This window comes from Staurois parvus, unplaced genomic scaffold (assembly GCF_062004578.1).
Source record: "Staurois parvus isolate SC_StPar_1 unplaced genomic scaffold, SC_StPar_1.0 ptg000114l, whole genome shotgun sequence".
In the NCBI taxonomy this organism is placed as follows: Eukaryota; Metazoa; Chordata; class Amphibia; order Anura; family Ranidae; genus Staurois; species Staurois parvus.
The window spans coordinates 1,120,898-1,242,793 of record NW_028317910.1 but is presented as its reverse complement, the minus strand read 5'-3'; the positions used below and the strand labels follow the sequence as shown (position 1 = coordinate 1,242,793).

At 42.9% G+C, this 121,896-nt stretch overlaps 1 protein-coding gene and 2 pseudogenes across 1 annotated transcript; 1 reads left to right on the top strand and 2 right to left on the bottom strand.

Moving 5' to 3' along the window:
* Positions 1 to 204: 204 nt before the first annotated feature.
* BMAL2 (basic helix-loop-helix ARNT like 2) lies at positions 205 to 85,526 on the bottom strand. Its single transcript, XM_089671698.1, has 16 exons — positions 85,440 to 85,526; positions 43,198 to 43,339; positions 42,017 to 42,055; positions 39,019 to 39,176; positions 33,213 to 33,292; positions 32,193 to 32,285; positions 26,233 to 26,350; positions 24,529 to 24,672; positions 23,100 to 23,340; positions 21,320 to 21,426; positions 17,567 to 17,717; positions 15,597 to 15,655; positions 14,189 to 14,297; positions 12,772 to 12,859; positions 10,462 to 10,564; positions 205 to 552 (listed from the first exon to the last, which is right to left on the bottom strand). The coding sequence occupies exons 1-16, from the start codon at positions 85,474 to 85,476 to the stop codon at positions 425 to 427; spliced, it is 1,797 nt and encodes a 598-aa protein (XP_089527824.1). The 5' UTR covers positions 85,477 to 85,526; the 3' UTR covers positions 205 to 424.
* Positions 85,527 to 89,595: 4,069 nt separating this feature from the next.
* On the top strand, positions 89,596 to 89,711 carry LOC149467353 (U2 spliceosomal RNA; annotated as a pseudogene).
* A 5,734-nt stretch (positions 89,712 to 95,445) lies between these two features.
* LOC149467352 (U2 spliceosomal RNA) lies at positions 95,446 to 95,561 on the bottom strand (annotated as a pseudogene).
* Between the last annotated feature and the right edge of the window lie 26,335 nt (positions 95,562 to 121,896).

Genomic DNA, 121,896 nt, shown 5'->3' with positions numbered 1-121,896 from the left:
TAGGACTGGTAAGCTGCAATACATTACATTTTTGTGTTTAGATACACATATATAAATGACATATAAATTCTGTTTACTGCTTTATGCTGCCTAGAACCTCTCACCTCAAAATGTCTCAGAAAACGGTTGCATTGCTCCACAAACAACAATCCTTTGATTGTCCCCTAACGCAAAATAAAAAGTACATACTGCTGGGCAGTGCAATTTTATAAGGAAAGAATAGTTTAATAACAAGTATGAAAATATTTCAGTATCATATAGCGCAATCTATCCCCCAAAATGTCTTCCTGCGTGTTTGCTTCCTGTGGTTAGAGGAATCCCTTAGAAATTGCTCTGTGGGGTTTTTTCTGTAACATATAAAATACAAAAATAATGACAACTGTGTCAAAACCCCAGTAGATTACAGTACGTTTTAGTTGTGCGTTTAAAAGGCGGTCCAGTGTGTATTGTTCAGGTCTCCGTTGTCGCCAAGGCCGCCATCTGCCTCGAAAAAGTTCATGAGGGCGGCCATGGCGGTTTCGTCGTTCTCGAAGTCAAAAGTGGAACCGTCACCTGAGAAGCCAGAGAGTTAAACAAAGTGAATGACAAGAAGAAAGAATGAATATACACTTTATCTCTTTAATATACAGTAGTTAGGTAAATCAATCAAATATTACCTTTTACTTTTTTTTCCTGCACCAACTGTCCCCAGAAATCTGTAAAATTCAACTGGCATTATCCTATTCACTGTCAGTGACTTCAAAACTTTTGACAATTCAGGACTCACTGCTCCATTATGACTTCCATTAGTAATAGTGGAAGTTAAAATTTCAAGAATGCTGTTGCTGGTGAAGTGGCGATGGTAACAGAATTGCCCTAAGGCTGGCTGTAGATGGATCATTTTTCACTAGCTAAACAAAAAAATATACTTACCTGCTCTGTACAATGTTTTTCCATGAAGCAGACCCGATCCTACTCTTCTGCGGTCCCCTACTGGCACTACTGACTCCTCCCCCTCTGCTGAGTTCGTGGTGGACACGTGAAGGAGAGACCCGCCAACGGTGCACATCCCTACACCCGCCAGCTTAAGGTAAATTACATTTTTTGTGCTGCACTATGGGGGCAAAATGATTTCAAAAAGAGTAAAAAAATAAAAAAAAAAAACACCAACAACGTTAAAAAAAAAAAAAAAACAACGCCATTTTAGTGCTGCTCTCTGGGGTCTAAATATTTCAAAAAGCAAAAAAGAAAAAAAACCATAAAAGCAAAGCACAGCACACCTATACACAATCCGCTACAAATTTATTTAAAATAAAAAAATATATTTTCAATAAAATTGGTAGCGGACTATGCATAGGAACCCATGTGCTGAAGAAGTACTAACTACTTATTGCCAAAAAAAGTAAAAAAGAACACTTCCTCATATGGTAGTGGTGAAAATTATCAGTGCCCTCCCTCCAATCGCCATTGGTCCCTCACGATTGTAATGCGTGGACAGACCCACCAAGCAAGCATCCATGCTCTGCCCTGCAGAGACAACCTCCTTAAAGGCAGCCCAGCCAGCAGACACACTGAGCCACCAGAGGAGCCTTCAAGCAAACCAGCCTTCAATCAGGCTAGGCTTTAATCTGAACTAACTTTAATCTGAACTGCCGTTGAGCTGAACTGCCATTGAGCTGCCGTTAAACTGAACTGTGTTTAATCTGAATTGCCTTTCATCTCAACTGTCGTTAATGTGAACTGCCTTTAATCTGAACTGCCGTTAATCTGAACTGCCACTCAGATGACCTGCTGTTAATCTGCCTTCAAGAAGACCAGCCTTTTAAGCAGGCCATCAATCAGACCAGCCAGCAGACCAGCCTTTAATCAGGCCATCAATCAGACAGCCATCAATCAGGCCAGCCACCAATCAGGCCAGCCACCAATCAGGCCAGCCACCAATCAGGCCAGCCACCAATCAGGCCAGCCGCAGACCAGCGTTTAATAGGCTCAGCCAGCAGAAAGACCAATAGGCAGCCAAGACCAGCCTTGACAGTGCAACTAGCATGATCACATGTCATGGAGGATCATCCTCAGCCTGGGTCATCTGTGGCAGACCAGGCGTAATACAAAAAAGTGGTCCAAATTTCCAGTATTTAACCCATATCTCATGCCTGTGAGCTTTTCCTTTTTTTTTTTTTGTCTCCTTGTTTACACTGCAACATGAAACAGAGTAAATTAAGATTTTTTTTTTTTAAGAAAAAGATCATCCTACTATTGTGGAGTCCCAGTCAACCCTATAGAAAAAGAAAATGAATCAATAGCTAATTCAGTTGTTAGTTGTGGTTTACCACAAACTTCCACTGCCGTAATAACTAAAAAGACAAATGATGGTGATGCTGGAAAGGCCGTGAAAAAACGCTGTTTTAGTGCACATTGGCTGGATCAGTTTTCATAGCTTGCTTACTCCAAGGAAAATGATAGTTATATGTAAAGTTTTCAGTCAGTTCCCCCAAATTTCAGATGAAACATGGGCAAATGGCGTAAAAGCTCCATTTAAAAAGGGAAACTTTTGTATGGCATGACAAATGTAATAAACACAGAGAGAATATTGATAGGGCAAAGGCAAGAGACAACCCTGAAGAAAGACCTTTAGCTATGTGTATCAGAAAAATGGACGCAGCAATGTTTCAGCACATGACACACACGTTTAACATTGCTTATTACGTAGCTAAATGTGAAAAGCCATTTCAAGATTTCCCTGATTTTAGTAATGTGATGGATTTGGTAAAATGCCTATTCGGTTTCCTCCTGAATATATATTTTATACATATTTACTTTTATACTTTTTTATATTTGTAAATATTACATGAAGCAATAACCCCAGGTGCAATACCACAGGGAGTACTTGATAGAATCCCTACATGCTAATGGTCTACAGGACCCGAAGACATTAGTCACTTGAAAGTGCCACCAGTTTCAGTCAAGCTCAAAGAGGGCGCATCATTGCCCCGAAAGCCTCAATACCCACTTAAACTGGCGCAGTCAGCAGCTATATCAAAACATGTAGTTGCTCTAGTCCAGAACGGAGCCTTGGTCCCCTGCACCCCACCGTGTAACACACCCTTATTTCCTGTTAAGAAGAAAACACCGAAGGGGGAACCAGACAGGTACAGAATGGTGCAGGATCTGCGAGCAGTTAACAAAGTCACGGTGTTGGATACTCCAGTTGTGCCAAATCCACATACCTTATTATCAGGTGTACCTCCAGAGGCTGAGTATTTCATAGTGGTGGACCTGGCCAATGCCTTCTTCAGTGTGCCCCTTGCTCAAGATAGCCAGTATTTTTTCGCCTTCACCCATGAGGACCGGTAGTACATCTGGACAATTGTGCCACAAGGAGCCCAAAATTCACCCAGTCAATTTGCTCAGGCAACAGCAGGGATCTTAAGCACGTGGCAGGCAGAGAATCCTACTGTGACCCTGCTCTAATACGTCGATGACCTTTAGCTGTGTGCCGACACCCTGCCCTTAGCAGCAGAAGCATCTAAAAAGCTGCTCTGGTACTTGGCCAAACAAGGCTGTAAGGCTTCTACAGACAAACTACAATGGTGTTGCAAGAAAGACACCTTTTTGGGCCACTGTATTTCCAAGGGCACAAGACATATTACACCGGACCGTGTAGCTGCAATCCAGGACATTCCCCAACCAAAAGCAGCTAAACAACTGCATGCCTTTCTTGGCCTCATATCCTACTGCAGGGCATGGATCCCTGATGCAGCGGTCCTCATGCAACCACTCTATAATGCTCTCAAGTCTGTGGCATTTACCTTGTCAAGTGAGGCCCTGGACAACTTTATTCTGCTGAAGCAAGCAATATCCATCGCTCCTGCCTTGGACCTTCCAGATTATGAGAAACCCTTCAAACTGTTTGTGTCAGAAAAGCAAGGCCACGCCACGAGAATCCCGACTCAAGTACATGGAGGACAGACCAGACCCATTGGGTACTATTCTTGCCACTTGGACCCTGTAGCTAGGGCTGGTCCTTTATGTCTAAGAGCTGTCTTTGCTGCTCAAGCACTGTTGGACAAAACTTTAGACCTCGTTTTAGCACACCCCCTGCTTCTTCTGGCACCGCATGACATTGCTGCCATCCTGAATCAGGTACAACCCCGACACCTGTCTATGGCCAGACATCTACGGTTGCAAATTTCCCTTCTCATTCCTGACAATGTGACCCCCCAAAGGTGTCTCACCCTCAACCCGGCCACCCTTCTGCCATTTTTCAAGGGGGGAGAAAAAGGAGAAGGTGAAGAAGGAGACCCCTGCACTACTCCACATGACTGTCTTGAAATGATGCGCATGGAAACCACACATCTCCCTACAGTGAGTGAAATTCCTCTGGAAAACCCTGATTACACACTTTTTGTGGATGGCTCCAGATTTGCAGATGAAGGAGGAAAGTACCACGCAGGTTATTCTGTGACCTCTGAATTTGAAATTCTACAAGCAGGAGCATTACCACCAACTGTATCTGCCCAGGAAGCAGAGCTTCAAGCCCTCACTACAGCGTGTAAGATGGCAAAAGGTAAAAGAGCCAACATTTACACAGACTCAAGGTACGCCTTTGGAGTAGCTCATGACTTCGGTATCATCTGGAAAGCCAGAGGGTTTCTGACAGCGGCTGGAACACCGGAGAAACACGGCCCAGCCATCAAGGACTTAATGGATGCACTGCTCCTGCCTGACCAAGTGGCTGTTTTGAAGGTTAAAGCATATGGCAAACTAAATTCTCAAAAGGCCAGAGGGAACCATTTGGCAGATATAGCTGCCAAAGAATCAGCAAAAAACCAACAAAAAGTGGCTGAGGTGGCTGAAGGGGGTAGTGAGACCTCAGCACAGATGCCTTTGGCGGTGGATGTGCCATCCGACAAGCAATATCTAGTCTCTATGTAAATGGCTGCTTACACAGAAGAAAGGTTGGAATGGATCGATAAAGGAGCAGACTACGATGGAGAGTTGTATTCGATGAAAGGAGCGCATGGACATGCACATCTCTTAACTTAATGAACTCACTGATCAGCAAGTATTACTGGGCTCCAGGGATAACCACCTTAACCAGAAATGACTGCGCCTCGTGTGTAGTATGTGCAAAATGCAACCCGGGGAGGACAGAAAAGACACCGCAGAAATATCTGGCAAAACCCCTCTATCCATTCCAGAGGGTACAGATTAATCATATACAGATGCCAAAAAGTGGCCGATACGAATATGCCCTAGTGGTGGTAGACATGTTCTCTGGTTGGCCAGAAGCCTATGCTGTTACAAACATGACAGCCAAGACCACGGCTAAGAAACTACTGAGTGAGGTAGTCTGTAGATTTGGGGTCCCAGATATGACAGAGAGTGATCAGGGTCCAGCCTTTACAGCAACCCTTACAAAAGAGATTTGGACAGCATTGGGGGTTCAGTTGGCCCTACACACCCCATACCACCCTCAAAGCAGTGGGAAAGTAGAAAGGATGAATGGGACTTTAAAAAACAGGATGCTAAAGATGGCCCAAGAGACTAACATGAGTTGGCCAGACAGTTTGCCCATTGCCCTGTTCAGTGTCAGACACCCCCCCCCGGGGAAAACATGACCTGTCCCCTTATGAAATTTTGTTTGGTTCAGCCCCCAGACTTGGCTGTTACTTCCCACAACAGTTGCAGTTACAATCTGATGTATTAACTAGCTATGGCACACATCTGTCTAGAGAATTAACCAATATCCATTCTCGAGTGTTTTCCTCCATTCCAGATCCAGAGACAGACTCGGGAACTCACAGCCTATTACCCGGAGATTGGGTATTAGTAAAGAAATTTGTGAGGAAATATTTTTTGAGCCAAGATATGATGGTTCATTCCAAGTTCTGCTGACCACAGCCACTTCTGTCAAGGTGGCCGGGAAGAACACTTGGATACACGCCTTCCACTGCAAGAAAGTCCCAACCCCTGAGGAAAAGGAGTCATCTACACAATGACAACTATGTTGTATATCCTTTTTCTAATGAGTCTGACAGAGGCTCAACAAGTGGCTATCACCGAAATAGGTGACACCACTATATTTTGGTACAATTCATCCAACACACATGTGGCTACCTTCTTATTTGATTACTGTGATGTAAGCCGTGCCCAGGCCCGAGATGGCAGTGCATGTGGTCTAAGATATTTCTGACACACACACACTGGCTCAGCATCAAGTCGCAAGAGGAAGTGGACAGCTCCCTCCGGAAGTTTTGACCCTCATGTGTACATAGATGCCATAGGGGTCCCAAGGGGGGTTCCTGATGAATTCAAAGCCAGGGACCAGGTAAAAGCTGGTTTTGAGTCTTTAATCCCCATAATAACTGTTAACAAGAATGTGAATTGGATTAACTACATATACTATAACCAACAGAGGTTTGTGAATTACACCAGGGATGCCCTCCAGGGAATTGCTGACCAATTAGCCCCCACCTCCTATATGGCATTCCAGAACCGGGTGGCCTTAGACATGGTGTTAGCTGAGAAAGGAGGTGTCTGTAAAATGATAACAAGAACAGGAACCTGTTGCACCTACATTCCTGACAATACCGGCCCAAATGGTAAGGTTACTCTGGCCATAAAGAAATTAGAAGATCTGTCAGTGGAGCTGAAGAAGAACTCAGGTATCACAGATCCGCGGGATCAATAATTTAGCTGGATGAGTGGGTGACAAAAAGTGCTCGCCCAAATAGGTGTAACAGTATTAATAATTCTAGTTCTTTTAGCCCTGATTGTATGCTGTATTCTACCATTTGTAAAAAAGTTAATAAGCAAGGCTGTAGACAACAGCACACCTACATTTCTCCATCAAGAAGAGGAGGACCCCCTTACGATGGAAGAGCATAAACCCTTCACCCCTCTACAGTCCCTCCCCGTCAACAGCAATTTCACTATTTTGTAGGGATAGCATCTGACTTCCTGTACAAAGTCTGTGGCAAGGGAGGTGATGAAATAGTCACCACCTGTATAACGTACAGCATAAAAGAGTTCCAAGGTACATAAGGACAGATGAGCTAGGCTTTATAGGGACAGAGTAAAATAGTCATTTTAAGGGGGGACTGTGATGGATTTGGTAAAATTCCTATTCGGTTTCCTCCTAAATATATATATATATATATATTTTATACATATTTACTTTACTTTTTTATATTTCTAAATATATGTGTTGTGCATATATATTTTGTCTGCTGGGCTTTGCAGTCCTCCTTAACTTGTTTGTTCAGCGATGTTCTCAACCCCTCCCATTGCGCTGTGAGGATTTTGCAGTTACGGCCTTGAATATGTGAGGGAGTGAAGAGATAACGGCGACAAGTTTCAAGTTTTTTCCTTCTTTCTAAATTTCAGCCAACCAAAATGTGCTTTTTAGACTATGATCATATTTACATAATAATGACGTATACTCTATTGTTTTCTATGTATAAAAGGTTAAGCACCGCCCTGCAATAAACAGAGATGAGGTTGTGGTTATACTGCACAGTTGTCAGTGTGATCATTTTCCGGCCTGCACGTGCAATTCATTTCTCAAAAAATTAGGAACAGCAGCAGAAATCCTACCCTGAACCCGATTGTGGTTCTCACAACCATTTTAGTAACACTGAGTGCCAAACTAGATGTGCCAATTCTGCAGAAATATGGAAGTAATGTTCAATGCAAACAATTAATTCACTTCATTGCAAGAATAATCAGAGAAAGTCTTGTGGCAAACATTAAAAAGTCACCTTTTGTTGGCATCATGATTGACGGATCAACAGATCGAACCTACACTGAACATGCAAACATTTATGTCCGTTATGTTTTAGAAGGAGACGTCAAAGAAGATTTTTTTGGGTACATTTGCACTAGAAAATGCTACAGCCGAAGGTTATTTCAAAGGATTGACTACCTTTTTGGATAAATTTGCATCTTAATGAGTTGCAGGCTTTGGAACGGATGGAGCTACAAGCATGCTTGGCCACAAGTCAGGTTTAGCAGTCCAGATGAAAGAAGTCTGCCCACAGATGATCAGCATACATTGTGTGGCTCATCGCTTGCAATCTTGAATGTTTGCAAGGAAATGCCATACCTACAAACATTCGATGAGGTGGTGCGGCGTGTTTTCAAATATCATTGCTCAGCAAAATGCCTTATGCAGATCTTGCAAACACTTTAAGTGATGAAATCTTGAAAATTAAAGATGTACACACAGTGGTTATGCTGGTTATGCAGCAAAGTTGAGGTCTTGCATGCTTTTCATCAAAATTGGAAGACAGTAGTGAGCCACTTTGAGCAGATATCAACTGAGGGATCATCTGAATCTGCTAAAGTTAAAGGCATCCTGAAAGACCTGAAACAGCTGAAGTTTGTGAAACGTTTGCATTTCCTATTCGATTTTTATAGCAAGCTGAAACCTTTGTCAGAGGGTCTTCAGAACAAGGAACTTCTGATCTGTCAGGTAAAAAACAAACTAGAACATGCAGTTAAAACTCTTCAGGATCTTTCTGATGGGAAAGGAAAAAACGAACTTGAATTTCTTAGTAAGTTTACAGAAGGTGGAAAACTGCATGGGCTGCAGCTGACCAACCTTCAAGCTGGTGACAGAGAATTTCAGTCTGTACGCCAATCTGTATTGGCCAAAGCAGAAAGATATTTAATTTTGAGGCTTTCCTCAGTCTCCTCAGATATTGTACAATATAGCCAGGCAAAGCACACATCCTCAACTTTGGATTGACCGAGTAGCACATAATTGCAAAACATGTTTTTGATAATCAGTTTGAAGACAAAATTGACCTGTTAGAAGCAGCGTGGGCTGACCTAAAACTCTTCATTCAAAATGGACTCTCTTTTAATGAAACTCTGAAAAGATTGAATCAGCAGAAAGAAAGATTCAGCACCATACTCCCTCTGGTCAATTTCTGTGCTGTACTTCCCCCAACAATCGCCTCATGTGAACGTGGCTTTAGCTACCAAAACAGAATAAAGACAGTCTATCGTTCATCACTGACACTGGAGACTTTGGACGATCTTTTGATGATTGCCGTTAATGGACCACCACTAAAAGATTACAATCCAAACACTGCCACTTATAAGTGGTATTTTTCATCAGTAAGGTGACGTTACACAAGGCTTGGTCCTGCTGTACAACAAAAACCATAGCAAATCTTGATGTGAAACTGGCTTCCTACTGCTTTTTGGCATCCAAAAAATAATTTTTTGATGTTTTTTTTCTTCATGGAATAGACTGCAATCCACACACAGCCATTGAACTGGTATTTTGCATTAGAAAAAGGGTATTACACAAGTCTTGGTCCTGCTGTACAACACAAACTATGGCTGCTATAATAGCACATCTTTGGTAAAATGTTTACTATTGTTACGCCATGTTTTTTGGCATCTAAATAAGCACTTTTTTTTCTTAATGCACTACTTCTCTAAGCTCTCTTTTAATAAGATGCTGGAGATAAAAAATACAAAATGTTTACTATTGTTATTTATTTTATGCAATGTTTTTGGCCATCAAAAGAGGCACTTTTTTGTTTTTTCTTAATGCAACACTTCTCTAAGGTTTCTGCTGGATAAAAAATACAACATGTTTACAGTAACTATTATTCCATGTTTTTTGGCATCAAAATAAGCACTTTTTCTTAAGCTATACTTCTGTAAACTAAAGTCTCTTTTAATAGATGCAGGAGATAAAAAATAAACTACAAAATGTTTACTACAGGTTTAAAGCTGTAAAACTTGATGTTTTGATTGCACCCTATTGCTATTAAGCTATTGCTGTTATGTTTAAATTGACATAATAAAGCTATGTTATAATTGCAGTTTTTTATATTTTGGACTCCTTATTCTAAAGAAAAATGTAATTTCATAAGCTTTAAGGGGGCGTGGTTTGAGGCAGGGCTGGGGGCGGGTTGGGGGACGGGCCTGGGGTGGGGTTGGAGGAAGACCTGGGCAAGGTTTGGTGGGGAAACTGGTGGAGAGTAAGGTTTTTGCCTGGCTAGTAGGTCTAGACTTGAAATTTTAAGCCCTGAAGTAAAAGACCTTCAGGCTTGAGAACCACTTTAACCCTTGGAGTTCAGCTTTAAACATTTTTATTGATGGATGAAATGGTGTTTTTATCAGTCTTTCTTGCAGTCTTTCTAGGCTAAATATTCAAACTGAATAGGAATTAGCCTCTTGTGATCCTTTCTACAGCAGAGCTCACAGGGAAGGGAGCAATAGTGCTACAAGCCAACCAGACTCTTCTACAAACACATGTTGACAAGGAATAAGATGACAGGAGGAGAGAGCAGTGTAAAAAATGTAGTGAACTGCTTCTTCACTGCCCAATCACAGGCTGGGGGCGGGGAGGTGACCTAGCTTTTTTCCCCTTCACTGCAGCAGGAAAAAATCAGGTACAGGAAAACAAAATATCACATGTTTAAACTTCAGCTTTATAATGCACCAAAAGAATCTTACTCATGAGGTGGTCTGGAATAGGGAACGAAGGCAAGGTGTCATTTTGAGAAGACGCGTCTAGTTTCTCAATTTCTGAAGGGGACAGTCGTACCAAATCGTCTTTCTGAACAAAAAACATGAAGCAAACACTTCTTACTAAAAACGATCACAAACGATTACATTTATAACACTCACATTTAAAACAGACAAGCATTAATCCTTTTGTTTCTACGGCTGTAGAGTGTAAATGTATGTGACCTCAGCTGCAGTGTAACCGAGACAGAAAGTGACAGCAAATCCAAAATTTCACAGTTGTCGCCCCAACAAGAATCAAGAGGAAATCTTACAATGAGAACACTTGTTACTAGAACAACTGTCTTATTCCCTATCCAGGCAGGTGCTGTTACCCATATTTCAGGCATGAGGTGTTTGTTTGGCATCCACCCCCTACTGTGTGCAAATAGCCTATGGAAGTGGATGCAGGTGCAGTGTATTAGGCAGCTTTTAAGCTGAATGTCATTCCTAATCACAAGGATGTCTTCTGGATTTTAATCTTTGCTTAATAAAACCCTTTATTTATCACCTAATTACTACACTATGGGCACCATCCTTTTTTGCTCTGCACCGAGCAGTTAACCCCTCGGGAACCCACATTAGATCCACATCAGGCCATATTGCAGCTTACCATAAAGGGGAACTCTGGCTAGCTATAGAGGAGGGTTTTCCATCCCAGGCTGTTATTCCATCCTACCGTAGAGGGGACCTCTGGCTGTTTACTACATAATTACATACTGCGCACTTAAAATGCGTATCTGGTGAGTGTGCATTTTTACTGTACCCCGCACGTCACCGGAATATCTGTTTACTACTGGGATAACAAGATTCACTTATCTGGATTACTGATATTTATTGGAACTGTCATTTATCCTTACTACTTTTGTTTGGACGCTCATGATTATTTATTTATCATCCATTAGAACATCATATGTTTTAGGTTGAATAGCACTTTATTTGGGCATCTTTTAGCACTTCAATATATTTATTCTATATCACCAGCACTGTTATTCAGATATTTAGCACTTTATACATCCTTGGTATTTTAATTCATTTTATGCATATCCATTTTAGCGCTGCACATATTTATATCTATTTGTCATTTAGAAGGTTCATGGTTTCCTTTTTAGTGTACTAGCTGCTTTTATTATTAAGCGCTCGCTGAGTCCCATTTTTATTGTAAATGACTAGTGTTCATGCTTGAATCCATCATGGTCACTTTTGTTTTTTTATTTCACATTGGGGGAGATTTAGTAAAACTGGTGCACTCAGAATTTGGTGCAGCTGTGCATGGTAGCCAATCAGCTTCTAACTTCAGCTTGTGCAATTAACCTTTGACAATAAAACCTGGAAGCGGATTGGTTTCTATGCAGAGCTGCACCAGATTTTACATGTTCCAGTTTTAGTAAATTTGGTGCATGTGAACTCTGCATGTATAAGGGTAGATTAAGGCATGTGTTTAAATCTCTCTTTCTTCTGAAGCCCAATCCACATTCGGATCGTGCTTCAGGGGCTACTGACAGGCAGTGAGGAAGTGATGTGACACCTACTCACTGCCTGTTTTAACCCCATTTTGCCGCCAATCGCAATCCCAACCTCAAGTCTGAGCAAAGCCTTATATTGGTGGTAAACATAAAACTGAATTAATTAAAGAAGGAATGAATGAAAAAAAAAAACTGACAGGGATTCCAACCCCTAACCAGCCACTGCTTTATCCAAAAAAAAAAAAAGAGCTATAAACTTAAAAGCTGAAATCCAGGATAAGCACATATTGTCGAATACAAGAGACATGTATTCTTACTTGAATCTTGGTGTGCTTTGTGTATTTCTTCCAGAGCTGCGCACTAATCTTGTGTGAAACGTTTCCTCTGTGTAGGAACTTCCTGTAATAAAGACCTGTCACTGCTGCTCTCTCTACTTGTGCAGGGTGGCTGTTCTTGTCTCCTCCTATAGTTTTCTGAAGGCAACCTGTAGTGGGTGGGGCCTGCTGAGTCCCTCCCACAGCTCTGCTCTCTACATAGGCTATGTACAGCACACTGATGATGTCACTGCTACTTTACAAGGCAATATCTGGTTTTGGAGCGGTGTTTGTATACAAAGTGGTGTATAATTTGTGGCTACTGAGGAATACAAAGAGTGTGAAGCTTTTGAGCTGTGAAGTCAGCTTTAAGCAAACAGTCTTTGCTTCTTCAGTAAAACTAAAACTATTGTCAAGGCAAAGGACAACGCATGATGATTTCACCAAGACATTGCTGAGCCACAGCATGCTGAACTTACCTCCCCGGATGGGGTGCCAAGGCCAAGGGGGGATTTCTTTAAAAGGATGCTAGGACTTATATCTCCATTAAACGGTGGAGAGTGCAACCTGTAAATCAGAAAGGATTTATACTTTGGTTATTGTGGTTATCACTGTATTTTTCATTTGTTCAACATAATCAAGCCTTCCCCCCCCCCCCCTTCTCAAGCCTGACTGCCCCTGACCCGCTCCTTTCATTCATTGCATTTAAGTTCTTTCAGTCATAGAAGCTCAGCATCACATGTGGGCAATACCTAGGGTAGTCTACATGAAAATACAGCCTACCTAGGAAAGCCCATTCCTCCAGATTGACATTCACCCATCAAGGCACTTATTTGCATAACTCCTCCCAAGAGACAACCCACCACTTCCATCAGGGCTTAACCCGTTCATGACACGGTAACCCATATATGCCGAATCCAGGAGGTGGGCTTTAAACCTGGGTGCCACATATATGTGTTCTTGTCGAGAGCACGCGGTACAGAGACCAGGTTTCACCGACAGCCCTGGGTCTGGTAAGGGCCAAAAGGTCAAGGTCAGGTTCAGTATATTTTAGGTAGGATTAAAAAAATATATTTTTTAGTATGAGTGTCAGTAGGCTTTAGGTGGGATAAAAAAAGCAAAATGTGCACTACTGTTTCCGGGATCCTACTACGGGTACAACAACAAACAAATATACATGTATGTGGATCAGTGCAAGCAGGAGAATTCATTTTTGAGTTGTTCTTTCGTGATAAGTTATAGGGCAGTTGCCCCTTGATAAAAAATAAAATCAAGAGATATTACCACCAAATGAAAGTTGCGATCATATGTATAGTTTTATTAACATGTGTCAAAGTTGCTAAATTGGGTCTGGGCGTTAATGTTAGTTTTACCTTCAGTCATGAAGGAGTTAAGAGGAGTACTGAGGCAGTGTGCTAGAGTGTTTTCATAAATTCGTATACAGTTCCCTTCTGGCCACGCCCACCAAGATCTGCAGGCATTGCATAGAGAAGCACAGAGACCCAGTGATGACATCACTAAAATAAGGCATGTAATGAAAACAGAAAGGTTTTATTTAAAAATGTCATTAGTATATTGATGAGGTGGTAAAGGAGGAACCACAGAAGGCAAATATAAGCAGATTAAACTTTGGCTTTAAAGTGGAGCTACAGCCAATTTTTTATTTTTTTTGTTTTGAATACAATCGGAAAGGGTTAAGCCAGGGTTTTAGTTGTTGTGACAATGCAGTAAGGCACTTGTGCACATTATGACTATAAATAAATCACTAAAAAGGTTGAATAAATGACTAAAATAATAAAACACAGGACAAAACCCCCACACTGTTTAGAGTAAACATACACAAAGTGTTAGCAAAGTAGATCCAAGAATGTAACAGGAATCAAATGGAAGTTTTACCTCTGCAGTTCTAATATCTGTTTTGCAATCTCTTTTCCAATGTTTGCAGCACCAAGCACTGTCCCGCTGGACATCCCAGGTAAGTTGCGGTAAGGACGCTTGGAAGTATCTATCACAAAACATATCAATTACAAATGTAACTTCAAAGTGCACCTGTGCCCAGATTATGGACATTAAGGAGTTTAGTGCTTAATAAGCTGTAAGGCCGTGTTCACTCGGACAAACGTAAGCGTATACCAGTATGAGGGCTTTACATCTGCACGCAAGCAGTCCCATGCATGTTGATTGGGAGAAAGCCACTGCTCCCCATTTGACATCCATGTGGGTGCAACTGCATGCCCCTGATCTTGCACTGTCTGCATTTGGGGATCCAAACAAATTGGGAGCAGGGGCTGTGTCCCAGTTGACATGAATGGGACTTCCTGAATGCGGGTGCACAGAACACCTGTGCATCCCATGCAGGAAAAATTCAGCCCTCACACGGAGTATGCTTAAGTATGGCCATGTGAATGAGGTCTAAGAGAGCTAAACTTTAAAACAAGGCCTCACTGACCTCTGTAGCTGCAGGTGCTGTGGAGTTAATTCATTCTCAAAGATCACAACATACACACTAAAGTCGGTTACAATTGGTTTAAAAAAAATGTAGATGCACTAGGAAATTTAACTTACACCTGCAAAAGTTGCTCCCAGAAATTTTAGTGTGGGTGGCCTAATGACCCTTCCCCTACACTGCCTGCCTTAGTTATGAACAGATTCTTTGAAGATTAAGGGGTCCAGGGCAGGTAGATAACTGACACCCCCTAACATCACCCTGTTCTTAATCTCTGCTAACCACTATTGGTTAAATTAAAAAAAAGATGAATCTCGGTTAGTCAATATTTACAAATACAATCTTTTAATGTATGTATTCACAACGGTATTGCCTCATATCATAGCTCTGCCCTCTGCAAAGCAGTTCATTGCTGTTATGTCACATGTCTTCAAGCAACATCTTTAACTGTACATCATAGGCCTCTTATTAACTCTTTCATGTACTTACTGAAGCCACTATGATTTGACCTAAGTTTTGTTTCACTTTGAATTTGTTGTTCTCTCATTACTCATCAAAAAAAGAAGTATGGAAAACTTGAATACATTTCTTGTTTACAAAAAAAAAAAATGGGTTTACATTAAAGGTCTGGCAGGCTACTGCCACAGAGAATAAGGGGAGAGAATTTGTGATTTCATTGCCTTTGTTGTGAAAATTGGGGATACATTTCACCACAATGACTATACATATTGGGGATTGGGAGTGTTGTTAATGCTTATTTAGAATACGTACATAATCCAGGCAAAGATTCACATGAAAAAAAAAAAAAAAAATACAGCAAAAAAAAAAATAAAACAAATGATAGATATATTGTCTCACCTTCTGAAGAGTGCGAGCTCCCGGGGAGAGAGACAGACTCTAGAGATGACCCTTGGCCTCTGCAGAAGGGTAACAAATGAGCTCATAAACATGTCAGTAGTTCAAATAAGAAAAACCAATATGTATTAATATCTCAAATGCATTTATGTTTCATGAATACATATATGGCATAAAAAATTAATTTTGACTTGCCTGCAAATTCTGTATCTTGAAGAACAGTACACAGACCGCATATTCATAGACCCTGGGTTATAGGCTGCCACCAGGGTCTATGAATATCCTTGTGTCTGTACTGTATAATTAAAGTGGTTCTAAAGGAAGAAGGTTTTTTTTTACCCTAATACTTTACATGTGTTAAGGCAAAAAGACATTCTACTGCAGCAGGAGTTATTGGCTCCTGCTGCTGTCAATCACAGCCAGTGTGGAGAGAACGGGTTGAGGGGCCAAGCTGCACTCTGCATGTTAATGGAGTTTCTACCGCTCCTCTAGCTAAAGCTACCTAAAAGTTGATACATCAGGGGTGGGCAATTCATATTCCCACGGGGCCACATGAGAAACTGGGACTGTTGTGGAGGAGTTAGCTAAAGCCTAGAAGAAAGTAAAAAATATATTGATTAAACCAGCAGGCTTAGGCTGATTTCACATTGATGAGTTTTGCTGCATTTTTACTGAGCTAAAACAGCAGCAAAAGCACAATCCTGCTGCATTTTTAGTGCCACACCAAAAATGCAAGGTCCCCAATGGAATGAACAGAGAATGCGTCTAAAATGCATCAAAAATGTACCTGTGTTGCTTTTTGGTGCGTTTTTTGAGTCATGTGTTCAAGGTTCACAGGTGAATGCTGGGTAATAGGAACCCTGACAATGCACCGGAAACATGGCAAAAATGCATATGTGTGAAAGCAGACTTTGGAGAACAACACTGGACTGAGAAGGTCCATAAGTATGTAATCATATAGAAAACAAAGCCCTGGTGCAAGGAATAATAGGTACTAGTGCTCATGAAATAGTGTGCACACTCACGAAGCACTAGTGAAGAAATCTGCTGGCCACAATGTTGGTGAAGGGCAGGCTGGTAAAAGCAGTGCCGGAGCTGGCAAGAAGGGTGGTTAATGAATTAATCTGTAATTCTGAGTGCTGATGTGGGACTGACAGGCTCAGAGAGATAACTGGCACAGCTGCAAGAACAGGAAGGAGAGAGCCTGAGATTGGTACTTCAGAGGGATTTCTGAAGATCCTGACCTGGAGTGAAGGAAAGGTGCACTGCTCCTGGGATTTGCAACATGCAGGTGCTAACGGGAAGAACTTGGCCGGGTAGCAGTGGCAGGAGAGCATCAGGCTGTTTCCTAGGCAGCGCTCTCCCACCAAAACCAAGCCACCCCACTGTACCAATCAGCACCTCAGGCTCTCTTCTTCCAGTTCTTGCAACTCTCCACACGGACATCGGTCAGCATGCCTCTCTGAGCCGGTCAGTGAGGGAGCTGACAGGCTCAGAGAGGCATGCTGACAGTGGAGGTATTGTGGGTCCAACTGGACCCACAAAGAGCTAGATATGGCATAGGGGGCCACTATTTGCCCAAATCTGCGTTAGATTGATCAAATTCCTATTAACATGAGTGGTAATACATTTCCTGTTCATCCCCTTGTTACCAGGCACACACTGAGTGAAGGCTCTGCCTTTCGCTCTTAGTCAGATCTGGGCCAGTTCCTTGCCATGCTAGAATCCAATGAGAATCCTGCAAAAGCTAAGGACCCCTAAAGGATTGTCAGTTGGCGTGGAGGAAACTTGGGAAAGCTCTGAGCTAGAACAAAAGACCAATGAACAAAATCAACCCAGGGAGTACAAAACAGACATACGGAATATTAAAAAGTACCTGTGGGAACATCAAGTGCCACGTTTCTAGGCTCTAATATACATGAGCAGTCCCCTTTAAAACTGACACAATTTATCTGAAATTCCTCATGACTTACAAGACCACGGTGTTAACCGATACAATATATTCAAACTCTTTGGTCCACGGATTAATGAAACTGAACCACTGGCTCCTCAGGATAATGAAGGACCCGTCTTTCACCCTGAACTTGTACGGATTTGTCACAATTTTCTCTTTACTCTGAAGAACTGTATGAAGGAGATATAGACATTAGCTGTAGAAAATGTTTAATTGTTGCATGCAATAATCTTACTCATAGGGTGATTTTACTTTTGCAGGTAGCCAAGGGGCCCAAAAAATTAAAGAACTATGGGCAAAATAACAAACATGACATTTATGATGCAGTCCGTCAGTGGCATTAACACAGCAGGTTCTGTTTTTCTGCATCCCCCCTTTATCATAGCTTTTCTACCAGTGGATCCTGCTAGGAGATCTATTATTTTTCGACTTCCTGTAACAGGGTGACAATACATATTGTTCTGAAATGAATCACGCAGCAGCGTTGTCAGCCTTTGGACAGCCTTACATGAACATGTCATTTTAAATGGACTTTAAATAAGACACAAACAAAGCAAACCCTAGCTTCAGCGACACTTTAAGGCAGCCTATACATTATGTATTTCTTTCATTCAACCAGCGGGTTAAACAAAAGAAAATGCCTCAATTCTCATCCACATATTCGGCAAGATGAATGTTGTGGTGAGCCTGGGGCTCCGGGACTTTTTAGGAAATTAAGTTTTCTGGTTCGCCACTTTATTCTGAAAAGAACAAAAGGAACTTTTCTTGGTTCCAGACGAGGGTGGCTTCTGCTCCACAGGCTTCTTCAGCTTTGTTAGAGGTAAGAGAGTGTTTTCTCCCATTTTTGGATAAATGTATTTGGAGCAGTGCCAAAGAAGCACTCACCATTGAAGGGCATGCATTCCAATGCTCCTTGCAGGATAGCTCAGTTAACAACATTTAAGTCACAGCACTTGCCTCATGTGTTCCAGGTTCTTTTATCATACACTTGGTCAATCACTGTCATTTTAAATACATGCACCAGCTTGTACACTGTGATGTGTATCACAAAATATATTGTGATTTACCTCATATCCCAAACACACAAACTGAAAATATACACAAAACATAAATAACCTTCTAAACACCATTAAGTATAAAATTAACCTGCGTGCTGGAAACTCTTTACATAACATACAATTTGCATATCCACTACCATCACATGTATATTGTGATATGATGTGATAACACAGATAAAGTACATTAAAAACCAAAGTCCTCAAGTATTTGTGCTTTGTGCTCCTGAAATCGCTTCAAATTTTCATATCTTTGACTCCCCTTGTGATCCTCCACTCTATGCTCTCACCTCCACTTCCTCTTAGTTTCCCATAATTTTTTAATCCTGTCTCCAATTAAAACAATCAATGTTTTCCTGTTAAACATACCCATTTTATTTTCATATTGGAAAATACACTCACAAATGTTTGTGTATAACACTGGTGCACCACAGATACAAAGCACATATGCATGTCCTGATGTCCTTCCTTTGAGGAAGTGACATGACTGACGCAACATGTAAGAGGGGAACCGGTCACATTAGCATATGCTAACAAGGAAGAGTTTTTTTGTCAAGAGCAAAGTAAAGAATCTCCAGTTCTTTTATACTTGGTGTTTGTAAGGTTTTTTTTTTTACCTTTGTTTATTTTGTTTGTGCTCTTGGGATATAACATACATCACACATTTTTATGATACACATCACAAAGTGATGTACTTTAGGATTATATATACAGTGGGGATCGAAAGTTTGGGCACCCCAGCTAAAAATTTGTATTAATGTGCATAAAGAAGCCAAGGAAAGATGGAAAAATCTCCAAAAGGCATCAAATTACAGATTAGACATTCTTATAATATGTCAACAAAAGTTAGATTTTATTTCCATTATTTACACTTTCAAAATAACAGAAAACAAAAAAATGGCGTCTTCAAAAGTTTGGGCACCCTGCAGAATTTATAGCATGCACTGCCCCCTTTGCCAAGCTGAGACCTGCCAGTGCCATGGATTTTTCTCAATCATTGTCTGGGAAGACCAGGTGATGTCAATCTCAAAGGTTTTAAATGCCCAGACTCATCTGACCTTGCCCCAACAATCAGCACCATGGCTTCTTCTAAGCAGTTGTCTAGAAAACTGAAACTGAAAATAGCTGACGCTCACAAAGCTGGAGAAGGTTATAAGAAGATAGCAAAGCGTTTTCAGATGTCAATATCCTCTGTTCGGAATGTAATTAAGAAATGGCAGTCATCAGGAACAGTGGAAGTTAAAGCAAGATCTGGAAGACCAAGAAAAATATCAGACAGAACAGCTCGCAGGATTGTGAGAAAAACAATTCAAAACCCACTTTTGACTGCACGATCCCTCCAGAAAGATCTGGCAGACACTGGAGTTGTGGTACACTATTCCACTATAAAGAGATACTTGCACAAATATGGTCTTCATGGAAGAGTCATCAGAAGAAAACCTCTTCTACGTCCTCACCACAAAAATCATCGTTTGAACTTTGCAAATGAACATATAGACAAGCCTGATGCATTTTGGAAACAAGTTCTGTGGACCAATGAGGTTAAAATTGAACTTTTTGGCCGGAATGAGCAAAGGTGTGTTTGGAGAAGAAGGGGAACAGAATTTAATGAAAAGAACCTCTGTCCAACTGTTAAGGATGGGGTTGGATCAATCATGCTTTGGGGTTGTGTTGCAGCCAGTGGCACAGGGAACATCTCACGAGTAGAAGGAAAAATGGATTCAATAAAATTTCAGCAAATTTTGGATGGTAACTTGATGCCATCTGTGAAAAAGCTGAAGTTAAAGAGAGGATGGCTTCTACAAATGGATAATGATCCTAAACACACCTCGAAATCCACGGGGGATTACATCAAGAGGCGTAAACTGAAGGTTTTGCCATGGCCTTTACAATCTCCTGACCTCAACATAATTGAAAATCTATGGATAGACCTTAAAAGAGCAGTGCGTGACAGACAGCCCAGAAATCTCAAAGAACTGGAAGACTTTTGTAAGGAAGAATGGGCAAAGATACCTCAAACAAGAATTGAAAGACTCTTGGCTGGCTACAAAAAGCGTTTACAAGCTGTGATACTTGCCAAAGGGCAGTACAAGATATTAACTCTGCAGGGTGCCCAAACTTTTGCAGACGCCATTTTTTTGTTTTCTGTTATTTTGAAAGTGTAAATGATGGAAATAAAATCTAACTTTTGTTGACATATTATAAGAATGTCTAATCTGTAATTTGATGCCTTTTGGAGATTTTTCCATCTTTCCTTGGCTTCTTTATGCACATTAATACAAATGTTTAGCTGGGGTGCCCAAACTTTCGATCCCCACTGTATGTTATAGATGGCGTATGAGAAGACATAACAGTGCAAGAAGCATAAGTATACGTATAGGGATTTTTTTAACATATATTTTTTATTTATGTTATATCAGTGATCGCACAAAGGGTTTTTTGTTAAATATTACTTATGCGCAAGAAAGGTTCATCTTTCAGTGAATGATTGGGGAAAGTCAGAACATACCCCTAAGTGTTGGCACCTAAACATTTTGAGCCATTTCTTTTGTTCTGACAAAAACTGAAATTAGAGTATTTTCAGCTAGGGCTTCTCTTGACTTATACTTGCAATCCAAATACACAGAAAGCGAAACACAGATGTTTGGGGCAATCAAATGCGTTAATTGGCTATTAAATACCAAGCAGGGGCAGTGCTGGGAAACAGGTGGCATTACCACTTTTGTGCTGCTCCGTTAGGTGGCTGTGGTCATCTGGATGGAAGTACTCATAGCAGGAAGTGCCCAACAGCTCCTGAGGAAGATACCCTAAAATAGCCGTGGCTCTGAAAGAGACACAACAAGGTGGATGAGTAAAGTGACTACAAACCATGCAAACAACATCCCTTGTAAAGGATAGCTAGGCATTAAGGGAGTTAGTAAATCCCTAACACATGTTTGCCTTTTGCAGCAGCAGAATCTCAATAAAAGAAAAAATGGACTGAGAGCCAAACAAGTTTCAGAAATCTGACTCAATAGAGGTAGTAAAATATCTACAACTTCCTTAGAAGGGAAGGATGGAACACAACAAACTCCAACCATTTTTTTTTAAATTTTTTAGATTTGGCAAAAATTTTCTGTCTATTTGATCGGGTGGCAGACATAAGAGAAGGGGAGATGTTCTCTTTTTTTGTTGAATGGTCATCAGGTCAGGAAGTGAGGGGATCAAAAACATAGGAGCACTAAATGTAAATGATCTCCAGCAAGGCAGCACAGTGGCTAAGTGGTTAGCACTTCCGCCTGGCAGTACTAGGGTCATTGGTTCAAATCCCAACCACAGCATCACCTGCCTGGAGTTTGCATGTTCTCCCTGTGCCTGCATGGGTTTCCTCTGGGTACTCCGGTTTCCTCCCACACTCCAAAGACTTGCTGGTAGGTTAATTGGCTCCTGTCTATATTGGCCCTAGTATGTGTATGTATGAATGTGAGTTAGGGACCTTATATTGTACGCCCCTTGAGGATTAGGGACTGATGTGAATGTACAATATACATGTAAAGCTCTGCGTAAATTGACAGCACTATATAAGTATCTGAAATAATAATCATCATGAATTTCAACCTGATCCATCACCGCTGCAACCACAAGACATACTGACATATCATAGTGGAGTTCCAGCCAGACGAGAGTCTCTGTCAAATTTTTGCTGCCATCTGTGTTCAAACTAAGAGTATTTCCTTACTTCCGGATGTGTTTCCAGACAGGAGGTGAGGGGAAATCACCTCAATGTGGACTCAGACAGCTTCAAAAATCCGAGGTTCTAAGCCTTTCCCACTTCATCCAAAATGAAGTCGTTTTCGGATAGAGTTCTACTCTAAAATAAAATACATCTTCATTCAAATGTCATTAAAGGCTTAGTTCACCTTTACAAAAAAATATGTTGGCAGATAAAGGGTGTCTGTAGTTAAAGACAAACTGTGCAGCTCTGACTATAATTATATAATGCCTTTGCTATAGGTGTAGGCCATTTACCTACCTTCTGAAGCCTGCCTGGAATACTCCCAGGACGTTGCTAAGTGAGGCCTAATGCTTACCTCCACCAGCACAGAAGTGAGCTCCTTCTCCGATTCAAACCCCCTCACATGCACTTTTTCTCCCCTGATGCATTAGCTCTGAGCTCAGTGTTTGAGAGCTTGCTCCTGTGATGGTGGAGGTGAACAGTAATGACTGGGCTTCACTTAGCAACCTTCTGGAAGTATTCCACACAGGCATCAGGAGGTAAGTAAATTGCCTACACCTATAGCAATGGCATTTTTCAATTCAGTCAAAGCTGCAAAGTTTGTTTTTATCTACACACACCCCTTATCTGCATAAGCAGTTTTTTGGTAAAGGTGAACTTATCCTTTAACAACAAATAACACCCAGTAAAAAAAATAACAGTTGGACACTATTATAATCATAAAACAAAAACCCAATGCATGGAAGAAAAGAAATTGAGACTGATTGATTGACAGTCCTTACCGTTGATCCACATAAACAAATTTACCATCCATGGTGTAACGTGTGACAAACTCGGGGGGCTTGACTTTAATATCAGCAGTGCTCTGTGGTATGATGTACGGGTGAAGCCTTCCAATGGCCACGAGGCAGCTGAAATTGTAGGACTCTTTCTCGGAGTCACTGTCTTCTTTCATGCCTACCTCGCTGGACAGGCAGTTGCGGAGGTAGCCCGTGCAGTGGATGGTACAGTACCGCCGGTGTTCTGCAAAGTAAACAATAAGATCAGAAGAAGGGTACATGATTTAGTTTTAGTGGCAATAATTTAATAAAGCAGCCCCTTTCAACCAGGAATCCACCAGAAATTTCTAGGATTCCCTGATCAAAAGGTGGAATGACCTCCTGACAGAGCTTGCATAGTTTCCTTGCCAGGCACTATGTCCAATTAAAGAGAAGTAAAAAAGGATACCAATGACCTTTCTAATGGTCCATATGTGTGGCGTTCTTCTCTCTTTCCATCAATGTAAGGGACTGGCTTTCCTCTGACTCCATATTGCAATGGGGTACTCTTATCACTGACCATCAATGTAAGTGAGACCTACCAATGTAATGGGGCACTCCTCGCAATTAGCACCAAAGTAGGGAGAACCTTCTCCCAACAAGCACTCTTTAGGTTCATTCACATGTGAGGTTTAGCAGTTGTAAAATCCCACAGTTGAGCTGCACTTTTACCATTTCCCAATTGCTACCCCCTTTAGCTGCAGAGGCACCAGATAGGGGTGTACACATGCCCCCAATAAGCACCAATGTAAGGGGGTCCTTCTCCGAAGGAAGACCAATTTAAAGGGGTCCTTTTCTCAAAAAACACAAATGTGAGGGAAGAACTTCTTAGCTGTATGCATCTCTTTGGGGCAATTTTCCTTCACCTCTTGTACCAGAGACACAACAGGTAATCTTTCCAAAGAGAGGGCATATTCCTCCTAGACAAATATAACAGGTGTCCCATTTGGAAAACGTCTATCACCTCCTGTTACCTCAGCTTCTCCCAAGTGCAAGAGTTTGAATTCCCAGCAATGATGATGGTCACCTGGACAAATTGAGAGGTGAATCTCCCAAGCAAGGACACAGACAACAAAAACCTAATAAAAGTTAGAATCCTTCCCCACTCCATCCAAGACACAAAAACAGCTATATATGTTGCAGCGACGCGGTGACATCCTAACGCACAATGCCAACGGAAGTACACTGAGGTATAATGCTAGAAAATGAGCAGTCACCATTTTTGCTGTTTTGTGACGCATTGGCAGCTCAGATATTTTGAATGCGTTGTCCTAACATAACGAACATTGATTGAAATAGAATTGTGCACGTTAACACACCAGAATGGGCGCTTAGATTCATTTTAAACCTGACAGCGGGAAGTGGCTGTTGCCTATAGTAACACAAGCACTACCTTTTTTCTTGACTCCGGGAAGGAATTCCTCCTTCTCTTTGTTGGACACGCGGCTGGTCCTCATGCGACAGAAAAACGACCGTCGGGAGCCCCAATGGAGACGGGACGAGCCAGCCTGAAAGTGTGTGTGCACTTGCAAACCAGCTTTCAAAATAGTTTAATAAGACTGTGTCAGTTCAAAAGATGACATCTGGATTAATGAGGAAAGACATTTAGTTTTATTATAGCAGGGAGCGACAGATGATGAGTCCACAGGCAGACAGCATCAAACTTGAAAGCGAGTGAAAATTTTACAACAAAAGTTTTTTTTTTCTTTTAAAGATTAATGCTGAACTCCAGGAAAAGCAAATCTTGTCTAAATACAAGAGTCATGTGTATTCTTACTTGAATCTTAGTGTGCTTTGTATATTTCTTCCAGATCTGTGCAGTAATCCAGTGTAAATCTGTGCAGGAGCTTCCTGTAATAAAGACCGGTCACTGCTGCTCTCTCCTTGTGCAGGTTGACTGGTCTTGTCTCCACCCCCTCCTTTAGTTTATGCAGGCAGCCTCTTGTGGGTGGGGCCAGATGGTTCCTTCCCACAGTTCTGCTCTCTGCACAGGCTATGTACAGCACAGTGATGATGTCAATGCTACTATTACAAGGAATTATCTGGACTTGAAAAGGCATTTGGTGCACACAAAATGGATTTAGATCCATGCTGGCTATTGAGGAACCCTTTTAAATAAAAAAAGTTTTTGTGCCCAGAGTTCAGCTTTAACTTTGACAGCAAAAAAAACCTCCACAAAGTGCCAAATACATCTAAAATGGCCATATGTCTCAACTGCAAGGTCATTTCAGGAAAGTCACAATTCTTTCTTGGCAGAAAAAAAAAAAATTACGGGCAAGATTTATGTAGATCCTATGCCTCTAATGGTGGCCATACAATACATGCTTTGATTTCATTAGCAAACCGATGGGCGATTCGATCAATACAATCAAATCTGCAAACAGCCATAACCAATTGACCTGGACTCAATTTAGAATGTATCCAATAATTTAAGTCAATTGGCCAGGGCAGAATATTATTGATCACTTTGTATGAATCGGCATCACTGAAATACTCTTTTCATCAATACAATCATATTTCAATAGATCAGACTATGAGATTGCATAGTGGCAACAGAGGTCTGATTGATGATTTAGGATTGGAACTTACGAATGTATCTTAGCTATCAATCAAAATCCACTTCTTCTTGTGTAGCATATCGAATGAATGGGTTGGTGACTCTATATCAATGATTCCCATCGGAAGAGATAGATCATGAAAGAAATTGATAATTTATTGAAGCGTATTTGGCTATTTCAAGAGTCAGCCACACTAAGAAGAAATAATTATTTATTAATCCCTTTGGAATAAATAAAGTATTCTGAATCTGAATATACTGTAGATATATTGAGCCGAGAAAGAAAATCTGCGGCAGAATGCTGCCGATGAAAGTTAAACTGTCCATAAATTGTGTCTGATTTTATAGGATGAGTTGAAAGTTCTCTGCACGTGGCTATGCTGTTACATTAGACCATTTTACATATAGATAGCAGTTAGTGGGTTTTGCTTTAAAGCGCTTTGTGTCCTTTGTCACGTGAGTCACATGACTCTCCTAGACTAATCACAGCTGTGGGAAATTGAAGAAAAAGCGCGTAAGCTACAGGCACAGTTCACTTACTTTTGGCATCAATTAATTTTTCCCGTGGGGTGATGTCCGAGGAGGACAGCTGTTCCTTTACTTTGGCAACATCCTTGGGATGTAGATAATCGAACAGACTTTGTCCTATCAGGTCAGCCTAAAAAGGAAGAATGAAAAAGAATAATGTATGGTGTTTCGACAGTGATTATAGAGAATAATGAGATATTTACATTAAACAATCTTTCAGGAAATGTGAATGGCCTCTTATTACACTATGTGATGATGGGGGATTTATTTCTTCTATCATCATCTCCTATAATACTCAGTATTGCTGGAGGATATTGCTCTGCCCACCAGGGGCGGACTGACAACTCATGGGGCCCTATGGCAATAGGGGATCATGGGGCCCCTGTGTCCTTGCCCAAACTCAAAAAAGCCTATGAAAAAGGTACCAGGGTCATCTCATGGGGCCCCTTACTGACCGCAGGCCCTTGGGCAGTGCCCGAGTTTCCAAATGGTCAGTCCGCCCCTGCTGCCCACTATTTCTCAGCATTTTTGCCTACCTCCATTCTTTTGCTCACATTGTAGTCCTGTTATGTGCATTCCTTTCATTAAAGCCCAACTACAGGGAACTAAAAATGATTCCTTGCAGTGGGGCTCAGCCCGTATTGCAAGGGTTAATAGCTTGTTTTGTCTAGGGGAGGAAAAACTGTTACCCAAGTCTCCACTCTCCCAGCAGGTGGCACCCCCTTTCCCAATCCAGAATTGGACTGTCCCTTGGCATCCTCATGTCCAGTGCAAGGCTATGGGCCCTGCTCTGGTTTTGATTATGTCACAATTCTAAACTGGTTCAGAGTGAGTGTGCAGATGCTGTGAGGACTGGTTTAGCTGTGGGTAGGAGCAGAAAAAACTCTCCTTTAATTGTTTGCCTAGATGTAAACAAGCAAGTAACCCTTGCAATGTGGGCACAGAACCACTGCAATGGATAATTTCTTTAAAGTTGCTTTACATTAGACCCTATTCACATATGAGGGTTTTGTAGCTCAAAGCTCCAAAATGTTTAGCATCCAAAACCCCAAAAGATGATTGAAGTCTTTAGTTTGAGAAAGTACATGAGCTTCTTTTGAGCTATAAGTTTCAAGTATTTTTGGCCCCAATAGACTTTATTATGAGCACCTGAAAAATGAGTAAACACGCATGAAAATACACATCGCACAAGTTTTTTCCCCTAGTAACCAGCTTTGCATTGGCTAAAAGTAGCTCAAGTCCGAGACACCTGCCTGTACAAATGCTCAAAAAAAAAAATCTAAGAAAAAATGTAAAGCTCATATCCAGAAACACTCTCCCCCATTACTTTTTAGCCCCCACCTCCCTCTAACTAATCCCTGGATTAAACAAGAAGTTGTGAACAAGCTAAAATTATAAACCATTTCAAATACAGTTATAACTACGCATACGCCATAACTGTTTTTGCTTAGTTTCAGAAATGATCTTCCTTACATTTTTTTACACGGTTAAAAAGTTCTGCCATGCGACCATAAATTACTTCTTCCTGACAGTAGGATGTGGGGTTACAAGACACTGTGCAGACACATTGTCTGCCTGCATCCCATAGTCTGTTCAGCCTGAAAGAAGAGGCAGGCTGTGCCTGAGGGGGGGGGGGGGGTCATGTTCAAGAGGTGAGAGAAAAATCCAGTATTGGCATTAAAAACTGATATTTTTACTTAATCCATCAAACCATAAAAAGGAATCGATTCCTACAAATTGATGCGTTTCAGTCTCATAAATAGGTCTTAGTTTAGGAGGTGGGCTGTGATTGGGAGGGGATGTGTACCAGAGGCAGGCTGTGATTGGGAGGGGGCATGGCTGCTGAACAAACTTCCCAATACAGGCATGATGTGTGTCTGCACAGTGTCTTGGACCTCTAAAAAGTTAAACTGACTATGCTAACTCAGGTCAACTTCTGTGCTTTGCGTACTTCAGATGGAAGACGTACAAGAAAATGATAGAGGCTTTGATTTATAAAATACACATATGTGAGCACACACATAGCAAAAATATTCAGGGTAACATACACTTTTATTAAAAAAAAAATACTCAAAATCTGAATCCCTGGTTACATAAAGAGCCAGGTATTGTGCCTGGAGTGTGAGAGAGTCTTTCTTTGGTTGTCACTGCCTCTGCGACATGGAAACTTCCAATTCACTGGCCGGTTCTCTCAGGTTCCAGAAGACTGAAGCAGTGTAATAAGGTGAGGACAAGGAGCAGCAACAAGACCCTTTGGCCGAAGGGGTGAATTTCAGCACTGGATTGCCGGGGACCCCACACGTAGAAGAGGCAACGTGACAGTGGACTCACGTGAGTAAAAGAAAGAGCGTCAGAGGGGATTTTTTTTTTTTTTAATATGAAAATGGGTAGAAGTGGGATGTGTCAACATTTTTTCAACATTCCCTATACACATTATAATTTCCCTTTTATTATTATTATTATATTATACATTATTTATATAGCGTCAAAAGGTTTGCTCAGAGCTGTACATTATAGTGGGGGACAGTACATGAGACAATACAGTAACAAGACAAAACACAAGGGGTTCGAGGGCACTACTCTTTCGAGCTTACAATCTAGGAGGGAGGGGATAGTGGTACAGGAGGAAGTAGCTGTGGGGGATGGAGTAGTAGGAGGAGTGTAGAGTGTAGATCAGCAATTAGGTGATTGTGGGGTAGGCTTCCCTGAAGAGATGGGTTTTCAGGGTGCGCCTGAAGGTGAGGAGGGAAGGTGACAGTCTGATGGATTGGGGTAGAGAGTTCCAGAGGATGGGGGAAGTCATGGAGAAGTCCTGCAGTCGGGCGTGGGAAGTGGAGACCAGGGAGCTAGAAAGTAGGAGGTTTGTGAGGAGCGAAGATTACGGGTAAGGTGGTATTTGGGTATCAGGTCGGTGAGGTAGTTTGGGGCAACGTTATGAATGGCTTTGTATGTCAGTGTTAGTAGTTTGAATTTAATGCGTTGGGCAATCGGAAGCCAGTGGAGGGATTGGCAGAGGGGGGTGGCAGATACGGAGCAGTTAGTAAGGTGGATGAGTCTGGCCGCTGAGTTCCGGATAGACTGAAGCGGGGATGGTCTGTGATGAGGTAGGCCAGTGAGGAGGGGGTTGCAGTAGTCGAGTCGTGAGATAATAGGGGAGTGAATGAGTTGTTTAGTAGTGTCTGGGGTTAGGAACGTACAGAGTTTGGAGATGTTGCGGAGGTGGAGCCTGCATGAGTTTGCCAACGATTGGACATAGGGTTGGAAGGACAGGTTTGAGTCAAGAGTGACACCTAGGACTTTGGCTTGTGGGGTGGGACTGATGGTGGCGTTGTTGGTCATGATGGAGAGGGTGGGGGGGCACGGGCTGGGGGGAAAATTAGGAGCTTGGTTTTGGAAAGGTTCAATTTCAGGAAATGGAGCGACATCCAGTCTGATATGTCGTTCAGTAGGTGGGCGATACGGGCGGAGACTGAGGGGGTGAGGTGAGGGGTGGAGAGGTAAATTTAAGTGTCATCGGCGTAGAGGTGATAGTTGAAGCCGTGGGAATGTATCAGTTTGCCGAGGGAGGAGGTGTAGATGTAGAAGAGCAGGGGCCCAAGGACAGAGCCTTGGGGGACCCCAACAGAGAGGGGGAGAGAGGGGGAGGTAGTGGCGTTATAGGTAACGCTGAAGGAGCGTTGGAATAGATAGGAGGAGAGCCAGGAGAGAGCGGAGTCTCTGATGCCAAGGGAGTGTAGTTTATTAAGGAGGAGGGGGGTGGTCAACTGTGTCAAAGGCCGCGGAAAGGTCGAGGACTAAGAGGACTGAGTAGTGGCCATTAGCTTTGGCGGTTAGCAGGTGATCAGTGATTTTGAGTAGGGCGGTTTCGGTGGAGTGTAGGGGACGGAAGCCAGACTGTAGTGGATCGAGGAGGTTGTTGTCAGTGAGGTGGGCGCTTAGGCGATTGTAGACCAAGCGCTCAAGGAGCTTGGAAGTAAATGGCAGCAGGGAGATGGGTCTAAGGTTGTTCAGGTCGGTGGGGTCCAGGGAGGGTTTTTTTGAGTATGGGAGTGATGTGCGCGTGCTTTAGGGGGGAGGGGAATGCGCCAGTGGAGAGGGAGAGATTGAAGATGTGGGTGAGGGAGCGTAGGATGGAGGAGGAGGAGGGTGACCGGAGGAGTTCTGTGGGGACAGGGTCAAGGGGGCAAGTGGTGAGGCGGGCTTCTGAGAAGACCTTAGTGACCTCCTCAGTGGTAGCAGTGCTGAAGGAGCGGAGTGTTGGGGAGGATAAGGTGTGCGGGATGTTAGGTGTGGTGGGGGGCAGGGCGGTTGCGAGGTCAGAGGAGGGAAGAGTTGATGGGGTTATAGTGGGAGGGAGGCTAGGTGGGGAGGTAGGTTGAGCATTGGCAATGTCCTTACGGATTGCATCAATCTTGTTTTGGATGTGATTGGCAATCTCGTGGGCGGTGAGTGAGGTACTGGGTGGGGGTGGGGGGGAGAGAGTAGGGAGTTAAAGGTGGAGAAGAGTCGGCGATGACTGGAGGAGAGGGTATTGATGAGGGTAACGAAGTAGGCTTGTTTGGCGGCATGGAGGGAGGAGGTGTAGGTGAGGAAGGCGGATTTGTAGAGGGAGAAAACTCGAGGGGATCTGGTTTTACGCCATAATCGCTCCAGCGCACGACTGCATCGTTTAAGATATTTAGTGTGGTCGTTCTGCCAGGGTTGAAGCGGTCGGGGTCTAATGCTACGTGTGGTCAGGTGTGCTAAGGAGTCTAGGGCAGCTGATAGCGAGTTGTTATACGCAGTAGTGGCCAGGTCAGGGCATGACAGTGGGAGGATACTGTCGTACAGACGGTCAGCTGCAGAGTGGAGAGGGGCTGGGTTCAGGTTACGGCTGGTGATGGTTTGAGGTTCGGGGGGGGGGGGTGTTAGAGGACGGGGAGATGGAGGTTGTGGTCAGAGAGAGGGAAAGGGGTGTATGTGAGGTCGTGGAGGGTGCAGAGATGGGAGAAAACGAGGTCCAGGGTGTTCCCGTCAGTGTGGGTGGAGGACTGTGTGCACTGTGTGAGTGAAAAAGAAGAGGTTAGGTGGAGTAGTTGGGATGTAGCTGGGTTGTTGACATTGATAGGGATATTGAAGTCTCCAAGGATGATGGTGGGTAGCTCAGAGGAGAGGAAGATGGGTAGCCAGGTGGAAAAGTCGTCAAGGAAGCGGGATACGAGTCCAGGATATTTGAACATTCTTGTGGTTAGAGTGTTAATGTTGTAATATTCTTGTTTCCTTGTACAGTAAAGTTTATCACACAGGGTCTATCAGATTGGAAACAACAGACACCCTGCAGTCTCTAACAACAAGAACACTAACACTGCTCATGGTAGTCATCGAATATGTGATCTCTGTCCAGGCTGTATGTCACAGAAGGAGTTTAGAAGTAGTATTTTTTTTTCTATTTACAGTCAGAAAGAGGTACTTTTTTTTAAACTCCAGACAATAATGTGAATTGCCGATGCTGACGTGTGTTCTATTAAACTATGTGACGTGTGCACTTTAATGACAGGTCCACTTAAACAATGCTTCTCTCACAAATGGGTTTTTTTTCTCAAGGTAGAATTATAACTGCTAATGTTACCAGCAACCGGTTCATATAAGATCAGCGTTTGTTTCATGTTTAGTGACCTATTAATGGCGCAATGTGTCACAGCCCCATCTTTGTTTCATGTTTAGTGACCTATTAATGGCGCAATGTGTCACAGCCCCATCTGACTTTAATTCTTCGATAATTACTCCCATCTTGCTATTGATTTGGTGGATGAAGAGCTCCCTGCAGAGAACAATGTCCCCACAAACATCCGCGCCTCTCGTTAAACTAGGCCAGGCATTCACAAATTCACTTGTATTTCTGGGTTACGGTAACGCTGGATTTGCACTGGGATTCACGGCAGAGAAAACGAGGTCAGGAGACATGGTGGCTCTGGGCAGACGGGATCACGTACCTGGCTGTACTTCAGCGTCTTTGAGACGGATTCAGACACAAACAGGATTTTTCCTCTGTCGCATCCGACCACAAACAGGAAGCCGTCGGCTGCCTGGAAAACAAAGAGAGCTTATTGGACTGGGGAAGAAAACTCAAATTAGGAAATTAAATTGGACTGTGTTCAGCTTGTATCAACAAAGAGAAATATCTCCTTTCCATTACATAGAGCGGATGGGTCGTGAAGTTCACAGAAGTTAGCTCAGAAAGCCAAAAACACAAACACAAGGACGCTGAATTTCTGGCAGGACCAAAACTTATTTTCTGCAGTTGCAGAAAATTTACCTTGGAAACAATTATGAAAACTAATGTAGCCACCACAACTAAGGATTCATAAGATATATAGGATTCAGTAGGTATACTTCATAGTGAACTTGATCTGTGATATTAAAGCAAATTTTGTTTTATCCATGCAGAACAAAGCAACAGGTTTTCCTGTAATGGACCCTTCCACCCATCAGTAAATACTTATCCTTCCTTCATCCCCCACCCCTACTGCTTAATTTAGGTAGCACAGAGAGCAAAGAAATCACCCGGTACTCCCAGGTATGGAAGAGCATGTGCTTTGTGATTGGGCACAGCACTATCACATGAAGGTGGGGACACAGTCCTAACCCTGGGTAAGCTCTGAGAAGAACTGACACGGGGTTTCCTTGCCTTGCTCCAGGTAGCTAAACAAAGCAGAGTGGGAGTAAAGGCAAGTTCAGTATGTGCACTGGATGAATACAAGATTTTCCAAAGCTACAGGAGATCCAAAATTCAGCCTCATTTATTAGCGTATATTCATCTAGAAAGCTCCTTGATGCACTTCAGGCAATCTGTGCTAGCTTACAGAGCCAGAATCACTACACTTGCTTGATGTGAAATTAAATAGGGAAAATCCACCACTCTACTGTGGCATAGGCATTAAAATGCACCTGGGATTTGCCCTGCAGTAAATGTTCTTGCTTTCACCAAAAGAAAAAAAAAACTGGTTACCGACCTTTAGGATTAAGTGTCTGAGCTCGTCCTGGTGCAAGAATGATGGCTTGTAACTCTCCTCTGTGAACGAGCTGCTGGAACCTGAAATGAAAATGTGATATGTATATAACATGAGAATGGTAAGCCTTCAGCTACTGGGCATTTAACCTGGCTACAGATTGCCTGGGGCAGCACAAAACCTAAATACACCACTGATCACAATGTGTCACAACCATGAAAAAGCCTATTGCAACTCCACAGCATACATCATAGATAATCTTGCACATGCTATCCAACATGCTTCATGGTGCAATGTCCACTTTGTCCAGGCTGCACATGAAGTTCAAATAATAATCACCTGTAAATAATGTTTGCAAAATTACTTTAAAAATGTGTGTTTTTTTAAGCTATTCATGTGCAATGTCCAGCTTACACGAAGGTGACACACTTACAGAGGCACCTGGAATGACAGATTTGTTTGGGAGATCCAAGGGGCTTCTCAGGCTGAGATGTCCTTCAAGGGGACCATACCTCCTGACACCACTCTTGCATGCAATGGAAAAGAGTAACATACTTTACTCACAGTGGGTCAATGTGAGGGTCTAACTGACAGGATATGATTTGAATGGGTTTATGTTTAAGATCCCACCAGCCCTCTCACATGTTCAAAGGTGGTAACAGATCATCAAACCACCCTCCACTTTCTATAGATCACCTAAACAATGAACATGCTACAGGAAGCAAAAGCTCAGGGATGACTTTGTCACCGATCTACTACTCTTTCATTGTCCATTCACCAGGCTGGGGGTAGGTCAATGACCAAGCTGTGTTGCTTAACTGCAGTACTGAAATGAAAGGTTTCCCAGGGTTGGTGTCACCCGGTGCGTTAACACTTGGTGACACCCCCTCCGACGATCCCCGCAGAATGGATCGGATCTGCAGATTGAGCATAATGGATTAGACTCCGATCCATTATGCTCCCCAATCCACAAATCCGATCCACCCTGCGCGTATAGTTGGCTTGCATTCCAACTTCCCTTTGTGTGGAGCGGGTCCGGTGTCACCCTGTATAGGTTGCACGACGACGATCCCCGCAGGATGGTTCGGATCTGCGGATTGATCATAATGGATCGGAGTCCGATCCGTTATGCTCCCCAATCCGTAGATCCGATCCATCCTGCGGGGATCATCAGCCTACAACCTATACGATCGGATCCATCCTGTGGGGATCATCAGCTTGCTTTACAACTTACCTTTTCGTGGAGCGGGTCTGGTGTCACCCCGTGCGGTAGGTGTCACCTGGTGCGGCCCGCACCACCCGCACCTGCCTGGGGACGCCACTGCATATACATATTTTAGCTGAAGGGAAAGACAGTCAAAGCTAGTAAAGTTAAAGGGAATCTCCACCTTTGCATCCAAAAATGAAAATGTTACCTCTCTCCCCACTCTAAATTTAGCAACTCCACCCACATCTGCTGAGTTATCGATCCAAACACTTCTTACCAAATATAGAGCACCGCAGGCTATGTATCAGAATAACACCAGCAATGGCGACCCATAATTGAGGTGACCAATGAGGTGAACTCTTAATAGAGGTACCACTTAAAGCGCAGCTCCACCCAAAAAGGGGAAGTTCCGCTTTAGGTTCTCCTCCCCTCTTCCCCTTCCACATTTGGCATGCATTTTTGTTTTTTTTTGGGGGGGGGGGGGTATCCTGGGACAAGTGAGTGTGTGTTTATTAAAAGTTTTTACTTTCAATAAAACACAAAAACGACTGGAGCTCTTCGTTAAGTACTATTCTGTAATATCCCTTCATTACCAAGTCATTTTTATGAAAACACCTGCATGCTGCATCTTTGGTGCAGTTTTTCCAAAAGCCCTTTCTATTGTAAGTCAATGGAAAGGCATCAAAAGCACATTAGTGTGAAAGGGCCCTTAAACTGAACAAAAACGCATCAAAAACTGAGCAGTATGAAAGGGCCCATAAAGGGAGTTTATACACAGAAGTGCAGAATAAGGTAGGGCTGATAAGGTAGGGCTTAGTTGCTGCTTCCTTCACTGTAAAAGGAAGAGGCAGGCTCAGCAATGCACTCTTTACATTTATGAGAGCTATGACTGGTCATCACAGGCATTACATGGTAGAGAGCCAGTGATGTTCTCAGGAAGTTATGCTACAGCACCCTGCTGACCCCTCCCAGAAGCCATGATCTGCCTGCAATGCATACAGAAGCAGAGAGACCCAGGGAGAACGTTCTAGGTGTATCATAAAAATGATATTCATTGAAAGCAGACAGGTATTATTCAAAAGTTTCATTAATATGTTGCTGCAGGGGGAGGGAACAGCCACAGAATGCAAAATATAAGCATATTAAGCTTTAACTTTAAACCACTTTGCAGCAAATGGTTTCTGTTTTACCATGAAAGAGGCTGAGATTCAATTTTCTATGATAATAAAACGTTTAAAAATACGAGGGGGGGTTAATACTTTTTGTAAGAACTGTATACTATGCTAAATTACACAGTAAAGGTACATTCACACCAGCCAGTCGCTGTAAAATGCATGTGTTACCACAACACACCTGCGCTATGGTTGTGAGCAGGCCATGTTGTCTCAATAAAATATATATATGTAACTTTACAAATATTGTGCGACTTAAACCATTCCTATGTATGTCATTCTGCTGCCCTTTTAGCAGTTTAGCAGGAGACATCCAATAATGACATCATATTGTTTCAGATAATGATACTCCTGCACAGCTGGTCTCAAGCCATAGCAATCAATTCTACAAATTCCTTATAGTTCCTCACGAGCTGGCGGTGATCAAGTTGGGTTTGGCATTCTCACAGTACTCGCCTAAGAATTGGTCGCTAAGTTAAATTGGAAGAAGATGAAGAGGGTTTTTGTTTCGATGAATCAGCATCATTGAAAACAATACTGCTCTTTTCTAGTGAGATTACAACCACGTAGGATTAACACTGCTCAAGATTGTTCTTGAGTTTACAGTACCTGCGCCAAGAAGTATAAAAACATAATTATTCCTGGAAAACCCATTCCCCCCACAGCAGGAATGTATCCAAAAGTGGATGCAGTGAAACACAGAGGTCAAATTATAGTTCAGCAATTATAGAGGCACCCCAAACATAACAATCTAACATTTATAGTTGACCTTTTAGTAAATGTAAAAGTCTGAAGACTTGGCAGACTCTGGCAGCATCACCAGGTAAAAATAAAGGATAAAAAGCTTGAAAAAAGAAGACTAATGCAGGCAACAAATTTAAGAAATGGCAAACTGAATACAGGTTTTTGTATGCACCATAAAATCTTTCTTAGAGTCCATCGAGGGATACAGGAAGTCATTCAAGTTCAAGTTTAACTGTTGCCTACAGAGTGATTAGACAACGGCAAACAAAAAAACTTTAGGCCAGTCAAGCATAACCTCTCCCACTACCAGCATGCCTCAGTTTTGTAGCAATCCATATTTATGTTATAAAACAGGTAAGGGTGAGTCCTATGTCCCCCAATGGACTCCTAGAAAAGTCCTATTTTCTTTCTTGTTCACTGAAGGTCACAGGGAGTCATTCATTTTCAGGATGTGAAAAACCAGTTCAACTCTGGGGTAGGCCACACAGCAACAAATGTTAACAGATCCAAGAACAAAAAAAAAAAGAACCAGGAAATGCTTACAGAGCAAACAGCCACTTGAAGGACCTTAAGCCCAAAGCTGGTATAAGACAAGGCCTGAACATCTACCTGGTAGAACTTAAGAGTACGTGTAAACAGAGGGCAGCCTTGCAAATCTCAGAAACAGTAGCCTGATCTTTAAAGGCCAAGAAACACTCACAGATCAGTAGAATGTGCTTTGACAGGATAGGATGGAACCCAATCATTATGACCACAAGCTTGAATGATAGTCTGGTAGATGGTGCAATGAAAAGCTAAAACACCCTTACGGGGAACATTCAGGATGATAATAAAAAAGAAGTAATTCTGAAGAAGGTATTACAGACTCAGAGATGACTCTTTCTTTCAAAAATTGGGCTTCAGCAGTCTTGCCTTTTAAGCCAGCCTCTAAGAAGCAGGATGGTAAATCCATCTTTCAGACAAAATATCTGGACCAACTTCCACCCACAGCCCAAAGGGTTTTCGCCAGAATCCTTAACAGATCACAGTACCACATCCACCTGGGAAAAAATTTAGCAACATGGATCCTGCGAAGCAAAAACAAAAAAGTTTAGAGCAGAAAAGGCATAGCTTGGGGTGTACAGATCCCACAGAGCCACCAGAGCATCAACTCCTTCTGCTAGAGAATCCCTGTACCTGGAGACAAACTTCTTTGGTTTGCTGTTGAACCTGAAGGCCAGGAGGTTTACATCCAGGAACTCCCACCTGTGACACTGGTTCTGGAACACCTCTGGGTGTAGAGACTACTTCCTCTATGTCCAGATAATGCCAGCTGAGGAATTTTAATGGCCAATTGTTCATTCCTGGGATGTACACAGCAGACAAGACTGCAATGTCAAGTTCTGCCCAGGTCAGGATCTGCTGTACCTACCTTGCCACGGTGAGACGTCTGGTTCATCCATGAAAGATGATGTATGCCACTGAATCTGGATGTTAGCAGTAAGGCACAATGCTTCAGGGGCAGCCAACTATCCCAAAGCAGCACAATGCTGATCAGGAGACAAGTTTTATCTTACAACCAAGTCTCCTTGCACTAACAGGGTGCTCAGGATTCCTCCACAGCCCAACAGACAGACATCTATCCTGAGAGTCTTCCTAAAAACAGGAAGGAAGGAAGAAATTCCCCCAGTTCCACAGCTTTCTTGAGCCACCAAACCAGGGACAACCTAGTCCTCTGTGCCAAGCAAACTGGTCTGTCCAGAGACTGGACTGACATATCCCATGACAACAGTATATTGTATTATAGAGGTCTGGAGTGAAACTGGGCAAATGGAACTGCCTCGAAGAAGGTTACCACCAGACCCAGGGCTCTCAAGTGGTGAGTCGGTCAACTCCAGGACTGAAGAACATGATTTTGGGATCAGAGAGTTTTAAGTTCCTCCAGGATGAGAAATACTTTGGTCTGAGCTATGTCTATAACTAGAACCAGATACTCCAAACAATAAGCTGGTTCCAATTTTAATTTCAGAAGGCTCAAGATCCATCCAAAACATTGTTATGCCTGAACAGTCAAGGCGACACTGGCCAACAGAGCCTGTGCCGACTGTTCCTTTAAGAACAGGTTGTCTAAGTATCCCACAAAGAGGATACTAAGAGAATGCAGCAGAGCTAGTACTGGACGGCAGCACTTTGGTGAACACTCGATGTGCAGAGGCTGAATGGCAGGGCCGAAAACTGAAAGTGCAGCAAAATCAAGTTAGTCTTTAACAGAACAGTGCTGAATAAAATACATCCATCCTCCCAGAACACTACAAGAAAAACTGAAGTCTGCTGGTAATGGGTTGGGTTATCCTAGGCTGCCCACAGTTTCTTGTTTGCCCGTGTCTGATCCTCCCGTAGGCAGCAGTATAGCCTAAAAGTGAATAACTTCCTGTATCCTTCAATGAATGAGAAAGAAATTACATTGTTTTTTGGGATTTAGACTTACTTTACTGGACAGTTTTAGCCCTTTATGAGCAGCCTGGAGAAAGTGTCAAACTATCAGCCCTGAGCTCAGGCAGGAAACAGATACTATAGCCTTACAGCCTGCCAGTAAGCTAACACTTCTGTCTGACAAAGAGTGAATACAAGTGAGTACCAGCACATACATTAATCCCTCAGAGGCAAGGCCTTACTTTTACAATAACCTAAGGAAACCAATATTTACCCTTCAGTGATTTCAAATGCTGAACAGCCATCCGCAGGACAGTTAGCTTGTCAAGCTTACGGGGTAAGGGGTCACACTGCGGGATCATGGCGGACAATTCCTCAATCAATGTGTTCATTTTATCCCGCCGCCGCTTCTCAGTCTGGCTGTGAGCCTCTCTGCAAGGAAGCCAAATTATGATAAATATTAACTTTTATTTTGTGCATTATCTAAAAAAATAACACTGTAGACTGTTGCTATGGGAGCATTTAATTGCCTTAGAAAATCAAGAGAGAAATTTTGCCCAGTTGGAGCAAATTGGACCATACTTAACCAAACTAGGGTTTATTTTCCTTGTTTTGAATCAACTGCTTGCGTACTGCTTTGAAGATGTAGGAATATTTATTTGTGTCTAATAGTTTCGTCTGGCTAACTATTTAACTATGGTAACCCACCTAATCTTGAAACAGCTGTCCTGGTGGCCAAAACATAAAAAAAAAAAAAAAAAAAAAAAAGAAGAAGGAGGAGGACACTCCAATAATTGAAATATAATATAAAGGTGCTTTAACTGCAGACTGTCCGCTTTAATTTGAGGGTATTTACATCCAAATCAGGTGAACGGTCTAGGAATTACAACAGTTTGCATATGTGCCTCCCACTTGTTAAGGGACCAAAAGTAATGGGACAGAATAATAATCATAAATCAAACTTTCACTTTTTAATACTTGGTTGCAAATCCTTTGCAGTCAATTATAGCCTGAAGTCTGGAACGCATAGACATCACCAGACGCTGGGTTTCATCCCTGGTGATGCTACCACCACCATGCTTCACTGATGAGGTGGTATGCTTAGGATCATGAGCAGTTCCTTTCCTTCTCCATACTCTTCTCTTCCCATCACTCTGGTACAAGTTGATCTTGGTCTCATCTGTCCATAGGAGGTTGTTCCAGAACTGTGAAGGCTTTTTTAGATGTCGTTTGGCAAACTCTTATCTGGCCTTCCTGTTTTTGAGGCTCACCAATGGTTTACAGCTTGTGGTGAACCCTCTGTATTCACTCTGGTGAAGTTTTCTCTTGATTGTTGACTTTGACACACATACACCTACCTCCTGGAGAGTGTTTTTGATCTGGCCAACTGTTGTGAAGGGTGTTTTCTTCACAAGGGAAAGAATTCTTCGGTCATCCACCACAGTTGTTTTCCGTGGTCTTCCGGGTCTTTTGGTGTTGCTGAACTCACCGGTGCGTTCCTTCTTTTTAAGAATGTTCCAAACAGTTGTTTTGGCCACGCCTAATCTTTTTGCTATCTCTCTGATGGGTTTGTTTTGTTTTTTCAGCCTAATAATGGCTTGCTTCACTGATAGGGACAGCTCTTTGGATCTCATCTTGAGAGCTGACAGCAACAGATTCCAAATGCAAATAGCACACTTGAAATGAACTCTGGACCTTTTATCTGCTCATTGTAATTGGGATAATTAGGGAATAACACACACTTGGCCATGGAACAGCTGAAAAGCCAATTGACCCATTACTTTTGGTCCCTTAGCAAGTGGGAGGCACATATGCAAACTGTTGTAATTCCTACACCGTTCACCTGATTTGGATGTAAATACCCTCAAATTAAAGCTGGCAATCTGCAGTTAAAGCAAATCTTGTTCATTTCATTTCAAATCCATTGTGGTGGTGTATAGAGCCAAAAATGTTAGAATTGTGTCGATGTCCCAATATTTATGGACCTGACTGCATATTAGTAAATGCGAAGTCTAATAGTGAGATATCTGATTAGGAGTGATCCCCAAAGGGCCTCGGCGGCGTGACGTCACAGCGTTGTAGCTCCTCCCTAAGAGGAAGAGCTACAAAGCTGTGACGTCACGCCGCCAAGGCCCTTTGTTGGTCCAGCGGCCATCTTATCAACACACATGGTCAATTGGTCTTGTTTTGTTTGCTTTCTATTGTACCTGTGACTGGATTATTAAAAACCTTTGAACCAGTATCACGCTATGTGGCATCCTTTTCTTGGGCTCTTGATGAGTCTAACCACCCACAGAGTCTCTTGAGAAGGAGAGGGAAGTTACTGTCATCTACGGTCTATCCAGTGAGGAATTCATACCAGGTTCTAGAGGCCCCATAAGATGCTCCAGCTGACCTTCTGGATATTGTGTTCTCAAATGCGCAATGAAAGTGCACATCTGGCGAGTGCACAATTTTATTACTTGATTTTCACCTGAAGATTAAGGAAGGGATCACTCCTAATCAGATATCTCACTATTAGACTTCACATTTGCTAATATATGTGGACTTTTGGCACTTTATGCACGAATCTTCACTTTGCTGAGTGATTGGTTGTTATAATTTTTATTCAGCCTTTTATCTTATTTCATATTATTGCTGAATTGATGTATACAAGGTATTTATTACGTGATTCATATTGCTGGATAATTTCTCATTTTAAATGTTATTTATATAAGCGCTGCACCTTTATTTTATATTTTGGTTCTGGGAGGTTGTTGTGGTACCTTTTTGGTGTCCCAGCTGCTCTGGAATATAGCGCTCACTTTTCACCTTTTATACATACTCCAATAATTGAGTTAGTGTTTCCTAAAGGTGGCCAAACAGGTAGTGATTTGCGACCGATTTAGATACGAGCGATCACAAACCAGTGATCTATCACTCATACATTGTCCCTTACTTTGAAAAGTAGGATATTTCCGTTATAAATGTATACAAACAGAAATCATCACTTAATGGATCTAAATTATGAACAGTTCTCCCAATACATGCAGATATTTGTTTAGGTGATTAACAAATAACGACAGCTGATTGTGTTGGCAGAGTCGGAATTAATACCCAGCATAATAAAATCAATCAAATGGAGAATCTTTGGTTTGAAATTTTTGAGTGCGATCATTTTAGTTGCATTGAATGATCGTTCATATGATCATACATATGATCTACATATTTGGAGCCACCTTAAGTTGGGTGAAGGGATATAAAACCACTTAGAATAAATTGAAGATTTTTACCTGCTCTGCAGATCATTCGTTTCAGCTCCGTCTGTGGTTCTGCAGAGGGCAAATAACACAATCTTTAAACACAGAATAAGCTGACCGGTTATGAAATTATTATGCAAAACCAAAGGGTACCTACCATGACAAAAACAGCGTATGCTAATAAAACTTATAATTAGATTGAAGTCCTTATGGCCAGACCATGAAAATGAGATTTAGGTTTCTACACAACACACACACTGCAATGCAGAAGCCTCAACAGTCTACAGAGAGGTCCCCAAACTGAAAGGGGGAAAGAGGGAGGGCTGTGATGTCTGATCTTTCACTTGGAAGACTTTTTACTGTTTGAACATCATTAGCTAACGGGAGAAAGTGGGTCAGCTTCATGGCTAGATAACACGAACATTGTCATCTATCTGGCACCCTATACAGGAGTCTTTTTTTTTTTTGACATTCAAGCAGAGTCATTTCTCCATCCACACATTTGAGGTGGCTGGGGGAATCCTCTCTGTTGAGCTCGTGTGTTCTGACAGCAGGGAGACTTCCCTTTCATCAGAATATAGTGATCTTCCCTGCCGGATATAGACGGTGGCACTGATTGAGTGGGGAAAATCTGACAGGGAGGTTGTACTGAAGTCGATCGGTCTGTACAATCTCCCTTTCCATACATGGATCAAAATGCAGCTGGTTCAGCAGGGACCATCCACATATGGCTGGCTTAACGATTTGTTTTTTTCCATTTTGATTTGTTTTTTCCCCATTTTTTTTATACCATTCCTACCTCCGCTTTTCATACTTTGTATTGTTAGCTAGCTTTTGTTGCATTCCAATTAATATAACAAAATACACTAAATGTTTTTTAAAAAATGCAATGTTTCTATTAGAAATGTGAAAAAAAATGTGCACTTTATTATCTTCAATAGTATTACTTTATATTTATTGCCCCCCACACCCACACCCACCCCCACCCTACAGGTTTTGCACTTTTAAGCAGCATTTAAGTAGGGAAGAGAGGGGCATCATTACATATTTGGACCTTGCCTGAAGGCCAAGGTCCACATTAAGAAGTAAAATGCAATCATGAAAATATGGAACAGTATTGAAAAGTGATAAAGTTACATTAGAACTACAAAAATACTTCCCAATCTGGACAATACAGACTCTAATTCAATGTGTTTTATCTCAGGAGGACTTACAGACTATCGGTCTCGCTGATCTTCCTCTTGCGGGAATACTCCAACTGTTGTGGGCTAAAGGATCTGGAGGAGACAGAGCTCGGCATAGGACCCAGAATACTGGACACTGCCAGACACTGGCTCGCTTCCATAATAAGGGTATCTGTCATGAGAAAAAAAGATTTATCAGCAACATGTAAGGTGCTGGAGGCACTACAGAAAATATCCCTTAACTCTAGACAAATACTGAACACAGTTGAAATACATACATGGGAGCATTTTATATAACTCTTTAAGGATTTTTGATTTGTTCAACCAGTCCGAAGATTTACCCTGCCTGCTACACAGCGAGCTACTGACTTTTCTCTGCTACAGTTAGAGCTCAATAGCTAGTCTGAATTTTACAGTACAGAGGATAATAGAAAATTGATTACAGAAACCTCTAAATAGTTATACTAACTACATTTTAAACTCTTTAAATTTTTTTAATAAATACATAATTGCATTAAAGTGGAACTAAACCCATCAATTTATTAGTTTAAAAAAAACTGCTACATTCCCGGCATGCCAGGAGTGCCAACTGTCAGAGTTGCTTGTTCTCTCAATCAAACTGTCACACCATCAAATGGCTGGAGTTATAACTGATTTCATGTGCAGAACCATGGCTGTTGCATATAAACAAATGCTAAGGTGGCAAAGTCCTTGGCTGTGTAACACTGGCCACTGTTACTGAAGACGCAGAACTCTGTATGAACACAAGATGGCAGTGACCACTACTTTGCCTGGCTATAGCCCTAATACCAGTGCCCAGAGCAATCTGGGAGATGTAGTCTCAAAGGAGGATCTTGCACACAGTAGAGCTGAAGTCAAAACTACAAGGCCTACAAGCACCAGCCAGGGGAGGAACAATATAAAATAAAAAGCCTGGGAAGGAGTCAGGGAGTTGGGGTAGGTTCGGCAACAGGGAAGGTGTGTGTGGAACTGTGCTGAGCAGAGCTGCTTAGACCAGACTAAACCCGACTGCATTCCATAGAGCCTCGAAGCAGCTTGCTGTGTTGAACGCTGAGCCGTGAAACCCAAGGGAGATTCTTTATCATATAGATGCATTGCTGAGTTACATCCACCCTGATCGCTGCAACTGTATCGTCACTTAAAGAAGAAGTCTGCCCCCCCCAAAAAAAATTAAAAGTCAGCAGCTACAAATAGGGGCACTTACCTGTCCAGGCATGCAGAGCTGTCCTCACCGAGCCGATTCTTCAATCGGCTATCAGGTGCTGGCGCCGCCATCCTGACTAAGGGAAACTGGCAGCCAGGTTCCTACTGTACATACACGATGCACTTTGTGAATGGGCCACAGTCTTCTGGGACCTGTGTCCCAGAAGGCTGCGAGGGGACAGAGGGGGGCCAAACTTCTGGCTCAGTTCGCTGCAGCGAACTGAGCCGGAAGTGGGTACCTCCCCCCAAAAGGTGCCAAATGTGGCAGCAGAAGGGGGGGGGGAGGCAGACAAGTGGGTCTTCCCCTTTAAGCGGGCCCCCACCGCATGGACAGCTCATAGTCTTTTAAGGACTGCTGCATAAGGACTGACCCACACAGTTGCTTTAATCAACCGCTAATTTTTGCTCACTCTGCAGATCTGGCTGTACACGGACATTGTTTCCCAATAGGAGCCAAACACATTTGCGGTTATTCACTACTGAAAGCTGCAGCTATCAATGTCACAGATTGCTCCTAAAGCTGTCACAAATCCAGACTGCTAATGTTGATTGCCCATGTGCATCCCAAGTTCTTGCCTGACATCCCAATCTTAAACTCCCACCAGTTCTCTTTAGCATTGTACTCCCCTTCCTTTAAAAGGTGTTTGCCTTTGCTTAGTTGATTTTTAGGGGTACACCAACTTTACATCTAATCTTTTTCTGAACTCTACATCCTAGAAGAATCTCATTGTTTTGCACGCCAACGTTAAAGGGCCCCAACTGAGCTGGCAGAAGTTAACATTAAAGAACTGTTTAGATCTTGTAGCCAGCCTGGTGATAGCGTTGGTTTGCTGGTAGTATAACAAACTTTCCGGTATACACCTAGCCCCTCCAGACTGAGAGCCCTCAAATGAATTAGCCTGCCATTCTTATTGTTAGGTATCCACAGTCACTTGAGGCGTACTCTCCCAGTCAGACAGCTACTGTTTATAATCTTGGTGCTTCTTAAAAGGTACCCAGGTTAACTGCATTGTATTTGTATTGCATCATTTTTCATGTACGGACACTGAAATACTGATTCACTGTGTTATCTTTTCATTTTGGTCTGTCAATGTAATCTTATTTTCCAAAGGTTAGTGTGTATGCCATTCTTGTGTAACCGCTGGGGGCTCCCAGCCAAGGTATTTTGGTGGTGTCAGTAAGAGGGAGGTTGCAGCTAAGGCCAGAAAAGAAGCAAAGGGCCCGATATTACCAGCAGCTCCTGCGGGGGTAGTGTTACAGCTGAAAAGGATAGGAGGGTTTAGTTCCGCTTTAACTGGTGTTATTTTATACATGTTTGGGGCCAATCTGAGGTTCGGAGAAAGAGGGGATCTCCCCTGGAAACGCGTCAACCATTCTTCGAATGTTTTCCTGGTGTTTGGACTCATTCAGCACTCTAGGTACCCTGGACCAGTTTCGGTCATGGTATGCTTGTGAATCTTGATGTTTATGAATATATATCTGTTTGATTTTAATAATAAAAGACTATCACTGAGTTAATGTTCAAGGCTTGTGCGTCCATTTCTATTTCCTGTTTTACAGAAAGTGGGGGAACATCTCCACAATGGAACACGGATGGCAAAAAAACTGACGTGGGTTATAACCCTCCCTTACTCTATCCAAAAATGGAAAAAAAAGTTTTACCTTTAGTGACACTTTAAAGAAAAAAAGTATTTTATGAAAAATAAAACCATGGTAATTATTCATGATACTCTGTAAATCAAATGTCATCTGTGTACGGTTTAGATTTGCTTTACAACAGTACTCCAAGCGCAATCATTTTCATTTATATATACTTCATTAGCTGCAAAGGATATAAATCCAAGTTGTATGCACCAAATGCATTTGCAATCCCAGATAATACCTTGTAAAAGTATCACTGACACTCTGCTGTACATAGCCTGTGCATAGAGCAGAGCTGTGGGAGGGATCCAGCAGGCTCCACCCACTACAGACTGCCTGTAGAAAACTACGGGAGGGGGCAGAGACCAGACCAGTCACTTTACACAAGGAGAGAGCAGCAGTGACTGGTCTTTATTACAGGAAGCTCCTGCACAGAGGGAAGCCTTCAAACTGGATTACTATACAAATCTGGAGGAAATACACAAAGTACACCCAGATTCAGGTAAGAATACACAGGACTCTTGTATTTAGATGACATTTGCTTATTTTGAAGTTCGGCTTTAATCTGCAGTGACTTGAAAACACTCCCTGTGTTTACTATCCATGCTGTGCTTATGGTGTGTCATTTTGTTTGGCACACGGACAGGACATACATATTATTGTAGGGAGGTTAATAATTCCAGGAATAAGATTCCAGATCGTACAGAACATCCTAATGGGTTTCGGGAGGGAGGCACTTCCTTGTTGTCACATATCAGTTCACGGCTCTGTACCGCAAAACGCTTTATGAGAAATCCTCTTGTGAGTTTAGTCTATTTACATACCTCAAAGATCTCACCGCTGCCTGTATTATAGATCTTTTAGGAATTAAAACAAGAGATCTGAGCATTTAAAGCAAACCTTTCAGCAAAGTTACAAGTCTTGTGTCTCAATATACAGCAAGTATCATATTATCAGAAAAAACTCCACCTCTATCAATACAAAAATCATCCTTGAGGTCCAATCAGTGACTTTACCTATGCTGAAATGATGTCATTAGTCTGCTGCAGGTAGGAGGGAGCATTTCCTCAGTCTCAACTCCATCAGTGATCAGACTGCAACATTGGAACTTTGAAGCAAGTCACAAGGTGAGAGGCTTTAGCAGGGGCTGATACTGTCAGAAATTTGTGGGAGAGCTGTGGGAGGGACCCAGCAGACCCCACCCACTACAGGCTGCCCTGCAGAAAACTACGGGAGGGGTGGAGACAAGACCAGTCACCCTGCACAAGGAGAGAGAGCAGCAGGAACAGGTCTTTATTACAGGAAGTTCCTGCACAGAGGTAAACTTTCACACTGGATTACTGCACAAATCTGGAAGAAATACCATGCCACTTGTAAATACACAATATTTTCTCAGCTTTAACAAGAGCCAATAAGAGAAAGGCATGTTGTTTTCCTTAATAGGAGCTGCTTTTACTGACTTGCTTTCCAAGATGCATGTTCCAGGGCTGTCCTCATCATATAGTCTTCACTACCAAGTGAGTTGCTGACCTGAAACTAGTATGTAGAACTGGGGTTTATATTTTTCAGACCACATGCTGTTCTCACATCAGTGACTTACTAGGTAATCAGGATAAAAATGACAGCCCTGGAACTGGCCCCTTTTAAAATAAGCAGGAACCCTCATAACCCGCACTGCAAGTGTACAGACCCAGGGACTCAGTGCAGGGATGGTGGGAACCCTTCAAAATGGACACAACAGGTGTACAGACCCAGAAACTAAGCTCAGGGATGGCAAGAACCCCTCATAATGGGTACAGCAGGTGTACAGACCTGAGAAACCCTCACAATGGACACAATAGGTGCGCAGACCCAGGAACCTAGCTCAAGGATGGCAGGAACCCCTCAAAATGGGTACAGTAGGTATCAAGTCCTGGGAACCCCTCATAATGGACACAACAGGTGTGCCAACCTGGTGGGAGCCCCTCATATTGGGCAAAGCAGGTGCATAGACCCAGGAACTCAGCTGAAGGATGGCGGAAGGCCCTACTAATAGACACAGTAGGTGTGCAGGCCCAGGAATTTAGCTTGGGGATGGCGGGAACCCCTTATAATGGGTACAGCAGGTGTTCAGAACTGGAAATATTCACCAATTGAATCCTTGAGAGATAGAATGAAATTTCCACCACCCAGCAAACACAGAAACCTCGATTTTGGATGGACTAGACCTTTAAGGCGGTAAAGACAGGAGCTCTCTCCCTGCGGATAACATGACCCGGCAGCCAGACAGTTATTACCGAACTCAGTGCAGCTTTGCCAGGAGATTAAGTCTTTTTCACAAATCTCGTCTGACCTGGAGGCTGTCGGCTGCTGTGAAGCATAATACACTGAAGATCACAGATCAGCGAGCTGTAAATAGCCTTTTCCTCCCTTGTACTGCTAGAAAAAATTTAAAATCTATTTATGGGGCAGCGACAACTGCTGTAACCCATAGCAACCAAATAAGATTTACTGTGTAGCGTAATTAGATTGCAAGAATCTGCTCTGCGAGTGGTCATTATTGGACATTACCTTTACATGTTTTTAAGTGAAACCCTAGCCAGAGTATTAAATCCACAAAATACCAAATTATCGGTCATTCTGCTCAGCCAGTCCCATGATTCACACAACTGCACCACGCTGTACAGCCACCAATGTTCAAAGGCTGCTCCAACTTGGGACTATGAAGGACAACACCGTATGGCAAATGTTCTTTCAGCCATTCAGCCCCAGTGCCTGAATCATGATAAAGCCCAACTCACACCCACATTACTCCCCTCTCAGTTTTTCCCATTGTGCATAGAGTAGGAGATGGTTTCACTGCCTGTCTTTTTTTTTTTCTGTCTTTCCCAGTAGAGAGATTTCCCTTCACTTCCTGTTCTTGATACAACATAATTCGAGGGGAAATTCCTGTTCTTCTTGATACAACATAATTCGAGGGGAAATTCCTGTTCTTGATACAACATAATTAGAGGGGAAATTCCTGTTCTTCTTGATACAACATAATTCGAGGGGAAATTCCTGTTCTTCTTGATACAACATATTTCGGAGGGGAAATTTCTAAAGTGTGGGACATCCTTGGAGACAATTGTCACTTGAGCAGGTGTCCCCAATGGAAGAATTCCCCTCCATTCCTGTTTTGCTGACAACTCAAAACTTTTAATCCCAGTGTCACTGGTGTCTGGCGCATGCGGCTGTCAGGGAACCCAAACAGTGCCTGCATCTGATTGGACAATTTTTCGACATATTCTTTTTTTCACCAAAAGTCAATTGATCAACCTTTGTCAAACAGACTGGTGCCAGCAGAGCCATATATTACTCGAGCCACCAGGAATCAGACAAAAATTTGAGCCGTGTATTGACAGCTTTATACACCAGCAGTAAAGCTGAAGCAGAAACCCCACAGACAACGCTCCTAGCCTCTCCTGACCAACCTGAACATTTGAATTTTACCGACTTGATTCCCCGTCCAGGCTAATAATAGCCTTATCATTTCACAATCCCCTAATCCGCGGCTAATAATACAGCAGGACAATCTGGAAAATCCACATGCGGTGAAGTGACATTGATGGCGGTGACGCAGATAAAGGCAGCCCGGGGGGACAGAGCATGCAGCAATAAAATTACTCAATTATAGGCCAGGAAGAGAAAAGAAATATTCTGTTACATAAAAAAAAACAAAAGTCGAAATACAAAATCCTCTTCTGCAGATTACTGAGCTCTCCCTCCCCATAAGACCCACTAACCTAAATACTGATAAAAATGCTTACAAATACACTGACAGACAGCCGGCTTTCCAACCCACGTCCTTTTAAAGAAACTGGAGCAGGGATTAAGAGATGGATCCGTGGATCCGATGAAATTTATAGCCACGGCCGGGCTGAGCAAGGTAGAATCTTGCGATTAGGGTCAGGGTCTACACAACGGGTGCCACAACAAATGCAAGAAGATCAGACGCACCATAAACAAAAAGAGCGGATTTGAAAGGGAACCAGGGGTTGCAAAAATACCGCAGCTGCCATAAACAACTTGTTTTTAGAGGTTCAGGTTCCAGGGCAGCGATCTTAATCCTGGTTCCACCACAGGGGGTTCACTAAGTGACAGCAGTAGGGTAAGGATATCGGCCCTGAAACCTGCACCTTTAAAAATCAAGTCAGCTCTGGAAGCTCAAAACATTACCTGAGAGCTAGCACTTAAAGTGGTTGTAAATCTCAGACATGAAATATGAACAAAACATATCTCTCTACATGCACTGTGTATTTGTCTCAATTTAAAGCTCTAAGTGTTATTTCGGTCTGCTGCCTCGTTGCTCTGCTATCAGCATGATTCACTTCTGACAAATTTTCCTGACACCAAGAGACAAATGGTGACAGGGGAGGTACTCCAGCAGATTGACAGCCTCAGCTCTGTTCCTGTGAGCTGAGTGGAGAGGGGTGTGTCTCTTTCCTCCAATCAGCACTCAGAGCTCTCCTCACTGCAGTGTGTCAGCTCTCCACCCCCTTTTTTTCTGAACTCTCAGAAAAGCTTTAAAAATGCATCACTTTTAATCGATGTATAGAGAATACTGCAGATAAACAGGTACAACTTATGTAGGAGGATTTGTTTAATCTCTGTGTATCACCTGAGGCAGTCACTTCACTGGTTAAATGTAAGGTTTTACAACTACTTTAACCCATCCCTTAAAGGGGAACTAAACCCTCCTATCCTTTAGGGCTAGTTCACACTAGATGCAGTCCAGTGCGCTTTTTTTCTACATCAAAAATGCATGCACAGTGTTTTCCATGTATTCCAATGGCCCTAGTTCATTCACACCAGTGCAGTCAGTTCCAGTCAGTTTTTGATGCAGAAAAAAAAAGTAGAACATGATTAATTTTTTCTGCACAGAACCATACTGGAACATAGCAAACTGCATCAAAACTGCACCAGAACTGCGTATCCGGAGCGCATGTTTGTAGTGTGAACTGGCCCTTAACCACCATGGCGGTATTCCCGAGTGTAGCTCGGGGTTAACTTTCAGTACCAAAAGCGGTAACCCCCGAGCTACACTCGGGAATACACTGCAGTGTTGCTCAGGGATTCCCTTGATCACTTACCTTGTCCTTCGCTCCCGCGATGTCCCCCCTGCATCCATCTTCCGGGATCCGTTCCCTGCAAGCGTGGGGACGTACAGGGGCTGGAACGGCGGGAAATTCAAAACTTTAAAAAGTGACATTCACTCAATACACTAAAATCACATAGTATAACATTACTGTATCAAGCCATTTCACATACATTTTCTCCCTAGTGCTTTGTCCTGTGCCCTGCCTGCATTTTTACCGTTCTTTCTGCCTGGAAACTGAGAAACATCCATGGCCTCCAAAAAAAGCGTCCCTTTAGGTCAAAAGCGGTTTTAGACCAGCTAGAGAACAGCGATAGTAAATTAGAACCACTTGCAGAATTCAGTGATAATGATTTGTGGGGAAATTTGTCATCAGACACTGAAAACAATTTTGCAACTTTGCTCAGTGATGTGCCAACTTAGCGCTCGATTTCAAATTTCAGTGTTTTTGGTTTGATTATATTATTGAATTAAATTTATTATTATATTATTATTTTTTATGATTATTTATTAAAATATAATTTATGATTTTGTGTTTCAAATTTTATCATACCTGGGATGTTAACTAGACTCTTGTTCGGACAGATTTCAGTGAGTTATTCCTAAGAATTACAGGCCTACAGTAAAAAAACCAACATATTTCCATGCAAAAAAATTGTACCGCTTTGAGCGGAAATACTGACGTAATCAGACCACTAGGGAAGTTAAAGACAAGGAAGCTGCCATCCTTTAGCAGTCCCTTACCTCCTCTTCTGGAGTCCCCCTGCCGACGCTCTCCACTTCTTTTGCAGCGCTGGATCGGTACAGGTGGGGATGGTACAGAGTAAATGTTTAGGAACCGGTGACAGGGTGGGGATAGGTAATAGGTTTTTCACCTTAATGCAGCAAATGCATTAGGGCCCTTTCACACTGATCCATTTTCTATGTGTTTTTGGAGTAAAAAAAAAATATAACCATAATACATGAAAAATGGACCCCCTGAAATCCTATGGAACTCTTCACACCAGTGCGTTGCGGGTGCACGGTGTTATTAAAAGTCCTGCATGTTTAAAAACGGCACCTTCCCATTCAAATCAATGGAAAGCGCATCTGCGTTATGTTTTCGGTGTGGTTTTTTGAGTCACAGGTGCATGATTGGAGTCAAAAGTCCAGAAAATGCAGGAAAAAAGCATAAAAATGCAGCAAAAAGGCATATACATTTTATACTTGTATATATATGTACTTTATACATGTTTTTTCAAAGGAGCAGTGTGAAAGGACCCTAAAAAGGTAAAAACATTTTGCGTTTAGAACCACTTAAGGCTGCTTTCACCCTGCCCTGCAGTTTTCTGGGTGCCTATTAAACAGCATGCACCTGTGAAACTTGGACATGTGACTCAAAAAACGCACCAAAAAACGCAACCGCAGGTGTGATAGGTTTTCCATTCATTTCAATGGAGAGGTGTGTTGGTGCATTTTTTTTAACATAGCACACACCAAAAATACAGTAAACAGGACTTTTCAAAACACAACTGACAAGCATGAAGAATTCCATAGGATTTAAAGGAATACCTTTTTTAATACATTTTTCTTCCACTTTTAAATGAAAAACTGATCAGCCGACTGGTTGCATGCACTGGTCGAACACACATTTTACAACATTCCCTTTTGAGAGAAGCGGATCATTATAATCGACTTCTCTCAAGTGGAAGTGGCCACAGATAAATCAAAATTTGGCCTGTTCCTGCTGAACTGGCCCGAATTTCGATCCATCCATGGCCAGCTTTAGCTTCTGTTTGATCTGCACATGTCATTACGCAGCACAGTGATCATATTGACACCAGCCATTTAATGGCTTAACAGTTTGGTTGAGAGCATAAGCCACTGTGGCAGTTACAATTCACGGCATGCTCTGAAGGTAGCTGTTTTGGGAAACACCTAAAATATTGATGTGTTTATTTCTGATTTAAGCTCTGCTCCAACCAGGGATCCCTTTCCCCATCTAATTGATGAAGCAATTAAATTTAAAAAAAAAAAGCCCCAAATACTTACCTAAGCATTCCTAGACACACTGCCTTTGCATGTAGACTGCCCTAAGTAACATCCACATGTGATGCTGAGCCTCCAGGATCGAAAGAATTGAAATTCATTGAATAAAAGGGATGGGCCAGGGACAGTCTGGCTGAGAAGGAAAGTGCTAGATGATGCTGGACGACCTCCAGCCAAAAAATTAGGCAAAGTCTACCTGACTGCAGCTTCTGATGCACACTGTAAGACGTTCGCAGTGTGCAGTGATATTAGAATAAGTAATTTCAGTACAGGAGAGAGCCTGTACAACTTTGCAAGACTAAAGGAAATACTGGAATTAAGCTTTAAATACAAAACATAGAGCAAGAGACCCACCCACCTGGAACTGAAACCTGGAGATCTGCCCACTGAAGTCTGAGAGAGATATAGGAAACTGATAGGTGGAATAACTGCCTGGCATCTACCAATCATGGATATGACTTTAGGTGCATTGGAATCTCAATTTCGATATACAATCTCTAACATATTAATGTTTCAAAAGTTTGCTTCTATTTTTTATTTTTTTTTTTAATGCAGTTTTCATTAAAAGAATCCCAAGTACCTTGTTAAAGCACTTCCTGTTATATGGTGACAACTCTATGGTTCTGTATCCTAATTGTGTTCCTGCGTTGTCACCCTGTCTCATGCTCCTCTGATGGAGACTACAGGCAGCCAAGCCGATACACAATGCTCGGTCATAGTCCACTGTTATCAGGAAAACGACTCCAGAGCAATGATGTGCAGCCGGTGATGGAGTGGATGAGTGTAGATAGAAAGAGGCTGGAGGAGATTAGCAGGACTGAGATGGGGAGAAAGAAGATAAAAAAAAAAAGTATAAAAAAGGTATAAAAAAGGTGTTTTTGGCAAACAAAGAATACAAAATGCACATCTACATTAAGCAGGACTGCTGACTGTACTGCTTGATGCACAGGCTTCCACAAGATGGAGAAACCAGAATTCCGTATTTTGAAAAATAACTTTAAAGTGGAGGTTTTGTCATAGGCGACTTCCAGCCAGTGTGCCATCAGTAAGCACTTGTGTACATCACCTGTACAGCGTACATGAGGAGGCACACTCCTGTACACATTCCTGCATGGGGACATGAATGGGTTAAAGGCCGAATTTCTATTTCTCGGATGACACATGTATGTCTCATAGGCTGTGCTGCAATCCCATCTCTCACCTACAATAAGGTAATAATTACTGAGGAATTAGAATGAGGTTAATGACTACGTTCCTCACCATGATAAGATGGCTGTGCTATTATTAATTTATCGTGACTAATAGAAGCCATCACACCTACAGAGAGCCGGAAAATACACCCACAACCTTACAAACATAGTCAACAAGGAAGCGCAAAAGGAATGATGAGCACCAATTAGAAAGTGACACTTAGCAGGTGAATGCAAACCCAAGAACAAAGTTTTAATACACCTAGGTCCATATATATGGACACTGGCACAATTTTCCTACTTTTTGCTCTGTATGCCACCAGAATAAATTAAAACAAAACAATCCAAATGAATTTGAAGTGCAGACTTTCAGCTTTAATTCAAGGGGTTCAACATAAATATCAAGTACAAATTGTAGGAACTGCAACCATCTTTATACACAGTCCCTCCATTTTCAGGGGCTCAAATGGAATTGGACAAATGAATATAATCATAAATAAAATGTTCATTTTTAATATTTTGTTGAGAATCCATTAATGGCAATGACTGCCTGAACTCTGGAACCCATGGACATTACCAAAGACTGGGTTTCCTCCTTTCTGATGCTTTGCCAGGCTCTAACTGCAGCTGACTTCAGTTGTTCTTTGTTTGTGGGTCTTTCTGCCTTCAGTTTTGCCTTCAGCAAGTGAAATGCATGCTCAATTGGGTTGAGATCAGGTGACTGAATCGGCCATTGCAGAATATTCCACTTTTTTTCCTTCAAAAGCTCCTGGGTTGCTTTTGCAGTGTGTTTTGGATCCTTGTCCATCTGTACTGTGAAGTGCCATCCAATCAACTTTGCTGCATTTGGCTGAATTTGGGCTGACAGTATATCTCTAAACACTGCAGAATTCATCCGGCTGCGTCTGTCTTCTGTCACATCATCAATAAACACCAATGACCCAGTGCCACTGGAAGCCATGCATGCCCATGTCATCACACTGCCTCCACCATGTTTTACAGATGACTTTGTGTACTTTAGATCATGAGCTGTTCCAAACCTTCTGCATACTTTTTTCTTCCCATCATTCTGGCACAGATTCATCTTAGTTTCATCCGTCCAAAGAATTCTTTTCCAGAACTGGTCTGGCTTTTTTAGATGTTTTTTGACAAAGTCTAATCTGGCTTTTCTATTCTTCAGGCGTATGAATGGTTTGCACCTTGTGGTGAACCCTCTGTATTTGCTCTTGTGAAGTCTTCTCTTGATTGTAGACTTTGACAATGATACGCCCCCCTCCTGGAGAGTGTCCTTCACTTGTCTGGATGTTGTGAATGGGTTTTTACCAGATTCTGCAATCATCAACCACTGCTGTCTTTTGTGTATGTCCATGCCGTTTTATGTTGCGGAGCTCACCAGTTTGTTTTTCTTTCCTCAGAATGTACCAAACTGTTGATTTGGCCACTCCTAAAGTTGCTGCTATCTCTCTGATGGATTTGTTTGGTTTTTGAAGCCTTACAATGGCCTGTTTCACTTGCATGGACAGCTCCTTTATTGCTGTGATCCTACATCAAGCGTTCAGACTCCAAATGCAAATACCATACTTAGAATCACCTCCAGACCTTTTACCTGCTTAATTGATGAAGAAATAACAAAGAAGTAGCCCACACCTGGCCATGAAACAGCTTTTGATTCCATTGTCCAATTACTTTTGGTCCCTTGAAAAAGGGGAGATGGCTACTCTTAAGAGCTGTAATTGCTAAACCCTTCCTCCAATTTGGATGTACATACCCTCAAATTAAACCTGAGAGTGTGCACTTTCAGCCCATATCCATTATATAATCATAGCTTGAATATGTTTTGGTAAATACCTGAAAAAACTAAAATGGTACCTGTGTCCAAATAAATATGGACCTAACTGTATATTACAGCCTATTAGTCCCTAGATGTGCTGGCTGCATTCATTTTATTATCCATCATACCTGGTGATCCTGCTGGTAACACTTCTTGTTATAGGGTGAGAACACTCACTGTACTGTATTCTATGGAAAAGCAGTGTTGTCACCCTTGGATAAGAAGTATGTTAGGACTACAGAGCACCTCCTTTTCTATTCATCTCCATAACAAAGGGGGGGGGTTTGCAGTCCACATAAAGCAATCAGAACAACTAACAGAGCACAGGCTGAGAGCACAGGGACTTATGCAGGCCATAGATGGGGAGAAAACCGGACGATTTTTCTTTAAAAAAATGAAAAATCGGTCGTTCAAGCGGCCGACGTTACCAGGAACGTAAAAAAAACCCCCCCAAAAAAAAAAAACGGCCGATTTTCATCCCGTCTACAGCCGGCAAAAAGTGTCCCTGCAGAGAGCTCCGCTATTTCTTTGACAGTTCTTTGACATTTATAGCGGTTGCAACAATGTATCTATTTGTATCCATTTAGGATACAGATGTTTTTATTCGGAAACAAATAGATACATTGTTGCAACCGCTATAAATGTCAAAGAACTGTCAAAGAAATAGCGGAGCTCTCTGCAGGGACACTTTTTGCAGTACTGGAATTCCTCTTCTTCTTCCTCTTCTTCTGCTTCTTCATCCTCTTCTTCTGCTTCTTTATCCTCTTCTTCTGCTTCTTTATCCTCTTCTTCTGCTTCTTCATCCTCTTCATCCTCTTCTTCCTCTTTTTCTTAATCTTCTTCTTCTTTCCCTTTCTTCCTCTTCATCCTCTTCTTCTTCATCCTCTTCTTCTTCATCATCCTCTTCTTCTTCATCATCCTCTTCTTCTTCCTCTTCCTCTTCATCCTCCTCCTCTTCTTCATCCTCCTCTTCTTCATCCTCCTCTTCTTCATCCTCCTCTTCTTCATCCTCCTCTTCTTCATCCTCCTCTTCTTCATCCTCCTCTTCTTTTTGTCTTCCTCTTGCAGGTCACTGCTCATGCGCAGATTTTTTTATCGGTAAAAAGATCGGCCAATTTGCCCATAATTGCCGCGAAAATCAGCCAATTAATCGGCTGATTTTATTTTCAGCCGAAAAATCTGACAATTTTCGACCCATCTATGGCCTGCATTAGACGTTTGCAAAATTACTGGCAAGACCAAAAGGAACATAAATGGCAAAATACTTTCAGTGGTATATTTACCAGACCAAACAGGAGCATATAACAGAAATTCGTTGTCAGGGTTTGCACACACTTGAAATGAAAAATGAAATGAAAGCCATCAGTGTGTAATATTACACAGAAACATGCTTCTATGGCTGTAATTACATACACTATATTGCCAAAAGTATTGGGCCAGCCCTCCAAATCATTGGATTCAGGTGTTTCAATCACTTCCATGGCCGCAGGTGTATAAAATCAAGCACCTAGGCATGCAGACTGCTTCTACAAACATTTGTGAAAGAATGGGTTGCTCTCAGGAGCTCAGTGAATTCAAGCGTGGTATCGTGATAGGTTGCCACCTGTGCAATAAGTTCATCCATGAAATTTCCTTGCTACTAAATATTTCCACGGTCAACTGTTAGTGGTATTATAACAAAGTGGAAGCAACTGGGAACAACAGCAACTCAGCCACGAAGTGGTAGGCCACGTAAAATGACAGAGCGGGGTCAGCGCATGCTGAAGTACACAGTGCACAGAAGTCACCAACTGTCTGCAGAGTCAATAGCTAAAGACCTCCAAACCTCGTGTGGCCTTCAGATTAGCACAACAGTGTGTAGAGAGCTTCCTGGAATGGGTTTCCATGGTCAAGAAGCTGCATCCAAGCCTTACATCACCAACTGCAATGCAAATCGTCGGATGCAGTGGTGTAAAGCACGCTGCCACTGGACTCTAGAGCAGTGAAGATGTGTTCTCTGGAGTGACCAATCACACTTCTCTGTCTGGCAATCCGATGGACATGTTGGGTTTGGCGGTTGCCAGGAGAACTGTACTTGCCTGACTGCATTGTGCCAAGTGTAAAGTTTGGTGGAGGGGGGATTATGGTGGGTTGTTTTTCAGGGGTTGGGCTTGGCCCCTTAGTTCCAGTGAAGGGAACTCTTAAGGCGTCAGCATATTAAGACATTTTGGACAAAATCATGCTCCATACTTTGTGGGAACAGTTTGGGGATGGCCCCTTCCTGTTCCAACATGACTGTGCACCAGTGCACAAAGCAAGGTCCATAAAGACATGGATGAGCGCGTTTGGGGTGGAGGAACTTGACTGGCCTGCACAGAGTCCTGACCTCAACCTGACAGAACACCTCTGGGATGAATTAGAGCGGAGACTGAGAGCCAGGCCTTCTCGTCTGACATCAGTGCCTGACCTCACAAATGTGCTTCTGGTAGAATGGTCAAACATTCCCATAGACACACTTCTAAACCTTGTGGACAGCCTTCCCAGAAGAGTTGAAGCTGTTATAGCTGCAAAGGGCGGGCCAACTCAATATTGAACCCTACGGCTTAAGACTGGGATGCCATTAAAGTTCATGTGTGTGTAAAGGCAGGTGCCCCAATACTTTTGGCAATATAGTGTGTGTACATGACAGTCATAGAGCCCTTTCACTTTCATACGAGCTGTTTGCATTCTAATCAGCAGGGGATCCACTCGCACATCCCTGCTGATCAGAGGACAATGGACGGATGATAGGTCGGTGTCTGCTCAGCTTCTCTGCTCTATGGGTGGCAGGGTGTGAAAGGACTCTGCTGTCCATTTACACCTGGCTGTCTCCAATCCGGTCCACCCAAATAGAAAAAAAAAAAAAAAAAACGCAGTCATTTTTTTTTTTTTTTAGCGGGCCTGATCGAACCCATAAGTAGCAGGCATAAATGAACACGTTTACACCTGACGGTTCATAGGAATGCATGACCCTTCAGGTCGGGAAAAACTGATTGGATCACCCGTGTGAAAGGACCCATACTGGCTCATTGCATAAGTAGATTTTGCATAGTGACAGCACTTCACTGTTCCTCTGCCATTGCCAGCCTAACTGATCTCATCTCAGCACACCTTTACTTGTGGTGCCAATCAAAATCCACGACGTGACCTACAAATCTCTTTAACAATCATTACCGTATTGTACAGCAAGCATGCAGACACGTGAAAGTCATACAATAAATAACTTTTACCTAAACATTACAATAAAAGTAATAGTAATAAATACTGCACGAAGACCCCTTATGGTACATCAATGGCAATTTGCATGCTTTAAAATCTTGGACACGAGTGACCAGATTAAGCCAGCCGTCATACTGGAAAAACTTCAAAGTCAAAGGGTTTTATTTGTAGAAAGAGAACAAACAGGATGTTGGATAAATATCCTTATTTAAGAATTTAACAGCGAGTGCTGGAGAGCACTTTGCTATCATTTTATTTGTGGCACAGAAAGCGAAAAATTACACTTTGCATCACTGTATTACTGAACCTGAGAGATCAGTGATGGGAATTTTTAGTTCACAGCCCAAAAAAAAAAAAAAAAAAAAGGGAAGAGTAATGCCCAATCTCCCCCACCACCTACCCTCATGCCTCATGTCACACTAAAGCCAGCCTAGGACTGATATTTGGTTAGGACCGAATTTTTATCCACCTATGGGCAAGCTAGTTGAACAGAAGTCGATCTCTCGATCAACCTCTGTACAACCAGCCTGTTGGAAAATCTTCACATGATCACTGCTGCAGGCTATATCCGGTGGTACTGATCAGTTATGTTATCACAGCATAAAAGCCTTCTGAGAATACAATAGCTCCATGGGAGCAATTCCTCCATCCACCTCAAACGTGTGAATGGGGGAAGTCGATTAATTTTCTTTCATTCAACCTGCTGGTAGGACAAAAGAATATAAATCATATATGGCCTGTCTAACCCTCTTCATAACCTTTACACTAACCTTTCTTGTGACCCTAACATTAAAGCATAAGTTCACCTTTTTGGCAAAAATAATAAATGCCCATTTTTTTTTAGGTAAAAAAACATGTGCATTTATTATTTTTGTCCAAAACAGCCTGGAAAGCATTGCACCAGCAATCAATAGATTGCTGATGCCATGCAGGTCTCCTGCAGACCTGTCAGAATATCTGCTTGCCATACAGGATGTACGAGCAAGCAGATATTCTGATAGGAAGCTTCAATGAACTACCACAACGCCATGGTAGTTCATTGAAAACTACAAGCCAACAGCCGCTAAGGCTGCTGGGACTTGTAGGCACTCATTTACAGAACTTTGTGAATGAGCGACGTGGCTGTGCGGGGTTCTGCTTGTTATCAAATCTGGCAGATAGTACGGGAAACTTCTTCCCGTACTATCTGTCAGAGGGGAGAGGGGGGCAGTGGGCACGGCTGCGGCTATGGGAACATGTTACATGTTTCACCCTAAAACTGGGTTGAACATGTAACATGTTCCCAAAGGAAAACTTATCCTTTACTCCTCTCTTTAAGACTAACCCTCTAACACTATAGCTGGCCATAGCTGGGTAGAAATTCTCCGACAAAGAATGCACATGCTCAGTTTAATGTATATTGCTAGAGAGATTTTTCTTTTCTTGGGAGAGTGCATGTGATCAGCACAGGGCCAATCAGCACTGCCCAGACAGGGTCAGGGGTCCTGCAGCCTCATAGGACAGTCAGAGGAGAATGAAAACTTCTCCGACAAGCTTTAACCAGTGTTCTGCTGGACACTGATAGAAGTCACAAGACTGCTCTAACTGCTGATGAGAAAAAGTATTTAGCAGTTTATATTTACTAAAATAATAGCATTTCTATGTTCTGTGTACTATGGTAGACCAATGTCTAATGTGGCTCCACTTTCACTACTAGCCTATTACTGTGATTTATGGCTTCCCTGACAATAATAAAGACAGAGCCAGAAGGGTATGAACCAAAGCCAACGACCAAGGAACCTGGGGTTGTGATTCATCCCGGTTTGTGAGGGACCATGGTATATGGAGTGTCAATTTACATTTCTGTGTTGTCACAACACACTTTACATGCATTTTGATGTTATTCATTTTAAATGGCACCCTAACACAAGGCAACATACATGCCTTCCACCACATTGTATGACAACACACCATAGCTCCTGGAATCACATTTGATTTTCAGGATGTTTTGGTGTATTGGTACACCACTGTATTCAGAGATGGGCCCTAAACCTTTTGAGGGCCCACAGCTTTGTTTTCTTCCAGTGCAAAAGTCAAATCAGTAAAGAATGGGCTGGTTCACACTAGAAATCGCACTGGAACACACTGCACATTCCTGCACGTTTCACATGCGGTCCTGGAATGCATGGTACTTCCCTACCCAGTGGTGCACTTAGGTTTTGTGCTGCCCTAGGCAATATAAAAATTCACCCCCCCCCCCCCCCCCCCGTAGAGAGCCTGACATTGAGCAACAACACCCCTGCCCCCCCACCCGAGAGAGCCTTCCACTACCATCGACCCCGTACCCCAGCCACTCCCCTCCCAGCAAGAGTGAGAGACACTCACATTCACAGTTCTGGACATCCCCAGGAATGAGAGTGAAGCAGCCCACAGCCTCTCTCAGATCCCACCTGGTCCCCAAGCCGCATGTGTCCCTTCTTCTGTTCCTTCTTCCTGGGGGGTGGTGCTGCCCCCCTAGGCAAATGCCTTGTTTGCCTTGTGGTAAATACACCCCTGTCTGTACCATGTGATCTGGTGCAGGCAAACGCAATGCATTTGCAACCTGCGTTTGTTGTGTCTTAGTAAATTAACACTGACACCCACTGCAGATCGCAACTGCAGTACGTTTTGAGCACGGTACACAAAATGCATACGGAAAGCAGGTTACCAGCACTGCATTCTGGTGTGAATGGGGCCTACACTTTCTCACCATTTCTCAAATTTACAATAATGTCTGATGTGTGAGTTTCAAAATCATTGTCACAATTTTTTAAACATTTGTAGTTTTTTTTTTTTTTTTGCGTGAAATAAGTTGAATCTCTATGTGGTGGTGGAGTGAGAAGAGTTAGCAGATGGGTTAATTGTAAAGCAAAGCGGAGATCGATAAACACACAATACAGGCTTATGGCGGACACACCCTGACCTACTTCTCCCAGCAGATGAGGCCTGGTGAATGCAGGTGGTGTTTGTTTCCATAACATGCCAAGAGTCTCCTGTCATCACTGGCACAGGGACACAGGAGAGAGGAGGAAGTTGTCCTGTCACATTTTAGGGCCTCTTTAAGCCAGTGTGTCACATCAGCGCATGATGAAATGTGCACACAAGCAGCTACAGGTGTACTGCACTGAGACATCATACAACAACCTTCTGAGGCGAGGAGGAGCTGTGTGAATTCTGTCTTGGATCCAAATGGATGGAGATTTTACCTCATCAATGGTCGTGGAGCAGTACTTGCTACTAGAGGGAGAGTCTACCAATCTGTACATGGAACATAATCATGGAAATGAGGAGCAGCAAGCCTGCAAACAATGTGAAAAGCACATCAATAAGAACTTTCGGTTAACCCTCCCGCTCCTTCACACTACACGTTCCATCTAAGTGTTACTAAACCTCGGACCCTGCATTCACTATATCTGCTCTCCCACAGTACACACAACATGGAAATGCAATTAATAGAGTAAATATAAACTTATATATACCTTTTCTCATCAGCAGTATATAGCAGTCTTGTGACTTCTGTCAGTACCCAGCAGAGCGCTGGCTAAAGCTTGTAGGAGGAGTTTTCATTTTCCCCTGATTATCCTATGAGGCTGCAGGGCCCCGGACCCACTGTCTAGACAGTGCTGATTGGCCCTGTGCTGATCACATGCACTCTCCCAAGAAAAAGAAAAAACTCTTGCAATACACACCAACCTGAGCATGTGCAGCTTGCCCCACGGCTCTATTCTGTCAGCAGATGGATTGGGGATAGTAGAAGAAGGGGAGGATCAGAGAAGTCAGGATCAAACATTCTTTTTACACAATGCAGAGGATTAACCCCTTAGGTTCCACAGTGAGTACAACAAGCATGCTTTACTGCATATACAGACTGATTTTACTGTTGTGGGTTTAGTAACACTTTAAGGCCTTATGCACACTGGACTGAAGGCCTTTCTCCCATCAATAATGCACCTAAAGTTGTGTTTTTGTAAATGTGTTTGTGTCAAGCACTTGGATGTGAATTCATTGGCCAGAATATTCATTTATCCTGGCCATGGAACTGAATGAACACTGAAGCGCTGATAGCCCCTAGTGTTAGCACGCATTTAGGCACATCAAAGTGTTTTTCTCTCACACAATCCTCTCCTGACCGTGCTAGCAGTGGTTTTTTCTTCTTCTAATCACCTATCTGTGCACATAGGCTATCCTTGAAGGGAGTTTAAAGGCAGGGAAAAAAAAAGAGAAACACTGCTAAAAGTGGAGTTTTTAACGCCCAGTTTGCATGAGGCCTAAAGCCGAACCCCAGCCTCCCCTCCAGTCTTGCACAATTATACAGGCCCCTCTGCTGTACTGGAATTACTTACCCTGATTTCACTGCACACTGTGAGCTTCTCACAGTGTGCACTGGAGCTGCCACATTTCCTGCCTGAAGGATGTTCAGCATCATCTAGCTCTGTCTTCCCCATCCTTACTGTCCCTGGCCCACCCCCTTCATTCACTGGATTTCAGTTCTTTCAGTCATGGAACATGATATGTGGCTGTACCTAGGCTGGTCTATGTGCAAACACAGCCTTGCCTATTAACCCCTAGACGCCAAGTGCAAGAAAATATGCGGCCTCTCGGCATCTGGGCCTTGACGCCAAGCAGCCGCATATTTGCGTGCCATCAGAAAATACATATGTGCTGAGAGCGCGCACCCTGCCCGCTCCCAGCACGTATGTCCATGACTCACGGAAAGGTCCCAATCTCCTCTTGCGATCGGGACCTTTTCCGATCACGTGACCACAGTGACAGCAAATCACGGCAGTCACATGACCCTAAAACTCCACCCACCTCCCGGGTTCTGAAACTCTTAAAGGGCTGGGAGGCGCCAGCACAAAGGGGTAAGCACATGCCCTCCAGAGGATCTACCCCCCTTCCTGACCAGTTCATTTTTTGTGATACGGTGCTGCATTACTTTAACTAACAATTGCGCAATCATGCAACACTGCACATAAATTAAATGTACGGCCATTTTTTCCCACAAATAGAGCTTTCTTTCGGTGGTATTTGATCGCCTGTGCAGTTTTTATTTTTTGCGCTATAAACCAAAAAAAAAACTATTTTGAGAAAAAAAAAAGTATTTTTGACTTACTGCTATTAAACATATCCAGTAAAAAAAATTTAAAAATAAAATTTCATTATGAATTTAGGCCAAAATGTATTCTGCTACATGTCTTTACTAAAAAAAAATCCCAATACATGTAAATTAATTGATTTATGTGAAAGTTATAGCAACTACAAATGGCGATATATATACTGGGATTTAAAAAAAATTTTTTTTACTAGTAATGGCGACGATCAGCGACTTATAGCAGGACTGCAGTGGCCATTCTGACACTGGGGGGAGGAACGGACTTGGTGTCCTGACATTTCCAGTGACACCAATACAGTGATCAGTGCTAATAAAAAGCACTGACACTGTACTAATGACACTGGGCAGGAAGGGGTTAACATGTTGGGCAATCAAAGTGTTAACAGTGTGCCGTTTCACTGTGTGCTGTGTGTATGCTTTTCACTGTTAGCACACTGCTTTGTATGACTCTGCTATGCAGAGCCATACAAAGCAGTGGGCAGGAGCTGACAGGGGAGAGATCTGTGTTTATACACAGGTCTCTCCCCCGCTGGTAATTCTCAGAGATCGCCGAGTGCCGATCGGGAATCGGGAATCACCGGCCGGGACCCAGTGATTGACAGCCAAGGCTGCGAATTGCAGCATGGGTAGGGCGTGCGCGTGCGTCCCCAACCCAGAACTGCAAAATCACGTATATATACAAGTGATTTTGCACACCCATGCCGCCTTGTAGTAGTATTTCTGCTATAGGGCGGCGCGGAAGGGGTTAACACCTACTTCTCCAGACTGACATCCACCCATCAAAGCATTTTAATATTTGCATAACTCCTCCCACAACCAGTCCACTGCTTGGATCAGGGCCGAGGGCTCTTGATGGGAGTACTTAGGCAGGGTGCTGTGGTGTTTTCAGGAAACTATCTACAGCACCCTGCTGGCCCCTCCCACCAGCCACGACCTGACTGCTTTTGCATAGAGAAACACAGTAACCCAGTGATTACATCACTAATTCTGTCCATAATAAAAACAGAAAGGTTTTTATTTAAAATGTTATTAGCATGATGATGAAGGGGGGAGGGAGAAACTAGAGAAGGCAAAATATAAGCAGATCAAACACATTCAGCATTAGGAGACCATTAGCAGATGAATAACAATTAGTTTGCCAAGGCACTGTGTAACATAAACCATTGCCATTTTTAAACAAGCTGTAATCACTTTCCTTTACTTCATCTTTCATTACAGCTCAGTGCTGCTGATCATATGCAGCCTATTTCCAGTCACTTTTTCTCTACATGCACTGTAGAGATGGCTGCATAGCACTTCTCATAGCATGTTTTCTGATGGTGACAACAGTGGACCATGCCTGCAGCCACTAGTAGTATCCATTGGAAGCTTGTTTGACAGGGTGGCAACACAGGAGCACAAATGGGAGATAGGGACACAGCGTTGTCACCCTAAAACAGGAAGTCCCTGAACAAGGAACTTCATGGCACGATCACCAGGGATGATTTTAGTTAAATCTACAGATGTTTACTATATTTAAAATGACAACTAATATGAAATTTTCGTTATTAGGTTTAGATACATTTTAAACTACAGAGACACATCGGGCTATTATAGACATGTTCGGAGTGTGATGAAATACATTGTATCTCACAGAACAACATGAATCATCTTGTTGCTCATTGGCAGCCATGACCCATCTGCTTATTATTCCTGTAGAACCGGCAAAGTCTTCTCTATTTCCTGTTCCAGCCGCAGATAATCCGCCCAGCTCTGGAAGCAATTCACGCTCTACTAAAACCAAAGAAGAACTCTGAAGAGGCTTTCTGTGTGACCCAAATCCAAAGCCCTCCTGATCCTAGGCTGGACAGTAGGCTGATTCCTGTGAAGTTCAGGTTATCACCTGCCCTCAAGTAAACCCCATATGAATATATTTTTAGCCCCCAAGTGCATTACTTTACATTTTCCCACATTGAACCTCGTCTGCTATATAGATACTCACCTCTCTATGTTAACTAACTCTTCTTTTCAAGTTTCTATATCCTGTTGTGAAGTTATTGCCCTGCTTAGCTTTGCATCATCAACAAACACCGAGACTGAACTACTTAGGCTCCATGCACACTAGCATTTTGTAAAGAAGAACTCTGAGATAGGCAAAAAAAAAAAATCACTCATTAGTAAACCCTCTACACAAAACATTAAACAGTTAATACAATTTTGAAAATCCTTACCATTTAGGAGAAAAGTCTAATTGAAATTTTATGACCTCATCTCTGTAATTCAAAAGATAACAGCACCTGCTCTGCCAAGGTGGTGTAACAGCAGTGATTACATCATATCCTCTCCTCTCTGCAGTAAAAAGAAACTACAGTTCCCATCAACCACAAGGAATTGTAGTGAATGTGGGTGGGTACACTAGACCTGTACATGTTGCATGTGTCTGAGAGTCTCCATCCACCCATCACTGTAAGTGGGGTGGAATGACATCACTGCTTCCTGGAGAAAGAACTACAGAAGGGATGTGCCAAGAGCAGTAGTTCGAGGAATAGGTGGAAAAGCAGACGTACAAACAGGAAACCAAAGAGAATTAACGGTTTGATTTGAAAATAAATAGGCTATTTCAGAGCAATTACTGAGCAAACCAGAAGATGGAGGATATATTCAGTGAAGGTAGGATATTTAATTTTTTTTTGCTATTTTATGGTTTTGTTTTTTTCGGCCGCATAGGTGTTGTACCTGGCTATTGTGCTTACTTTGCCCCCTGTGTGCACCGTGGGGAGATATGTTGATGCCCCTGGTAGGCTTGTGATCAGCATGAGTCCACAGTGGTAAGATTTAATTACCTGGCTATTGTGCTTACTTTGCCCCCTGTGTGCGCCGTGGGGAGATATGTTGATGCCCCTGGTAGGCTTGTGATCAGCATGAGTCCACAGTGGTAAGATTTAATTATTGATCGAAACGCATCACTATACAATTGACATTTGTTTTTATTTAAGTTTTTTTTGTTTTTATTTAAGAACGACTTTTCCTCCTGAAGAAGCGGAGTTAGTCTGTGAAACATGTCAATGCTCTTCCCATATTTACATCTGTTTAAGAGTAGAGCTATTAACATTTTGACTGAAGTAATGCATTATACGATGCTGTTTCAATATGTATGTTCATACATGATTGTATAGATATGTTTGGCAAAAAAACATTTTTTATGTAACTAGAATACAATTTTTTATACACTGCTCAAAAAAAAAGGAACACTTTTTAATCACAGTATAGCATCAAGTAATTTAAACTCCTGTGATACTGATCTAGTCAGTTAAAGTAGCAGAGAGGATTGTTAATTAGTTTCAGCTGCTTTAGTCCTATTGAAATTAACAACAGGTGCACTAGATGGGCAACAATGAGATGACCCCCAAAACAGGAATGGTTTTACAGGTGGAGGCCACTGACATTTTTTTCCCTACTCATCGTTTCCGACTGTTTTTCACTAGTTTTGCATTTGGCTAGGGTCGGTGTCACTACTGGTAGCATGAGGCAATACCTGGACCCTACAGAGGTTGCACAGGCAGTCCAACTCCTCCATGATGGCGCATCAATAGGTGCCAATGCCAGAAGGTTTGCGGTGTCTCCCAGCACAGTCTCAAGAGCATGGAGGAGATTTCAGGAGACAGGCAGTTACTCTAGGAGAGCTGGACAGGGCCCGTAGAAGGTCCTTAACACATCTGCAGGAACGGTATCTGCTCCTTTGTGCAAGGAGGAACAGGATGAGCACTGCCAGAGCCCTACAAAATGACCTCCAGCAGGCCACTGGTGTGAAGGTCTCTGACCAAACAATCAGAAACAGCCTTTATGAGGGTGGCCTGAGGGCCTGACGTCCGCTAGTAGGCCTTGTGCTCACTGCCCAGCACCATAGAGCTTGATTAACATTTGCCATTGAACACCAGAATTGACAGGTCCGCCACTGGTGCTTTGTGCTTTTCACAGATGAGAGAAGGTTCACCCTGAGTACATGTGACAGACGTAAAAGGGTCTGGAGAAGCCGTGGAGAACATTATGCTGCCTATAACATCGTTCAGCATGACCGTTTTGGTGGTGGGTCAGTGATGGTCTGGGGAGGTATATTCATGGAGGAACGCACAGACCTTTACAGGCTAGACCAGCAATGGGCAAACTACGGCCCGCGGGCCGTATACGGCCCGGCGGACCTTTTACTCCGGCCCGCGTAGCTAGGCTCCCGCTAGGCTCCTCTCACAGTCCGCCCTGAAGACCGGTGTAGCATGAAAATCTGTCTCCTATGAGGATCTGTCCCCCTCGACGTATCTGCGCATGTGCCGGAGATCGCCGATCGGCTGCTAATGCCTGAAACTGGCACATGCGCAGATACGTCGAGGGGGACAGATCCTCATAGGAGACAGATTTTCATGCTCCACCGGAACGGCGCGGGAACACGCCGAGAGGAACGCGCGGAGCAAAGGTAAGTGAATTGACACAGGGGGGACTTGGGGACTTAATATGGGGTATGAATTAATATGGGGAATGAATTACTATAGGGGGGATGAATTACTATATGGGGGATGAATTACTATATCGGGGATGAATTACTATATGGGGGATGAATTACTATGGGGGATGAATTACTATATGGGGGATGAATTACTATATGGGGGATGAATTACTATGGGGGATGAATTACTATATTGGGGATGAATTACTATATGGGGGATGAATTACTATGGGGGATGAATTACTATGCTTACTATGGGGGAATATTACTATACTTACTATGGATGACACATACACATCATTCATCTACTCTTGGTCCGGCCCCCAAGTCCAATATATGAACCCATTGCGGCCCTCAAGTCAAAAAGTTTGCCCACCCCTGGGCTAGACAATGGCACCCTGACTGCCATTAGGATTTGGGATGAAATCCTTGGATCCATTGTCAGACCCTACGCTGGTGCAGTGGGTCCTGGGTTCCTCCTGGTGCACGACAATGCCCAGCCTCATGTAGAGAGAGTATGCAGGCAGTTCCTGGAGGATGAAGGAATTGATACCATTGAATGGCCCCCACACTCGCCTGACCTAAATCCAATAGAACACCTCTGAGATATCATGTTTTAGTCTGATGCCACCAGGTTGCAGCTCAGACTGTCCAGGAGCTCAGTGATGCTCTGGTCCAGATCTGGGAGTAAATACCCCAGGACACCATCCGTCGTTTCATTAGGAGCATGCCCCAACATTGTCAGGCATGCATACAAGCAGGTGGGAGCCATACAAACTACTGAGTAACATTTTGAGTTGCTGCAATGAAATTTCAGCAAAATGGACTAGCCTGCTGCATCATTTTTCCACTTTGATCTTCGGGGTGTCTTTGAATTCAGTCCTCTGTAGGTTGATATTTTCATTTCCATCAAACGATGGGGCATCCTTACATTCCTAACACATTACCCAGTCCATGTCAGTATAGATATCCAGCATGAGATTTTTCCCCATTGAGATCTGATGTGTTTTCAAAGTGTTCCTTTAATTTTTTTGAGCAGTGTATTTATTGTGCTGTTCATAGGTACCGAGATAGTCCATTCTCTCTTTTTTTGGGGGGGTTTTTTCTTTTTTTTTACCCCTCTCTCTACACCTACTAATAACGTAGTCAAAGACTTTTTGTGAGCCTTTTTCTCTTTTGTTGATGGAAGCCCTTGTCTTCCAAGTTGTTGAAATTGCCACTGGCTCCTATGCTGGACAAACCTTGTCCCGAACTCTACTGGTCTATCCCTGCTGATTCCCATTCCATACGGACAGGTGTGATAGATCGCACAGGAGCAGAGAAGTTGATATTCTGCTTTGTACAAGTTCTGGGTGTTTGGTCAGATCTCTCCAGGTATAACATGTCCAATTTACAGAGAAATTAAAAACCCAATATTTGTTCACCTGATCGTTAAAAGCATAGGAACAACACAAAGACCTCATGTACAAGCATGCATAAGGCAACCTTCTTTCTGAGCATTCGTCCCTGGGCGCATGCTGTCCTTCACTGGAGCTAAATTCCCAGTATGCATGAGGCGAAAAACAGTATTTTAAGGTTTGTAGCCATTTCAAAACTTATACTGGGGTCATGGTGTGTGGGATACTAATGGCAGCTAAGCAATATCTACTTATATATAAAACTGGTCAGACACTTTAAAAAAAAAGAAAAGGGGTCCCTTATGCATAAATCATAGCCAAATAAATAAGTTCTCATTATGAAGGAGGGATTTAAAAGGTTAGATGTATTTTCATTCAGTAGATTGGGTGCGCCCAGAGATCTTCCTCCAGGGTACAATGACAGCTAAAAATATTCATGGCCCATTCACACTTGTGCACAACATATGACTACGCTCCTGCTCCATGTGCTCCATGTGCATTGCCATTTATTATGAATGACCTCAACACATTGAGCAGTACAGCTCAACACATAAAGCACTGCAGAACACCACAATGCATATATTGTGTGTTGTAGTGCACAGAGTCGTTTGTAATGAATGGGCTCCTTGAGGCAACACGTTAACATGTGTTATAACACACTGTGCCACGATCTACTGTATATGAATTGTGGTGCATTGTATTCTACTGTATAATACATTGGGGTGTCATTCACAGTGAATGTCATCCCAATACACTGCACATACAGAAGATGCATTGCCATAGGTTGTGGCAACAGGCATTGAGTACTTTTTAGTGCATTTTTTCACAGAGCACAAATGTGAAGAGGCCCTTAGTAACTTTGCAAGCCGGTATTAATAAATTATTGACATGTTACCATATACAGCAACAGTATCGTTTTTAGGAAAAATTCACCTTTTATCATTTAAAAACATCCATCCTTTGCACTCCAATGCAGTGACATTGCCTAGACTGAGATGATGTCATCAATCTGCTGCAGGCAGAAGGAAGCATTAACTCGGTCTCCTCTCTCCCAGTGATTAGACTGCAACATTGTAACTCTGTAACAAGTCATTATTATTATTTATTATTAATAAATTAATATTCTGACCAGTGAAATGAATTAACACCCAAGTACACACCTAAACACATTTACAAAAACACACTTTTAGGTGTGTTATAGATGCGGCTTTTCACCAGGAGAAAGGCATTCAGCCCAGTGTGCATGAGGCCTTAAAGTGTTACTAAACCCACAACAGTAAAATCAGTCTGTATATGCAGTAAAACATGCTTGTTATACTCACTGTGGAACCTAAGGGGTTAATCCTCTGCATTGTGTAAAAAGGATGTTTGATCCTGTCTTCACCAATCTTCCCCTTTTTTTATTGTCCCCAATCCATCTACTGATAGAACAGAGCCTTGGGGGGCACTCTGCGCATGCTCAGGTTGGTGTGTATTGCTAGATCAGCACAGGGCCAATCAGCTCGTCCAGAGGGGTCAGGGGTTATGCGGCCTCATAGGATAATCACAGGAGAAAGAAAACTCCTCTTACAATATGAACCAGTGCTCTGCTGGAAACTGACAGAAGTCACAAGACTGCTATATACTACTGATGAGAAAATGTATTTAGCAGTTTATATTTACTAAAATTCAGGGTGGATAAAAATCAATGATTTAAAAAAAAAAAAAAAAAAAAAATCGGATTTTTTTTAAGTTAAATCGGATTTTTTTAGAATAAAATGCTTTTTGGAGGAAAATATATTACCATCCAAAGGTTATTCCATCATGAAATAAAGATTAGTTTTTTAATTATGTAGAATAAGGCTGTATAGGTTTAATTTTTTTGGTAAATAAATTCCATTAATCCATTCACAATGTCATGCTCTTCCAGAGGTTTTTGTAAGATTATTGGGCAGTTTCTCTGCCTACAAGATATTATCACAGATGCTCGGTTTACTTTTGCAGTTCTCAAAACTGAATTTGACTCAGCGGAGATCACATGCCTCTTCTTCACAGCAAAAATTTTATAACATGAACAGAGTTAAGAAAAAGACCTTAATCCTAACTTCTACAAACATATGAATACAGAATCAACCCCTTCAGTGCTAAGTTTCAAGAAGTTCAGTGAATAGAATAGAAACAATATTTTTCTGATTGTTTGGAGTGGAATAGATCTGCACAAGAAGAAAGTGAAACTAAGTGTGAGGAGGAAGGGGCTGACAGTCTAAGTTTCTTAAAATATATATATTTTGTTTAGCCAAATTAGTTAAACATGGATGTTTGTTTAAGCAAATAACATATGCTGGAATGTTATTGTTTCAGTTGAATAAATCTATTTAAATTGTTATTAAGGTAATGATTTTTTTTCTCCTTCCTAAGTACAACAGAAAAGTTGTCCAGATATGAATGATTAACCTATTAAACTGGGGATAAAAAAACTAATATGAAAAGTTGTTATTCTAAAAATCTTCATCTACTTGCATATTAAAGTTATACCAGCAAGAATTAGTCTTTATGTAGAAAACTAGGATTTAAATCAAGCCTTACTGACTAGTGATTTAAATTGTGATTTAAATCAGTTTGATTTAAATCAAATCCACCCTGACTAAAATAATTGCACTTCCATGTTGTGTGTACTGTGGGAGACCAAATATAGTGAATGCAGGGTCCTGGGTTTAGTAACACCTTAAGTGCAGCTGCAGCAGGAGCTATTCTGTGTCAAACATTTGTGAACACAGCCAGGAACTGTATAGGCATCAGAATTTACATGACTGTCATCTTTGAGTCTGCATCTCAGTCCAGGAAGCAGATGGTGACTCTGGATGATGCCTTAACAAAGATGGTTCTTCTGGAGATAAAAAAGATGATTGTATTTTTGGGAGGTGTGTGATGGTATCTGTGAGAGGTAAAAAAAAATGCCTGGAAGTGTGACCAATATATCTAATGATAGGTCCTCTTTAAACCGTTTGCCACTGCAAGGAAGAAGGGAAAATTATTTTTTAGGGAATCCAAGAGCTCTTTGATGTCTCACTTTTCAATTAGATAGAGTTCTTTAACAGTTGCCAGATGTTTAATCTGAGAATCCATCACTTGGCCGTCATCACCTCTGAGAAGAGTGTGACACTGATGTGTGTTTCAAGAGACAACTGAAGGAACAATATGGGGCGAAGTGAGGACAGCCATGCACACTCCCCGCCAGGCATTCCTGCCTAATAGAAGCAGTTGGCACACACAAAGTGAAATAAATTAACCATTTCACAACGCGCTGAGGTTTTCGACATAACTCTCAGGAGATCCGCGCATATTTTAGACACAAATTAAACCCAATTGTAACACCAGTTAGCTGAAACTGATTACCCCTATTTGTGTTGCGAGAACAGAATCACATCGCAGGCAGCGGAGAACGCCGCCAGCTAGCGAGTCTTTTACAAGTTCAACCAACAAGCCAAAATTTTATCATGAAGCGGAAAACATGGTGAACTCATTATCCTTCGTCACATATGCAGAGCTATCATGTACAAACCGGTTTTAAAATAAATATAAATGGCAGGTATAAAAACAGCTAATGTTTCGAGTGGCCGCTGGTTGGTTCAACCACTCTTAGAACTAGTATCTCTTGAAGGTACTAATGATGAGATTTCCCAATAGTTCAGTTCTGCCCCCTCTCATAATAAAGGTGTCATCCTCTCTCATAAACAGATATAGTACTTATCCATCTATGGTGATCCAACACCATCAATGTCATCACTGACAAGGAGAACATCTCACCACTGGGGAGCCAAAAAGGAATAAAAGGGCCATGATGTAATTGGGTGGCCTTCAAAGTGAAGCTGAGGAGTACAGGGAAAAAAAAACTGGACTTGGGAGTCTAAAAGTATGGACTTTGTCATGGAACGCTATAGGTACCAAGCCAATATGTTTCATGGGCTGCAATGCTCTCCCTTCATTGAGGCTACAATTGCTAGCTTGAAATAGCAATAGGCTCACATGGAGTAAGCAGAGGACAATTTAGCTTGGAAGTTGGATTGTTTTAAGAGGAACTGAACTGTGAAAAGCTGTGCCCAAATAAAAAGCCAAGTAGAGGGCAAAGGAATGATCACAGAATTGCCTGTAGGCTCCCTGCAGCTAATCTCATGAATTTACCATATCTTGTCTTATCATTGTCTCTGTGCGGAAGTGACAATATTTTTATAGGCGGGGCTTTTTTGCCTACAGACATCCCCTGATGACTGGTGGTCTGATAACTACAGGAGTAATAGTCAAGGAGTAGTAGAAGGGGTGCAGATAGAAGAAATCTACTGAATGAATGGATAGGAGCAGGGAGATCCTTGCAATGCAAGTCCTCAGGTACAGCTTCATCTGTGGCAAGAACAGTGAGCAGCACAGAAGTGAAATCTCATCACATGAGTCTAGCTATAGGAGGCAACAGTTCTTATATGATCTCACACAGATATACAGCTGTGAGACTCAAAGCACAGAAGGGTAAGGCTAATTTCCCAGGCAAAAGATAGGATTTTTTTTAGTACAGTACTGGGCAGCACAGTGGCAAGTGGACAACACTTCTGCCCAGCAGAACTAAGGTTGTCGGTGTTAATCCAGGCCATTGCACTACCTGCACAACCTGCACAGAGTTCGCATGTTCTCTCTTTGCCTGCGTGGGTTTCCTCCAGGTACTCTGGTTACCTCCCACATGCAAAAGAAATGCTGGAAGGATAAATGGCTCCTATCTAAATTGTTCATAGTATGTATAAATGGGAGCTAGGTACCTTAGATTGTAAGCTCACTGAGGGTAATGACTGATGTGGATGTACAATATGTAAAATCACTGTGTAAACTGACAGCATTATATACTGCAAGTACCTGTAATAAATAAGCACAATTTATATTTCCAAGTCTTCCCTGTCACATATCAAATATTCAAGGTCAGGTTCAGTTGAATCCCTTCCTCCAAAAATGCTTCAACGGCTGGCTATGTTATAGCCCCTGAAACGTGTTATTTTTGGACTTCTATAAATATGGTATGGTGTTCTTGTTTTCTTCCATATGCATTCCTATATTCAAACGCAAATGCCTTTGAGACCCCTTCACATTAGAGCCAACTAGTCAATGCATTCTTCAGTATGGACTTATCCTCACACTGAAAAGTAAAACTCTCTCAGGATCCAGCACTTCCCCAAATGTTGAAGTAAAAAAGAAAATATACCCTACAACACGCTCTATGAAGGTTCCAAAGATTTCCCCTCAGGTCCTGTCCCAATAGTAACCATTTCACCCAACTGCTATGGATCTTCAATGTTTCCCTCAACATAATTTTGTATTATTGTTAGGTTGGGGTCAAGGGTTGTGGGTTAAAAGAGCAGTCCACCCTCGGACAGTTCCTTCTAATTCCTGGAGACTGTGTTGGTGAGATCTCGGCATTTACTTCCCATGTCTGCCATACATATTGTTTACATTAAATCCTTCATCATTTACTGGTCCTGACTTCCCCTATACAGTTTAGCAGAACAAGCAAGTTAGAAAATTATAGGAGCAACTTTTGCCACGTTGTTGTTGGTGGCAGATATAAGATGATCTTCGTATCTGCTGAGCTATGGTCAAGTAAGATGAAAAATCATCATATATATGCACATCCTAAAGTTGGCAATAGATGCGGTGGCCTCCTCCTACGAGGCATTGCTGAATTTTTTCTATAGAGGTGAGGTTCCCACTCAAGAGAGCAAGTCAATACTGGAGGTCTCTAGGACTATACAGAGGTTGTGCATTAATCAAATTTCGGATGCGTCCCTGGATGCTCCACTATGGTATAAAGCACGTTTGGAGGAATTTTCTAAGCTGGATGAGGGTTGTAGGTGGGCATTCTGTGGGGTTAAATACCTCTGTCATTTATATGAGGATGGGAGATTTAAATCCTTTCAATAAATGCATCTGATTGGGGCATACCTGCTTCGTTGGATTTTCATTATTTCCAGCCTAAACATGCTGTGTTCAGACATTTTGGTGCGGAGGTGGTGTCTCTCTGTAACACTAAACTATAGACGCTCCTTCTGAGACCAGAGCATAATAAATTGGTTTCTAGATATTACTCAGCACTGACTCTGATAGATAGTAGATAATAAAACCAGGGAACGATGGGGTGCTCTTATCCCAGACCTGATGGCCGAGAGATGGTCAGAGGTGCTTAATTCGTATGTAGCTTCTGTCATCTCTTCTAAAAATAAGATGATACAAGTCCGATATCTACACCAGATGTATTATACACTGCTTAGATTATTTAAAGTGGATTTCTACTCACCCTGTCAAAAAATAAAAGTCAGCAGCTACAAAAACTGTAGCTGCTGACATTTCAAAAACAGCCACTTACCTGTCCCTCGGTCCCGTGATGTGTCCCCTGCAGCCCATTTCACTGGCCGTCCTGTATTCCAGGAGGCTAACATCTTCAGTGTGGGTACTCGGCTGTGATAGCTTGCGGCTTCACAGCCAGGTACCCACTGCACATGAGCGAGTAGCGCTGCGCTTTCTGAATGGTCCTGTAGTCTTCTGGGACCTGTCACGTGTCCAAAAGACTACAGGAAGGGAGGGAGGACACCTTCTGTTTCCGATCACCTAGGAGATCGGACCGGAAATGGGAGCGGGTACCTGTCAAATTCAGATCCCCGCCCCCCAAAGGTGCCAATCCTTAATGGGGAGCGGGGGAGCAGCCCTTAAAGCAGAACTTCCCCTTTTGGGTGGAGCTCAACTTTAAGATGTGTAGGAGAGACTCTGCAACATGTCATAAATGCTTGGTAGCTGAGGGAATGGTTTGGGAATGTGCTAAAGTCCGATCATTGTGGTCCCAAGTTACCCAGTTTATAGCTGACGCTTTCAATTTGCCAAACATTTGAAGCCTGCTAATTTGCCTCCAGGGGGTAATTGAGGATGATATTATGGATAATGCCACAAGAACCTTTTTGAGATTACGATTCTTTTATGTATGTAAATTGATAGTGTTAGATTGGACACGAACAGATGTCCTTGGCTTAGGAGGCTGGAAACAATTGCTGAATTATAATGTCCCACTATATGAAATGACATATGAAGCCAGAGGATGTCAAAAAAAACTTTTGCGAATCTGGTCTAGGTAGATAGAATCTATTTATTTATATATTATAGTTACTTATATAGCACCATCAATTTACGCAGCGTTTTACATATATATTGTACATTCACATCAGTCCCTAACCCTCAAGGGGCATACAATCTAAAGTCCCTAACTTACATTCATATACATACTAGGGACAATTTAGACAGGAGTCAATTAACCTACCAGCATGTCTTTTGGAGTGTGGGAGGAAACCAAAGTACCCGGAGGAAACCCATGCAGGCACACGGAGAACATGCAAACTCCAGGCAGGTGGTGCCGTGGCTGGAATTCGAACCAACGACCCTAGTACTGCCAGGCGGAAGTGCTAACCATCTAGCCACTGTGCTGCCCATATAATCCTCATATATGGTGGAAGACAGCCCTGGGGTGGTATAATTGGTGTATTGTGTATGATATATGGACCATTTGCCCACTGTTGAATTAGGTTATTGGATGCACTGGTAAATACCATACTGATGCTAGTACGTTGATATCTAGGGGAAGAGTAAGCGTTTACTCTGAAAAGTTTGGTTTCAAATCTGTTTTCTTTCTCTTTTCTTTTTTTCTCTTATTGTTTGAGTTCTTTTTTTTTTCTTACTATGCAGCAACCTCTAATTGCTACATTCAAAATCATATGAAAACTGCTATATGTACTTATGGGATCTTTATTAATATATTTACTGTATGGCTATGCAAATAACATTTGACTGGACATTTGGCTGTGCCACATTGTGCAATGTCCTGTTATGACTGGATAATACTTGTGGAAATGCTTTTGTTTTTTTGTTAATTTCCTTTATGATTCTGTATTGGAAATGGTGTTTCAAGATCCATTACACTGTATATATTTGTGCATATGGCAAAAATCTTCTTTAGAAAAAAAAAAGTTGTCAATAGATCAACAGATATCCTGCCAGGACTGACACCTAAGCTGGCCACACATTAGGCAATTTTCTTTCCTGCAACCACTGGTTACAGGACAGAAAAATGCTAGATTCCCCCATCAACACTGAATGTGTTGTCCTGTGGAGATTTTGTATTCGGACAGTGGGAGGCTTGCCAGCCATCAGAATACAATGATCACTGCCAGAGACTATAGCTGCCATCAGTGATCAAAAAAACAAACAAAACAAAAAAAAAAACCTAACATCAACAAAAACAGCTTTTGAGTGCTGAAGGAAAAGAAGTATTGAAATGTGGAAGAAGACACAAATAAAAGCAACAAGTGTGCAAGATCATACATACTGCCATACTAATATATATCGTCTTACCAATCCTGCTTTTTTATATCAATTTCAATTTAGGACCTTTCAGAAGTCTGCATAATTAAATTCCTGAAATGTCACAATATACACCAACATTGTCAGTTTTCATAGGAGCTCCACCTTTTAGCATTAAAAAACCATGCTTAGCTTCAGTCCAGTGACTTTGCCTAGTTTAAGATGATGTCAGTCTACTGCAGGCAGGAAGAAGCATTTACTCAGTCTCCTCTCCCCTCAGTGATCAGATTGTACATTGTAACTTTGTAGCAAGTCACAAGGTGAGCAACAGGGACTGATCTGTGTCAGATATTGTGAACACAGCCAGTAACTGCACAGGCGCTGGGATTAACATGATGGTGACATCTCTGAGCTGGCATCTCCGTCCTGATGTAGATGATGACCCTGGATGATGCCTGACTAAAGATGGTGCTATCCTTCTGGAGAGAGAAACAGATAAAGGCATTTTCAAGGGGCATACTCTGATGTCAGTGAGAGGTAATAAATACCTGGAAGTTTTAGACTGACACATAACTTAGCCTGCATGCAGAGAGGGGAGTAGAATACCTTTTCTATAGCAGGGACCATCTGTTTTTTAACCTGACAGGGTTGTTTTAAAAGAGACAAACAGCAACTGCCCCAACCTATAACTGGCTTACGCAGTTTTAAAAGGGAACCTGTCATGGCTGAGATCCTACCACTGGATGTTAAAGAAAAAGCATTAGGACAGTGGGAGATCCCGGAAGCCAGAATCTACCAAAATGGAAAAAGTTCTCAGTGATCTGACTTTATCTGTACCAAAAACTTTGCTCACAGAACATAACACAAGAGTTATGACAATTTTTAGGACATAAAGGGCCCATAATCTATACACTATATACATTATGACTGGGAGGAGTAGTCCTGGTATCAAACATATCACAGAATATCAAGTAGGCACTTTCTATAGGCAACAGTGGAGGTGTCCAATACCCGGTGATATAAAGATATACTTAACTCTATAGGGGACAGCAGAGATAGCCTATAGCTGGTCTATGTTTTCCACTGAAGAACAATAATGAATCAATCTCTCTTATTTTGTTAGGTTGCACTTGCAACACAAGTAATTAAAACACAAAGCATTATATAAGACCCTATAAATCATTGTGAAAAAAGAGGAAAATAATGAAAAAAACAGTAGCAGGTGATAATAGGAAGAAAATATGAAACACTTAAAATTTAAATGTATAATCAACAGATATAATAATAATATACAACAGAAGGGATATATTGGGAGATTCTCTACAGTCATTAATGTATAGGATATGAAATCACAAAGTATTCAACAGGTAGTAATTATGGTAAATTATTCATTTTTGCCATTTTATCAAATGATAAATAAAAACAACACAGAGTTTCATTATTTATAAATGTAGAATATTTGTGTAAAAAACCTAGATGTACAGCTGGGTGTACTGGTTCATATGGGGTTCTTTTATAAATGGGAAATCTATTGTAGCAATGCTGGGAATTCCTTCTCTATGTGAATAATAAAAGTTCAGGATTTGATGGAGTGCAGTCAGATTTCAGAGAGCTCTACAAGTGATCAGGGGAAGGTAGAACAACAAAGCTCAGGACATATTAGAGATGGGCTCTCTAATATAAAACAACCAATGATGTATACTGTACAGGACACGACATCATACAGTACGCTACAGCGAATACCTATTCACATCAATGTAAAAGAACATACATACTGTACGGGAGCAAGGAGCAGTGTATAAAATATGATGCAGAGCTGTGGCATTGTACAGTACTTCACATCTTACCGTCGAGTACTGTGCAGGAGATAATGGCAAATATTATTACTCATAGCTATAGTAATATACAGGATCACACAGGATAACAGGATGTATTATATAGAATATAATACAGGATTATAAAGTACTATACAGAAGACAAAGGGAAATAGTTCTATAAAGTAATGGAGGGATCCTATACTACTGTACAAATGATATTATCAGAAGGTATAACGTATAGGATCTTATAGCATCGCATGGGATCAGAACAGCATTGCACATCAAATGAATCAACGTATAGATCTGTAAAGTACTGTACAGGTGATAATATCAGAGTCATGTATTGGACCCTATAGTACTGTACAGGTGATAACATCAGGAATAATGCATAGGATTCTATAGTATTTTGCAGTTGATATTATCAGAAGGAATAAAGTATAGGATTCTATAGTATTTTGCAGGTGATATTATCAGAAGGAATAAAGTATAGGATTCTATAGGATTTTGCAGGTGATATTATCAGAAGGAATAATGTATAGAATTCTACAGGTGATAATACTATCAGAAGGAGTATCGTATAGTATTCTACAGTATTTTGCAGGTGATATTAGAAGGAATAATGTAGGATTCTGTAATATTTTACAGGCGATAATGTTATCAGAAGGAGTCATGTATAGGATCATACAATGCGGTACAGGTAATATCAGAGTATTGTAAGGACCCTATATTTCAGTACAGGTAATATCAGAGTATTGTAAGGACCCTATATTTCAGTACAGGTAATATCAGAGTATTGTAAGGACCCTATATTTCAGTACAGGTAATATCAGATGGTATAATGTATATAGGATCCTACAGTATTGCACAGGTGATAATATAGAGTTTTATCATATTGTACAGGTGATATTATCAGACAGACTAATGTATAGGATCCTATAGTAGAGTACAGGCAATAATGTCAGAAGTAAACTGTACAGGTGATATGATCAGGATATTGTAAGGACGCTATAGTACTGTACAGGTGATATCAGAAAGAGTAAAATATAGGATCCTACAGTACCGTACAGGGGATATTATCAGAAAGAGTAATACACAGGTTCCTATAGTACCGTACAGGTGATATTATCAGACAGCGTAAAGTATAGGATCCTATAGTACCGTACAGGAGATATTATCAGACAGCGTAAAGTATAGGATCCTATAGTATCGTACAGGAGATATTATCAGACAGCGTAAAGTATAGGATCCTGTAGTACCGTACAGGTGATATTATCAGAAAGAGTAAAGTATAGGATCCTATAGTACCGTACAGGGGATATTATCAGAGAGAGTAACGTATAGGATCCTATAATACCGTACAGGTGATATTATCAGAAAGAGTAACATACAGGTTCCTATAGTACTGTACAGGTGATATTATCAGAAAGAGTAATATACAGGTTCCTATAGTACCGTACAGGTGATATTATCAGACAGCATAAAGTATAGGATCCTATAGTACCGTACAGGGGATATTATCAGAAAGAGTAAAGTATAGGATCCTATAGTACCGTACAGGTGATATTATCAGACAGTGTAAAGTATAGGATCCTATAGTACCGTACAGGTGATATTATCAGACAGTGTAAAGTATAGGATCCTATAGTACCGTACAGGTGATATTATCAGACAGTGTAAAGTATAGGATCCTATAGTACCGTACAGGTGATATTATCAGAAAGAGTAAAGTATAGGATCCTATAGTACCGTACAGGTGATGATATCAGAAAGAGTAAAGTATAGGATCCTATAGTACCGTACAGGTGATATTATCAGAAAGAGTAAAGCATAGGATCTTATAGTACCGTACAGGTGATATTATCAGACAGTGTAAAGTATAGGATCCTATAGTACCGTACAGGTGATATTATCAGAAAGAGTAAATTATAGGATCCTAGAGTACTGTACAGGTGATAACATCAGGAATAATGCATAGGATTCTATAGTATTTTGCAGTTGATATTATCAGAAGGAATAAAGTATAGGATTCTATAGTATTTTGCAGGTGATATTATCAGAAGGAATAAAGTATAGGATTCTATAGGATTTTGCAGGTGATATTATCAGAAGGAATAATGTATAGAATTCTACAGGTGATAATACTATCAGAAGGAGTATCGTATAGTATTCTACAGTATTTTGCAGGTGATATTAGAAGGAATAATGTAGGATTCTGTAATATTTTACAGGCGATAATGTTATCAGAAGGAGTCATGTATAGGATCATACAATGCGGTACAGGTAATATCAGAGTATTGTAAGGACCCTATATTTCAGTACAGGTAATATCAGAGTATTGTAAGGACCCTATATTTCAGTACAGGTAATATCAGAGTATTGTAAGGACCCTATATTTCAGTACAGGTAATATCAGATGGTATAATGTATATAGGATCCTACAGTATTGCACAGGTGATAATATAGAGTTTTATCATATTGTACAGGTGATATTATCAGACAGACTAATGTATAGGATCCTATAGTAGAGTACAGGCAATAATGTCAGAAGTAAACTGTACAGGTGATATGATCAGGATATTGTAAGGACGCTATAGTACTGTACAGGTGATATCAGAAAGAGTAAAATATAGGATCCTACAGTACCGTACAGGGGATATTATCAGAAAGAGTAATACACAGGTTCCTATAGTACCGTACAGGTGATATTATCAGACAGCGTAAAGTATAGGATCCTATAGTACCGTACAGGAGATATTATCAGACAGCGTAAAGTATAGGATCCTATAGTATCGTACAGGAGATATTATCAGACAGCGTAAAGTATAGGATCCTGTAGTACCGTACAGGTGATATTATCAGAAAGAGTAAAGTATAGGATCCTATAGTACCGTACAGGGGATATTATCAGAGAGAGTAACGTATAGGATCCTATAATACCGTACAGGTGATATTATCAGAAAGAGTAACATACAGGTTCCTATAGTACTGTACAGGTGATATTATCAGAAAGAGTAATATACAGGTTCCTATAGTACCGTACAGGTGATATTATCAGACAGCATAAAGTATAGGATCCTATAGTACCGTACAGGGGATATTATCAGAAAGAGTAAAGTATAGGATCCTATAGTACCGTACAGGTGATATTATCAGACAGTGTAAAGTATAGGATCCTATAGTACCGTACAGGTGATATTATCAGACAGTGTAAAGTATAGGATCCTATAGTACCGTACAGGTGATATTATCAGACAGTGTAAAGTATAGGATCCTATAGTACCGTACAGGTGATATTATCAGAAAGAGTAAAGTATAGGATCCTATAGTACCGTACAGGTGATGATATCAGAAAGAGTAAAGTATAGGATCCTATAGTACCGTACAGGTGATATTATCAGAAAGAGTAAAGCATAGGATCTTATAGTACCGTACAGGTGATATTATCAGAAAGAGTAAATTATAGGATCCTAGAGTACTGTACAGGTGATATTATCAGACAGCGTAAAGTATAGGATCCTAGAGTACAGGTGATATTATCAGACAGCGTAAAGTATAGGATCCTAGAGTACTGTACAGGTGATATTATCAGACAGCGTAAAGTATAGGATCCTATAGTACTGTACAGGTGATATTATCAGACAGCGTAAAGTATAGGATCCTAGAGTACCGTACAGGTGATATTATCAGACAGCGTAAAGTATAGGATCCTATAGTACCGTACAGGTGATATTATCAGACAGCGTAAAGTATAGGATCCTAGAGTACCGTACAGGTGATATTATCAGACAGCGTAAAGTATAGGATCCTATAGTACCGTACAGGTGATATTATCAGACAGCGTAAAGTATAGGATCCTATAGTACCGTACAGGTGATATTATCAGACAGCGTAAAGTATAGGATCCTATAGTACCGTACAGGCGATATTATCAGACAGCGTAAAGTATAGGATCCTAGAGTACTGTACAGGTGATAGTAGTATGTAAGAAAAAAAGAAATGGATTGAACTATAGAGTACTTTAGAGGAGATAATAGGAAGGATTCTAAAAAGCACTCCATAGGATCATGCAAACCTTCCCAGGTAATAAAGGGAAATATTATTACACAAAGCAATGTATATGAGTGCACAGTACCCTATAGGGATGTTGGGAGGTTATGATCTGTATGCAGAGTACAGTATATGATGCTGATTGAGTATATTGAATGAAGTATATTATTCTGCATGTGATGATAAATATTAATATATCTAATAAATCGTTCTGTAGGTGATGACAGGAGGTATAAAGAACAACGTATAGGATGAAACAACACTTAATGAAGATCTGTCCTGTATATGAGGGTCCTGTACACTGTAGGGGGTGAGATGATCAGTATACAGATGATCATAGGGAGGGTCACACAGAGATGATCATAGGGAGGGTCACACAGAGTGATGTATAGGACCGGACCGGTCACTATGGGGAAGCATTCATACAAAGTATCATATGGAGAGCCCAATATAGAGGTGATGGAGTACTCCATCGGAGATGGTGGCAAGTCCTTTCTAGGGAAATGTTTGTCGTTGTACAGGTGATGAGGGGTCGTATATACAGAGCACGGTCACGTGTACAATGTATAGATCGCCCAGTACTCCATGGAGGGATGATCAGGGAGTATAGTCGTGGGGAATGCCGTGCGGTGGGATCCAGTGATCTATAGAAGAGTCCTGTGTAGGATCGTATATGGTGCGGTATCGGTTTCTCGGATCGGTATCAAAGAGGACCGGTGACCGCACACACACGATGCGATCCCCGATATCGGTGATGACAGGTTGGACACACACTCACCTGGCAGCTCGTCCCCGTCCCCCCCGGCCGCTGTCATCCTGATCCCGGCCAGCCGGCATTGAGCAGCCCGCACTGCCACCCAGCACCACCCCTCCTGTTACCCCGCCCACTCCCGTCCTGCGGCCAGATTATTGCTGGGAGCCTTCCCGCGAGAGTGACAGGAGGCGGGGTCGTATGTTTCCAGGACAACCGCAATGCTTCCCGAGAAAGGAACCGCCCACTCTGCTAGCAGAAAACGGAGAGCGGACAGGGAACGCAAATAGAGCGGGGTGCAAAGCTAGGTGCCACAGAGAGAGCACCGACCCAGCCAGGGGCCACAGAGAGAGAACTGACCCAGCCAGGGGCAACAGAGAGAGCACCGACCTAATCAGGGACCGCAGACAGAGAGCTGAGCCAGCCAGGGACCACAGAGAGAGCAATCACCCAGCCAGAGGCCACAGACAGAGCACCGACCCAGCCTAGGGCCACAGAGAGAGCACTGATCCAGCCAGGGACCACAGACAGAGACCTGACCCAGCCAGGGGCCACAGAGCCCCTGATCCAGCCAGGTGCCCATACCAGACACAGACCCCAGTCAGGGGCCACAGACAGCACTTACCCTGCCAGAGGCCAGAGAGAGCGCTGACCCAGCCAGGGTCCACAGAGAGAGCACTGACCCAGCCAGGGGCCACAGACAGAGAATTGACCCAGCCAGGGGCCACAGAGAGAGCAATGGCCCAGCCAAGGGCCACAGAGAGAGCACTGACCCAGCCAGGGGCCATAGAAAGAGCATCGGCCCAGCCTGGGGCCACAGAGAGAGCACTGATCCAGCCAGGGGTCAATACCAGACACAAACCCCAGCCATGGGCCACAAACAGAGTACAGCCCTCTCCCCACCAACACCAAACAGCTATACAGTAACATACATAAATGGGAGTTGTCATGTCTACTAAAGGATTTGTATATCTGTCCATCCATTCCTGAGATTTACACAGCTCTGCCATATAGCACAGTCTTTAGTGGTTGCTTCTCTTTCTCAGCTGCAGTGTGATGAGACATTGAAGGAGCAGCAACAGACCAGTGAACTGATGAGGACATCTGTCTGCTCTCTCCTCCTGTCAGAGTCTTTTTTGCTGGACATGTGAATGTAGAGCACCTGATTGGCCTCTAGTACAGCCCCTCCCTCTCCCCATGTGGGTGTAAAATCAGCCAGGCACACAGCTCAAGGACCAGGCAGGGAATGTCTTTATACGAGGTAATGCTCGTTGAACTTGGATATTGTGCAGGGTGGGCTTTGGCATAGTCCAGAGCCATTTTTCTCTAAGTAAGCAGAGGACACTTTGATTTGTCTACACTCTGCAGGACAATTCTCCCCTCAGCAGACCATAGGAGAACGAGCAACCCTTGGAGCAAAGGAACGGTCCCACATCAGTAGCACTGGTTCAGAGGTTCAAAGGGTTAAAGCAGCAACAGTCACCAGGATCCTACACCCACAATGTCCCTTATACTTTGAAGCCACCGACCAGACACCTCCTGTGATCCTCCAGACTAGATCCTCAGGGAACCCCCTTTGAATTAGGTCCAGCTAGTTTCAGAAAGTAGGCCCCCCACCTGTCCATGAGCTGGGACATTATGGGACATTATGAACTCCTACAGGTTCAGGCTGGGACCTTCTCCTTCCGGACAAGAACCCTGCTGCCCCAGGCCCCAGACTATTTATGCACTCCTCATCCACATACTGGGCATTCTCATCCAGGGATCAGCTGAGACCACATAAATATTCAGGCCCAGGGTCTGCCTCTTCCAGCCCACTACATTCCAGAATCCACTAGAAGGCAGGAAGAAGCAGTTGAGCCTTCAGCCAGTGAGACCCAGAACAGCCAAAATTAGCCACTTTACAACCGCGCTATAGCCGAATGACGGCTACAGTGATGTTTTCCAGTTCTGGGAGGGTGTCATATGACGTCCTCCCAGAATGCGCCCCCAGCGCTGTCTGTGATTTCTGTGTTCTATGGACACAGCTGATCACATGATAAGGTAAAAGTCCAATCACAGCGGCCTTTTACCACGTGATCAGCTGTGTCCAATGACACAGCTGATCACAAAGTAAATACAGTTGCCGGTTATTGGCAGCACTTTCCTCAGGCTGTCACAGTGTGAGGAAAGTACTGCCCATAACAGGCAAATGTCACAGAGGACATCTGCACTGATAATCAGGGCACTGATTATCAGTGCAGCCCCAAAAGTGCCCAGCAGTGGCATGTGCCACCCATCAGTGCCCATCAGTGATGCCCAGCAGTGCCACCTATTAGTGCTCATCTCTGCCACCCAGCAGTGACCATCCGTACCGCCTATCAGTGGCCATCATTGCCACCTATCAGTGCTCATCTGTGCCACCCAGCAGTGACCATCCGTACCGCCTATCAGTGGCCATCATTGCCACCTATCAGTGCTCATCTGTGCCACCCAGCAGTGACCATCCATACCGCCTATCAGTGGCCATCATTGCCACCTATCAGTGCTGCATATCACTGCAGCATCATTAGTGCCTCCTCATCAATTCCCACCAGTGCCACCTCATCAGTGCAGCCTCATCAGCGCATATCAGTGAAGGAGAAAATGTATCTGTTTGCAGAATTCTATAATATAAACAAAGAAAAACTTTAGTCTGGTTCAGGTGCAATTTCTAATCTCATACATTTTATCAATTTGCATTGGAATCGCACCTAAATCGCTGAATGAAATCACACTGAATCGGGTTTTAAAATTGCATTGCAAACCAGCCCCGTACATACACTACATTGCCAAAAGTATTGGTCGGCCTGCCTTTCCACACGCACATGAACTTTAATGGCATCCCAGTCTTAGTCCGTAGGGTTCAATATTGAGTTGGCCCGCCCTTTGCAGCTCTAACAGCTTCAACTCTTCTGGGAAGGCTGTCCACAAGGTTTAGGAGTGTGTCTATGGGAATGTTTGACCATTCTTCCAGAAACGCATTTGTGAGGTCAGACAGTGATGTCGGATGAGAAGGCCTGGCTCGCAGTCTGCGCTGTAATTCATCCCAAAGGTGTTCTATCGGGTTGAGTTCAGGAGTCATGTTCCTCCACCCCAAACTCACTCCTACATGTCTTTATGGATCTTGCTTTGTGCACTGGTGCGCAGTCATGTTGGAACAGGAAGGGGCCATCCCCAAACTGTTCCCACAAAGTTGGGAGCATGAAATTGTCCAAAATGTCTTGGTATTCTGACGCCTTAAGAGTTCCCTTCACTGGAACTAAGGGGCCAAGTCCAACCCCTGAAAAACAACCCCACACCATAATCCCCCCTCCACCAAACTTTACACTTGGCACAATGCAGTCAGGTAAGTACCGTTCTCCTGGCAACCACCAAACCCAGACACGTCCATTGGATTGCCAGACAGAGAAGCGTGATTCCTCACTCCAGAGAACACGTCTCCACTGTTGTAGATTCCAGTGGCGGCATGCTTTACACTGCTGCATCCGACGCTTTGCATTGCACTTGGTGATGTAAGGCTTGGATGCAGCTTCTGGGCCATGGAAACCCTGTTGTTCCCAGTTGCTTCCACTTTGTTATAATACCACCAACAGTTGACCGTGGAATATTTAGTAGCCAGGAAATGTCATGGATGGACTTATTGCACAGGTGGCAACCTATCACGCTTGAATTCACCGAGTTCCTAAGAGCGACCCATTCTTTCACAAATGTTTGTAGAAGCAGTCTGCATGCCTAGGTGCTTGATTTTATACACCTGTGGCCATGGAGGTGATTGGAACACCTGAATCACATGATTTGGAGGGCTGGCCCAATACGTTTGGCAATATAGTGTGTGTATACCTAGTCTAAAAATGAATTAAATAACACTTTTGGTTTGGGGTCCTCAGATGCAGTGTAGTTCTGCTTTAAAGTGGTTTTAAACCCTTACATATACCCAGTGACTGGCCTCAGGTGATACACAGAGTGGAAACAAATCCTCCTACATAAGTTTTACCTGCAGTCTTCTCTTTTCTACAGCCATTCAAAGTCCAGAATTTATAAAGCTTGTCTCAGTGAGCAGAGTTCTGAGAGCTGATTGGAGGAAAGAGACACCCCCCGTCCTCCACACAGCTCACAGGAACAGAGCTGAGGCTGTCAATCAGCTGGAGCTCCCTCCCCTGTCATCGCTTCTCGGCCTTTTGGCTAAGATCAAGTGTAGTATCTGTTCTTATCAGTGTCCAGTGGGGGTGCTCCCGACCATTCTAGCTTTGCGGGGATGGTTGTTGTATAGTACCCTCACTGGTATGATGGGGGTCCGGAAGGCTAGTACCGGAGGGACAGAAACCAGGGAGCGCCATGGGGCCTTGGGGCCTTGGGAGTAATTCCTCTGGGAAGACTGGAAAGACCCAGTACCTCCTGATTTGGACGGATCTACCTTGGTCTGGCCAGGGGCTGGGGACGCAAAAAGTCCGCAAACTCAGTGCCCCCTGGGGAAGACGCGCTCAGGGGTGTCACTAGTAACACTTGGGTGTGGGACCCCACGGTGTGAAGATGACACTCGGCCACTGTTTTTCACTTCTTTTTGCACAGCGCCCTAAGGACCAGGCCTTTTGGCTAGGACCAGGGCAATTTTTGCTACAGGCCTCAGGGCCTGGTCTGTGCACAATTTGGCATGGTACCACTTTTTTATTTTCTATTTATTTAATTTATTTTCACTCCCACGTTTGTCACTTTTTCTGTTCTTATGTGTGTGTTTTTCACGGATGGAGGGTGTGGGTCCTCGGGCCTAACCTGAAGTCTAGGGGGAGGATGTGTGGCCTTTTGGTTCCTTCCTCCCCTGATCCCTAGGGGGTTTTCTCTTCGGGAGAGCCCCCTTGCCTAGTACTGGATGTCCGGCTTCGGCTGGGCATAAGGAACGGTGGTTCACCAGGCCTTTTGGCCAGGAGGACCAAATGGGAACCTTGTCCCTGTCAGGAGCTTCGTGCCCCGGGGGATCAGGTGAACGGTCCAACCCTTCCGGGGGTAGGACAAACACACCCCTAAGTGCACTTTTTCGTGTGGTGTTCGCACTTGCACTTTTTTTGTGTTCACTTACGGGTTTTTTCGTTGTAGTTTGCACGTTTGCGGACTTAAAAAAAAAAAAAATCCCTCCCCTGTCACCATTTTTCTCTTAGTGTCAGGAAAACATGTCAGAAGTGATTCATACTGATAGGAGAGGAAGGAAGTAGCAGACAGAAATGACACTTAGTGCTCTGGATTGAGACAAGCAGACACTATAGAGGGATAAGCTTTGTTTGTATTTCATGTCTGAGGTTTACAACCACTTTAATGCTGAGAAGACTTCTGCCACCCAAAGCTACCAGTCCGGTTTCTGCAGGGTGCCATGCAAAGTACTTAATTACAGTTTATACCAGTTCTTCCAGGAAGTGATCATGTGATCTGTATTCTGGGAATCAGGACAAGGAGGTTCTGAACTTACATGGACCTAATGTCTGGGGGAATGGGCAAGAAACAAAGATCATTTGACATGCTGAGCTGCACTTTTAGTATCTGCTGTCACTCTCTGATAAGGGTGATGAAAACATGATGCAATGTGGCACATAGTTGAGAAGTTAAAGTAGTATTAGTGGCCAAGTGGTTAACACTTCCACTTGGCAGCACTAGGGTCATTGGTTCATATCCCAACCATGTCACTACCTGCATGGAGTTTGCATGCTCTCCCTGTGCCTGCGTGGGTTTCTACTGTGTACTACGGTTTCCTCTCACACGCCAAAACATGCTGATAGGTTAATTGGCTCCTGTCCAAATTGGCCCTAGTATGGGTATGTATGCAGGCCTCGACTGGCCATAGGGCACATCGGGCATTTGCCCAGTGGGCCAGGGCTGTCAGGCTGCATGTTCTAAGAAGGGAGTCCTGTTGATGACCGGGCTTCACAGTGGGAGGTAAACGGCGATCATGGTCTGAGCAGGACTAACACAGGCTGGGGGCCGCCGCTCACCACTCGCTATGCGGCCATTCCTATAGCAGGGGCAGTGTCAGCAAGTTAGGGAGTTCAAGAAGGCTCCAGTCAGTGACACACAGGAAGCGCCTGCAGCTTCAACGGTGGGCTTCCTCCTAACAGTGGTCGGCACACAGTGACAGCTGCACAGTGGAGGAAGGTGAGTGCACTGATCCAGTATGTGTTACAGCCAAACAGTCTGCAACCGTGGGTGGTTTGAGCTGTCTCTTTGCTGAATGGGGCTGTTTCTGCTGGATTGGGTCGTCTCTCTGCTATATGGAGCTTTCTCTTTTCTGGATTGGACAGTATCTTTTTTATATGAAGCTGTCTTTTTGCTGAATGGGGCTTTCTCTTTGCTATATGGAGCTGTCTCTGCTAGATTGAGCCGTTTCTTTGCTATATGGGGCTTTCTCTTTTCTGGATTGGGCAGTCTCTTTTCTATATGGAGCTGTCTTTTTATTGAATGGGGCTATCTTTTTGCTATATGGAGCTGTCTCTGATAGATTGGGCTGTCTCTTTGCTATATGGGGCTGTCACTTTGCTATATGAGGCTTTCTCTTTTCTGGATTGGGCAGTATCTTTTCTATATGGAGCTGTCTTTTTGTTGAATGGGGCTGTCTCTTTGCTATATGGAGCTCTCTCTGCTGGATTGGGCCATTTCTTTGCTATATGGAGCTGTCTTTGCTAGATTGGACTGTCTCTTTGCTATATAGGACTGTTGCTTTGCTATATGAGGCTTTCTCTTTGCTGGATTGGGCAGTCTCTTTTCTATATGGAGCTGTATCTGCTATATTGGGCTGTCTATTTGCTACTGTCACTTTGCTTTGTCAGGCTTTCTCTTTGCTGGATTTGGAAGTCTCTTTGCTACACGGAGATGTCTCTTTGCTGGATGGGGCTGTCTCTTTGCTGCATTGAGATGTCTCTTTGCTGGATGGGGCCGTCTCTTTGCTGGATTAAGTCGTCTCTTTGCTGGATTGGGCCATCTCTTTGCTATATGGAGCTGTCTCTTTGCTGGATTGGGCCATCTCTTTGCTATATGGAGCTGTTTCTTTGCTGGATTGGGGCCTCTCTTTGCTATATGGGGCTGTCTCTTTGGTATATGGGGCTGTCTCTGCTGGATTGAGCCATCTCTTTGCTATTTGGAGCTGTCTCTTTGCTGAATGGGGCTTTCTCTTTGCTTTATGGGGCTGTCTCTTTGCTACATGGAGCTGTCTCTGCTGGATTTGGGCTGTCATTTTGCTACATGCAGATGTCTCTTTGCTGGATTGGGATGTCTCTTTGATCAATGAGGCTGTCTCTTTGCTGGATTGGGCTGTCTCTCTGCTATATGGAGATGTATCTTTGCTATATGGAGCTGTCTCTGCTAGATTGGGCTGTCTTTTTGCTATATGGAACTGTTGCTTTGTTATATGAAGTTCTTTGCTGGATTGGGATGTCTCTTTGCTACATGGAGATGTCTTTGCTATATGGAGATGTCTCTTTGCTGGATGGGGCTGTCTCTTTGCTGGATTAGGCTTCCTCTTTGCCGGATTGGGCCATCTCTTTGCTATATGAAGCTGTCTCTGCAAAATTGGGCATGTATTTGCTATATGGGACTGTCTCTTTGCTAAAAGAGGCTTTCTCTTTGCTGGATTGTGATGTCTCTTTGCTATATGGAGATGTCTCTTTGCTGGATGGAGCTGTCTCTTTGCTGGATTGGGCCATCTCTTTGCTATATGGAGCTGTCTCTTTGCTGAATTGGGCCATCGCTTTGCTATATGGAGCTGTCTCTTTGCTGAATTGGGCTGTCTTTCCGCTATATGGATATGTCTCTTTGCTGTATGGGGCTGTCTTTTTGCTGCTTTTGGGATGGCTCTTTGGTGGATGGTGGTTTCTCTTTGCTGAATACAGTGGGGCAAAAAAGTATTTAGTCAGCCACCAATTGTGCAAGTTCTCCCACTTAAAAAGATGAGAGAGGCTTGTAATTGGCATCATAGGTAGACCTCAATTATGAGAGACAAAATGAGAAAAAAAATCCAGACAATCACATTGGCTGATTTGGAAAGAATTTATTTGAAAATTATGGTGGAAAATAAGTATTTGGTCAATATCAAAAGTTCATCTCAATACTTTGTTATATATCCTTTGTTGGCAATGACAGAGGTCAAACGTTTCCTGTAAGTCTTCACAAGGTTGGCACACACTGTTGCTGGTATGTTGGCCCATTCCTCCATGCAGATCTCCTCTAGAGCAGTGATGTTTTGGGGCTGTCGCTGGGCAACACGGACTTTCAACTCCCTCCAAAGATTTTCTATGGGGTTGAGATCTGGAGACTGTCTAGGCCACTCCAGGACCTTGAAATGCTTCTTACGAAGCCACTCCTTCATTGCTCGGGCGGTATGTTTGGGATCATTGTCATGTTGGAAGACCCAGCCACGTTTCATCTTCAATGCCCTTGCTGATGGAAGGAGGTTTGCACTCAAAATCTCACGATACATGGCCCCATTCATTCTGTCCTGTACATGGATCAGTCGTCCTAGTCCCTTTGCGGAGAAACAGCCCCAAAGCATGATGTTGCCACCCCCATGCTTCACAGTAGGTATGGTGTTCTTTGGATGCAACTCAGCATTCTCTCTCCTCCAAACACGACGAGTTGTGTTTCTACCAAACAGTTCTATGTTGGTTTCATCTGACCATATGACATTCTCCCAATCCTCTTCTGGATCATCCAAATGCTCTCTAGCAAACTTCAGACGGGCCCGGACATGTACTGGCTTAAGCAGGGGGACACGTCTGGCACTGCAGGATCTGAGTCCCTGGCGGCGTAGTGTGTTACTGATGGTAGCCTTTGTTACGTTGGTCCCAGCTCTCTGCAGGTCATTCACTAGGTCCCCCCCCCCCCCCCTGTGGTCCTGGGATTTTCTCACCGTTCTTGTGATCATTTTAACCCCAAGGGGTGAGATCTTGCGTGGAGCCCCAGATTGAGGGAGATTATCAGTGGTCTTGTATGTCTTCCATTTTCTAATTATTACTCCCACAGTTGATTTGTTTACACCAAGCTGCTTGCCTATTGCAGATTCAGTCTTCCCAGCCTGGTGCAGGTCTACAATTTTGTTTCTGGTGTCCTTCGACAGCTCTTTGATCTTCACCATAGTGGAGTTTGGAGTGTGACTGTTTGAGGTTGTGGACAGGTTTTTTTTTTTTTTTTTTTAAGTCCGCAAACGTGCAACTATATCGAAAAAACCCGTAAGTGTCCGCAAAAAAGTGCAAGTGCAAACACACCACACGAAAAACGTGCACTTAGGGGTGTGCTGTGTCCTACCCCTAAAGGGGCTTGGACCGCTGTCCCTGATCCCCCGGGGCACGAAGCTCCTGACAGGGACTAGGTTCCCACTTGGTCCTCCTGACCAAAAGGCCGGGTGGACCACCGTTCCCTATGCCAAGCCGAAGCCGGACATTCAGTACTAGGCAAGGGGACTCTCCCGGAGAAGAGTCCTCTAGGGATCAGGGGAGGAAGGAACCGTATGGCCACACATCCTCCCCCTAGACTTCAGGGTAGGCCCGAGGACCCACACCCTCCATCCGTGAAAGCACACACATAAGAAAGCAAAAAAGTGACAATACGTGGGAGTGTAATAAATTAAATAAGGAAAGTAAATAAAATAAAAAAAATGGTACCGTGCCGAAATGTGCACAGACCAGGCCCTGAGGCCCGTAGCAAAAATTGCCCTGGACTTAGCCAAAAGGCCTGGTCCTTAGGGCGCTGTGCAAAAAAGAGTGTAAAAACAGTGGCCATGTGTCATCTTCACACCATGGGGTCCCACACCCAAGTGTTACTAGTGACACCCCTGAGCGCGTCTCCTCAGGGGGCACTGAGTTTGCGGACTTTTTGCCTCCTCAGCCCCAGGCCAGACCAAGGTAGCATGCTCAAACCAGGAGGAACTGGGTCTTTCCGGTCTCCCCAGAGGAATTACTCCCAAGGCCCCAGAACGAATCATGGCGCTCCCTGGTTTCTGTCCCTCCGGTACTAGCCTTCCGGACCCCCATCATACCAGTGAGGGTACTGTACAACAACCATCCCCGTAAACTAGAATGGTCGGTAGCACCCCCACTGGACACTGATAAGAACAGATACTACACTTGATCTTAGCCAAAAGGCCGAGGTTGTGGACAGGTGTCTTTTATACTGATAACAAGTTCAAACAGGTGCCATTGATATAGGTAATGAGTACAGGACAGAGGAGCCTCTTAAAGAAGAAGGTACAGGTCTGTGAGAGCCAGAAATCTTGCTTGTTTGTAGGTGACCAAATACTTATTTTCCACCAAATAAATTCTTTCCAAATCAGCCAATGTGATTGTCTGGATTTTTTTTCTCATTTTGTCTCTCATAGTTGAGGTCTACCTATGATGCCAATTACAGGCCTCTCTCATCTTTTTATGTGGGAAAACTTGCACAATTGGTGGCTGACTAAATACTTTTTTGCCCCACTGTATATGTGGATGTCTCCTTACTGGATTGGGCCTTTTTTTTAATACATGGGAAAGTCTCTTTGCTGTATTGGGTCATCTCTTTGCTGAATATAGGGGGATATCTCTTTGCTGAATATATGGGGATGTCTCTTTGCTGCTCTTTGGTCAAAATATACTGTAAATATGATCCAGCTGCAGCTCATCCTGCCCCCTGCTTTGCTGATAGCATGACATCGTCATCAGGGAGGGAGACCCTGGAGAAGATACACGGGCTGAATCTTGCCTGTGCCCTGCCAAAGGTAGGACTGTGCAGGGGAAGCCAGAGAGTAAAATAGGGCACTCTGATTAAAGAGAATAGGGGGGCATGACTGCAAGGGGGCTGGGATTGCTAGGGGTACTGTGATATAAAGGGGACTGCACTGTAAAGGTGCACTATAATCAATACAGTGCCCTTTTACAGTGCAGTCCCCTTTATATCAACAGTGCCCATCTACATTACAGCATGGAGGACCAATTCCGTGATCCCGACACCATCCGCAGGCCAGCTCCGTGGAGAAAATGGCTGCTCAGTCTGAAATGCCCAGGCCTATTTTTTGACGCAGTCCGGGTCAGTATGTTTGAATGTGAGTTAAGTACCTTAGATTGTAAGATATATATATATAAAGCACTGCATAAATTGACAGTGCTATATAAGTACCTGTAAAAATAAACTGTCAATGTTCAGCACAATAAAATAAACATTCCCCAGTAAACTACTTGTTAAAATTCTTACCCCAGCACCTGCAGTTTACATATTCCAATGCTGCTGCTGTCTCCTGCTCTCTCTGTGCTGCTTCCCTGAACTTCTGATCTTCACAGGTAAGAGTTAAAGTGGTTATAAAGACTAGACATTTTCTTTACCTTAATGCATTCCGATAAATAATGACCCACTAGTTGTATCACCCCCTTACATCCCTATATACTTACCTATCTTACCTAACTTGATCCAGTGCTGTGCCCATCTGCAGCAGCGTTGGTCTTTCCTCATAGGCTCAGAGACAGCAATCAAATCAAAAAGTCAATCAAATCTTGCAAGCAGAGAGTGGGATGGGGTGGGGCAGAGCCATGCTGTGTGTGTCAATGGATGTACACATCCCAGCACCACACTAAGCTTGCAGGTGTGCTTTCAATGGTGGGACACAGAGAAGAGGATCCCAGAAGAGAAGGTTTGGGGCTGCTCTGTGCAATACCATTGCACAGAGCAGATAATGTATACCTATTTAATATTTTAATAAAGTGACTGCAAAGGGTTTATGCAGGCTCAAGTTTAACTTATAGTTTAGAGGTGGGGAGGAGCAAGGGAGTACTTTGACATCCTAGGCCTTTGGGGCTGTGTGCTTCTATTGATGCACACAGTGTAGGGAGACCCAATCTAGTCCCTGCATGCAAGGGTGACTCCATAAACATTACAAGAGAAAGGAGCCACTCTGAAATCTGATGATCGGTGCCGATCCCTCCTCTAACAACTGCCGGTTCTCGGCAGTACTGTCCTCACACTGTGACAGCGTGAGGAAAGTGCAGCCAATAGCCGGCAATTGCATTTCCCGGAGATCAGTGTGTCATTGGATACGGCTGATCACGTGGTAAAAGGCCGCTGTGATTGACCTGGTTTGCACAATACTGAAAGTGACCTCACTAGGCTTCACCCACACATTACATCACTGGTCATGTGACTTCCTCAGGGTCTTGGTTTATATAAATTTTAAGTGAGAGTACACTTAGTGAGTGGATGCAACAATCTTTGTTTATATTATTTAGGGTGTAGCAGCGCACGAGTGTGAGCCTTTTCAATTGGTGTTTATTGATGATGTGACAGAAACAGCCGGTTAAATTCTAAAGTGTTTAAAAATATACTGTCAGCCCAGATTCAGCCACATGCATCAAAGGTGATTGGACAGCGCTTCACAGTACAGATGGACAATGATCCAAAGCACACTGCAAAAGCAACCCAAGAGCTTTTGAAGGAAAAAAAAGTGGAATATTCTGCAATGGCCGAGTCAATCGCCTGATCTTATCCCAATTGAGCATGCATTTCACTTGCTGAAGGCAAAACTAAAGGCAGAAAGACCCACAAAGAACAACTGAAGACAGCTGCAGTTACAGCCTGGCAAAGCATCAGAAAGGAGGAAACCCAGTCTATGGTAATGTCCATGGGTTCCAGACTTCAGGCAGTCATTGCCAGTAAAGGATTCACAGCAAAATATTACAAATGAACATTTTATTTATGATTATATTCATTTGTCAAATTACATTTGAGCCCCTGAAAATGGAGGGACTGTGTATAAAAATGGTTGCAGTTCCTAAAAGTTGTACTTGATATTTATGTTGAACCCTTGAATTAAAGCTGAAAGTCTGCACTTCAAATTCATTTGGAATGTTTCATTTCAAATTTATTCTGGTGGCATACAGAGCCAAAAGTATAAAAATTGTGCCTGTGTCCAAATATATATGGACCTAACTGTAGGTTTACATGGGCCCTAGGAGTAACATACTTAGCAGCCAGAAAACATCTGTTTCATCATTGACCTAAAACCGGCAGTAACTCCACCCAGTCCTCATAGCTTCTGGATGCTAAACATGACTATGTCACCGTCATTACCATCAGACCATCTCTTCCGTCAATGCTGTGTTCTAATTTCACCTCAAAAACATCATGATCATGGCTGTGCAAATGGAACTGTATTATCAATGTTTTTTTCTAGCCATTTTGATGGGTCATGAGGTTCCTTAGCCCATTGCAGTTTACCACAGTTGGACCTTATTTTATATTAAACATTTTTAATCTGGCTTCTGTTGTCCACAACTGTATTGTGTTATTTTCTGACTGGTAAACTATGTCCCAAGCCACCCAACCTCACCAAGGGCAACCATCCACATCATGCATAATACACTGAGGTCAGTTCACTGTATACCGTTTCCCCAAAAATAAGACCTACCCCAAAAATAAGACCTAGCATTATTTTTGGGAATTGCTGAAGTATAAGACCTACCCTGAAAATAAGACCTAGTTGTGGTCAGCTGTTCCACCACCTCCGTCACTGGCCCTGTGTACACCTCTGCACCCCCTGTCCACACCTGTACATTAAAAAAATAAGACCTACCCCGAAAATAAGATTTAGTGTCTTTTTTTGAGCCAAAAAAAAAAATACGATAGTGTCTTATTTTCGGGGAAATACAGTATCTTTAAGACTACTGCCTTTAAATAGGCCATCAACTCTCTATTCTTGGCAGTACTCAAACCTGCCCATCTCCCACAAGTGTTTAATACCTTTTCCTTCAAGTCAAAATAGGTAGATTTGAAGTTAGGAGGAGGTTTTCAAGCGGTAGTAAACCGCAAAAAAAGAGCCCCTCTGCAGGATAAAGTCATCATGTGATAGTATGCACAGCATACTAGCACACTATGACAGACATACCGTAAAAAGAAGCCCTCCAGCAGGGCTGTCACCCCTATCAGGGCTTCCATCTTCACCAGGTCCTCCTTCTGGGTTTGCAGGCTTCGACCATTTGAATCAGGGGCCAGTTTATTATGATTCAGACTTTAGGAGGGCCGGATTGTGACCAATGGAGGTTGAAAATGTCCTGGACCCAGCATCAGGCAGAACTAACCTTGCCTCAGGGTTAGTAGTCCGTTACACAGCACCTGTGGTCAGCAGGAGGAGGCGATATAGTAGCCCATCATTGGTATTAGTGGAAGGAATAATACCCCATCATTGGTATCAGTGGGAAGAATAGTACTCCAACATTGGTACCATTGGAAGAACTGATGCCCTATTGTTGGTGTCAGTGTGAGGAATAGTGTCCCATTGTTAGTATGAGTAGGATAAATAATGCCCCATTATTGATAGTAGTGGGTGGAATAGTGTCCCATCATTGATATTAGTGGGTGGAAGAGTGCCCCCATCAATGATATTAGTGGGAAGAATAGCGTCCCATCATTGGTGGCAGAAATTATGACCCACTGTTGATATCATTGGAAGGAATAGTACCTCATATCAATGGGCAGAATAGTGCCCCAAGAGTCGGATAAAGTCTAGCAAAGGGCCGTGTCTGGTCCTCAGGCCACAGTTTGGAGACCACTGGTTTGAATGGTCGAGCCGCAGTGAATTCACTCACGCATGCATATGCGCCAATGATGTCATCTGCTGCTTTTAAAGTAAAGATCTCCTAAACGGTGCACATTTAGTCGATACAAATAGAAGACTTTACTACCACTTTAAATGACCATCCACCACACTGATCAAAACTGATGCCTATATGTTGGTTGTGTTAGTTTACATAAAAAAATAAACTGCAAAAAAAAAGTATATTTATTTATGTTAAGTAATCTCTGTGTTGAAGTGGAGTATGTAGTGCTGTGACAAATTCACCATGGAGAACGAAGCTGCATGCTGGGAGCTAAACCGGGTTCTCTATTTTCAGAAGCATGTGACTGAACTATATTCCAAACTCGTGGATAATCAAATGCATCAGGGTAAAAATATTTTTAATTTTACAAGTCCTCTCTCCCAACCCCATCCAATCCTTCCTAGAAGGCACTGTATTCCCCTTACTATGTGATGCCAGATATTCTCCCCTATTCAGGTTCCTAGGGAGCTATATTTGTACATTCTGCAAGGCTACCTTCCAACCAAATCACACCAAGAAGAATTTATTAAAACAGTTGTGCATGGCAACCATTCAGCTTCTAGCGTGCATTTTCAAAGCTTAAATGAACAAACCGAAGCTATGAGATGATTGGGTACTATGCACCGCTACTTCAGATTCTGACTGCTATAGTTTAAATAAATTCCCCCATTCTGCTTCAATATCCTGGAGCTCTGCGCACCGCTTTATAGAGATGTGCATGACAGGAAAAGTAAGTTTTGCTTCGTATTCATTAAGGTAATAATTGTATTCGATTATGTTAGAATGATACGTTTTCGGAATTCATTTTGGATATTTGGTTTAATTTCATAGATTTGTTATTTTCAAAACATTTTGAATTTCAGAAGACAGCTGTATTCATTCTATTTTATTCTATTCTTTTATTTTCTATTCTATTTTAAACTATTCTATTCTTTTAGATTCTATTTTGTTTTATTCTGTTCTATAAATAGGAATCATCTTATTTCACTTTTATACCTTGCTGTATTTATTGCAATATGTTTCCATTTAAAATTTGAACATTGATAATTTGTTTCATTATATTTGATTTCGGATTTGTTGAAATTTGTTACTACTGTGACTCAAATTCGAATACATCAGAATAACAAACTTTTAATCTGAATTTCGATTCGTAATGAAATTAATCGCACATGTCTAGCTCTGTAGTACAGAAGGTAGACTTTGTGAAACGCGTGACACAGCAGTGCCTACAATCAAGGCACAGTGACTACGTGTCACAGAATTCAAGAAAATAAATGTGTGGGGTCCTTCACAAATGAAGTTTACAAACTTCTACATTGTTCAGATTAATAGGACTAGCCTAGAAATATTCAAAATATAAATTTGTAAATGAATATGTGATTTAAAATTTTGACCATAGATATGCTCTAAGCTCATCACTGATTTCCCATGTTTATCCATCCACAAAAAAACAACATATAAATCAAAGTTTAGTTTCTTTGTTTTTTTTTTTTCTTTTAAGAAAACTTGTATGCATAAAAGGGAAAAACGGATCATTTCTACAGGCATTCATTTTTTTCCTGGCATAATGCAGCAAGCCATTATGCTGATCTCATCCTATAATCATCCCATCTACAAGTTCCTCCAAAGATCAGTTCCAACATTTGATACCAATCAGAAGAGTAGTGATATCACAGTCTGATTTCAGAAGCATGACTATGCTTCAGACACAACTAAACACAAACAAAACATACAAAGCGTTATTAAAGTGTTAGTAAACACGGAGGCTGGTTCCCCTTTGGCTTCCACTTTTTGGGTATGAGCAATGCACATATATTGTGGTCACATGCACTGGTCCCTTCCTCCCTTGCAGTAATCAATGCAAATGCCAATTCTATTGAATGGGGGGTTTGCTGTGCTATTTGTGCTGGCTGTGTCTGTGCATACTACTGTAGAAAGTGCCAAGGAGGGTGACTACATTCCCACATCAGAGTGGGACACTGTAAACCAAACGTAGCCACCCTCATAAAGTGAAGCAGAACAGTTTAATATGTATATTTCAGGATGTTCTACCAGATGTTGCTATTGCGAAATTTAAAAACAGAAGGTACTGAAAATTATATTTTTTGTTTCTATTGGGTTTAGTGACACTTTAAAGTGTTACTAAACCCAGGATTCTGCATTCACTATATCTGGTCTCCCACAGTACACACAACATGGAAGTGCAATTTAAATATTTAAAATTTTTTATTTTATTTTTATATATTTTTATATTTTATTCTATATGTTTTGAATATCTGTGATTATATATTGAGGGTAATACACTATCTAGTTTTATATTTTTTCAGGTACATGATGGATGCCTATACCACATTTGGATTATTACATCAAAGGAATAAAGAATTGAGAAGATGTACTGACACCAAAAGGGTTTTTATTTTAGATTTTGGACTTTCAGGGGTCAAAGTATTACTTTTTGAGTGTCAACTAAGGGTTTTCTTTATTTGTTTATTTATTATATTTGAACACCGGTTTTTGAATTGTATGGAAGTGCAATTAGTTTAGTAAATATAAACTGCTAAATATCTTTTCTCATCAGCAGTTAGAGCAGTCTTGTGACTTCTATCAGTGTTCAGCAGAGCACTGGTTAAAACTTGTAGGAAGAGTTTTCTTTATGCTCTAGGAGGATGCAGAACCCCTGACCTCTGTCTGGACAGTGCTAATTGGCCCTGTGCTGATTACATGCACTCTCTCAAGGAATAAAAAAAACCTCTCTAGCAATACACACTAAACTGAGCATGTGCAGAAGGGCTACGTGTTCAGTCTGTCTTATCAGCATGGACATTTGAACAAGATGAGGGGCAGAGAAGAAAGGATCAAATTGCCTTTTTCTTTTTTTTTTTTTTCACACAATGCAGATGATTAACCCCTTAGGTTCCACAGTGAGTATAACAACCATGCTTACTGCATATACAGACTGATTTTACTGTTGTGTGTTTAGTAACACTTTAACACCTCACCTGCAATATGCAGTTCAGTTTGGGCACCATTTCATAAAAAAAGATGTGGAAAGAGTGCAGAGAAGGGGAGCTAAACACATAACGAGCATGGAGGATCTCAGCTATGAGGAACAATTAACTGAATGTATTGACCCCTGGAAAGGAGATTAACAGGGACAGGATCACCTTGTATAAACAGGTACACACTGCACGGGGCAGAGCAGAAGCTCCATACTGATGGATGAACCTGGCTGCAATGTCTTAAGCCTGGTACACAGGATGAGAATATTGGACGTAAGTTAGTCTGTTTCTTTTGTTTTGTTTCTTTTGCAAGCTAGTCTCATATTGAAAATTAAGAGGTTAATAAAGTTACAAAAATTCTCGCACGACAGAATACAACTTTGGAAGTGTTGTAATGTATTCTTTTGTTTCTTAGCATGCGTAGTCTTGCTCTTGCAATTTCTTTTGTCGGATACTGTACTGATTATAAACGAAAACGGTAGGATCTGGTCTATTTGTTCCTTCAAATAATTTCAGACAAAAGCTGTGTACTAATGATCAGATTAGCATACAAATTCTTCAAAAGCGGTATTTTTCATCCGATTTTCTGATCTATGCTTTACTTTAATTGCAGATTAAAGAATACTTGACTGGGCTATACGCCTTAGTCCTGATTTTAGGTTTTTTCACAGTTTCCTGGTTAATACTGTTTGCTGCCAATTAAAAAAAAAAAAACACAAAACAAAAACACACACACTTGTGCCTGGCCACAAGCTACTGTGTTCAGTCACACCGATATCCTCTCCTTTGCCTTGTCTTAAGACAGACCACTTTCCCTTTTTGCCACAACTGACTTTTGTAGCATTCATTGGCATTGCACCTCCAAAAATACTTTCCTGGATCCAATCCCGAGATTCAGAGTTTTACCAGTCTGCAGCAGCTATCACCTCGCTTTCTATTCACAGGACATGGAGGCAGCAGCAGGAACCATTGGCTCCTGCTGCTGTCAATCAAATCTTGTGAGGAAGGAGAGTGCCACTGCAGACAGGCGAGAGGGCAGGGTCAAACCACGATGTGTGTGTGTGTCAATGGACACACAAAGCCTGCCTTGGGAGTGAGCCTGCAGGTGCACCCCCACAGGAAGCGGCTTTATATGGTGACAAAGCAAAAAGAGAAGGCAGGGGACCCCAGAAGAGGAGGTTCATGGCCGTTCTGTGCAACACCATTGCACAGAATAGGCAAGTATAACTTATTTTTAAAAAAATATTGCTTACAACCGCTTTAAAATAAAACTTGCGAATGGTGTGCTGAAATTCATGTGCAGAGTTCAAATTTAAAATCTCAGTATATACAGTGGGGATCAGAAGTTTGGGCACCCCAGCTAAAAATTTGTATTAATGTGCATAAAGAAGCCAAGGAAAGATGGAAAAATCTCCAAAAGCATCAAATTACAGATTAGACATTCTTATAATATGTCAACAAAAGTTACATTTTATTTCCATCATTTACACTTTCAAAATAACAGAAAACAAAAAAATGGCGTCTGCAAAAGTTTGGGCACCCTGCAGAGTTAATATCTTGTACTGCCCCCTTTGGCAAGTATCACAGCTTGTAAACGCTTTCTGTAGCCAACCAAGAGTCTTTTAATTCTTGTTTGAGGTATGTTTGTCCATTCTTCCTTACAAAAGTCTTCCAGTTCTTTGAGATTTCTGGGCTGTCTGTCACGCACTGCTCTTTTAAGGTCTATCCATAGATTTTCAATTATGTTGAGCTCAGGAGATTGTGAAGGCCATGGCAAAACCTTCAGTTTACGCCTCTTGATGTAATCCCCCGTGGATTTCGAGGTGTGTTTAGGATCATTATCCATTTGTAGAAGCCATCCTCTCTTTAACTTCAGCTTTTTCACAGATGGCATCAAGTTACCATCCAAAATCCATTTTTCCTTCTACTCATGAGATGTTCCCTGTGCCACTGGCTGCAACACAACCCCAAAGCATGATTGATCCAACCCCATGTTTAACAGTTGGACAGAGGTTCTTTTCATTAAATTCTGTGCTCCTTCTTCTCCAAACGTACCTTTGCTCATTCCGGCCAAAAAGTTCAATTTTAACCTCATCGGTCCACAGAACTTGTTTCCAAAATGCATCAGGCTTGTCTATATGTCCGGGGGTACCACTAGCACTCCACTGAATAGGCGTCCCCAGCGCACGGAGTCTAAGTCCCAGGGTGCTTGTTCACCAGGGCCCCTGATGGTGGGGATGGACTTGGAGCCCCCTGAGACCAGGTCGTGGCTACTGGGTGCATCCGTCAGTGGTAGTGGTATGCGCCAAGGGCTCCCACGTGAAAGAGTCTGATATGAGGAGGTCAGGAGACCCCGCTGCGAGGGATGGGCGGATGGATGGATGAGCAAGGTCAGACGGGCCGGGTCGGTAACAGAGAGGACGGTAAGGTACAAGGCAGCGGGCAGAGAATGGTCGGGTCACACGCCAGGTCAGCAACAGCAGGTCAAATCTAATAGGGAGCATCCAGGAGAGAGGTCAGGCAAAGCAAGGGTCAGAATAGGAGAAAACAGCAAGGTCAGGTACAATCCGGGTCAATAACTTACAGGGTACAGGTACGCAGAATCACAGGATGCAGGAAAGACCAGAAGGCACTGAATGACAGCTCAGGGCCATTTAAATATCCCGCCCTGCACTGCCATTGGTGCCCAGCGGGCGGCCCGCGGCTTCTACTGCACATGCGCGAACTCGAACGCCACGGCCGGCCCGGACCTAGTGCCCGTGTCCCTGCACAGGGTGGTGCACTGCGCCTGCGCCGGGACCATCGCGGCAGGGATCGAGGAGATCCCTGACATTGCCCCCCCCCCTACGGGCAACCTCCGGATGCCCACCCGATCTCTCCACGACGGGTGATCGCGAAAAAACCTCCGGACAAGTCTGGGTGCATGGACATTATGGGCTGGCTCCCAGGAATTGTCCTCAGGGCCATAGCCCTTCCATTTGATAAGGAATTGGGTCTGGCCCCCCCTCCTTCGGCACTTCAGGATTGTTTCTACCTCAAATTCTTCTTCTCCCTCGACCGGTATGGCTTCCGGGGGTTTAGATTCTCGGTCGGGGAAGGCATCTGGGATCACTGGCTTCAGCAGGGACACATGGAAGACTGGGTGGATCTTGAGTGTGTCAGGAAGGACGAGTTCGTAGACCGCTTCGTTAACCATCCGTTTAATGCAAAAAGGGCCTATAAATTTGGGTCCCAATTTCTTTGATGGGCAGAGCATCTTTAAATTGGACGTCGCTAGCCAAACCTTCTCCCCAGGCCGCAACACCAGGTCTCCCCTCCGTTTCCTGTTGAATGCCTTCCTGTAGTCTTCCTGGGCCCGACTGATGGCCTCTTGAAGCTTCTTATTGTTCGCGGAGAAAAACGTTACCACATCTTGCGTTGCTGGTACTGGGCCTTCCGAGACCAAATCCGGGAGGAAGACGGGGTGAAAACCATAGTTGGCAAAGAACGGGGACTGTCCCGTCGCTGAATGGCGAGCGTTGTTGTACGCGAATTCCGCTAGGAGTAGAAGTGGCATCCAGTCATCTTGAGTAAACGAAGTGTAGCATCGTAAGTATTGCTCCAGGGTCTGATTGGTCCTTTCGGTTTGACCGTTAGTTTGAGGGTGGAACGCAGAGGAGAGGGACAATTTGATGTCCAGGGCTTTGCACAGTGCTCTCCAAAATCTTGACGTGAACTGGACCCCCCGGTCCGAGACAATGTCTTCGGGGACCCCATGCAGCCTTACCACCTCACGAATGAAGACTCGTGCAGTCTCGGCTGCCGAGGGGGTTTTCTTCAACGGGATGAAGTGGGCCATCTTGGACAAGCGGTCCATGAACACCAGGATTGCCGTGTGGTCTAGTGATGGCGGAAGCTCGACTATAAAGTCTAACGAGATCTTTTGCCAAGGTCGTTCAGGAATCGGTAAGGGTTGCAGCAGACCCCAAACTTTGTTTCTTGATGGCTTGTTCTTCTGGCAGGTGATACAGGACCTCACATAGCCCTTACAATCTTTAGCCATGTCCGGCCACCAGAAGGAGCGTCGGAGAAGTTCCAGGGTCTTTTCTGGGCCAAAGTGCCCCGCCATCGGGTGGTCATGGCAATGCCCCAAGACCAGGGTTCGGGCTTCCTCCAGCACCACAATCCGATCTTCCCTCCATAGGAGTCCCCCCTTGTTCTGGAGGGGCCCTCCGACTGGGGTAGAGACGGTTGTGGATGCCTCCATTATCTTGGAACAAAGGTCCGACTGAAGGGCCAAGAAGTTACCCGAGGACAGGATGGTGTCGGGCACTGGGACCTCCTTGGCGTCGTCGTACATACGTGATAACGCATCTGGCTTAGTGTTCTTCGATCCCGGCCGGTACGTGATGTGGAAGTTGAATCTAGAAAAGAATAGTGCCCATCTTGCCTGCCGTGGGCGTAAACGCTTGGCGGTCCTCAGATATTCCAGGTTCTTGTGGTCAGTAAAGATTAAGATGGGGTGCACGGCGCCTTCCAGCAGGTACCTCCATTCCTCTAATGCCGTTTTGATCGCCAGTAGTTCTCGATCACCGATATCATAATTCTTCTCTGCCGGGGTAAGCTTCCGTGAGAAGAATGCTACAGGATGGAGCAATTCCTTGGTGCCTTTCCGCTGGGAGAGGATGGAACCTACTGCATTCTCTGATGCATCCACCTCCAAGATGTAGGGCAGGGCGGCGTCTGGGTGACCCAAAATGGGTGCCGAGGTGAACAGCTTCTTCAAGGCTTCAAAAGCTCCCTGAGCCTCTGGTGTCCATCTAAACCGGGTTCCCAGCTTGGTTAGCTGAGTAATGGGGGAGACCGGACCCGAGAAGTTCTTGATGAACTTCCGGTAAAAATTTGCAAAACCGATAAATCGTCGGACGCCTTTCCTGTCCGTGGGTTCAGGCCAATCCAGTATTGCAGCGACTTTCTGGGGATCCATCGCGACCGCCGCGGTGGAGATAATCAGGCCCAAGAAAGTAATGCTGGATTGTTCGAAACAACATTTCTCTGCCTTGGCGTACAACCCATGCTGCCGCAATCGCCCCAATACCCTCGCTACATGTATTCTGTGTTCCCCCAAAGAAGGGGAGAAAATCAAAATGTCGTCTAAATAGACGATAACAAAGACATCCAGGAAGTCCCTAAAAATATCATTCACAAAGTGTTGAAAAGTGGCCAGAGCATTGCACAACCCGAACGGCATGACCAAATATTCAAAGTGGCCGAAGCAGGTGCTGAATGCCGTCTTCCACTCGTCCCCCTCCCTTATGCGAACCAAGTTGTAGGCTCCCCTCAAATCCAGCTTTGTAAAAACCACTGCTGCTTTTAAGCTTTGGAACAACTCTGGTACTAATGGCAGTGGGTAACGGTTCTTTATCGTGACCCTGTTCAACTCCCTGTAATCGTTACACGGCCTTAAGGTTTTGTCCTTCTTTTCAACAAAGAAAATTCCCGCCCCCGCCGGTGAAGTGGAAGGGCGGATGAACCCCTTCTGGAGGCTGTCCTCGATATATATTCTTTCAGGGCCCCCAATTCGAGCTCCGAAAGGGGGAAGATTCGCCCAAACGGAATTTCTGAACCGGGTAACAGGTCAACGGGACAGTCATATGGGCGGTGGGGGGGGTAGAGTATCGGCTCCCCGTTTGCTGAACACATCCAGAAACTCATGGTAGGCTGCAGGGATTACTTGTTTTAATTCGGCTTCCCCCTCAGAGCACAGGAGGATTTGGGGGACCCCCGGGCCCGAAGTGCGGCAGTATACCCGACAGTATGGGGAAGGGAACGAGATTACTCCGGTCTCCCAGTCAATTTAGGGGTTATGGGCCCGTAACCATGGGAGCCCCAAAATGACTGGGAAAAGGGGTGCAACTATAGCATCCAGGTGGAGGAGTTCCTGGTGCTGGCCGGCAATGACAGTGGCGATGGAGGGGGTTTCTTGGTTCACTACCCCCGACTTTATCCGGGAACCGTCGGCCAAATAAATATTGAACCCCTTCTGTTTCAATTGGAGGGGAATACCCTGCTGGTGAGCAAAATTAATGTCCAAGAAGCAGCTGCATGCCCCCGAATCAACTATGGCCGATACTTCCACGGTCCTTTCTGGAAGCTGAAAGGAAAGGGGCACCACTAAGTATTGGGATGGACTAACATTGCCAATGGACAAGGAAGAAGAGGTGCACTTACTCAGTTTCTGCGGGCAGGATCGTACCATATGACCAGCTTCACCACAGTAGAGGCACAGGTTCTGGGATCGTCTTTATGCACATTAATACAAATTTTTAGCTGGGGTGCCCAAACTTTCGATCCCCACTGTAGTTGATTTTCTTCATTACCTCAGGGCCATGGTCTCAAAAGCAAAGATGAGACTTTTCACTGGCCTTTAGAGATGGCAATAGAGGCTAATGGCAGAGTAATCTAGTAGTATATGGCGTTCCAGCAAATTTGAAAATACATTAAAGTGTTACTAGACCCACAACAGTGAAATCAGTCTGTATATGCAGTAAAGCATGCTTGTTATACTCACTGTGGAACCCAAGGGGTTAATCCTCTGCATTGTGTAAAAAGCCTGTTTGATCCTGTCTTCTCTGATCCTCCCCTTCTGCTGTCCCCTATCCATCTGCTGCTAGAACAGAGCCCTAGGAGGCACTCTGCACATGCTGTGATTGGTGAAAACTCCTCCTACAAGCTTTAACCAGTGCTTGGCCGGACACTGATAGAAGTCACAAGACTGCTATATACTGCTGATGAGAAAATGTATTTATTGGTTTATATTTACAAAAATAATTTCATTTTCCATGTTTTGTGTAGAGTGGGAGACCAGATATAGTGAATGCAGAGTCCTGGGTTTAGTAACACATTAAGTGTAAACTAGCTATTACAGTGTGACCAAAGTCAAAAGCAGATTTTCCTAAATATAATGGTAGTTATTACAGCAGTTGGGAATCAGTTAATGCAGTTTTATAGATCAATAAAGGCATTTCTGGAGCTCAAACATAAGTAGGTATAACTTGGGATTATGTGAGTTTGTTGACTATCCTTTTTCTTGTGGACTCAGATTTAAAATGAATATCAAAGAAGGCAGCAACAAGTCAAAATAAAAACAAATTTGTCATCTCTGTTCATCCAGCAGAGGGCAGCAAAGCATTAATGGTTGACATCAGCCTAGGAATACTTGTAGTAAGACTGGAAAGGTGACAACACTCACAGAGACTTAATATTTCCATCAAAAAAAGAAGTGACAAGTCATTAAAATTTGTATACAGTCACCTCTAGCAGATCTACAAAACTCATGTCACATAAGGAACAAATACATTTTAAACACAGTGAAAGATGCCATTCTAAGGTTGGCGATTCCTGTGGTCACCTACATTCCAGCATGCACTACTTTTTTCCCCCAATTTTTGTAATGTTGTGCATAAGCACAGATCGCACTGCTGAAGTGTCTGAAAAATGCACTTTATGGATAAACGTTTGTGGACACCTCACCATCACGCCTACTATATGGCTAAAAGCATGAGGACACCTCTCTAAGGTATTGTGTTCAGGTGTTTCCAGCCTTCTGGTAGCAGTATAGAGAAAGCTCTTTTCTGTTCCAACATGATGGTGTCCCTGTGCACAAAGCCACCTCCATAAAGACATGGCTTGGCCAAGTGAGTGGAGAGGAACTCGAGTGGCCTTGCACAGAACCCTGACCTCAACCATGTTAAAGCCGAGCTCCACACAAAAGAGGAAGTTCTGCTTTAAGGACTGCTCCCCTGCTCCCCATTAAGGATTGGCACCTTTGTGGGGTGGTGCAGGTACCTGAATTTTACAGGTACCCGCTCCCACTTCCGGTCCGATCGCATGGGCCAGTGGTCGGCAAGCCACGGCTCTTTACACACTAAAATGCGGCTCTTCTGTGTGCCGGGCACCTGCTCCCCTCCCTCCTCTCGGGTGGCCGCCCCAAAAGTCAGGACAATGCAGCTAGCCCAGCAATGGGCAAACTACGGCCCGCGGGCCGTATACGGCCCGGCGGACCTTTTAATCTGGCCCGCGGAGCGTGGCAAACATTGGCTGTCAGGATGTAGGCGGGGCAGCGTGACGAACTCCTCTCCTCTCACAGTCTGCCCTGAAGACCGGAACGGCGCGGGAACACGGCGAGAGGAACGCGCGGAGCAAAGGTAAGTGAATTGACACAATATGGGGAATGAATTACTATATGGGGGATGAATTACTATATGGGGGATGAATTACTATAGGGGGGATGAATTACTATAGGGGGGATGAATTACTATAGGGGGGATGAATTACTATATGGGGGATGAATTACTATATGGGGGATGAATTACTATATGGGGGATGAATTACTATAGGGGGGATGAATTACTATATGGGGGATGAATTACTATATGGGGGATGAATTACTATATGGGGGATGTATTTTCAGTTTTAAAAATGTGGCTCTCAAAATAAATTTCAATCGTGGCTTTGGCGAGTTTTGGCTCAGTTGAAAAAAAAAAGGTTGCCCACCACTGGCCTAGGCGATCGGAAGTGGAAGGTGTCCTCCCTCCCTGTAGTGTTTTGGGACATATGACAGGTCTCAGAAGACTACAGGACCATTCATGAAGTGCAGCGCTACTCGCGCATGCGCAGTGGGTACCCGGCTGTGAAGCCGCAAGCTGTCACAGCCAGGTGCCCACACTGAAGATGCTGGCCTCCTGGAATACAGGACGGCCAGTGAAACGGGCTGCAGGGGCACACTGAGGGACAGGTAAGTGGCTGTTTTTTAAAAGTAAGCAGCTACAGTTTTTGTAGCTGCTGACTTTTATTTTTTGACAGCGTGAGTGGAACTCCGCTTTAACCATGAGATAAATTGGAACTTCATCTGCAAGCCAACGAAATTTTGGACTTACTCTTTAACGCTGAACCCCAGCCTTACACAGAGTATTACATAGTTAGTCTGGCTGAAAAAAAGACAAAAGTCCATCCAATTTAATCATTAAAAAAAGAAAAGTTATAATCCTACACCCACAGTTGATCCAGAGGAAGGCAAAAAACCCAGCAAAGCATGATCCATATTTCTCCTGCAGGGATACAAAATCCTTCCTGATCCCCTGAGAGGCAATCGGATATTCCCTGGATCAACTTTACTTATAAATGTTAGTATCCAGTTATATTCTGTGTATCCAGGAAACAATCCAGGCTTTTTTTTTTTAAAGCAATCCAATGAGCTGGCCAGAACCAACTCTTGAGGGAGTCTATTCCACATTTTCACGGCTCTCACTATTATAGGCTCCTCTCCTGTACTGATGTAGCGTACTCTGATTTCACTGCAAGCTGTGAGCCTTTCTCAATGTGCATGAGAAGGTAAAGCAAGTCAGGTTAGAACCATCTCATATCCGAGCTGGAGGACAGGCAGCATCAGCCAGCCCTTTTAATTCCCAGCTTGCCCCTTTCATTCATTAAAATTCAGTTTTCAGCCACAGGGGCATTGTGGGCATTGTCTATGGCAGTCTGAACATCCATGCCACCAAACTGACTTTCTCCCATCAGGATAGTTTGATATTTGCATAACTCAACAAAAGCCATATTACTGCTTATATGAAGGCTGAGATCACTTGAGAGGAGAACTGAGGAAGGGTGCTGTGATGATTTCATGACGCACAGCATCCTGCCTGCCCCTTCCACCAGCCATGATCTGCTTGCATTACTTAGAGAAGTAAAGAGACCCAGTGATAAAATATGGAGGGAAAATAAAAGGAGTATTTAAAGATGTCATTGAGGACATGGTGGATGCACATCAGAAACTCCAGCCATCCAAATGAATCCATCTTGAAACCATTTACAGCCGGTTACCTCCTGATTTGCCATCATAGAGCACCTTACTCTTCTTCAACAGCTGATTCCTGGTTTCATAGTTCCACCATGAAGAAGAGGTATAAAGCAGATGCGGCACACACCAAGCACTCCGCTCATCATGGCATTGGGGCTCTACCTCCCAGGACTGGGAAAGAGAAATATAAAAGACACTGTAGCTTGTCTGGAGAGGTTCACATGAACCCCTGCTAAGTATCAGTTCTTTAACCACTTGACCTCCAGAGGATTTACCCCCCTTCCTGACCAGGCCTGTTTTTGCTACTCAGCACTGCACTAATTCAACTGATAATTGCGCAGTCATGCAATGCTGCACTCAAACTAAATTTATGTCCTTTTTTTCACACAAATAGAGCTTTCTTTCCGTGGTATTTGATCATCTGTGCGCTTTTTATTTTTTACTCTATAAACAAAAAAAGACCAAAAATTTTGAAGAATAACAATATTTTTTACTTTCAGCTATAAAAAAATATATAGTAAACTCAAAGTTAGTTATAAATTTAGGCCAAAATGTATTCTGCTACATGTTTTTGGTATAAAAAAAAATCCCAATAAGTGTATATTGATTGCTTTGTGTGAAAGTTATAGCGTCTACAAACTATGGTATAGATCAGCAATGGGCAAACTACGGCCCGGCGGACCTTTTAATCCGGCCCGCGGAGCTAGGCTCCCGCTAGGCTCCTCTCAGTCCGCCCTGAAGACTGGTGTAGCATGAAAATCTGTCTCCTATGAGGATCTGTCCCCCTCGACGTATCTGCGCATGTGCCGGAGATCGCCGATCGGCTGCTAATGCCTGAAACTGGCACATGCGCAGATACATCGAGGGGGACAGATCCTCATAGGAGACAGATTTTCATGCTACACCGGAACGGCGCGGGAAGACGGCGAGAGGAACGCGCGGAGCAAAGGTAAGTGAATTGACACAGGGGGGACTTGGGGACTTAATATGGGGAATTAATTACTATGGGGGATGAATTACTATATGAGGGATTACTATGGGGGATGAATTACTATATGGGGGATGAATTACTATGGGGGATGAATTACTATAGGGGGGATGAATTACTATATGGGGGATTAATTACTATGCTTACTATGGGGGAATATTACTATACTTACTATGGATGACACATACACATCATTCATCTACTCTTGGTCCGGCCCCCGGGTCCAATATATGAACCCATTGCGGCCCTCAAGTCAAAAAGTTTGCCCACCCCTGGTATAGATACTGCAATTAACGCCATTTTTTTGCTACACATCGCTGCGCTAGTTTAACGGACAATTGCGCGGTCATGCAATACTGTACATAAATGAAATTTACATCCTTTTTTTCCCACAAATTGAGCTTTCAGTGGTATTTGATCACCTGTGCGTTTTTTATTTTTTGCGCTATAAAAAAAAAAAAGACTGACAATTTTGAGAAAAAAAAATATTTTGTACTTTTTGCTATAAAACATGTCCAGTAAAAAAAATGTAAAAATCAAATTTAGTCATAAATTTCTGCCAAAATGTATTCTGCGACATGTCTTTGCTTAAAAAAAAATCCCAATACATGTAAATTAATTGGTTTACGTGAACGTTATAGCGTCTACAAATGGCGGGAAAGATACTGGGATTTTTTTTTTTATAATACTAATAATGGCGGCGATCAGCGACTTATGGCAGGACTGCGTCAGACATTTTGACACTGGGGTGGAACTGACTTGGGGTCACTGACATCCCCAGTGACACCAATACAGTGATCAGTGCAAAAAAAAACCAGACACTGTACTAATGGCACTGGGGAGGAAGGGGTTAACTTTTATTAGGTAAAGAGAGGGTTAACTGTGTGAGGGGAGTGTTTTACTAGGGGGCGGGGTGTGTACTTCACAGGAACAAGGTGATCCAGAGAGATAAAGTCTTCTCTCAGGTTTACTTGTAATCGCTGGCACCCAGCGGGAAATGACCCGCTGGGAGTCGGTGATGGACACCCGCTGCCATGATCGGCGGGACGGGTAGGGCGGGCACGCACCTCACATGCGCCCCCTACTTGTTTTGCACAGCGACGTTAAAAGATGGCGCTGTGCGTACAGGTGTTGCCCTGCCGCAGTAAAAACACTGCGGCGGGTCGGCAAGCGGTTAAACCAGCCTTTTTAGACCAGAGTGCCCAGGCATCCCGGGGTGCCTTGAGGTTTCTTCAGGGGTGTCTTGGCAAAATGCATAAAAATTGCCCAAATATTGTATACATGTGGGAGTGGGGGGGTGTCAAATTAGCTCAGTGATGGAGAAAAACTGAGGGAGAAGAGAAACACTGGACTACTAGTCAGTCAGTACCAGTGTGCAAAAGTGTATTTGATTTGGAAGAATAAACCACCTCTAACGTTGGGTGTCCTACGAGTGTGGATGTTGATGCATTATGTAAAACTATTAGAATAGTTTATTACATTTTAGAATGGGGCGCCTTGAGGTGGTCCAAATTTTTAAAGGGTGCCTTAACCTCTTGCCTACCAGACACTTTTACCCCCCTCCTGCCCAGGCCAATTTTCAGCTTTCAGCACTGTCGCACTTTGAATGACATGCAACACTAAACCCATATGAATTTTTTTATAATTTTTTTGAAACAGATAGAGCTTTCTTTTGGTGGTATTTAATCGCCACTGGTTTTTTATTTTTTGATAAACCAAAAATTGAAAAAAAAAAATGTTTTTCTTAGTTTCTGCTATAAAATTTAGTAAATGAGTAATTTTTCCCCTTCACTGATGTGCGCTAATGAGGTTGCAGTGATGGACATTGACAGGCTGCACTGATGGACAAGGACAGGCATCACTGATGGGCAATGAAAGGCAGTACTCATATATGGCACTAATAGGCAGCACTGAAAGGCAGCTCAGATGGGCACTGATATGTGGTATTGATGTGCACAGGTAGGCACTGATATGTGGCATTGATGTGTACTGATGGGCACTGAAAGGCAGCTCAGATGGGCACGGATATGTGGCATTGACGTGTACTAATGGGCACTGACAGGTGGCACTGATGGGGTTACACTGATGATCAGTGTAGATGTCCCCTCTGAGGAATGCCGATTACCGGCTCTACTCTCATCACGAGCTTGCAGTGTGACAGCTTGTGAGGGAAAAAATGCCGATAACCGGCATTTCCTTATTTACATGCGATCAGCTGCGAATGGACACAGCTGATCACATGACAGAGTCAAGGTCATCAGCTCTTTCCGCTGAATGGTGATCCACTGAGTCCTAGGGACACAGCGCACCACTGGTCGGTGCACATACGCAGCTAGATTTGGATTACGTCATATGACGTCCTCCCAGAACAAGAGAACCGCCATTTCCTTATATGGCGGGCGGGAGGCGGTTAAACTACTGCCAGCTACCAGCGAATTCTCAGCACTACGTACCCAAAACACAAAAAAGAAAACCAGACAACACCATTAGAGCAAACAACCAACCAGAATGTACCCACGGGCGCACCGAGTAACAACAAGGGCTCTCACCTTTTACCAGCACCAGGCAGCAAAAACTCTCCAAACCTTGATCCCACCCTAAAGCCTCATACACATGAGAATATCAGACAAATGATTGTTTTTTTTTGTGTTTTTTTTTTTCACATACTAGTTTCATATCGAAAATTAAGAGGTTACTGAAGTTACGAACATTCTCATATGACAGAATACAATTTCAGAAGTGATGTAATGTATTGTAATGTATTCTATTGTTTCTGAGCATGCATGGTCTTGGCCTTCCGATTTCATTCAGACATCGATTAAACAAAAATCGTTCGTTCTGGCATCATACAAGAAAAAATTTAATGTTTGTCCCTTTGGATATTGTCGTGATCTGCTCTTGAAATCTATGCACTAATGATCAGATTAGATCGCTCCCATACGCACATTTTCATACGATTTTATCGAGTGTACGGGGCTCTAACAGAAATCTTAGAAGCCGTACACTTGTAACCCCTCCCTGACTGCCCTTACCAAAGGTCTTCATGGAATTAAGGAGGACATTTTATTTGTGTGTTAGGACATACAGAGAGTGACAGGGAGAAAATAACAGCAATAGAGAAAGTAAAGTCAGCTCTGTGGTAGATATCATTAACCGTTTGCAATGTGATGTTAGAGCCTCAACCAAGAAACTTTCTCAATGTGATTATCACTTCAAGGCCCTTAAAAACAAAACAGACTATGCAGAAACAACATGCACGACATAGGCCTACCTGAACAAACTGAAAAGATTTAGCCCTGGTGCAAATTCCGCACCCCGTTCATGTGAACCGCTGCAGGTGTGTATGTTAACAACACCTTGAAAGCGGTCCGCAAAACGCAGTGCGATGTGCAGAATCGGATGGCATAGGTGTGAATACCCATGCGATCCAATTCTATTGTGGACCCAAAAAAGGGTCCTGCATGTTTATGGTGCGGTGCAAATAGAGCCATACAAAATGTACGGCTCCAATCGCACTGCACACAAATCGCGTGTGATTTGCGCAGGAATGCGATGCGGTTCCTGTACGAATCACATGCGATATACCGCACATGTGAACCCAGGCTTAAAGCGGTATTCATTGAAGGCTGGCTCACGGACACTTGTGGGGCAGATAGCTTCACTCCATTATTCCTCTTTGAGAAAGCCCCTCCAGAAAATGCTTAAATAGAGGCTAAAGGGTTTTTTTTATACCTTAATGCATTCTCTGCATTAAGGTAAAGAATTCCCCATGGCTAGGGTAGGGGAATTCAGAATGGAACACCTAGTCTTGGCTGACAGACACCCGAGACAAGTTTTGGAAAAATAATTCTATTGGCACGAACTTAAATATTCTGATGAATATCTATCCTAGAGCATTCAAATTTGCCATCGCTGCCTCTTGAGGGTCAGGACAGGATTCTCCCTCCCCCATAACCTACTGTTTCTTCCCTTCCACATCCCCTTCTATCTCTTCATTACCTGCCCCCCCCCCCTTTTTTTTTTTTTTTCTTTTCTGCATATTCCTGAGTATGACCAGGACTTTGCAGGGTGACACATCCTTTTTTTATTATCGCTCACATTCTTTTTTTTGTCCCCATTTTTTTCCTGTTGATATACATGTAAAAACTGAGGAGGTGCAGACTTGGAGTGGACAGACTTTTTCCAGAGCAGCCTGTATTTTTCTTGTGGTTACTTGTGGGTTTCCCTTTGTATCCCGAATAATTCTTCTAGCAGTTGTGGCTGCAATCTTTCTTGGTCTACCTGACCTTGGCTTGGTATCAAGAGATCCCCGAACTTTCCACTTCTTAATAGGTGATTTAACAGTACTGATTGGCATATTCAAGGCTTTGGACATCTTTTTATGTCCTTTTCCATCTTTATAAAGTTCCATTACCTTGTTACACAGGACTTTTGACAGTTCTTTTCGGATCCCCATGGCTCAATATCTAGCCTAGTCAGTACTTCCACGTAAGAGCTAACAAACTCATTTACTGTTTATACTCTGACACTAATTGCAATTTAAAAAGCCACAGATGTGGGACATTAACCTCTAATTGGCATTTTAACCCGTGTGTGTCACCTTGTGTGTCTGTACCAAGGCCAAACATTCCAGGGTATGGAAACTTTTGATTATGGCCATTTGGGTGATTTCTGTTATCATTATGATTTAAAAAGGAGCCAAACAACTATTTGACAATAGATGGCTTCATATGATCATCATCCTTCAATAAAAGAGCAGTTTTTGGCATGATCAGTCATATTTTCAATATCAATGCCAAAATTTCACAATTTCTGCCAGGGTATATAAACTTTTGAGCACAACTGTATGTATATATATATATATATATATATATATATATTTTTTTTTATTTATTTTTTTTTTTTTTGACCTGGCTTGCTCACATACCTTTACTGTATATGCTGTATATTATGGGACGTGCCCTGCGCCTCTCATACTTTTTGACACTCAACTCCCTGACTGAGAGCATCCCCCCGAATCAGCTAGTCAAATTTAAACCACAAATATCTTCAAATACCCACCAAGGATACAAGTGTATCCTACATTAGCCAACTATATACATTGAACCCTAATGACTAAATTTAACTGGATGTTCCAGTTACTTAAAAGTTTTTAAGAGATCCAAATTGGGGAATTGTGAAAGACCTTAAGAGGATTGATATTTAGGGACCTCATATGAAATAGAAAACAAACCAGAATCAAACTTGAAACTCTTCAATTTCCAAAACAAGTGGGACCTGGTTGTGCCTAACACTAAACCTTACGTTTTGGCATTCCAGATTTAGTAGGCATGGTATGGTGCATTCAATGTCATCCCAGAGGGCAACAGCATCTAATCTTCCTCACGATCCCCTCATATTGCTGATGAAGGCTAGCCACTTCCTATGCTTTCACTTTTACATACTGTATGGCCTACTGAGAAGACTATTACCAATTATAAAGGATACATACATTGTATAACATTCTGCAATAACCTGCATTTTCCAGAACTAACCAAGTCAGGGGGCTTCAAAATCTGTAATGAGGCTGGTATATTTTTACTAATTCACATCTATTAGGGTAATATCATTAAACCATACCAATCTTTACAAGAGGAATATGGGCTCAGTAGACACTCATTCTTTCAATACCTGCAACTATGCCATGCATTACAGGCGCAATCCCATCTAACTACCTTATCATTTGCTCCTTACTCTGTAGTCTGTCTAGTTGAGTAGTCAAGAGATACCAGGAAAGGGCTGATCGCTGATATGTACTCTATAAGCTACTCCCATTAAATCCGGTATTCAATCACACTGCCTAGACTTTTGGAATCAAGACCTTGGTCTCCTAAACCTGAATCAATGGAAAAAGACCTAAGAGACTATGCTGAGTGTGTTTCCCTCCCACCAACCCACAGACTTGCCCAACTGTTTATATTCTGCAAAGTTCATCGTACCCAAAAATTCTCTTGGGGCCAAATTGGCTTACTTCACAAGGTGCTCTAGAGACACAAGTACTCTCATTCACATGTTGTGGAGACATCCAAAACTATTTAGATCTTGAACCTCCATATTGCAAATGTCGAATGTGCTTATATACATTGCAACTTCCACAAGACCCTAAAAGTGTTATATTGGGCATTCTTCTAGAGAATGTGGTTCCCGAGTCACTACAGCTGCCACTTACAAGGCTGCTTTATGTTGCACAGAAATGGACCTCCCCAACTCCACCAACATTCACCCAATGGAAAGACACTGTTAATGTCCTGCTAGAAAAAAAAATCCTACTTTCCAGCATAGAGTATGTACTGAAAAGTTCTTTACACTATGGACAACCTGGCTGTCCTGTCTCATTCTGGGCCACCAACGGCTATCTTGGTAATTGCTACAATAAAAATCATAACCCTGTACAATTTCTTACAGGTATTAAAGTGTTACTAATCTCCGGACCCTGCATTCACTATATCTGGTCTCCCACAGTACACACTACATGGAAATGCAATTATTTTAGTAAATATAAACTGCTAAATAGCTTTTCTCATCAGCAGCTAGAGCAGTCATGTGACTTTTATCAGTGACCAGCAGAGCACTGGTTAAAGCGTGTAGGAAGAGTTTTCTTTCTGCTCTAGCATGATGCAAAACCCCTGACCTCTGTCTGGACAGTGCTGATTGGCCTTGTGCTGATCACATGCACTCTCCCAAGAAAAAAAAAAACCTCTCTAGCAATACACACTAAACTGAGCATGTGCAGAAGGGTTATGGGATCAGTCTGTCTTAACATGGAAATGCAAATATTTTAGTAAATATAAAGTACTAAATAAATTTTCTCTTCAGCAGTATATAGCAGTCTTGTGACTTCTATCAGTGTCTGGTCAAGCACTGGTTAAAGCTTGTAGGAGTAGTTTTCATTCTACTCTGACTGTATGACCCCTGACCCTCTGTCTGGAAAGCGCTGATTGGCCCTGTGGTGATCACAGGGCCAAAACTCTCTAGCAATACACACCAATCAGAGCATGTGCAGAGTGCCTCCTAGGGCTCTATTCTATCAGCAGATGGATTGGGGACAGCAGAAGGGGAGGATCAGAGAAGACAGGATCAAACAGCCCTTTTACACAATGCAGAGGATTAACCCCTTAGCACAGTGAGTATAACTTTACTGCATATACAGACTGATTTTACTGTTGTGGGTTTAGGAACACTTTCGTGTATTTTCAAATTTGCTGGAACGCCATATACTACTAGATTACTCTGCCATTAGCCTCTATTGCCATCTCTCTGTAAAATAATTTCTGCACTGCCTATAGTACAGTGGGGATCGAAAGTTTGGGCAGCCCAGCTAAAAAATTGAATTAATGTGCATAAAGAAGCCAAGGAAAGATGGAAAAATCTCCAAAAGGCATCAAATTACAGATTAGACATTCTTATAATATGTCAACAAAAGTTAGATTTTATTTCCATCATTTACACTTTCAAAATAACAGAAAACAAAAAAATGGCGTCTGCAAAAGTTTGGGCACCCTGCAGAATTTATAGCATGCACTGCCCTCTTTGCCAAGCTGAGACCTGCCAGTGTCATGGATTGTTCTCAATCATCGTCTGGGAAGACCAGGTGATGTCAATCTCAAAGGTTTTAAATGCCCAGACTCATCTGACCTTGCCCCAACAATCAGCACCATGGGTTCTTCTAAGCAGTTGTCTAGAAAACTGAAACTGAAAATAGTTGACGCTCACAAAGCTGGAGAAGGCTATAAGAAGATAGCAAAGCGTTTTCAGATGTCAATATCCTCTGTTCGGAATGCATTTTGGAAACAAGTTCTGTGGACCGATGAGGTTAAAATTGAACTTTTTGGCCGGAATGAGCAAAGGTACGTTTGGAGAAGAAGGGGCACAGAATTTAATGAAAAGAACCTCTGTCCAACTGTTAAGCATGGGGTTGGATCAATCATGCTTTGGGGTTGTGTTGCAGCCAGTGGCACAGGGAACATCTCACGAGCAGAAGGAAAAATGGATTCAATAAAATTTCAGC

Coding starts and splice junctions, on each gene's coding strand:
- BMAL2 (XM_089671698.1), bottom strand. CDS start 85,476: ATGACAGCGGCCGGGGGGGACGGGGACGAGCTGCCAG. Junction 32,286..33,212: donor TCAGACACTTAATCCTAAAG/GTCGGTAACCAG, acceptor TTTGTTTTCCAG/GCAGCCGACGGCTTCCTGTT. Junction 15,656..17,566: donor TCGGTTAACACCGTGGTCTT/GTAAGTCATGAG, acceptor ACCCTTCTGCAG/AGGCCAAGGGTCATCTCTAG.